Source organism: Chlamydotis macqueenii, chromosome 2 (genome assembly GCF_036417535.1).
Source record: "Chlamydotis macqueenii isolate bChlMac1 chromosome 2, bChlMac1.mat, whole genome shotgun sequence".
In the NCBI taxonomy this organism is placed as follows: domain Eukaryota; kingdom Metazoa; phylum Chordata; class Aves; order Otidiformes; family Otididae; genus Chlamydotis; species Chlamydotis macqueenii.
Genome location: NC_141557.1, coordinates 12,177,089 through 12,321,267, shown reverse-complemented (window position 1 = coordinate 12,321,267; position 144,179 = coordinate 12,177,089). Strand labels below are relative to the sequence as shown.

General features: G+C 37.1%; 3 protein-coding genes across 10 annotated transcripts; 1 reads left to right on the top strand and 2 right to left on the bottom strand.

The window, feature by feature from the left end:
* The first annotated feature begins 34,720 nt into the window (after positions 1-34,720).
* On the top strand, positions 34,721-64,499 carry PITRM1 (pitrilysin metallopeptidase 1). Of its 5 annotated transcripts, none has more exons than XM_086741932.1 (27): positions 34,721-34,835; positions 35,851-35,953; positions 36,756-36,862; positions 37,849-38,000; positions 38,331-38,445; positions 38,539-38,635; positions 39,043-39,203; positions 40,484-40,610; positions 41,270-41,358; positions 41,954-42,082; positions 44,082-44,195; positions 44,613-44,709; positions 49,003-49,137; positions 51,085-51,223; positions 52,315-52,431; positions 53,808-53,940; positions 54,612-54,732; positions 55,540-55,616; positions 55,928-56,093; positions 56,218-56,318; positions 57,238-57,358; positions 58,140-58,211; positions 59,550-59,662; positions 60,229-60,354; positions 61,556-61,701; positions 63,336-63,438; positions 64,024-64,499. In XM_086741932.1, the coding sequence occupies exons 4-27, from the start codon at positions 37,871-37,873 to the stop codon at positions 64,115-64,117; spliced, it is 2,823 nt and encodes a 940-aa protein (XP_086598058.1). In that variant the 5' UTR covers positions 34,721-34,835; positions 35,851-35,953; positions 36,756-36,862; positions 37,849-37,870; the 3' UTR covers positions 64,118-64,499. The 5 variants fall into 5 exon arrangements, 4 of the variants coding, with proteins under 4 accessions (XP_086598058.1, XP_086598056.1, XP_086598057.1 ...); XM_086741930.1 differs by lacking the exon at positions 34,721-34,835 and adding an exon at positions 35,483-35,571; XR_015257807.1 differs by lacking the exons at positions 34,721-34,835; positions 61,556-61,701 and adding an exon at positions 35,483-35,571.
* A 717-nt stretch (positions 64,500-65,216) lies between these two features.
* PFKP (phosphofructokinase, platelet) lies at positions 65,217-112,217 on the bottom strand. 4 transcript variants are annotated; one of them, XM_086741929.1, is made up of 23 exons: positions 111,782-112,214; positions 103,018-103,091; positions 96,487-96,564; positions 93,989-94,178; positions 91,312-91,477; positions 90,523-90,567; positions 90,314-90,422; positions 89,783-89,878; positions 88,226-88,318; positions 87,723-87,848; positions 87,063-87,127; positions 86,269-86,338; positions 82,903-83,049; positions 81,924-81,994; positions 81,401-81,488; positions 80,298-80,450; positions 74,437-74,589; positions 70,903-71,067; positions 69,730-69,791; positions 68,612-68,723; positions 67,082-67,181; positions 66,323-66,428; positions 65,217-65,753 (listed from the first exon to the last, which is right to left on the bottom strand). In XM_086741929.1, exons 1-23 carry the CDS (start codon positions 111,864-111,866, stop codon positions 65,600-65,602), a joined length of 2,508 nt encoding a protein of 835 aa, XP_086598055.1. In that variant the 5' UTR covers positions 111,867-112,214; the 3' UTR covers positions 65,217-65,599. The 4 variants fall into 4 exon arrangements, with proteins under 4 accessions (XP_086598055.1, XP_086598052.1, XP_086598051.1 ...); XM_086741926.1 differs by lacking the exon at positions 80,298-80,450 and having other exon boundaries at positions 111,782-112,213; XM_086741925.1 differs by lacking the exon at positions 74,437-74,589 and having other exon boundaries at positions 111,782-112,210.
* A 13,766-nt stretch (positions 112,218-125,983) lies between these two features.
* On the bottom strand, positions 125,984-130,226 carry LOC147601584 (interferon upsilon-like). The gene is made up of 5 exons (XM_086740796.1): positions 130,089-130,226; positions 129,242-129,319; positions 128,019-128,156; positions 126,600-126,677; positions 125,984-126,082 (listed from the first exon to the last, which is right to left on the bottom strand). Exons 1-5 carry the CDS (start codon positions 130,224-130,226, stop codon positions 125,984-125,986), a joined length of 531 nt encoding a protein of 176 aa, XP_086596922.1.
* Positions 130,227-144,179: the final 13,953 nt, after the last annotated feature.

Sequence of the window (144,179 nt, the reverse complement as noted above, 5' to 3'; positions counted from 1 at the left end):
TAAATCAGCAACAAGAATAATCAGCAGCAAGATAAGGACACATACTGTGCTTTGGACCAGACTTTCCAATTCTTGTCTAGTTCCAGTGCTGCCAGTAGCAATACTTGGCTCCTTTGTCTAAGGATCTGGTTGCATATTTCTTGAGTTGGATCTCTGCTGCTTTTGGCAAGGGACAGGGACAGGTTGCAGCTTTATTTTTGCTACCCAAGTGCAGGGGCTGTACAAGGGTCTGCCCAGCTCAGTAGAAGAGAGATTTGCTTTCTTCAATCCCCAAAAAGCATGGAAGAGTTGCAACATTCAGCACTCAGCAGTGCTCCCCAAATCCCCTAAAATCTCCATAAAGGGCTCAGCCAGGCTGTAAGACTGTGTCCAGCCTCACATAAGGTATCCTCTGGGGACCACTTTTGCCTTCTTTAAAGCCTTTTCATACTTTAGGGATGGCAAAAAGAAGCATTGTTATTTCTGTCCTTTGACAGTCTATGCTGAGGTCCCTGGGACAGAACCCGAACAGCAGAGCACTGGGTCACTCTGTATCTTCTGGAGTCTGCTCGGTGCAATTCCTGTACAGCAAGTAAGAAATTCAGGCATGAAGGAAGGGCAGTATATTGCAGAGAGAACAGAGCACAATTTTATAGACTGTTTTCCATGTTTTAGAAACGCTTTATAAAGTGGTGATTAATAATGCTGTTTATTGTGATTGTTTAGGCAAATGTGACAGCACTAGGCTTTTAGCAATAGCTCAGCCATAGCATGGAGAAGCTGAACACATTTTTTTTTTTCCTACAAGAAGGAGGCTAGACAAAATTAAGGGATAAAAAGCGACAGGTGCCATAAATTTGCAAATTGTCAAATTATACCTTCTTGCATAAGATTTGCCTTGGCGTGTACCACAGTCAAATTTTTCCTCTCATTCTTTCAGTACGCAGCAAGACTCTAACAAGGGATCACTAGGTAAACGTAACTTCTAAACTGGAGTTCAAAGTAGGTTCTCTATCCTACGTACCAGATCACTGAATTTGAAAGACTTGAAGAGTTAACAGTGGCTTTCCACCATCCCCTTGTTACATCATGATCATCTGGGGGTGGGAGTTGCACTAGGTTAATGGAGAGAGTATGAGTCCCTGAGCATTTTGTTGCTGGACGAAAACAGTCTTCTCATCTGTACTGCTGCTAACTAGGTGACATTTCCACTCACAGAACCCCCAGACAGAGGCTGGAAGTGCCTGGAAGAGAGATTCACCAAACAAACTTCAGAGCAGGCACTGGAGGACATCGTCATCCACTTGCAAATATTTCTGTCAACAGAAAGAAAAGCTCTATTTTTCAAATTGCATACCCTCTACAAATTACTCCCTCAACTGTAATTAGGAACATGCCCCCGAGTATAAATAAAACACTGTGTAAAAAGCAGAATTTCACTGACATTCGACAGGGGCACTTTCTGGGAGGCTGATTAGGTTTCTTTGTACTTAAACTAAAAAAAAAATGAGTCAGATCCAGGCTAATACTGACTCACTGTAACAAATTAGCCATGGGGACCTGAAGGTTTCCTATCATAACCAGCTGAATTACGCCATCATATGCTGCATCGTTCCACATGAAAATTAACTGTGTGGTTCTTTTCATAACATAGCCTAGATGACAGTTTTGTTTTATTTCACCCTACCTTTAGCCCTTCTACAAAGAACATTTTCTAATTGCCATTAAAAACTGAGTAGCACTGACCCAGGAGAGATTGTGTATCTCTGCTGTGGAACACGATGGTGCTGCGTGAATGCCTCTTAATGGCTGCAGTTCCCAAAAATTCTTTCTAGGCCAGTTCCAGTATCCTGTAAAGTCAGTGAAAGTCCTTCCTTTGATTTCAGTGGCAGCTGGATGAGATCCTTAATTTAAAAATTACAAAAGCAGCTGGAATTTGAGACAAGCCCTCAGATTGAAATCTACAGACGTCTGCGATAACTTACAACTACAGTATCTGAGGAAGGGTAACATGGGATTTTATTGCATAGTATCTCCCCTAGGAACTTACAGTGAATTATTGAAATAAGACATATGGTTTTGAACAGCTTTACATGCAGCATTTCATATTCTGAACGTTTCTGGGTCTCCAATAAAATAATGTGACATTAAACAGACATGATGTCTTTTACTGAAGGGCCTTACAATGCTTTAGAAGCAGCAATTAAGCTTGCAAGGTATTTAAGTGGTGCTACAGATGGTCACTAAGGCACAAAGACATTTCCAAGGTCACTCAATAAATCAGTGACAGCAACAGAGTTAAATCCCAGGAGTCCCTCTTGCCCCCCTGCTCAAAACACTGCAGCCGAATGCAGCACCGGTCTGTGTCTCTTCTCAGCGGTGTCATCATCCCACAGATTTATTTATTTTTTCTTTCTTGGAGGTTTTTGTGAGTGTTGGGTGTTTGGTTGTACAAAGCAGGCAAGCTAATCTGCTGATGTAAATTGGCTGGGTTTGATTGACTTCCGTGCACTGTATCATGTGCAAGAGCAGTATTTGCATTTAGCTTTGATACAGAATTATGTGAAGGATGACAGTTTGATGCAGTTGGCTGCAGTCATCCTCAGGCCCTGCAGGTCTAATTTAAAAGACATTGTCACTGACTTCATTGGAGCTATGACAGTTGAAACCAGCTGAGGATCTGACCCAGAAATCTCACAAAACCTTTGAAAAATACAGAAGCAGCTAGAATTTGATATAACAGGAATGACTGATACATCACAAATCATATTTAAGCACTTTACACAAACAACAGGCTGCTTAACTCTTTAACTGCAGTTGAGGATTTGGTATGCAAATATAAAAAAAAAAAAAAAGAGATTTCTTTCATTATTCCACTGTAAATACACAAACAAAGAGAAATAGAGACTCATTGACTTCAAAGAAGCCAGGAGTAAATGACCACCTGGTAGTACATATTTCTTTCTATACAGTGAAAGAACTCTGAAACCATTCTCACAATACTCTGCTATGAGACAATTTTTTGTTATCCGTAATAAATGTGTCATCTAGACCACTAGAGAACATTTGGAAGGGGAGAAACTGAGGCTGGGAGCTGATGACCCTGCCTCTGGCCACAGAACAGGTCAGTAGCGGAGCAGGGTTTAGACTTTAACATTCCTCAAATCCCCATCCCATATTCACTCCTCCAGAGCTCAGGCTTCTAACTTAGGAGGCATGTATTTAGTGACATACCGTCAAAACAAGTCATCATTTTTCATGGAGAGATAATGCAACTGGAATTTACGAGTACCAGAACCTTTGCCATGTTTGATCATCGGCGTAAAACTCTGTCTGCCTCCTGCTGCCAGATTTCCTCAAACTTGGAAGTTTTCCACTAAGTATAATTGCACAGACCAGTAAGTCACCGTTTCCTAGGTCAGCTCATCTAAGGCTCTGACTAAACCCTCATCTACCTTCCACTTACAAAGAAGAAAGGGAATGTCTTTCTGAATTTATTATCATCATTACTCATACATACATGTTTGCCTTTAAAATCAACCCAAAAAACATTTTAAAAATGCTATTAAAACAAGAAAGACTATGGAAAGATTATGGCCTTTCACATGCATTTAAAAGCTATAAAAATACCTTTTGTTTCTGACTCATGACCAGTATACAACGTTTGGGCATATTTTGAAGGGCAAGAGAGATTGTTTGGATGACAACCAAATGTTATCTCATTCTCTGACTATTTTAAAATATTCATTAAGGTGAACTTAAGCTTGTAAAATGGAATAATTATTTTAGCACTTTTATCCTAATTTATACATGTCCATTGCATGTCAATGAGTAAGAAATAACCTCATTGCTGTAAAATACCTGAGGGAAACCACAGTAACTCAGAACTGACTTATTTCAATGAAAACTTATAAGACATTGGAATAAACCAGACGGTATGTGATGGTTATATAAAAAAACATTCCCTTGTTGAAGATTTATATTCTATTAAAGTCATAGTTACGTTCTTAACTTCTTATTCAAAGAAAAAAAAAAAGGGTGAGTTCTTCCATTCCAAAGCTCCCTGACTTTGTTATGATAGGAAATTGTTTCATGTTAGAAAAACCATAAACAACTTTTAACTAATTTGCTGCTAAGTACATCTGGGCTTCTAGCATCTCTAGTTGTAAGGCAGTCAACTGCAGTTAAATCTGGGAGTACATGCAGGGTTAAAAATGAAGAGGCTGTTCACTAGAACAAGATTATCCTTATGCTTATTACCATTTTACTTGAAATGTATTGCCACATTAGTAGACATAGTATGTTTTCCCAGGACAGACCTGTTTTCTGAAACCAAACACCCCCTTTAATTCTCCCTTTTCATTCAGGTTGTTGATTTTAGATGCTGTGGGAAAGGAACTATTGCAGTGATTTAAGCAAGCACCCAGCCTCCATGTAAACATTTATACTCCTACAAAGGCCAATGCTATTTTTTTTACAAACATTTCCATCTCTTTTATGTTCATTGGTGCTAGGTTATTCAGTCCCATTTGATTTTTCCCATTTTCTCTCAGGCTGCAGTCACTTTTTTTTTCATAGTCAGCAGTTTCATTTGATTTGTAGGACAAATACTCTTAGTATTAGGGGTATCATTCTTGGATTTAGATTTCACAAAATACATGCTGAGGTAGGCTTATTCTGGGACAGAATTTAACCCAGTCTTAAAGGACATAATCTGCAGAAGCACCAGAGCTCCACACACGAACTCTATCTGGAGACTTGATCTTCAAGAATTTTGGGTAAACAAGGAGTTAATGTATTTGAATAATTAAGGGAAGCTCTGGTTAAATCTGAGGAACTGAACTGAGAGGCTCAGCAAGGACTCTGCATATGTTTTGGACTACATTAGTGTAGACAGAATGAAAGATTTGAAGTCTGATTTTGTTATTTGTGAAAAATACGTCCTACTGTAGGATGACCATCCCTTTAAAAGTCAAGAAGGTTTTTGCCAGGTTCTCAAGTTAAATTGTTTAATTGGGTCTATTTGGTAGATATCAATGGCTTTTCAAAATCCAGAAATGTTGAGAAAAATCATGAACACAGAGAACTGATGAAAAGTTTTAAATAACAATTAGTCTATATATAATGTCAGACCTGCACTTGTTGGCTTGCAGGTTAGTCAAACAAGGGAGTAATAAATGACAACTAATCCATACCTATAATGTGAGTCATGACCAACTGTGTGTTTGAAGAACTTCACTCTGTACAATTTGAGACTGGGGATTTTTCACTATGTCATGATAAATGTGACGCTTGTTTGCCATCCCTGCTGCCTTTCACTCTATATTGACTTCACTCCACTGGAAGTAAATTGGCATCTGGCACATGGATAATAATGAATGGTCATTAAACCTTAATTATCTGAATCTTAATTATCATCTGTTTATAATAAACTCTTTGGGACAAAGCAGTGCCTACAAAACAGAATGTGCCAGTATTTCAAGTCTGAAGACTTGGCTGAGATTAACAAGTGATACGTACTGCCTAGGAAATCACTGTGACAAAGTGAATGGTGAGCCATTTTAAAGCACAATCAGGCAGTGAGAGGAAGGCAAAGCAAAGGCAAAGCAAGGCAAGGAAAAGAAAAGGAAAACAGTAAAGAAAAGAAACATTCTGGAAGGGAAGTTGGTAGTTCAGTATTTAGTAAAGAGGGAGGGATAAAGAAGAAGAGACCACAGTGCGGAGAAGAGGCATATTTAGAAGTGATTCATAAGGTCCTGAACATCTCTCCAAATATTGTTCAAAAGCTTAAGAAAATTCTGGGCAATAAGGCAAGAAAATGCTTAGAAGTGTTTTATTGCTCTAAGCAAAAGTTATGAATGACTAGTTTGGGAATGCTGCTTGTTTCTGCTGAAGACACAGCAGACAATGAGCACTTCCCAAAGATGTGCATCAAAAAGACCAATCAGTACAGGAGCAGATTCAGGCTGAGAAGCCAGGCGTTATGTCCTCTCCTTGTCAATATCCATACTGTTTATGTCCAAGGTAGATGCTTACATCTAGTCAGATGAATCCCATCCAAGGTGCTTAACGCATGTAAGCCAAGTGTGTGAGGCCCAAGCACAGCAGTCAGTCAAGTGCCCAGAGGCAAGGCGAACGCTGCCAGAGCTGGAATAGTATAGACTGTCCATTTAAAATGTCATCTAATTCTTAGAGCTGATAAGAGAGGGAAATAATTCATCTGTTAATTAAAATGAGTAGGATCTGACTAATCCCTCTGCACTTCTTTGCAAATCCAAACCTCCATTTCCTCCCACTGTTAAATGTTTATAATTTTATAAATCTATAAGCCATTTTCCTTGGTTTTTTTTTTTTTAATCCACCGAGGCTAGATTTTTTTATTTGGTCATATCCTTGAAAAATCATGGTCCATGATCTGTGTATTTCAGAACATTTCTGTGAGTTACCCCAGTTTCCGCTCTACATTGCACTCCTCCTTCTTCAAAGGTGCCTAAGTACATCTATCCTTCTGCTGCCTACAAGTCCCCATGGCCTCAGCTGCACCGCAAGACTCACGATGGTGAGTCAGGTTGTATCAGCTATAACCACATCCCTGGGAACAGGGATGAATGAAGGCTCAGCCCTTTCTAATTTACTGCCCACCCAGGTCCTCGGTGGTGAGGAACGAGCATTACGTGTAGAGGTAAGGGCTCCTCTTGGATTCTGTATCCACCTGTAGTCTCAGCCCATGAGTTCTGTAAAACTTTACATTTCTATACTAAGCTTCTCCAAGTAATATGAGGAAACACTCTGAATATCAATACTGTTAGGAAAAAGCATTTTTTCTCACAAGAACATCAATCTTATTTGCAGCCCTTTCCCAGGGAATCACCAAAAGCAGGTGAACATACGAGAAACATCATAATCCCTGCCAGACAGAGTCCGGACTCATGACAGATAAAGATTGTTATAAACCCTGAGCATGAAGCTTATTAAACCTTTCAGAATTTATATTATCACTCACCATTGTAAACGAGGATATTCTTGGGAACTATATAAACATGCAGCTACCTTTTAAACTTACTAGGTCTTCAGTCTTAACAGCATTCTTTGCAAGAAGTTTTAATATTTACTTGCTCTGTACAGTAATATATTTCTTTTTATCTATTTTGAATTTACCACCTTTTAATTTCATAAAAGTCCCCATGTTCTTGTGTTATAAGACAGAGAGAACAGATGCTCCTGATCTACCTCTTCTATACTGTTTATTATTTTGCATATATTTATCACATTCCCTTATTCGTCTTTTTTATCCCAGTGTTTTCAATTTCTGTTATGAGTTTCTCCACTGGTCTATTTATTCATTGTATGCCTGAAGATGAAAAATGAAATAATTTTAAAATACTTAAATCAGATAAAATGGCTGAAGGTTACAAAAAAATAAAATTATAAACTTTTGTGTTTGTTTTTTTTTTAAAAAAAAGACAGCTCTTCAGTGAGACCAAGGACAGAAAATATTAGTAACAAAATATGTTTTTTGAGACAAAGACCCCAGTAAAAAAAATGAATAGGTTAAAAGAAGGAATATTATTGTTATTATATATATAAATACAGATAAACATACAAAACCCCTTACTCACATACACAGATGTACATGTACACATGTACACACAATATGTTTGACTTACCTGAGGGCATTATGATTCCTATGGCCATAGGTCAAGGAAACATTTCAGTTAGAATTGTGGCTACAAAGATTTGCCAGTTCATGCTACACATCAGCATGTTCCAGACACTGAAATTGATTTGCCAGATTGTTTTAATAGAATATACATTAATATTATACAATTCTAGTTAAAATAAAATGTTCACAGAGCAAGCAACACGGTGCCTATAAGTCTGTTCTGTTACCAGGGAAATTAAGGATGGGTCCTACACCAGCTGCTGAATCCAGTCCAGCAAATTCACAAATCTGTAACTTTACTCAAATGCATTTATCTTGCTATGTTAGCTTTCTCATCTTTAATCTAGGCCCCTGCTTCATTTGATTTATTGCAATCATTTCTCTCCTAAATCACAGCCTGAGACACCTTTTTGAGCTGGAATAGATTAATATTCTAGTTTCCTACAAGTAACACCATATATTTATTTATTTTCTTACTCTGCAGTTGTCCTTTTGCATTATAAATGACAGTGAATGCACTGTATTTGAACAGAAAAGCTGTAATTCAGTCTAGAATCTCAGCTTCCATATGAAACATGGATTATAATATGGTTTACAGCGATAGCACAATCCTTGGCTGCATTAATATCCTAAATCACCAGTAGCTTCCATCTGTCTATATTTGATCAACACACACAAAAAAAAAAAAAAAGGAGAGCCAAGATATAACAAGCATTTGCTGAAACTTTTTATGAACATGTCCAGTTTATTTTATACTTCAAAACCGGGAGGGAGAAGCATAATCTCACGCAAGTTAATCTCAGTTTCAGTTACCATTCAGCAACACACTCCGTGTCAGACCATCCGCCGCGTTGCACCAGGTTCTTATTTGCTGAAGCAGAAATGAGCTCGGAAACTGTCGTGAGTACACAGTGTGGCATTGATCATAATGTTTCCACACAAGCCTGGGAAAGTTCAGGAAGAACAGAACTCCCTTAAAGAAGACAAGTGAAGACCATATTTACATTTATTCACCATCTTGTCTAAACCGAAGGACAGATCAATGGCTTCTGCCTGGCCCTGCTCACTTCTGAGTCATTTGGGCATTCCGCCCTTGACCTGGGCATGAATACTGTTGTAATTTGCTGAAGTCAGGACACCATTTCCCAGAGAAGGAAAAAATCTTTGCTGTCCTGCTGTGTTCACCTGCACTAGCGCCAGCACAGTTTGATTGGTTAGCAGTATCTACCCAGCGTCTGTCCGGGCAGTAACGCAGTACAATAGCTTTGACTGGGAAAAGACAAACATGATCTTTTCATACCCAGTGACACTGGAGATAGAGCCAATTTCTTAAAACTGCCAGCAAAGAACAGTTAAAAACCAGTGCCTTTCTGCATTGCAATGGCATTTCCTTGACAAACATGTCTCTTTTTCCAAAGCCTGAAGTAATGCATACTGAGTTCTGCTTCATGACTATAGAAGATCCAAGAAACAAGAGTGCTGAAAGGAAAAAAAAAACAAAACAAAACAAAACTATATGAAATCTGAAGATTTCCAGTTGAGACCTGAAAATTTTTCTTTCCGTTACAGAACAGAAAGTCAAAATTTTGGCAATTTTTAGGAATCAAACAGTTGCACAAATTTAATTCTCCATTTAAACAACAGAGGACAGTTTGTTTCATTTTGTTTTAAAAATGTTACAGCAGGATAGTTTTATTTTTGGAAGTTCTTCAAAATGAGAAGTACCCTAAAACTGATTCCTTCTGCAGTTTCAGTTTGTTTTTTTTTTTTTTTTAAATGCTGAAAAATTTAAGACCAATTCTGGAGATGAGAAGACTGATTTATCCCTTGCAGACAGCAATGGTGACATTTTCAAAATCAAGTGCAATGTTTCAAATGTGCCTTTGTATCACATCAACTTGGACAGACATGAATTCTAGGGCTAGCCCATATTTATATTTACCTTGTCCACTGTTCTTACAAGGCCAAGTACTTCTGGTTGTGCAAGGAAGGCAGGTGTTTGTGTGCAAGGAAACAGTGTAGGTACATCCTGAAAATATAAGTTTTCTCTCGAAGCCAGGCTGTGTCAGTGTACTTCAGTATGGGAGAAGTTGAAGATAGTCAGATGTAGCCTGCAGATCTAGGGACTGTAAATTCAAGTGATGTTTGGATCCACCGGCAAAGGGCTTGCCAGTTGCACCAGCATAATGGAAAGCATGGGTTTTGCATATATGTCGTAATGAAGAAAGCTTGACTCTAAAAAGCTAGTACTTGTACAGGCATTTCAGATCATGCTTTTCATATGGACAACCTGCAGTAAAATGCCCTCATAGCAAGGAATTAATTTTAATTTAACTCACCCACTCCCTTCCACAGATGCTCAGCAGAAGGGCTATCTGAAGGTCTGCTGGAAGCTCAGGGTCTGATCCAAAGCCCATTAAAGCCAGGCCTTCGGGCCCTGAAACAGAATGAATCATCTATCCTGCAGCATTTTCACACACACGAGTTTGCTCGGTTGGTATCAACTGATCAAGACAAGTAGCCAAATACTTATCACCCGTAACTCCACCCAGTCTGACTGCCTGGTTCCATAATATATCTGTGTTACATAAAGAAAATGCTAAAGCCTGAGAAGATATTCAAATTCAAGTTTCACTAACTCTGAGCTAAAACTGTTGGCAATCATTATAATAAAACCTGACAAGATGTCACTCTGCCTACAACAAGGAGAGAAAAGCTGCGATTCTATGCAAGGACCTGTCCGAAAGAAAACAAACATTGAAACCACACATTTAAGAGGTTGCAACAAAGACTGACTTGGTAATTAAAGTAAATTTCTCAATTCAACAAATTATACCACTTTGAGCTTTGTTGTCAGCTGTTAAAACTCCTCAGAGGGACATTTTCAACTGTGAATTTTAGTGCTTTCTGTAAGTGGCACGGCTGGGTACCCTGAAGACCAAAGAACAAGGCCAGCACAAGCAGTATCAGAGCTAGCTCCCTCTAATGCCCTGCTCCCTCTTGACCAGGGCAGACAGATGACCATTAGAGATGGAGCCTCCATGCCTGTCCCACTCTTGGTCTTTCTGTCTGCTGACATTGCCAGAGGGTCATTTTCAGATAGAGACAGGAGTGCATCACAAATGCATAAACATGTCAAAACGAGACTGTTTAAAACTCTGTTTTATTAGACTGGAGCTTGCAGCAGTGATCTGGAATGAGTGATGAGTCTGGGTTTCGGGTTTGAGGATGGCCAAGTTTTCATTAATTTACATCATTTTTGGCCTTGACCATTCAGTGTTATGTTTTTTAACTTTTTTTTTTGCTGGCACAGTCCTGATTGATCCCTATCCAACCACCCATCTCAAAATAGGTTTACCTCATGCTTTTCAAGAGAGGTTTTATTAGCATTGTCTAGTGGTGAGAGGAAAGCTCAAAGAGTCCAGTTTAGCTTTTAGTCAGAGAATGCCATACCACTGATGTAGTAAAAATCACTCTAGTAAGTCAATGGAACAAAAAGAGAGGAAAACAAGAAATAATAGTGACAAAAATAAGAAGTGAAAGACAAGATTCTCCCATAATTAATAGATTACAGAGCTCTTCACTATTAATATAAATTCAGTTCATATACCTTTTTATTCTGAGTCATCTTATTCTGTGTATGCAACTGGTTTTCATTATTAGCTGTTCCATCATGTCTTTATATAAATGTTTTCTGTCACGGACTCTGTGTCCTGTATGAAACACTTGCTCATTCTAGGTGCTGAATGGATAATGAAGTCATCCATTACAGGCTTCTGGTCCACTCTGTCACAGAGTCACTCAGTTTATTTAGCAGAAAAGTGGCTCGTGAACACAGATGTGACATTCTTGCAGCCCTTCCAGTAGGAGATACTCCTGGCTGACTATATTTCTGACAATAAACTGCAGAAGCTACGTTCCTGTAGGTGCCTTGGCACGCTGCCTGCAGGCTGCCCTTGCCACCTGCCAGCTCAGGCAAAGAACTGCTCGGACACTCCAATAAATGGTCCACATTACAGAAACCTGCTTATGTCCCCAGGCTGGATGGCAGTGCTCCCCGGGTACTTCAGAGTTAAGGGTCCTATTCCACGAATCTTTATGGAAGGTATTTTTCCAGAGTGCTATGCCCCTACAGTTTTCATCCACTCCTTTCCTGGATCCTATTTAAGCTATTAGCTGGAAATTTTGTTTTGTCACAGAGGAGAGCCAGTTAGTCTCCAGAGTCCTTAAAAATTACATATTCTGTGTAACAAAAGCCAGACAGGAAGCCTAGCTACTTAGGAAAATGGGAAAAAGAGATTCCAGAAACCCTAAAAAATATTCTTCCTTCATTGGCAGTTGGAATGAAGTTCAATGAAGTTTAATGCTTAACATCAAAACAAAACTGAAGGGACTTATATTCACTTGGGAATGTCAAGAATTTCTATTTAGAAACTTTTTATTCTGTGGAAAAATTTAACCATAACAATGGCCAAAATTTCAGGTTTTAAAAAGGCTGAAATGCCTTCCCAGCAGAAGGAAGATCTAATTTTCATTTTGTTCTAATTTCAAAGTTCACAATTAAGTCTAAAGAGATTTCTATCTGGCATAAAAGCCTCCACAAAGCCTTACTACAGGATCATATATCATTGGTTTTTAACTGGCTACAAGAATCAGAAATAGCTGACAAATTCAAAGAGCTTCATAACAGAAACAATTTCTATCACTGTGGGTTGACAACATGATTGAAGAAAGCAAGTAAATGCATTTAGAATTTCAACTCATGCTCAGAAAAACACTTAAGTACATGCTTAGCTTTCAGCAGCGCCAAGCACGAGTTTTAAGTTAAATTTGGTCAATATGCTTTCCTGAACAGAGATAATTTTCTTCATCAGGTTGTTAATGAAAAAATGGTAAGTGAGACTTTTTTTTTTTCCCCTACACGTATAAATGTATCATGGTAATTTCAGACCAGCATGTAATAAAATTATATTGTGAGGAATACCTTACTCAGAAAATCTACTATGAAATGTTATATAAAAATAACAGATTGTTCTGCATTTGATTTCTCCAAATGATCTCATTTAAATGTAAATTTTAACGAAGTTATGCTTCCCTTGGTGGTATTACTGTTTAAACTAATTGCTGGCTGTTAGAACTCAAAATCATGTGTGTATGCAGCTGTGAATAATGAATTTCTATCATCTCACTAAAGAGCACACTTTCTTCTCTCTTGATATCTCTGCGTCTTCATAGTATCTATCAGAACTAGTTTTTACATCAAATGAAGTTAAAGAGAGGTAACCTAAGAAGTCTTAAAAATAGATTTTGTAAGAGATTAGGTGAATCTCTTCTGAGGGAAACATTGGCAGACTTCCACAATTTGACCTAAAAGTCACTTCTTTCAGAACAAAATGACCTCTTACAAATCATTGCTGCCTTGATTTTAATTTCCATATGATTTTTTTTTCTCTCATCGGAGCAGTTTATTTTTGGCAGAATTTACAACAGAATCAACTCCACAAATTATGAACAAATGGTTTTATTATGCTATATCTCATGACTATGTTGTTTTTTTTTTTCTCACAGATCCCCTTCAATCTGTAGTTGGGAAAACTGCGCACTCATGGCCTTGTTCAGATCCCCAGCTCTGTTTGTGCTTTACAGGCATGACCATGTACAAAGACCAAGATTTGCCCCAGACAAATACACAAGTACGCTTTGCAGAAAGAACTGTGCATTTTCCACGTGTCCCCAGGGCTTAGCTTTCTCTCCCAAAGAGCTCCACAACAGTTCAGTAAGGTGGCTGCAGTTTAGGCCTCCTCTCCTCCCTCCCTCCTTAGACATTTATGTGGTCAGATGAGCATTGTCTCCACCGAACATCAGACCCAGATTCACCTGTTCACCACATATTAATGCATAGATTAACCAGATGCCTAGTGCGCTGCAAAAGGAGAAAGTATGAATATACATGGTGCAAAATGTTTCCTTGAGATATTTTGAATAGAGATAAGCAGCTAAGCATGCTGAAGAAACTGGAGAGTAGCAGTTATTTGTTTCCAAAAGAGAACAGCATCTATGACCAGTATGCAGAGTTGACAGGACAGAGTGTATGTTCATAATAACGGTTTGATCCTCTCTTGGGATCCAAAATAAAGACCTTCAGCCCACATTTATCCTTCTGCATACTAGAAGTACATTGCACTCTAGGCAATCTGGGCATGAGATTGATTCCCCATTGTCTGTCTTCCAGTCCTTTGTTTTCTACTGTGCATCTGAAAGCTACCTTGATCTTCTACTCTTCTGAGCTTAGAATATTTGCCAGCAGTCTTCTTGGTTCTGGTGTTTAGCTCTTCTGCCCTCTTCTTCGCTCTTCTGCTTTTAAGTAAATAGAGCAGGAAAGAGAAGCTGTTGGTCCATTACTAATTTCTAAAAGGTTTTTAATGTTGCACAGGGGAAAGAAAAAAGAAGAATCACAATCAATAAACGTTTTGATGTAGGAATGACATAGGGAAGGTGATATACTCTCTTTGAAATGTATGGTTTCACAACATGAGTGACCTTGGAGAATTTTTATTCTGTACTGCAATATTTGTAAAATTCTGAAAAAAATAAATCCTAATAGGTGTGCTCTAAGTATAAAATTGTATCATGTGAGGTGTTTAGATACTATAGTCACAAAAAACCAAAAAATGCTGGTATAGAAATGTAGACAGATAGAGTTTCAATGAGAGTACAGTCAGAAGACAAAGTAGGAATTCTGGCTACTTCTATAAAGTAGGGGATTTTGCAAAAAAAAAAACCTTGACACTTGAAAAATCAGATGAACTGACTGAGACCCAACATACAGTTTACATGCATTATTTAAAAGCCTGGGTACTTAAAAACACAGTCTTCCTTTACGACTCTTTTGCCAGCAAAGTTGAAATATTTCACTTTGTCCAGTTTCCATTTTTTTTCTGCCAACATTACAAAATAAATTAATTAATTCATCCTGCTGCCACTTTCTTTAAATTAAGTTTTCAAGTATTCATTTAACTTAAAATACAAGCTGCTGATAATCAGTTTAGCTCAGAGATGGGAGCATTAGTGATTTAGGAAACTAGCCACTGGGCAGAATCTTTCAACTTTGATTACTGGTTAAAACTTCTCATGGGCTGGTTACAAAATTCATGACACCGTGCACCTCATTCCTTGAACAGGAAACCACTTTGCAGCTGGCATTTACTGGCAGACTTGTTGGCAATCTAAGCAGAATAAGTTAAGATTTAAGAGATTTGGAAACTGAATCTTTTCCAAGTGTCAGAGAGTGCAGAAGGTCCTTCTGCTGCCGGAGATGATGGGCTCAGCTCCCAAGCTGGAATCGCTGGAATTCCTTCCACTTCCCACATGGGCTTCAGTTCACAAGTTAAAGTTTAACTTTAACTTTCTTGGCAATGCTCTGGGACTGTTAACAATAGTGTCATTATTTTATTGCTGTAGTTCATTAGCTGGTAGTAGGTGTGTTCTAAGGCTCCTGCACACAGCGCTAGGAAAACACTAACACGTAGTAAAGAAATAGATCCTCCCACAAAAGGTATCAGCTTTATGGTTGCCAAACTTAACACACCTATACTTAACGCACCTGCAGGTAGCTAAATTACACTGCAATAGTTACCAGATCACCATACAGCATCAACAAACCTACAGTACTGCACTCTTTTTTATAGAAGTTCATGATCTCCCACATTTAGAGAAAAAAAAAAAAAAAAAAAGAGAGTATCTTGCAGTAGCACCTGGAAAATGCTGAATTCTCATAGTTATCACTGGAACATAAACTGTGATCATTGCAATCAATAAAGTTACATTTGCTTTAAAAAATTATTCCATGCTCAAAACAAATGGGAACACTTCAATAACCATACGTCTTGCTCGGTTTTCTAGTCTCCTAAAACAAATGGAAATGACATGAAAGTATATCACAAAGATATAATAAGAGTTTGGAAATGAATCAGGAAATATGAAACTATGGTTCTGACCGCAGTCATTATATTTTCCACATTGCATAATGTAGTTGCAGCATAACTCATTTTACTCACTTTAAATCAGGGTTAAGGCAGCTTAGATTGAAATTCCATTAATGTTAACTTAAAAGATAGCCACTGAATCTTGAGCAGCTTGGGACAAACTTAAAAGAGATTTTACTTTTATTTGTTCTTGTTCTTTGGAAGTGAAATTAAATAATTCTGACAAAAATACAGGCTTTTTCTGTCAAAGGAGAAAGATAGCATTTGTCACTTTGCAATATTGTCTCCATTGAATCATGTTTATCAGGAGAGTCAGTAACTGTTATATTATAAAATTAGAAAAATAATGTAGAACATCTCTTGAACAGCATAAAGCAGGATCTGCAGTGGGGAAACTAAATCTCAGCTCTTCTTTTGGAGAGTTGCTTGAACACTCTCCATAAATTCTAGCTGAATATCTTTTTATTTGCTTTCATGGATTGCCTGTGCAGCTATGGAACATTAGTTAAATTGAACAAATATAGATATATTATTTTGTATTATTGAGAGCAATTTTCTGTAATTAGCATAATAAAAGGAAAATTACTTATCTTAGTGAGGGCCACTTGTATCGTATCCCTATGTACGCAGGTCTTTCCAGCTGATTGTTTTCAATCAACCTAGAAAGCACTATGAACAAAGCTGCTGGAGTGTAGCAGCCTTGCTTCCAACATTATTCATTTCATACATGACATATTTTCAAACATGGTTTCTGTGATGCAGACCACATGAAAGGATTTCTTTTGACTGTTTCAAAAAGTTTGCGGTCTATCTGTTCACTTACAGTCATCATGGAAAGACTTATCCAATGACTGTATGTTTTTAGTGGTTTGGATTTTTTTTTCTCTTTTCCGTCTTATAAGTGAAGATGAAAGAAGAACCTAATTACTCTAGGATTAAACTTCTTTATATGAAGGACATTTCGCTGTGACTTTGAACACTAATATCACTAGAAAACACAGAGACAATAATTCTCATTCACCACGCAGGTTCAGATGATGCAATGTGCAGAATGAAAGGATATAAAAGTATAATTATATACATACGGCTTGTCAGAAAGTAAAAGGAATGTTATAATAGCTACTAATTAACTTTTACAGCTTGAGTAAAGTTGGTTAGGTATTTTGAATTACGAGAAGGTGAAAAATCATATTTCTTCTGAACTGTGAAAAATAGTGATTTTTCCCCCCAGAGAGATCATTCAAAAACCAGATAAAATTCTATTTGAAACTTGGTATATCAGGAATGTCTCGTGATCATGTTCTTTGACGCACTGTAAAAGACTTGATTGTCAAATAATGCAGGGCAAGTAGCAGCTATGAAGGCACAGCTCTGAAGTTTAAAAAATGTGTTGTCATATATGCACATTAAAAGTAAATTTAAGGATCTGACACTGAAAATGCCTTTTGGCAGTATTGCTTTTCATTTATTATGGGAGATTTTCATTTTCAAAAGAAATCTTCATTCTTTTTAAACATGAGAAAGGGAGCAATTTAAAAAAAAAAAAAATTAATTTTAAAAGATTCCAGAAATTGTAAAAATGTATGGTTTTATTTGTATTTTAAGTTTATCATAACACTATACAAAAAACAGTGATTTTTTTTTTCATTTTCATAGTTCCTTTCTTTCCGTGTAGATGAAAATAAGTTACATTTCTCAAACAATTATGGCAGAAAGTAAAGGAACTTCTGACTTACACATTGTTTTATATACATCCACTGTCGAGCAGCCGTTATTCACAAGCTTACAATAGTAGAAAACTAGGACATGCACACTCAGACAAGTAGCTAAACTCTATCTTTGGCTAAATGTTTTCATGTAGGTAAGTCCTAATTACTCACCTAAAGCCAGCCTGACAAATTTATCTATATAGTGAGCAACACCCAGCTTCACCAGAAATCTTATGAAGACACTGGAGGAATGCTGACTGAAAAGAAAAATATGAAAATCTGCCTTGTAATATGAAATCAGTCCAAATCTGTATGTACTGGAGTCTGTATGCCTTCTGACGATTCTAAATTAGATGAAAACTGAAAGAAAATCCTATCTGTGTCAAAAAGTATTCCCAGTGCTTCTGAGCAAAATACTTTTTTTAAAATGACCTTCCTATAAAAACCTAGACTGTCATTTAGGAAAAAAAAAAATTATTCAGTGAAAATTCCATTTGCAGACAATTTTTGCAGTTGAAGTTTTCTTCTATTCAAGCCAAATTTTCAAATCTCACAATTCTTTTTTGATTTTTTGATCCTTGTTTCCTTCACATGAAGGACATCACTCGTTGACAGTGAGATCATCTAATTTTCCACATTTTAAGCAAATCCATTTTCTTCTTGGCAGAAAAGCATGCAGGACTATCACAGTTCTGCCCTGTACCAAGGCAGTCATGACAAAGCCCAGCACACCTCGTGTCAACAATATTGCTCATATGCCCCTAATTCTGAGCATGATGTTTACACTGCAGTTCACAAGCCTTTGAGCCAAACCTTTCTGTTACTCATTACCTGGCTTTCCATTCTTTCCAGTGCACGTGTAAGATTGTAGCATTTGAGGAGACATGTTATTTGCTTTTTATAATAACCCACATCAACATCCCCTCCAGGTTGCATCCTTCTCAAGTAGGAGACTTACAAGGAACAAATAAATATCACTTCATGCTCCATTAATTAGCATTTCTTTTGGAATGACCAAAGGCAAGGTCACAGGGAGCTGGAAAGAAGCCGTTTTTGTAAACTTGCACAAATTCAGTGCCCGTGCTTCTCTGAGCAAACCAAACTGCTTTTTGCCTAGAATTTGTAAATGTGAATTACCCGCAAAAAGCTTCTCCAGCTTTGATTCTCCATTTGGATTACCTGCAATTGCTTGCAAGTACTTAGATGCAAATAAGCACCATTTCATTTCAAGATCAAAGATTTATTGGATGTCAGATTTTATCTCTGACAATCACAACACTGTATGCATAAGCCTAATGCTGTGTGTTTGTACACTCAGAGCCCCGTGTTCACTGTGTTAAACAGAAAGTAGGTCATTGCCACATAGTAAGTGAGTGAGCATAACAGTATAAGAAATCTATAATTCTCTCTTGAGGGTTCAACAAGGGAAGTAGGGAAAGAGATTGGATTAATTCTACTGAAACAGTGTGGTTGGTCATTATTCTTTATGTGAATCAATACGAATTGAGTCTGGGCTATTCTAAAACGTACTGCTACTTTCCAGAAGGCAGGGAGCTATTTTGGTGGTGTGCTCAAACCATAATAGTTACATTTGTCAGATTATCCATTATACCTCACATCTCCATATAAATTCTCAGTGTTCAGATGTGCTGTTGGAATCACCTTGGGTACTTTTACTTGGACGTGAGATAAGATAGCTGGACCTATTTGGGGTAATTTTTTAATGATCAACCGATCTTTAAAAAAAATACTGAGGACAATTTCATCATAATTATCTCTAGCCATCTTGGCTATTTTAAAAATTCACTTACTGTCTAATCTAAGAACATCAGAATATGACAGGATTAGACCTTCAAATATCATTGTCACCTTATTATTACTAGCAAAGTAGTTACTGCTCAGGCTTTTCTCCCTAGAATTCCTACAGATGTCCAAGATGCATGAAATCCCTGCTGTCCCTTGGGAATACGTTTCATAGTGCTGCTGATGTCTGCTATTCTAATCTGGTTGAACAATTTCTGGAAGTGTTAAGTTCTTTATTCTAAGGACTAAGATTTTTCCTGGCGTCAAGTGTTACTGAAATAAGCAGAAAGACTTCAGTGAATCTATGGTAATTTAAATCAGCTAATATTTTGCCCCCGCTTTCATGATTTCAGAAGGAGTTGAGGCCTTTCAGCACCACATTGCAGGATGAAGCCCTGAGGAATAAAAGTTAAAAATCCCCTTACAATCTCTATCATGAGGACTATGTGCTGAGAATGTATATTCAATAAAGTGTTTAGAGCTGCATAATGTATGCTGTGCAAATGTCCTTCCTCCTTTTGACATTGACATAGATTGTCCCAACTCATTGCAGAATTCTTCCTGCTTATAGCTAAATTCTTTTTCATTTATCTTCACTGTATCTAATGATAGTGGGTGCCAGGTCCAGTCATTTGGACCAAAGCAGTGTGCTTATATGCATTCCCAGTAAATGGGAACAAAACAAGGATGTCCAGAAGCAAAGAAGGACTGCAAGAAAGATATGGAGGGCACTGAAAAGTCAGCTTTTTGAAGGGAATGTGTGGAAGATTATTGTAATCATCTTTATATGAAGATAAAGCATTTGGCCTTTATCCTTGCTGCAACATTTAAAGGACGTGTGAAGTGTTTTGGTTTTTAATTCAAAAGACAAGAAATAAAATGTGTAAAAAAGTACCTATTTTCAGTGCTAGCTATATCAAGAAAGTAAAACCTATTTTCTCATAAAATGTTTAGTAGACACTGCTGCTCAGTAGATGTCAGTCAAAATGACTGAAAAGAATTGTGAACAGCGGCTAAAATTCCTTTCTTCTCCCATTTGTTCAGATTTCAGCCTCTTTTCTCTTGAGATGTCATAATTTCACTGTATCTCCAGTTACCATAGAGTCTTTCAAGATGGACAAGAGCTGAACGCACAGAAAAAAAGAACAAATGACTAAGCAAATGAAAGAAAAAAAACATTTTTTTTCTCTTTCAAGATTACTATTAAATGAGATTTTTATTACTGAGAAAATAAATACAACGGATTAAATTAAAGCAATGCTGACATTGTGACATGAAAATGCAAGGTCATTAATGCAAGGTCGTTATTCTTTTATTACACTCCACTGAGTCACAGAATTTAGAAAATGTGCACTGTTTCACAGTGTATTACCTAAGGTCCTTGATCCTGATAAAATGCACTTTAAATGTGGAAGTAATTTTGCATGAGTCTAATGGAAAAACTAGCACACTTAAAGTTAAAAAGCTGCATAAACCTTTGTGGGATGGAAACCCAGACGCACAAGGCAGCTGATACGAACAGAGAAATTACCCTGAATTTAGCTATGGAGAAAAAAGTATTAAGTTTACTTCTGCTGGAAACGATAGCTTAATTTTACATTGTGGATATAATTACACAACAAGAATACAAGAAGATGAAAACAATATATTAAATTTACAAACTGAAATCCTTTATAGTATAGAAATTCCACTAATAGTGTTGCCTAAAGGTCACATTACAAACTTCCTCAAGATATTTGCATTAAATCAACAGGGAGTGTATATATGTAAAATGCCTATGAACCAGGTCAGTTAGGTGAGTCACTGAATGTGGATTTGGGATTAGGATTTTCAAACAGGTCAAAGCTCTCCTCTGCAATACCATCTCCAAGCCTAAGTGACTAGATGATGTAAATACCTGAATCTTACAGTCCTTTCCTTTGATCCGCTGAAAATCCTAGTCTAGCATCGAAATCCCAGTCCCATTCAAGTCAATAACAAACCACTGATTTGATTTCACCATCAGGATTTCTCCCAGGATATCTACCTTTACCCACTTCAGAACAAGCATTCTCTAGGAGCTTGTTTCTTCACCCACTAATGATTTCCTTTAGATCTAGATCAGGCCACAGGAGATTAGCTTAACTTCAATTTAAGGTGAATGATCTTTAAGGAGACCGATCAGCTGGTGACAATAAGGCATGAATAAAATAGCCCCAATAAAAATCACAAATTTCTGCACGGAGGACACGGGTGTTTCACTATTCTTTCAATGCGCAGAAGCCAGGATTGCTGATCTGTGCTGCCACCCTGTGTCGTTCAGCACTCTGCCTTGGGATTTCAGGCGCTAGCACACGGGAGTATTTTCTGTGCAGCTCAAAATCCCTTACAATACTGGCCCTTTTCCCCTTTCCTTTATATTGCACTCCAGCCACAGATGACAGCTCACACTAGATTTCCATTCAGTGACTGGGATATGTATCGCAGTAAGAAGTATTTGGTGTCAGCCTGGTTCTACGCACGCACATGCCTCAACAGTTAAAAAATAAAAAGCCTTCATCATAGCAAAGTCAAACTGATATTTATTTACCACTAAGGACAGACATCATTGCATGCTAATTGTCAAATAGGTTATGCCCTGATTTAATTGGAAAACCACATTTGAAAATGATGGAGAATGTTTTCATTATGTTTATTTTGAGGTATTGCTTAATCATACTTATAGTTCATGATGGGGAAATATTTTAATTGGATCTCACCTGGCCAGTCTGGGGACAAAGACTGTCCTTTCATTTCATGTGAAGTCCTTTAGGCAAGAAGATTTTGATATTTAATGGCAGCCTTTAAACACAACTACAATTAATAAATACATATTTTACATACATATATACATATTTAACTGTAAGTCCTAACTTTTAATATTATACAGATGTGCAAGAGCTTGAATGGACATGGGAAAACCTAGCTGGCTGTTGCCTCATAGGACAATTAGTGCTTCCCTCTTTGAAGGGTGCAAAGGGCAGAAACATTCATTCTTTTCAACCACAATGTTCCAGTTCTTCAAGAAAATATTGTATATAGAGAATTCTACAATCTATTTGTCAAAGTCAGTTGCCAGCTCAACCACATGGTGCCTTCTCCCTTGGCAGACAGAAGAGTTTTAATTAAAGTGATTTTTTTCAGCGGGCAGTACACACCAATCCGTGAGCGCCCACACTCTGTCTTCTTACATCTGAAGTTGAGAGCCCTCCAATCTCTTCTGGTTTGTCGTTCCCTTTGGCTGTGTAACAGCCAAAGCAGGCAGCAAGCAGAGCCTCCGCGGTTTTGGCTTTGACTCTCAGTCATTTTCCTTCTGAATCCCTCTTTCCCAGGCTACAGAGTAGGGCACTTCTCATCGGTCCTGTCTGCTTTACAGAAATACTCACTGGATAGCTATCTTTGCATTACACTTCACAAAAAGAAGACAAGAGATTGCTAACTGCTACACAAAACCAAGCACACAGAAAATATGAGAATGAAGATTGTTAACTAATTGTTAATTAATTAATACTGCCTTTGATCACATCATATTTTTTCCACAGTGGTGTTCGGTGCCGAGAATGGATGATACACAGTAAACCAGTATTCCTAGTAATCCTCAAGCCACTCAGTGTTGTGATTTTATTTACTGTGTGTCGTTTAAAGCCAAAAGGGTACATATGCTGCTTCATCTTTTCATGGGTTTTTGCATGCTATTCTTCGTAGATGTAGCTCAGCTTTTCACAAATACTCATTAACTCTAGGTATGTCCACACCAAGCAGTGCAGACAAAACTAGAAGCATTATAAATGCATCAGTGACACATTGCATCTTGTCCTAGGGAGACCTCTTCACCACGGTATGAGAAGCACACTGTTTCTGTAACTTGGACAAGTACCTCCGCACGGGAATGCACTTTGCTGTTCAGCCACACCAAGCTACTTGAAACTAGCAGAGGAACCTGGAACATGGTGTTGTCTTGTATCACACAAACACGGACTTATCATCAGTATGCTGTGAAAAAAAAAGTAGATATTTTTCTTCCTGTTTTATGAAAAATACTCTCCATTTTTACTTCAGTATGAAGTATTTTCAGTTTGATTTTTCACAGCAGTCAGCATTTTTATGGCACTTTAACGCAGAGTTCCTTTTGGCTTCATTTGCAAACCCACCAGATTTTGCTTTCAGTTGCAAGTGAAAATAATCTCGTGTCAAAGCTCTGTCATGGCATGGCCCATTTTGTGGAAAGATAAACAACAAAAACCCAGCCTAGACCACATATTATGAATTTTGCACCATTTCAGTGGAAATCCATGGCTCAACCCAGATCTGTTAAAAAGCAAATTACGATTGCACATGCAATGACTGCACTTGGTTTTCAGACAAGAGAGTGAATAGCATTGGAGGAGTTTTATCACTTTGCAGCAGTGTCAGATTTTAGTTTCAGAACACAATCCCACCTATTTAATGAGCTCTAAGTGCATGGCCTGTCTCACTGCCAACCGCGTAAACAGAAAGCTCCGTTCGGCCGGCAGCACAATCAATACGGCGATCTGAGTGGTAAAACGAAGGAAGGTAAAACTGGCAGTGTGACCAGCAAAAAAAAGCAAGGGTTATGCTGAGGCTTTGCCATGAGAAGGGGTGATAACATCAGTTTTAAATGAGACAAGGGTAGAAGCAATACTGTAACACAGGACAAAACCCTTCTTCGAAGAGGTTTTAAGATCCAACAGGGAGCCCTCGTCCTCTGGAGTCCCAGCGACCAACAGCCAGCTCTTGCTCTTTCAACCTCACAGATGCTTTATTGCAGCTCGTGAATGGTGTGAAACAGTTCAAGTTACCGAAATTCCCTCTGCCACCCTTCCTCCTCCCTGGCATCAGCCCTGCCATGCGCCCCGGGCTGAGGAGAAGCCAGAGAGGAGGTGGCTAAACATGAGGCACTTTCCCAGAAGCTGTCATCGGAAAAACTATTACCGGTCTAAACACTAAAGCTATCTGGAAGATGATTCAGACATTTCTGTAGCTATAAACTTGCAGAATGTGACTTTCCTGGAACAAATTAGAGCAGGTGACACTTTACAATACCATTTCTTGAGCAAAACCTCTTCCATGCTCCTAAATCTCACTTAGTACTGATGTTATCACCCTTTCCCATTGCACAGCCTCAGTTTACCTCTTCTTTTTCTCTTGCCCCTTCCCTGGCCAGCTTTAACTTCCCCACAGGTGGCACAAGTCTCCATCACCTTTCTGTTGCACTCTATAGTCTTCCTTCTACCTTCTTGACAGTATCAAAAGGTGTGAAGATGGAGGAGTTTCTTAACTTTTAAACTTTTCCAATCCAACACCTACCACCATACAGACCTAAAATTCTCCACTGCCAATATCAGTTCTCTAAAAATTGAGCTATTAACATGTGTGAAGAAAGTAAAATTTGCCATCTGAGGAGTGCACTGGGTATAATAAAACCCAGGCTTGGTTGTGGAGGACAAAGCATTTTTTGATAGTTTCAAAGTTAGTAATCTAAAACAGCATTCCCAAGATCCTTTAAGCAATGCCAAATGGATCACTTAAGAGAAAATTCTTAAATATGCATGGCATGTAATGGCATTTTGGAGGTAGTTTGTACTTTTATTTTTTAAATACGTGTAAATTCAACCAGGGTTCCCTAAGGTGTAAATTTTAAGGCTCAGTTGAATTTTAATTACTTACTAACAACATTACGTAATTTTCCAATTAATCTTCTCTCAAAACAAGCTTACCCATGAGATATTATTCCAAAGCCTATTTTTGTAAAATTACTATTTTTGAAAATGAAAATGTATTTAATTTCCTAGCTGGAGTTAATATCTTCTACTTTGAACAATGTGTTAAGTAGGGTCAGAAAATGTAACTGTCCAGTTCTGCAAATAAATGCAGCCCTTCTTCTGGTTTAATTACATCACACCTCCCCCTGAAAACTGTCGACGTACCAGAAGGAGGCTTGGGGCCAACATTAGGACCACAGAATCTATAATCTCAAACTGGATGTATTCTTTGTATGTTTGGTATTTTATTTAAATTGTTTGCATATGTATGATATATACATGGGTGCTTGATACATTACATAACACACAGGTAAATATTTTATCTTGGTCAAACACAGTTAGTTATCTGAAGGCAAAATATGTGTTTGATGAGCTCTGTTATCAATGGATAACCTATTGAAAGAAAGGCATCTAAAGCAGGCCTGTGGCATGTACATTCAATGATTGTGCATGTACAGTGATTTTTCTAATGATCGATGTCGTATCTGACATTCAGGGTATACATTATTCCGTTTATTGAAAGCTTTGTTGGTCCTGTTTTGAATGGCTGACTGCATATGCTCGAGTTATCACAATAGAAAAGCTTATCATAATAATGGCACACAAACTGCAAGAGGGCAAAAGCTTTGGCCCATAGCAGTGCGTCTGTATGCCAAAGTTAGACGTTGTCTCATCCAAATGCAATTGCACCCAAAGTTATGTTTATGAGTTGAATAAGTCAAAGTTATTATGATGTTCACTTTTATGCTCAGCGGTTGCTCTAGGGATATGGTCTTCTGCCACTTGCATGCTGCCTGGCCTTATTTTTTTTATTAGGTCTTTATTTAATAGGGTGAATAGGAAAATGGTACTTGATGCTCCAGAAACAGAGTACCACTTTCAGATTTGTTAGGTACAGAAATATGAAGTATATAGTATGGGTAAAATGAAAAATATTATAGATATTTTATTGACAGTAAGTGTTGGAGACTTCAAGGATTCAATATTAATAGCTACATGCTCTTAATTAGACTCTTCCAATGTCTTTTTAATTCCCTTTTGTCATAGCTTCACAACCACATGCCAGAATTTTCCTATTTGTGACTACGTACCCCAAGGTCATAGTGCAGTCCGGTTCTGAGTATCATTTCCCCCAGTAAAATGAAAGGATAATCCTGCATACAAAACCTTGCTGTGCTTATCCTATTTGCAGAGTGGTCCTTGATTTGATCAGCAATTTTCCCATCTTCTTCATTCTCCACTTCTTTGTAAAAGACATGTGAAACGACCTTCCAAACAGATAAAAAGCTGAGTAACATATACATTCCACATATGTATGGATGCCATATTGAAAGACTATTTGTTTGTTTGTTTTTTAACAATGCAGGAGACTGAAACTACAATGTTAATTTCATGAGTTCTTTTTACATTTGTTTTGCTATGATTTTAGTCAAAATGGGCAAAAGTAAACTTTAGACAATTTGCTGGTCTTGTGAAATATTCACCTCTGAATTAGCTTTCATGATGGAAAAAAAATGATTTAAAAAAAAAAATTGTTAAAATATATAAAACCACCACAGAGGTGACTGAGAAGTCATTGTTAAAAGTAGATCCATTTGTTCAGAAAATCCATTTATGCACCAAAAATTACTTTGTTTTGAAATTCATAATGAAGTATTAAGATAAAAACATATTTGAATTTCAGATATATACAAATAAATTTGCATATCTGTTAAAAGTGTGCCAATTTTACAGGAACTCCAGAAGAAGTTTCACCCATATATGTCAACACATAGGTCCTACGTGATTCTGACAAATAAATTATTATTGTTCCAGAGACCTATTGATTAATTAATGTAATTCTACTAACTTATCTGTAAAACAGATAATAATAGCAATCTTAACTCATTATTTCTTTGAGAAACTGTGAAACTGAGAGACTGGATGACTGAAGCAGAGATTACAGCGATGCAGAAGTCGCCATTAACCTTAACAAGGCCAGGGTTTCTTTTTGTAAGTCAGCGGCAGAGTTAAAAGATTCTTGGAGTCATGACATACAGTCTTCAGTTTTAATAACTACTAAAGCCATCAAAAATAATAACTTGATTCTTTTTCATATTATTGGTGCAGGCAGACATCCAACACTAAGCTTCTGTAGTAGGTTGCCTTCAATTATTAAGCAGTAAAAGGTGGCAGGTCTTTATCAGGAACAGAGATGAAAGAGAATATTTTGCTTTAATACAAGAAGGGAGAGACATGTTGCTGAACGTAATGAACTGTATACTATGTGGAGTACATCATAATGGGCTCTTTATTTGGGTTACATGTGGAAGATGAAACAAATATGTTCATACATTCCAGAGACATCTTTTCAAAACTTCAAACCATCTCATTTCATTCACTTTGGATAATATTTTACATCTGACAAAGCATGAGATCATTCAGCGGATTAGGTCACATTGCCTATTTGAAGACTTTATGGATTATTCAAAGGAGAGAGACTTACATGCCCTGAAAACTGTAAGTAAAAGTAAAACGTGCATGATAAAAACTCTCGTTCAGTTCTGCAGCCTCACTTGGGTAAATCTCCCAGTGACACATAGCAGAAAGCCACTGCTGCAGGAAGGAGAGCAGCATGTACCCTGGCCGAGATGCAAGGGTGACACGAGCTGCAGCTGTTCATCAGCAGGCACACTTTTCTGCCCTTCTGTGAGTAATGAGACGTGTGCACCTCCCCTTCCAGCTGGCTATCATCATAGCTACAGATAAGTAGAAAGCACCATAAAAAAAACCAAAAGCCATGGGGCAACACTTCACTGACGTTTAGTTCATGAAATGCTATTTACTTTAGTATGACTGACTACACCATATGTAAGTTAGCAGGCTCTGTTTGACCCATGAGACTTAAAGATTAATTGAAAACAAGGTTGTGGAGTAAATTAAAAAATTATGCACTGTCTTCAACATTTCTGAAGTGTTTTGACTCTGAATCTTCGAAACTACAACCCCGCATTTTAAAGTTTAACTTCAATGGTACAAAATGATGGCACAAAATACAGACATTTAACATGACTTACAATTGTGTCACATGTCTAGAATGTGATTATAAGAGCTGGCCAACTGCAGCACCATGTAGACATTAACAGTGAAAGATACAGATGGTTTCTGCTTAGCATTTGTTTGTAATAAAAAAGTGTAAGTCAAGTTGCATTTTGTGCTGCATTTTAAACAGTTGTGTAAGAGCCAGTACAAAATCTAAAACCAAGTATGACTTGAAATATAACACTGCTTTGCTTTTCTCAGAAACAGTTAGTGAACTGGAGAATGTTTTGATTACTTTAACTTGATATGATTTGTACGTCTTTGTTTTCTAAGAAAATTAGACTTGCAGCTCATGCTTTTCCTGTCTATCATTGAGCTCCCCCTCTCCTCCACCAACTGACTAATTGCAATGGAACCCGACGACAGCAGAAGTCCCAGGGATATTAAATTCCATGTTTTGTTAAAAGAGACAGATGAGCAGCATAAAAACTTAAGTGCTCAGATGAGGGAAAAGCAGGAAGAGGCCATCCATTATATCTTCAGTTTGCTGAGCAATCTGTCCAAATCAGCTACAGCATATGATTTTGCACTGCTGGCACGGGCAATTCAAAATCATAGTAGGGATGAGAGGCTACTGAGGGCATTGCAATACAGGGAGAGATAATGGGGAATTGCTTTACTTCAACGTAACAGATGTAGCCAACAAGAAACAAACTTGCTGGCCATAGGAAAACTTGTCTAACACCTACCTTTTCTGTTACTTAAAGTAGCCACAGATGCAAATACAGCATTTTTACTGCCGCTGATACTTCAGCATGTCAAAATACATCCGGCTGAATACACCAAGTGTTCAAACAAACATTCATATAAGGGAAGTTGAAGATTAGTAGAGAATTGCTTTGCTGGCTGTTGGAGTACGGACCCTGACTACACCATCCCTGATGCTTCAGATCGCATAAGCATTAATCTACTCTCAGGCTCTCTTTTGCAGTGAATAACCTGGTCTTGAAACAAAATCTGCTAAGATTATGGGGATAATCTGCTCAAAGACCTCTTCTAAAAGGCAACCGGAACAAGACTTTGCTTGGTTATGCTGCCATCACCTTACACAACCTTCCAATTTAATCCTGGGGCTTTGCACCTCAGATTTCTTCAAGGCCCTTTTCCCACCCATGGAGGGATGCTGCACAGCTTCATATTGTAAAATCACTGCCCCAGTAAACTGTATTACAGCTCTCTCACTACTTCAGGTAACTGAAATTTCCGTCCCCTCAGCTATGTCTTAGGGCCACATAGGGACCAGAGGAGACCAACGGCCAAGTGTGGATCTTAATTTTTATGAACCTTCTCTGACTTGCAGCTGGAAGATGCTTTTTATCATAGGGATGCCCTACTACCCTGACACTTAAGTACGTGAAAAAATGCAGGAAATCTGAGTTTTAAATATTTTTTCGCTCCTTTCCCTCCCCCCAAAATGAAAGACAAAAGATAGCAATTAAAAATTATTTCCAGTATGTGGCAGCTGAAATGCAAACAGACACAGAGCAATTTTCCAACTACTCCAGACAGCATCAGACATGGGCTAGATCCCACCTCTTCTCAAAACATGTTTCACTTGTACTAAACCAAGGCATACATTTCATTTTTTTCCATTACTGCAGCTCCACAGGATCTAGCATGTGGTTTTGCAGATATGAGTGAGCAGTGAGCTCACGTAAATGAACTCTTTAACTCTACATAAACTCCACAACTCCTTTACACAGACATTGTTCTTCCCACGCACAAAGAGTACACTTTGCCCTGTCTCTGTGCTATGTGTGTATCTGCATTGTTAAGGACTTAATAAAGACTCTCTGTTAACAGGGCGACAGGAGCGAGACTGAGGTACCTTGTTAGAGTGGTGTGAGAGACCACATCTGCACAGGATCAATCCCTATTTTGGCTCGTCTCACTCTGGTGCAACAAAGAAGTTAAAAAATAAAATACAACCCAACTACAGCTACAAGAGAACTCATGAAGTAAGGATCACTCTGCAGTATCAAGAACGGAGGAGATGGCAGAGTTTTCTACTCGTTTATCATCTTCTTGGTGTTGTGGACTACAGTTCATGAGTGGGGCTGAGAAAACAATAGCAGAATTCCTTAGTAGTGAGGTTTTTTTTTTCTATTGAGAAAAATGGGCTCTTATGTAATCCTGATTATCTATCTTATGGCTATCTTTCTACAGCAAGTAACATTACTAACGGTTAAAGTGGAGATATTCCCAAAGCGTTTGTAACAAAGGATGAGTGAAAAGACTGACAAGAACATGTAAACGACACAGATGAATATTTCTGGGCAAAGGAAGACCCTTCCAAACAGAATCACCTTAAAAATAAGTTATAAATTTTTAAGCCATACTCTATGGAATAAAATGCTGCCACTTTGCTAATTCACTGTTTGTTATTCCTGAGACTAATATTCTTTCGGCCGTCATCGTTAACAAGTGACTCATACAGAGTACGAATACAGCCTTAAATTGCAATCTGGAGGCAGCACACAACAAGCTGTGCATGAAGTTCTTCATCACCCCTGAGACAGTGAGGTGTTGAGCAGCTCTACACTCCTACCTTGAGATATTCTATAGCAATGCTTTTCAACTTGTGATAATCCTTTGTAATATTCCGTTTCCTACAAATAATATTGATGTGACTTTAGCTTTCTTTACTTATGTGCATGCATAATATTACAGAACCGGGTAATTTTTGTCAGCCTTGACCCAATCTCTATCATCTCCCTTCTACCTTCCTCTCTCTTTCCTCTCCCTGAATTCCTCACTGTCACACTGTTGTTAGTAGGGGAAGCAATTTAAAATTTTTAATAGTTGCAGGAAAAGATGTGAAGGAGGGTAGTAAAATCATTTGAAATGTAAACTATTAAGGAAGGTTTGCATCTTGACTGTAAACAGATATTCTGGTTTGGTTAAGATAGTCCTAAAACACAGAAACACTTCTAATACACTACTTTATTCCAGGTTTTTAGCAAGACAGATTTTCCTCCTTTCTTTCTCTCAAATCACTGGTTGGGAACAAACCTGCTCCTAGCAGTGTAGCAATGAGAGGTATCCTGCTCTCTGACAGTACAATAGGAAGCAGGGTCTGCATGTGCCAGCCTCAGTCCTGCATGGGGTCACACAGCCCAGCGGAGAGCCTATTTCCACCCTGTGGGATCTCTTTGAGAGAAATTGTCCAAAAACCACTGAACATTGCCCCCATTTTTCATTCCTTTTCCTACTGTAAAATCTTTGTGGTGAGTATTTCCCTCTCTTTCACACTACCAGATAGACACTTAATAATCTTTTGCCTGCCAGTCCTGCTAACGGGCAGACTATCTCTGGGACACCCCCAAGTCCTAAGTTTCAGGCTAAACAGACTCTTGTGAAGGTAGGAAGGAAACAAAAAAACAGCAGCAGCACAATCATCAGCTTCTGTCTCTACCTCTTACTTGCAATCTTGTCTGGAAGAAAACCTGGGCCTAGTAAATTAGGTGTGCTGAGGCCTGGCAAACTTTTCTCTCCATATGGCTTTGTAAAATACTGAGTTCAGTGCTCCACTGGAGGTTGGCTGACATCCATGGTGCAAAACCCTTGGCTTGCTAATGTTCTGTTATTGAAGAGAATACACTTGAAAATAAGAATGCAAATAAATAATTTTGGAAACAAAACTGATACACAAGCAAAGGGTAGTAGTGATGTTCAAGTGACGTTGAAGGTAACAACTGAAGCTGTGGTTGTGCTCACGTCCTCTCAAAGACCTGTTCTCACCATACCCTCTGTCAGGAAGATGATGAGTGGTGCACCCAAGAAAGAGGAGGGCTGGCATCTGGACCGTGAAAGTTCACCCTCCTCAACTCACCAGCTGCCACAGCGTTGTCATGAACTCCCTTCACAGAGTCTTTACTCATGGCCTTCAGAAAAGGGCCAACAGGCAGATAGTCTCCTCATTACTTTGTCCACTGCATAATTTTTGACATACCAAATGTATCCCCTTTAAATTTCTATCTTTCAGTATGCATTAAGTACAGTCTTTTTTCCTTTAACTTTTGCTGACTTTCACAAGGAGTTTTGTGTTGCTTTTGACAACTCTTAGTACAAGGCTGTGCAGCAAATCACCAGTCTTTCCCCTGGGAGGGTGGAGCAGTCACAGAGGGAGTAATTTTTTTTTAATTTTAGCCCTGAGAAAATCCTACAAGAAAGGTGCAGGTGCAGTCTATGCTCTGTGTGAGGAGAAATGTTAAGATCCAAGCTTGCTTGGCAGGGAACACCATAGAAAATACAGTTATCCAGTTGTAACAAGCATCTACTGTGTATTTTTCAGAGATTCTAACTTGGCAATATGTGGGCCTTATTGTCCATAAAGATAAGAAATGGCACACTTGACAAATGGGAGGGACCAACCTCTGCTTCAGAGGATAAAGAATGGAACTCCTTAGATAAACAAGAAATAGTGCCTTCATTCTCAAATAGTTTTAGTTAAATCTTTTGAAATAAACACTTTGTGCAGGCAAGGGACTCTTTAGCCCAAATATTTAATTTAGGTAAACTTTTAGGTTACTGAAAACAAAATCTTTTGAAGGAAAATAAAACTAACTAAAGGTATCTCTCCAGTGAAACACTAAGGATTAAATTTCACCTCATTTTCATGAGTGGAAAATCTATTTGAAGTAATTGCAGTCACGTAGAATTTGTCGCTAAATAACTGAAAGCAAAATCTAGTCATGGTAATTCAAACGGTTTTATGTGATTTGTCAAGACAAGTTGGCCAAGATAATTTTTTCTACCTATTATGCTTTTACACGACAGTGAGTTTTTTTCTGAATTATCCTTTCCTTAAAATGCAAAATGCACGTTTATGAAATTTTATATAGATACATATATGCATGTGCGTGCCTGTACATTGACAAAGAATATAATGTACTGCTGTTACATTAGCAGTGCAGCAGCAATCTTACACAGTGAGAAAATGAAGAAAAAAAAAGTATAACAGATAAGTTTCTGTTCTGTTTCCCAGAAGAAAAGCTCTGATGTACAAAAGACATCAAAGACAATAGCAGGAGAAAGAAAAAATATTTTGAAGTTGTCTAAGGGGTAGTATAAAGACTTCAATTTTGTGATTAAATTTAAGTTTAGGAATTATATTTGATGTATTTTGAAATTCTGCCCACTCAGATTGGTTAAGTTTGTGAAAGGTTGCCTGTCAAATGCTATGTCAGTGATATGAAAACAGCCAGCCAGTAAATCATCCTTCCAATATAAACATCAACTAAAAATAAATAAATGTCTGCAGCAGAATGCCAGCCTGATGTTCCATTAAGATGAATGTTATAAACCATGAAGCAAACTAAATTTTGATGACAAGAAATCTGTAAAAAGAGACCGTAGCTTATGGTCAAATTAGGAAACCGTTAGTAAAACCAGGGAACTGAACAGTCAACAGGAAAAACAGCATCATCTTTTAAAATAAAAATCGCTGCAAGTTAACCTTGTTTTGACTAATAATAAACCATAAGTATGAAAATACCAAGAAATATTTGAAAATTGCACCATGCAGTGTGAACTCCCTCTATGTGAGTCTCTGAAGTACTTCTTTTCATACATTTATTCTTTTGAGACTGTTGTTCATTTTATGTTTATGTCATTGTTTGTTTTTAACTTGAAAAAAACCCCAGAATTTCCCATCAGGGCTGGTTCTTCATCATGTTGGAAACATATAGTTTCTAGAAACACACACTGAAACATATACTAAAAAGAAACATATAGTACAAGCAACTTCTCTCAAAGTGGTGGGACTTGAATCTAATTTAAAACAAGTACAGGCAAAAAAGGGCAAGAAACACAAGAGGTGAAATGGTAGAAGGCAGGGAGATAATCAGTATAACGAAAATAAGGAGGAAACAAATTGCATTCACTAGTATACATCATCTAAACTTTACATTAAAGTTACTGGATCTTTTCACTAACCTTTAAAAAAGAATGAGAAAGATACATAACTAAGATAGATTACAGGTTATATAGGTTAATGCACAACATCCTGACTTTAACAATAGCAAGTTATTGGCTTTTTTATTTAATTTAAAAATTAATGAAATGGAAAAATTATATGGAGAACACAAATGAGAAATGCAGAGGAAATGAAAGCACTGGAAAGCTTGTGAGCGATACAGGTAGCGAAGAGATCGAGGGTGTGCCCAGCAGCAGGGGTGGGGAGGGCAGCAGGGCAGCGAGAGGGCTGAGTCATGCAAGGATGATAAAATCTGTAACGTGACTGACTACAGGCAGCAGCGAGAAGCAGACAACTGCACGCCAGACAGCAAGGAAGAGGTCAGAGATGGTAGAGACAAAAATTCCCAGGATGCTTTAAATTCCACTTTTTTTGTTTTCAGTTAACATAGTCAAGGAACTGAAGACAAGTGGCGTGGGATGTCCCAAGCATCTGTTGTTCACTCTGCTTTTGTTTAAAATCCCACGTAGTCTCCGGTTTTGGCATCAGGCCTCTTATGTCTAAATTAATAATTGGGTTCTTAGGCTCAGGAACAAGGGATCAGTAATTTGGTGGTGGTACTTCACAGACACTGGCCTTCCGAGAAATCTGCTGAACATGTGAATGTGAAATCAATCATCAAGTAGCTATCTAAAAGTTGTATTACTTTGCAAAATGGAAAGAATAAAAGCCCAGGCATGGAAGTACAACATACCAGCATTTTCCTGGCAGGTACGACGACATCCTGCGAATCATCACCGAGGTCCCTGTTACAACACTGACTGAGAGAAGTGCATCTGTGCCTCCTCCAGCTTCTCTAAACCGTGCCAGCTCTGAGCGAAAGGCCTTGAGCAGCAGGTAACAGCTCTGCACACACAGACACAACGGCCGGATTAGGGCCTGGATTAGTTTCCCATTTACTCCTGTTTACTGTGCTCATTTTCCTCACAAAATCTTTACATAAAAATATTAAGATGCATTGGCAAGACACAAGCAAGGAGAGATGCAGCCCTTGAAACGCATTTATCTCGAGTGTTGTGGGGTTTTTTAGTTAGAAAAGGCAAACAACCTGCTCTACTCAAGGGCTGCTCCCTTTACAACCAACACAGGTTTTTATTTTCCTGGCAACTTCCTGAACAGCCAAAGACACTTCCAAGGGATCCTCCTCACCCCGCAAGGTCAACCCTCCCCAAAAAGGTGAATGTTTTAGGGTTGTATTCCCCACCCAAGCCGCCGCCTCCTCCCGTCCCGCTGAGGGCCACGCCGCCGCAAGGCCTCTCCCAGCTCGGGGCCGAGCGTCCTCCGCCACCTCTCCGGCCCCCCGGGCTCGGCTGGCCGCCTCCGCCGCTCCCCGTCCGCCCTACTGCAGCCCGGGACAGCCCCCCCGCCCCGCGGCCCCGCTTTCCGCCGTCGGCCGCCGCAGCGCGGGGCGGGCCTGGGCACGGGCGGGCGGAGTCTCCCGCCGCCGCCAATACGGGCGGGGGCAGCGGCGCCTGCGCCGGCCCGGCTGTGCGGTGCGGCCCGGCCCGCTGCTGAGACGTCCAGCCATGTGGAGCCGCTACCGGGCGGCCGGGGGGCTGCTGAGCCGCGGGCGGTGAGGACGGGGAGGGAGCTGGGGGGAACGGGCGGGGGGCTCCGCCAGTCCTTTCCTTTTCCCGCCTTGCCCGGCGCTTCGCCGCAGGCCGGGGAAGGACGTGCCGAGGGCCCTGTGCGGGAGGGCCGGGAGTCCCCGCTCCCCCGAAGGGCAGCTCCTCCTCCGCTCCCCCCCGGCTCTGCCTGCGTACCTGAGGGCGGGGATGAGGGCCGGTGTCCGGTTCCCGGTTGTAGCACCGCTGGTGGGAGCGTGTCCGGTGACAGCGAGGTGTCGTTTCAGGTCCTTGAGCCAGAAGTCATGGAGGTGGAAGAGCGTCTCGGCTGGCGAGAGCGCGCTGCGGTACCGGGTGGGGGAGCGCATCCACGGGTTCACCGTGAAGCAGGTGAGCATCGCCCGCCGCCTCTCTTTCCTCTGTGTTTGTACAGATACATTTTCCCTTGGCTGGAAAGTGCTTGAGTGAGGCCAGGAGCCTGCGCACTAAGTATTTGTGTAGATGCTTTGGGTGGTAAGCTAAAAAATGATACAGGTAGTTATTTGTCGTTATCCCTCTGCAGCCAAATTCTTTAGGTAATGTCCCTGTAGGGAGCTAACTCTTCTAGAGAAAATAACACACCCCAGGAGTTTCTGTGTCTGCTACAGATGTTCGATATGGTCTTCTAAAAGTCCTGACAAATAACCGAACTTCACTGTGTGCTCTTTTTGAAATACATTCAAGTCATATTTTATCTCCTAAGCTGCTTGGAGTGGAAATAATATGTTGAATATCTTCTCACTTTTTTAAAGAAAAAAGCAGAAGCGGAGAGTAAAGGCAATCTGCAAAAGGTCATTGCAAGTGACAGAGCTAGTGCAGAACTGGGTTCCTTGATTTTTCTTTTGCTGCCCTAACTGCTGGCATATGAATATGAGCCTTTTCTTTGTATTTCTGACTGAATGGTTCTGGTCTTAATATCTATAGCAGAAGAGTACAGTTCTTTGGTTGTAGTGTATTATAATTGTTTTTTAAACTTTATTTTCCATTTGCATACTTCTTTCCCCCCCCCCCCTACAAACCATAGGAACAAATAATTTATTTTATACTGTATATGGCAGCATTATATACAGGATCAACAAACTGCTATATCATCCATGATTTATTTGACCTAGCTACAGTCACACTGTAATACAGATGTTTTCTTCCACTGCAGGTGACAGCTGTTCCTGAGCTGTTCCTGACTGCAGTGAAGCTTAGTCATGACAGTACAGGAGCCAGGTATTTACATGTGGCTCGGGAGGACTCCAATAATCTCTTCAGGTAAAACATTAGTATATGTATAGCATGTTCCATCTCAGCATCATTTTGTGGTTTCTAAATTGTAATCCAGCTTCATAACTGGCTTCTTCTTTGATAAGAAGAAGGATAGTACTTCCTTTAGGGGACTTCCTTAAGAGTTTTTCGGGTTGGAACAGATGTCATGAGGTCTGTTGTTCACTCTCCTGCACAAAAACAGGGTCAGCACTTAATTCAGATGTGGTTCCTCAGACATTTATCCAGGTGGGCCTTGAAAACTTCCAAAGAAAGAGATTACACAAACTCTCTGGGCAACCTGTTCCCAATGTTTGACTGTCCATATGGTGGGGTGTTTTTTTCTTTAATACCAAGTTGGAACTTCCTTTGCTTCAGTTTATGAACGTTGTCTCTTATCCTTCCATCATGCATATCTATGTAAAGAACATATGTCTTCATCATGTCTATGTCTTCATCATAACCTCCTTGTAGGTGTTGTAAGGCAGCTGTTGAGTCCCCTGATGCCTTTTCTTCTCTAGGCTAAATGAGCCGAATTTCCTCAGCCTCTTCTTACAGGACATGGCTCCAGCCATCTTTATGGCTCTTCACTAGACTACTTCAGATTTATTATAATCTCTTCTGTGTTGGTGAGCTGAAAACTGACCTTTCCAATAAGTTGCATTATAGTTGCAAGATGTAAACCAGTTCTCTTTTCCATAACCTTCCATGAAGTTTTTTTTCTGAGCATTTTCGGTAAGAAATAAATTTGTTTATGTGCTGAAAACTTCTGTATCACCTCCAGAAGTAGAAGTGCAGAGGTTGTACACCTTCTAGAAAAGGTAGCTGAGCACTCAACTCAAGTGTCTTTCTTAAGAACTCAATAACTGTATCCTGCTGTGTGCTGTGTTTGTTACTAGACAGTGATAATGTTCCTGTACGTCTCAGCTGCAGACAGGAGCTGGGTGGACTTCTCATCACAATGACTGCATTCCTTTCTGTCCTCTCTCTTGCAGTGTACAATTCCGAACCACTCCAATGGACAGTACCGGGGTCCCGCATATCCTCGAGCACACCGTATTATGTGGTTCTCAGAAGTATCCTTGCAGAGATCCATTCTTTAAAATGTTAAATAGATCACTGTCCACTTTCATGAATGCATTCACAGGTGAGCCCAAAGTAAATAATACCAGTTAAAATGCATGAGGTTTTTTTTTTGCAGTAAGCTGTCTGTCAGCTCTCCTTAATTTCGCTTTGGAGAGCCTTTATTGTTAAGTGTGAGTGTTGTGAATGAGAGATTAAAAAACTAGCAAGCTCAGGCAACAAAATAGATCTTGTTCATTTGGCAGTTACCAAGTCCCAGTAGAGCTGGATCTTTAGGAAGATGTAGTAAGTTTCTTCCAGTTATTTATATAGAGAAGAGATGAAAAATAAATGAGGGCAAAATGCGTCTGAGACTTTCTAAAATTCTGGTCTTTTTACGTTTGTTTATACACAGCTAGTGATTACACACTCTATCCATTTTCAACACAAAATCCCAAGGATTTTCAAAATCTCCTGTCAGTCTACTTGGATGCAGTTTTCTTTCCATGCTTGCGGCAACTAGATTTCTGGTAAGATGTGGACATCTTGACATGTATGCAAACCTTAAATTAAAAAAACAAAACCCTCAAACGCCCAATGCTTCCTGTTGTTAATTTTTTCAGGCAAGAAGGCTGGAGGTTAGAACATGAGAACCCAACTGATCGTCAGACACCTCTAGTCTTCAAAGGAGTGGTTTTTAATGAAATGAAAGGGGCATTTGTAAGTTTTGTGAATTTTTATTTTAAGATCTTATATGTGGTGAAGTGGCTTAAGCTGCAGGTTATCAATGGCATTATTGCACCAGAGATTTCCGTTCCTCCTTTGTGAAATTTAAGTCCTCAATAAAGTCAGTAATCTGTTACGTGGTTATTCTTAAAGTTAGCCTGTTGAAAGTTTATTTACATATAAAAGAGCACCTTGCTAATCTATTTTATTGTGAATTTTTTTTTAAATTGACATGATAACATTACTAGTTTTGTCCAAGTACGTGGGACTACAGAACAAAATGCATGTATGAGGAAGGGCTCTTGTCTATGTTAGAGCTCTGAGGTCTTATTGTTGAGCACCTTTTATTTTTAAAATGTGGTTTGGTGGCTTTTACTGAAATGTGGTATTTTCCTTTTAAGACAGATAATGAGAGGATATTTGCACAGCACTTGCAGAATAAAATCCTTCCTGATCACACTTACAGTGTAGTATCTGGTGGAGATCCGTTATGTATTCCTGATCTTACATGGGAGCAGCTTAAACAGTTCCACGCCACGCATTATCATCCAAGCAATTCCAGGTATCTGAAATTTGTGACTGACTTCCTAGGTTATATAATGTGTTAGCGTTGTGTTCATATTTTTGTGAGGGAAAATCAGCAATACATGTTTCCATTCATGTGGCCAGCAACTTAGGTAACCTGTGCCCTCCAGCAGCTAGGACAGCATCGGAGCAAGGAATTTATTCTAGGGAGATAAGTGAAGCGTGAGCTGGAAGCAGGGGTTACTGAAAGAGAGGTGGCTGACTTTTCTAGAGTACATCTGCCTGCTTGATTATGGGGATTTGTTTTGAGGATTTTTTTGTTTACAGACGTTTTACCTTGAACTCATATGGCTTGGGGGGAAATGGAATGTACTAATAAGTACTTGGCAGTAATGTTAGGGAGCTATGATACAAGTAGCACAGGTGAGTCTAGGTGTTCCTATCCTCCTTGAAGTCAACCCAGACTAAAAGTTATACAAAGAAGTTACAAATTAATAGCTGTTCATTTGCTCCTGAATCACACGTTATTGTATCAGGTTCTAAATAACGAATATTAATTTGTCAGATACTAAATCTGTTGGTACTGATAAGGTATTTAAGCTAAAAGTCAATTTGAAAGTGATACATAGGGAAATCTTATAGTGTCATTGTTTCTTCTGTACCAATTTTGTGGTCACTGTGTTAGTCTGATTAATTCACTTATTTAACAAAAGCTTGTGTCGTGATAGTGAATTTACCATCTTTTGTTTTTCTGATCATCCCAAGTATTCTACTGTACCTGTGTTTAGATTTAATTGGGGAATAACATTTACCTGGGACATACCTCATGCTCACATTTAATCCAGTGGAAGGCAGCAGTGTTTCTCGTAAGTATGGGAGCATGCTTGATAGACTGACCTGCAGAAGCCAGCCAGATTTTATAGATCAGTTGGGACATGAATCATCGTGTTTTATACATCGTGTATGAAGACCGTAGGAGTTTTGTCTTCTGAAACTTTAGAGCACTGGGATTCTGGCTTCAATTACTAATATTTTTTTCTTGGAACATTGTATATTGCTGCAACTAAATTCCAATTTTTTTTGTGGCCTCTGAAGCATACAACGGAAGCTGAAAAATGTGAAATTTTACCAGGAGATCTGTGAGTTTTAAGTAAATAGCAAACTGGTGGATCTTTTTAACCTAGGGGACTAACAAAGCATATTCCATTCTAGATGTGAATGAATCACTGGAAAACATATGAAATTCAGAATGTAATAAAAGCTGTAAATTTCATGTAAAACCTGATGCTTGATTGCAATCTTTCATATGAAATGCAGGTTTTTCACTTATGGTAATTTTCCACTGGAGCAACATTTGAAACAAATACATGAGGAAGCATTGATAAAATTTGAAAGAATTGAATCAAATACTGACATCCCAAAACAGAAACTCTGGGAAAAGCCTGTAAGTGTAAAAAAAAAAAAAAAAAAATGTGCACATCCAATCCACAGCAGCCCAGCCTGCTGGAGTGACTTTGTTTGTTTAGAAGTATGTTTGTGTGTAAATGAGTTGAAGTATTTTTATTTTTGGTTAAAGCAACGGAAAAAATGACATTTATTTTTGAGTTTCACTAATGTAATTGTTGCGTGCAGTTGTTTATTTTTCTTATTTCCAGTTTTCAAGTCCCTCAGCATTTGGAGCATTGAAGCATTTATTAATGGGGAGCTTTTAGAGCTACTTGTACAAATACTGATACTTGAGTGTCAGGAAACATGCCCTCTAATGATACCTAAACTTCCAAACATTGGTGTCAAAAATAACTTTACATTCTCTCCTCCCGCTTCCATCCCTGGCTTGTCCAGAAATTTAAGCGTTTCTTTGAAACTCAGAGTTAATTGTAGCCAGATTTTTTTTTTATCAGCTTCTCTGTTTCCCCACTTGTAAAAATTAGATATGACTCAAATTTTTCACAATATCCTGTGTTTGTGTATTATGAATATTGAACTTACTAATGAGTATCTGTAAAATTACTTGAATTCTTTGGGAGGAAGATGCAAACAGTAATTTTTTTAGCTTCTGCTCTGAGTTTAGTCTGCATCAGACATATTTATTATACTTTACAGAGAGAACACAGTGTAACATGTGGCTTAGACTCATTTGCTGCCGATCCTTCCAAGCAGACAACTGTCAGCGTCAGCTACTTGTTGACAGAGTAAGTGTATCAAAATGAAACTCTGGATCAAAGGCTTGTGTTAGAACTTTAAGGAAGATGCAGGCATATTTCATGTCCCCTAATCCCTCTTTATAAATATCATCTTTAAGTTACATAATGCCATGGGAAATCTAGACAAATCCTCCTTTAATAAATGAAAGTTTAATTACTATGCAGATGGACATAAGGAAAATAAACTGTTATCTTACAGAACTGTTCAGTGGATAAAACTTTCGGGAATGCTGGTTTCCTGTCTTTCAGCTTCATGCTCTGTGCAAACTTTTCTGTATGACCCTACTACTAACTTTATTTACCCTTAGAGTCTAATTACTGGTAATTATAATAAATTACTTATTATTATTTTTATATATATATAAAAATAAATGACTTATCATTATAATAATTATAATAAATGACTTCGAACTCTCTTAATTCCCTAAGGTTTGGTGCAGTGTTCATAACTGGCAATTATTTCTCCCTTGCCCCCTCTACATTACATTTCAGTAATTCTTCTGAAATGAGCTCAGTGATGTTGGGTGTCACATATTTGTGGCTTGATATTTTTTAAGATCTATTGATTTTTTCTTTTTTCCAGTATTACAGACACTTTTGAAACATTCACACTAAGCCTGTTGTCTTCACTGTTGGTTGATGGGCCAAATTCTCCTTTTTACAAAGCTTTAATTGAGTCTGGTGTTGGTACAGATTTTTCTCCTGATGTTGGGTAAGTGTTACAATTTACATTTCATCCCTATAAGCAATAATAGAAAAGTTACAAACCACCATTAAGTTGGGAGAAGTCACCTCCCATCTCATTCTCTACTGTGAGGTTGGTGAGGCACTGGAACATGTTTCCCAGAGAAGTTGTGGATGCCCCATCCCTAGAAGCGTTCAAGGCCAGGTTGGACAGGGCTTTGAGTAACCTGGTCTAGTGGAATGTGTCCCTGGCAGGGAACAGGGGAATTGAAACTGGATTATCTTAAGGTCCCTTTCAACCCAAACCATTCTATGGTTCTCTCATACAGGCCATTTACACCAGCATAATCTTATTTTAACCTTAAAATATCTTATGAGTTTCTACTGCTGGACTATCAAGCATTCTCAAGTGTAGTTTTTGACTCATCAAAATAATTTGATAGAAACTATGTTAGTTTAAACAAAGTTATACTGTTAAAAGTTTATCATCAAGAAAAATGGGTAGATAAAATTGTGGTATATCTTCAGTGCCCTAATTTGCCTGGGGTTTTAATCTTGGCCATTTGATATTACTCAGAAGAGTTTGCTAACCTTTCTCTGTGTTGTGTTACCTTTGCTTTTTTGCTTTAATTCTGTGCTTTAGTAGTGGGTAGGTTTGGCACAGATGTGCTTTTGTGCACTTAGGTGCCGTTAACTTGCCATCACCTCAGTACAAAAAGGTATTTCTGCCAACAGTTACTTACTCAAACTGTAGCTCTTGCAGCTGGTCTTCTGAGCTCGCTCTGCACTGCAGACTAAGGGTGGGTGTGTTTTCTTCCCCGAACTATAGGCTCAGCTGCTCATCATAGTTTACCTTTATTGTCAGCAGAGAGAGACACACTTTCAAGGCATGGTTCCTCTGACTGATTTTAGACTTGAGGTTTACAGAAGTCATGCCTTTGCTTCCACTGACTGTCTGAGGTGTTTTGAGTGGAAAACCTCAGTATACTGATCTATTAGTTTAATGTCTTAGGATACTCTGCCTGGCTTGACCTGACTCTATGTGAAGTTACAGGTTTCCTGCAAGTCCTGCGTCATGCCTACGAGTGCCACGCAGCCATCTTAATGTCACAGAGTATGGCAGTAGAAGTCCATCTTTAGACACAGAAATAGTGATTCCACTGTTGTACGTTTTGTCAGCTGAGCCTTTTCCAGGTTGACTATATGAATATGGTGTTGAGCCATACACTGAATTCGCTTGAATCTGCCTTAGTGACTGTACGGATTAATCGATCTAGAAGAATAAGTTTGAGTCCAGAGATCAGTATTCCAGAATTCAACATCTGAGTCTGCCATTGAATCCCTTTTGTGGTTTTCAAACATAGAATAGTGAATGCTTAGAGTTGATGAACACTTATTGCTTTTTGTTTATAGCAGTTTGAACCAAAGTCAATGTGTTCCATATTTCTGCAGGTGTCAATTTGTCTCTCTAGAGATGAGTTCTTATGGTTAACCCTGCCTGACAGCTTGACCAAAATGATCTTTAATATTTTTTTTAAGTACTATTGAAATAATTGTGAAAAACATCAAATGCTTCACCTTCACCACTTACTTTAAATTTGTGCTTTTAAAGCAGTATTTGTAAAAATACCATTCCACTCTTCTGCTTAAGTAGAATGTATGTGTTTGATGTTCCAGGCAGCTAAAATTTTGACCTTAACAAAAGAGTCTTCTTCAACTGAGAGTACTTACAGGTGAATGGGCAGGTGAACAGAAAGGACCAGCTTTTCTTCTGTAACTGTTTTTCTTTCTCTAATATACTCTGTGTGTTTTCTTAACAGTGTGCTACTACTACTGAAATTGAACAAAAAATGCTTTTAAGTTCCATTTCTAGCCTCTTTGGTAATTATTTTTCTTTCTATCTAGCTTTTAAAAACCTGTGTGTGTGTATGTGGAAATGACAGGTGTTTTTCCCCTTCTGCTTTTGCTGGCAGGTTTAATGCTTAAATTCTAGTACTTGTCACTGATTTTAATATGTTTTATTCTAGGTTTAATAGCTCAACAAGAGAAGCTTATTTCAGCGTGGGACTACAGGGTATTGCTGAAAGAGACATTGATACTGTGAAACAGATAATTACTAGAACAGTTGATGAAGTTATTGCGTGAGTAATGCTAAATGTTTTAGAAAACTTAATTCTGTCATACAATCTGTTACAATTAGATATTAATAATATAGTAATATACGGACATATATATAGTAACATGTATTTAAAATTTAATTATATTAAAATAAATACACTAAAGAAGCAGTAATATTGTTCAATAATCTTAAAACTTGTATCTGCTACTTCCTCTATCGTAGCATGTTCATCAGCATAACCTTCAGGAGTTTAATGGTATTAGTACAGTTTCACTAAATGACACAGCATTATAAGATTATTTTATATCAATTTTAATTTGGTGTGGAAGACATGTTGTAGTGCTTCCTTTATCGATGTTATAATTCATTTTCATAACTTCACATAAAATGATTAGTGTTAATGGATATGATTTCCTTCTCTCACCACCCCTTCCCAAAGGAAAGGATTTGAGGAAGATAGGATTGAAGCTCTACTTCACAAAATTGAAATCCAGCTGAAGCATCAGTCTACAAGTTTTGGACTTGCCCTGACATCTGTAAGTCTGTATGCGTGCCCATGTGTGGTGTTTTTTAAGGAATGGATAAGAAATCTACTGTCTATGTCTTTTTGAAATATGGGGTCATTTTGTAGGCTCTTGATATGTAAAACTTTTCACTTAAGGGCTTCTCTTTTATTGTCTCATGTACATCTTTCTTCCTTCTTTTCAGTAGCCTTCAAACTATTGCTCGACTTCACACTGTATGACCTTATCTTAATCAGGCAGTGACCCCCTTGTCTTTACCTGGATAGTGGCTTTGATTGTGGTAGCACTCTATACTTCTGTAAGAAAGACATACCATACTGGCTCTTGGAACTGTGTGTTTTGGCTAGGTGCCTATGTATTTTTAAAAATCAAATAGAAGGACTATATTTTCCTGTGGAATTCAGGGTTGTACTGCTGTAATTTAGTTTGAAGGCACACAAGTAAAAAGGTACACTAATTCAGTTCTTGGCCTCAAATTTTGATACCAAAGCTGTATCAAAATTTTTACATGAAGCTGCTGTGGAAAACACGTTCCACAGCATAATGTGGTGTCTTTGAGAAGTCTGCAAGTCATTGTAAATTTGGGAATGAGTTAGCTGAAGTATTTGCAGTCAGTTTGGGCATCAGGGCCTCCTACTGCCACTCATTCTCCAGTGTCTTCTGTTTTTTTCAGCTCTGCAGCAGCTTCAGTTGCTTAGCAGCTCTTTAGCTTTCTGTCTCTGAAGTGTTGCATCTTGAACAGGAGTTCAGTCCTCTGGCATAAAAAGTTAGGCAAAGAAGCGGAGCCCTGGATTAACATGAGACTTGTGCATTGGAGAGTACAGTCAAGAGCTGTTTCAGTCAGATTGCCATACAGTGAAACAGGCAAATTGTGGATATTTAATTGCCTGTCATGTTTCATAGTAGGATCTGGCAAAATGTGCCTGACTTTGACAACCAGTACTTTCTAGCATGTCTTTAGATTGTGTGATTAATTCTATCTGATGAAATATTTACACATATACTTTTGTCTTTCAACATTTTTAAGTCTTGAAGTTGATTCAACTGTTAGGACGTAATTCTAGAACAGAAAGCTCTTAAACAATTCTTGCTTTTAAAGACCAGTCGTGCAGCATTTGGTGTTAATACTGCTGTAGAAGAAGGGTATATTTCAGTTTGTTTCCTGGAGGTCATGTTCTAGAAGTTGAGTGGGTCCACTCCGCAAACCTGTTGTGATCCCTCTGGATGGCATCCTTTCCCTCAAGTGTATCAACCACACTGCTCAGCTTGGCATTTTCTGCAAACTGGCTGAGAGTGCGCTCAATCCCACTATGTCATTAATATAAAGGTATTGAACAGTATTGGTCCCAAGATGGACACTACTTATTACTGATCTCTGTTTGGACACTGAGCCATTGATTGCAACTGTTTGGATGTGGCCATCTAGCCAATTCCTTGTCCGTCCATCAAATCCATATCTCCCCAGTTTAGTAACCAGGATGTTGTACAGGACTGTGTCAAAGGTCTTACAGAAGTCAAGATAGATGATGTCAGTTTCTCTTCCATTTTCCACCAATGCAGTCATTCCATTGTAGAATACTGCTGGATTAGGCACAATTTGCCTTTTGTGAAGCTGCCTTGGCTGTCACAGATGGTGGCCTGTGTAATTTTAGGTGTCATGTGGTAAGGGATTCTCCTAACTTCCATGCTGTATTCCAATGCTGTGCTAGCTTTACAATCAGAAAGGCTTTCCTCTGTGTCATGTATTTATTTAAAACACAGTACAATAGGTGAACCATTGGCTGAAGGGTGGAGCTCAAAGTGTTTTAGTAAATGGGGTAACATCTGGCTGGTGGCCAGTCACTAGTGGTGTTCCCCAGGGCTCAGTTTTAGGGCCAGTTCTCTTCCATGTTTTATCAATGACCTGGATGCAGGAGTTTGAGTGCACACTAAGTACGTTTGCTGATGGTACTGAATTAGGAGTTGTTGTTGATTCCCCCAAGGGTAAAGAGGCCCTACAGGGAGATCTTGATAGATAGGAGTGCTGGACAATCAAGAATTGTATGAAATTTAGCAAGGAAAAATGTGGGACCTGCACCTGGAACAGTATAATCCTGGATGTACATATAGGCTGGAGGACAAGACTGGAGTGCAACCCTGCAGAAAAGGATCTGGGGGTTTTGGTTGATGATAAGCTCAATATGAGTCACATAAAGCCAAAAAGGGCCAACCATATCCTGGGGTGCATTAAGGACACTATAGCTAACTGGTCAAAAGAAGTGATTGCCTCACTACACTCAGCGTTGGTGCAGCCAAAGGAGAGCAACAAAGGTGCTGAAAGGACTAGAGGGCGTGACTTATGAGAAGCTGCTAGAGGGATACTAGGAGGAGATACTAGCTTTGCTCGCTTAGAAAAGAGGAGACTGAAGGGTGACCTCATTGCTGTCTACAACTCCCTCATGATGAGGAGCAGAGCAGAGGGTGCTCGTCTGTTCTCTCTGATGTCTGGTAATAGGACACAAGGAAATGGCTTCAAGCTATGTCGGGGAAGCACAGGTTGGATATTAGGAAAAAATTCTTCATGGAGAAGGGTGGTCAAGCACTGGAACAAGCTTCTCAAGTGTACTGATTTTGACTGGGAGAGAGTTAAATATCTTCATAGCAGCTTGTATGGGGCTGTGTTTTGGATTTGTGCTGAAAACAGCGCTGATAACACAGGGATGTTTTATTTACTGCTGGGCAGTGCTTACACAGAGTCAAGGCCTTTTCTGTTTTTCACGCTGCTCTGCCAACAAAAGTGGGCTGGGGGTTACAAATTGGGAGGGGACACAGCTGGGACAGCTGACCCCAACTGGCCAAAGGGATGTCCCATACCATATGATGTTGTGCTCAGCAATAAAAGCTGGGGGAAGAAGGAGGAAGAGAGGGGACGTTCAGAGTGATAGCGTTTGTCTTCCCAAAACACTGTTAGGCCTGATGGAGCCCAGCTTTTTTTTTTTTTTTTCTCCAGCCTGGAGACAGTTAAACATCTATCTGCTGATGGGAAGTGAATGAATTCCTTGTTTTGCTCTGCTTGTGCGCAGCTTTTGCTTTACCTGTTAAACTGTCTTTATCTCAACCCCTGAGTTTTCTCACTTTTACTCTTCCAGTTTTCTCCCTCACCCCGCTGTGAGGGGAGTGAGTGAGCGGCTGTGTGGGGCTGAGCTGCCGGCCAGGTTAAATCATGACACCAAGGAAGTGGTCATGGCCCCAAGCCTGCCAGTGTTCAAAAAGCATTTGGACAACACTTTTAGATACATGGTTAAACTTTTAGGTTGCTTACTGAGAACTAGCACTGAGTTGTTATAATCACCCAATGGAAGCCTCAAATAAGGAGTAACTGCTTTTATTTTGAGAGAATTAACTTGAGTATATTCTAAAAGAGTACTGTTCTTAAAACACATTAAGGAGTTTCCACAGAATAGGTAATAATAGATATTGCAGAAAAAGTCTGGAAGGCTTGTGATACCTGTTTGTAAATAAAGATGTAAGAAAAGAGAAGGTGCATTTGTTTTCTCTATACTTCTAAGGGCTTTTTCTTTCAAATGTATCGAGTTGTTTTTTTTTTCTTTTGCTTTGTTTAGTTTTTCCCCATTCACACAGAGTAGAAATGGAGACAGTTTTGGTATCTTGGCCTGTGGTGTATTTGAAGAACTTTCAGTAACAACTCGAGCAAACAATAGTCTCAAACTATACAATAAAACTAGAATAAAAATCCTTCCAAAAGAAATGTCCTGGGGATATTTCTGGTTATTTAGTGTCTTCTTTCTCCAAAGTCCCATCTATGTTACATGTTTGAGTTACCGTATTACAAATCACTTCGTCTGACTGATACAATAAACGGGTAGACTGGAGTATTTATGTACTACTTCTACCACCTGTTCCTTTTTTCATTCTTTCTTGAGCTGAAAAATGGATTTATTTTAAATGGGAGGGAGGAAAGAATACTGCGATAGATTTCCAGAATACAGATATGCACATGTATACAAAATTTAAAAAAAAAAAAAAAAAGGAGAAAAAAAAAAGAGTGGTTTGGTATGATAAAATTAGAGGAGAGAATGAAGAGAACAGGGGACAGATGATGACAGAATGGTCCTTTAATCTGAACAAAGATTTCAGCTTTTTCTTCACCTAACAATATCTTCTGTCTAATAAATACATTAGAGCTACTCATTATATTTCTGCTATTCAAATATAAATGATAAGGTGGTTTTGGAACACAGATGCTGTCAATTACAGAAATGCAGATGGGTTGTCCTGCTTACCTAATTATTCTCTCCCGTTCAGTATATAGCTTCCTGCTGGAATCAAGATGGGGATCCAGTGGAGCTTCTGAAGATTGCAGATAAAGTCTCTCGGTTCAGGCAGTGCCTTAAGGAAAATCCCACATTTCTTCAGGAAAAAGTTAAAACATACTTTAAGGTAGGAAAACCTATGGAAAAATATCTGCAGTATTAAATTTTAAGTCACAGTTTTGTATTGAAAATTAAATTAAAGGCTAATTTTTTATAACCATACTCCTATTTGTAGGTATAGATGAACAGCAGCACTTTTGAATGAAGCATGTTAACTTTAAATAGTTGAAGTGAAAACTTTTCAAAATGGGAAGAGTTGTCTGGTTAGACATTTGGAAACACACACATTAGAACATTAATAAAATACTAATGTTTTACTGAACTGCGGTGCCTGATGCTATAGAAGGACACATGGGTGTTTCCTAATGAGAAGCTCAGATGTGAGCAGAGAGAATTACAGACCTAGTTATGTGTTCCTTAGTGTTGGCATAGCAAGAGGTACCTCTTTTTCCTTGAAAAGACTTTGGTTATAAGTAAGATTGTTCTGGTGCTCCTCATGTTCACTGAACTGCTGTCTGAATTTTACTGTCAGTGCTAATTGCTTTCGGCTCTTTCTTGTTTTCCTCTCCATAGATTCTAATGGAGCTTTTAAAGAATTAAAAACAGTAAAGGTGGTAAATATTGCGTAGTTTTGATGCCCTGAATTAGCTAATACAGGCTATTAGATAGAAACAATCCAGTGATAGCAGTGCAAAAGTGTTTTCTGTTGTTTGGTTTGGTTTGTTTTTTTCCTGTTTGTTTTGTTGCTGAGTTTTTTGTTTTGCTTGGTTTTTTCCCATCAAATTGTTCAAGTTGTTTTGAAAGGCGGATTATAGGTAACTGCCAGACAGATTTATTAGTGAGCAAATGCTGGTTCTGATATACTCAAAAGCAATGAGAGACAGTGGCATCAGTTGAAATCTGTTTTCCTAAAGGTGTTGTTAGTGTCTGGAAGTAGAATGGAGCTGCTAAGGTTTTGGCTTTTGTAGGGAAGAAATATAGGTGCCCTGTTTTTGAATACTTCTGCTGAGGGGCTAAGGCAAAAACATGACTTAATAGGAAGTAATGAGAATAGTTGAATGTTCTTATATCAGAATATTATACACTGTTGTACATCGCTCCTGGAGAGTAGTAAAGCAGGAAGGCTAGGAGCAAAGGAGGGAATGCTGTTCATCCTGTCCATTTTACTCTGCCTGGTTAATTGTGTTTCCCTCTTCAACTCTGTAGTCAATCAGGTTTCCATAGTCTTTCCACATAAGTACAAGGGAGATAAACTCATAAAACATAATCTGATTACATTGTCCCAAGTTATTGGCAGTGTGTGTCAGTGACAGATGTTGCTGTTTGACTCCTACTTTGAAATGGGCAATTTTTGAGGTCACTATTTTTTAAATAGCCTCCGAGTATTATATAAAATGGAAGCTGCTGGAGTAATTTTGTTATTAAAATTCCACAGTCTGGTATAAACAAAGAGAAATTCAACAGCAGTTGTGACACTTGCGTAATGCATGGAGTTCTCTTGCAGCAAGACTGATGTAAAGCATTTCTGAGCAGGATAAGGCATGCACGTTTTACATCATATGGGATCTCTGTGCACTCAAGCTTGGGCAGGTTGAAAGAGGTGTTTAATGAAACCCTCCTGCATTTAACCAGATTTCCCATCTTAGAACATTCTCCAGATAAAACTTGTGGCATACTGCTTTATAGCATTATGTACAGTTGTTTAACCTTGTTTTAATTAAATTAATGAGTACTCTGTGCTGTTGAGGGATTCTGACTCTACACTAAAATTTCACAGAAGGTTGTTCGTGCTTGTTCTTGTGGTAGGCTGCCTTTCTTCATCACCCTTGCAGCAGACTGTTCTGTATGAAATGAAGAGTTTAAGTTGCCTATTTGTGATACTTTTGATAATATGCAAGCCAAATGATGCATAGACTCCTTTCATCTACTGTTAATGGATCAGTAATCTGAAGCAAAATAGGAGGAAGTTGCCCTCAAAATTAATGATGCTTTGTTTTGGGATATATTTCTGCAGGATAATCCACATAGATTGACTCTGTCAATGAGTCCAGAGGAAGACTACCATAATAAACAAGCAAAAATGGAAGCAGAAAAGCTGGAAAAGAAGGTCAATGCTCTTTCTGAAGAAGAAAAAACACAGATCTTTGAAAAAGGTCAACATGCTTTTTCGTACTTTTGTCTGGGTAACTGCTTAAAAACACAGCCAGTTTTTTAGCTGTGTTCTGTAAAATATCTTAAATTCTCAGGCATTCTGCAGCATTTGCTCTGAAATGGATGAATTTTTTTGTTGGAAGTTTGTGTGTGTGTGTTATGGGGCCATACAGTGTAGTATTTACAGTACAATGTGTGATCGGTATATTCCATTAGTTTTAACACACAAAAGTAGAACAATCAATGTCTCCAGTACAGCAGAAGAAAGGAAATTGTTTTAAAATACTGATCTGCTTATGTTTTCCAATATTAACTTGCACTTAAGTACCATTTACTTTGAAGCTGTTTATTTTTGAGCGTCTGAGGTCTGCTCCATGCTCCTATAAAACTTATATTTTGTAATTTTATTTCTTATCTTTTCTACTTAAAAAGCCAACTGTAAGAATAATGTTGTGTTTCACTTATTCTGGACAATAACCTAAATTTGAAAACCCTAGGTAGTAATCTAATTTTGTGAAAACAATGATTGAGTCACAGAAATCACCAAAAAAAATGGCATTAATCTTGCAATGCTCTAGTGCTAGGGGAGCAGAAAATCAGATGAGGCTTTCTACTTAAAAATGTATATTGGAGAGTACTTAGAGGTGACCAGCTACAATCTGAAATTGGCTGAAATGTGAAATAGAACACAATTCAGCAGCACCAGTGAACTGACAGAGCACTTGAGTAAGAGCTGGGTAATGGGTTAGAAAGAAGCTTCTTGCCTGCAAGGTCTGGGTTGCTTGGGTTGGTGTTCGCAGAACTGGGTGGTAGGGCAGGCTGGCAAATGTCACTTCTTCACAGTGTAAATTGCATGTTACTGTCAACAGAATATGAAGGAGAAATTGGGAAGAGAATTTACAAAGATCCAATGTCTGTCACGATGTGGTAATCTGCAAAAATTATTTCAGTAAAATATTTGAAATAACTGTTGATAGAAATTTCAAAACTTCAGACTCTTGTGTTTTTCTGATCTGTGTCACCTCAGTAGGTTTTGACAGCACTTTCACTGAAATCTGAAAGTGACAAACTGATATTCTGCTCTCTTTACTAGGTTTGGAATTAATTGCTCTTCAAAGTAAACCTCAGGATACCTCTTGTCTCCCAGCTCTGAAAGTGTCCGACATTGAGCCCAAAATCCCATTCACTGTGCTGGAAACAACACTCACAGGTTGGTGTAACCACTCCTTCGCCCTCAAAAGAGCAATGCTGTTGCACTGATACCTAGCTGCTTGCCCAGCTGTTGCTCTTTTTCACTCTGTACAAAGCATATGTACTCTCTCTTTGTTGTCTGTAGTTAATGGCCTTTTCCTCTACATTAGACTGGATATAAGGAAGAAATTTTTTACTGTGAGGATGGTGGAACACTGGCACAGGTTGCCCAGAGAGGTGGTGGAAGCCCCATCCCTGGAAACATTCAAGGCCAGGTTGGATGAGGCTCTGAGCAACCTGATTTGTTTGGAGATGTCCCTGCTTCTTGCAGGGGGCTTGGACTAGATGGACTTTAAAGGTCCCTTCCAACCCAAACCATTCTATGATTCTGTGATCTCTGTGAGAGATGGTTTGCAGTGGATCTGCAGACACTTCTCTCCATCGCCTCTGAGGGGCAATGTGGGGCTGTTCTCAGCTCAAACCAGCCACCTGCCCTTCCCAGTCTGGCAGTACTGCTCCTGATGTGGGCTGCCTGCTGCCTGCTTACCCACCGCCTACTCTGCCCTGCAGTGAGAGGAGTCTCTAGGCGGCATGCTCCACTGCTCTTGAGCAATCTCCCGAATTTCCAGAGACTTCTCAGGGTGCAGCACTCCTAGCAGCTTGTGCAAAGAGCCTTACTGCTCTCCCTCCCTACCCATATTTTACAGAATATGATATACAGGAGCCATAGAAAAAAATAATTGTCATCCTTCATAACTTCATTGCAAGTTTCTCCCGGCTTTGCCAATGGGCTACCCCATGGGTTGATAGGAAACAAGAAATTGTAGATCTGTTTTGTTATGTTTCTGTCAAAATCTTGCAGATAATACTACTCTGTAGTATATTTCTAGCAGGCACTTTCTTGCAAAAATTGCAAACAAGTGTCAAGTACTGTATAATTTTGATACTAAAATGACCTGATCTTGTGAAAATTTGAATGTGTATATTCTATTGCCCTAGCTTACAAGAGATCGTACAGTGTGGGAACCCACTTTCCTCAACTTTTGAGGTGATGAAGGCAAAAAGAAAAGGGGGAAAAACTTCTTAAGTTGTTCAGAAATAAATTACCATTCCTTTATTTGAATGTTACCTATAAAATGTGGCCTCTATCAACAGAATTCTCTCATCAAATTGGCCAGGGCATCCATTACCTTATCATAGACAGAAGCGATCAAAACCCTTTAGTCCAGCATTCAGTACAATGTGCCAAGTTTAAACAGAAGTGGTTCTGAAGTACCAACAGAAAATAACTTAATATGAACCTGTTGTAAGAAATTGTTTTGCTTTTATGTGTTTATAGTAGGAAGCTGTTGGTTGTTCTTTGCTTTTGTTTTTTTTTTTTTTTTTTATCCCTAGCTGATGAAGTTCCTGTCCAGTACTGTGCTCAGCCAACCAATGGGGTGGTTTATTTCAGAGCTGTTTCCAGCTTGAACACGCTTCCTGAGGAGCTCAAACCATATGTGCCACTCTTCTGCAACGTCCTTACAAAGTGAGAGTTTTACTTTCTTAGAAGCTAAAGCAGTAAGATGTAATAGAGGTGCTGAAATAATACTGCTTTTAATAATTTCAGCAGCTGTTCTTACTGTAGAAAGGAAATGCTGATAAGTTGGTGTCCTGCAGAAACAGTGATCTTCTCTCTTTCTTACTGACTTTCCAACTCCGTTCCCCTTCTTCCTCAGGCTCTGCATTGCCTTGTTAGCCAGTGTCAACACAAGCATTCCCCAAATGGATTGGGAAATTTATGTAAATGATAGCCTAGCAGAAATTAAAGCATTTACTTGGCTAGATTTTTGGTCTAATTTCACCACATGGTCACAAGAACACTGACCTCATCATGGGGAAAAGAGTGGCACAGGGCAGAACAAGTCACCTGGCATGGGAAAAAAGATGTTCTTTTTATTGATGATAACAACTTATGTGATGTTATTACTGTAGTTCCATACAGATGTTGGTAGCAAGCCTGTACGTAAATCACACTTTTTAATACATCATTTTGAATTATGGGATGCTTTAATTGAAAAGCTTGATGTATTATTTTTTTTCTCATACGGTGTGAAGTAGTATGCTTGCTTGATAACACTCCAAATTTTGAAAGTGTCATATGGATCCTGGTTTTGACGTACACTGAAAATAGATGTAAATCTCTGTTGTTTTTCACAGGATGGGATGTGGAGCCCTTGATTACAGGGAACAAGCCCAGAAGATGGAGCTAAAAACAGGTGGGATGTCTGTCAGCCCACATATCATTCCAGATGATTCACACCTGGATGTGTATGAACAGGTAAATTAATCATAAATTTCAAGATGTTACACTTGCAATAACAGCTCTATAGTTAAGGGTCAGTCAGAGCTTCCAGGTGGAGGGTCAGCTAATGTGCATTGAAAACTTAGTGTATAAAAGGGCTCATGCCCTTTTGTTAAGATATGAATTTGACAATTACAGTAACTTAGTAATTTGTTTTGAGGGGAGTGCTTGATGTGGTTATCCGTTTTAAGGCAGTGCTTAAACTAGCGTTTGTCACTTTATTTTTGAGCGCTGCAAAAAATGTTGAAAGCAGAGGGTAGAGGACAGAATGGTACAGTGTTATACAGACATTGCTGTTAATGAGTGTATATCGCTGTTCATGTTCGGAAACATGGAGTGTTTGCAAGATCACTAGTACTGGGCATAACAGTCCTAGCAATATTTCTTAAGATTTTTTCAGACTTGCTGGGGTCTGCTGCCGTGGTCTGCCCTGCATGGATCCTGGTGCTGAATTAGAGAGACTTCTTTGCAGAAACCTGCGTCTCCAGAGCAGTTTTATTTGTATTTATGTGAAAAATAAGGAATTCTGTTTCTGAACTGCTACTTACTATTGAGAAGGAGGAATGAACAGGCTTGCTTTTGTGTGCAGGAAAATCATGTTTCATGTCCACTCAGATTTTACTAGCGCAGCCTGCACTAAAGTGGTTTTGTGATGTGTAGCATGAGATTGGCATCATTGCATCACTTTCATTAAAAGTTACTGTGCATTTCTCAGGCCATTGCTTTGGTTGTCTTGTGTGAAGGGTTTTTTTTTTGTTTTTTTTTTTTTTTTTTCTCCTTCAGGGTGTGCTCTTTTCATCTCTATGCTTGGATAGAAATCTGCCAGACATGATGCATTTATGGAGTGAAATATTTAACAAGTACAGTACATTTGGTTTCATTTGTTTGGTTTTGCTTTTGCATGTGTTTAGGGGTTTTCTTTTTCTCTCTTCCCCCAACCATCCCCTCCTTCTTAGAGATCCTACTTCATGATTTCTTTTTATAACTGTATCTTTGAATGGTTCCCTGTTTCTAAATCTAAGTAGTCCATCATTTGCATGACTATATTGTGGATTAAATGGAGAAGGGTCTGAGAGCTCATTGTTGAACCTGGGATAATGAATGATTCAGTATTATAAATTCCTTTGGTGTGCTTTTGCACGAGACGTAGAGACTTGCTTTTATTTTTCAGTCCCCGGTTTGAGGAGGAAGAACACTTCAGAGTGCTGGTTAAGAAGACTGCCCAGGAGCTGTCAAATGGGATTCCAGATTGTGGGCATCTGTATGCCTCTATTAGAGCCAGCAAAAACCTTACACCATCTGGAGAACTGCAGGAAATGTTCAGTGGGATGGATCAGGTGAAGAGATAATGGCATCCTTCAGCGAGGCCCAGGTCCTCGCCGTTGGAACTGCAGTGCTCTTTTTAGCTTGTTCTTTCAGCTGGCTCAATCTGTAATCTTTCTTCCTTCCCTTCCCGCGCAGGTGAAGTTGATGAAGAGAATAGCGGAAATGTCTGATATTAAACCAATACTACGCAAACTACCACGCATTAAGAAGTATTTATTAAATAGTGACAACATCAGGTGAGTTCCAGCTAAAAAGAAAATGAGCATTTTGTTTAAAGAGAGGCCATGGCCTGTGAATGGGCATTTCTCAGTGCACTTCCTGGAATACTGGGGTTTTGTGAAATGGGAGGTCTGTGGAAAAACTACAAAAAAAGTTACTAGTTTAAAGCAGTTGCTGTGCTTATTTTGTTCATTTTTTTAACAAGTATGAGAAACTTACAGCAACTTTCATATGTAACTGTTGTACCCAAAGTGTGTAAATGGCCTGTGAGATTTTATGGAAATACTCAAAATTCTACTAAAAATTTCTTAAAGTTGCCCCTTGGACAAATACTGTCATATTGTACTGTAATACTGGAATGCAGTTTGTTTTAGATTTTTTTTCTCCTAAAAGGAAAATAGCAACAATCTGAAAATCTTATGCATATGTTGGAAAATGTAAGAGGACACTTAAAGGTGTTTTGTGTCAGACACATTAGTGCCAAAAATAAAGCCATTTAAAGTGACATAAGTTGCGAAGTTTTGTTTTGCAAAGCATAAAATTATGTTAGTATCTATACTGTTCAAAACCATGATAGATCTGCCTGTAAAGAGAGAATGCAGAGGACATTAGTTTCTTTTTATATTTTGCAAAACTGATGTAGTTGTGTTCTGTGCACAGAAGTGGTTTGACAGCTACTGCTAATATTTAGGTCTGAAGGTGTTTTTGGGCAAGCAAAAGAAAAAGCAATTGGACTGTTAGTTTTTTTTTTTTGCATATCAAATGCTGGATTATGAATATTTTGCTTTTTTCTGTGGTAATGATTATCAGTGACCGCAGATCTAACATTCTGATGATTTAATAGAAAATGTTTAGGAAGACAAAGTGATGCAAATTATAAAGGACTGTCTGAAAACACAGAAACATATTTAAAAACTTGATATGCATTTTTAACAGGTGTTCAGTGAATGCAACGCCTCAACAGATATCAGAAGCATCTAAAGAAGTAGAGAAATTTATAAAGGGCATAGCTAGAAGTAAAAAAGAGAGAAAACCTGTTCGTCCCCATGTGATTGAGGTAAGAAATTGCTTCATTTGTGACTGGGCCATCAAATACAGTTGACTTGATCTTGTGTAAAGACCGCTGTGCAATCAGGAGAGGATAGTTTGAACTATGTCCATACAAAGATGTCTGAAGAAATTTGCAGGAGTCATCTCTGTGGTGAGCTGCTATGTATTTTGCCACAGAGGCTGTCTTCACCTCAATAAAATAGACAATAGTAATCCGTAGATCAGCTGTCAAGCCTTACCCTGAGGTTACTGCTTTTGCGTGGGACGTGGAAAAAGAAATTCTTCCTTTCTCTGTCACATAAAACTGTAATTTATTTTTTAGCTGAGCTTTACTTGGAATGTTGGCCAAAAGGAAATAGGGCATAACGTGCAGTTCCTCAGTTGCATAGGAATTTGTTTTGTTATCTGGGTGTTCAGGACATTTGGCACAAAATGCGCTTGGCTCAACAGAGTTGACAAAGGATCTGCTCTGTCAAGACACAGATCTGTCTTAGTTTCTGATGAAGCTGGCATAAGCTCCCAGTTCCCTACTCGTGTGGGAAATTATAGTCTGAAACTTTCTGGGCCTCATTTAATCACTGTCTTGGTGTCTTTCAGTGCCAAGTTACTCTTGAAAGGAAATTTATTTGGCTTAGAATTTCAAATATAAAGAAGTAATCAAGTACCTTGCTTGTGTTTGTGAAGACACGATCTGATGATGGTTTCAAAGAGGTTTGAGTGGTCGGGGTTGCATTTGTAGTGTCCTTGGTCTAAATTGTTAAATCATCAGAAGGCTGGGTCTCTTGTAGAAATCTTCAGAAGCCAAACCTGTGGGAAGTGAAATGTTTACTGGTTTGCAGATCACAAGGAAGCTAGTTAATGTAAGTACACTATTGGCTGGGGATATTGGTGTTACAGGGCTGTTACTGGTATTAATGGTCCATCTTAAGCTGTTTCAGATTCTCTTACTATTTAGAAGCACAGCACTGAAACATAATGTGCCCTTCAGTTCCACTCTCTCACTGGATTGTTTCTTCAACCTAGCCATCAGACTTAATCCCTCTGTGTCACCCTTTTTGTTATCTTCCCTTGGGTTCTGGCATGAAGATCATTTTGCTAACTTCACACCCATGCATGCAGGCAATTTCTCGTTCTGCTGTCTCTTGTAAGCGATGCTTATTTTATTTTTAACCTGGCTGCTTTCAGAATCAGACTCATGTGATGTCACTCCCAGCTAGCCACTTCCTTTCCTTCCTCTCCTCCTTAAACTATTCTGAATAGTAATGACACCTGACAGAAGAGCATCAGTGACAATTAAGTAAAAATGAACATCTGTGTTTGGCTACAGGAGAGAAAAACAGCTTAGCATAGCCAGAGCTCTCCTTTGAGAAGGAGGCAGGGAGAGCTCAGCCCATAGTTTTGCTTGCTGACCAGTCATGTATGTGCTGCTGTATGTGGCCCAACCAGCCAGAGATGTGTGAGGGGCTGGGGAACGGGTCTCTGAACTTAAAAAAGCCTTGGGAGTATTGAAATGGGGTCGTAAAAGCTACTGGAGGTATGTAAGGCTCTGCTCTTGCTTAAGTAAGTACACAAACAAATTTATGTGTGAAAAAGGCAAAGAAACGAGTGCTGCAGAGGCCTGGAGACACAAAGAGGAACGGAAGTCTTGAAGTGGGAGATGTAAGGAAGAATTGAGTTTATTGCAGGGGATGTTTCAGCAGAAACTCGTGTAGCTGCTGCTGTTCACAAATAATTTGCATTTTTTGTGGGTTTCAGTTTCTGAATCTAGTTTCTGCATCTAAAATTGAGTAGATGGACTGAAATATGATACGGTGACCATGTACTTATGTGGACGTAGAAGAGTTATGGAGTTATGAACACGTGTTTCACTCAAAGTACAGACATTGCAGGGGAAGCATGCCAGTTGGAACTCTATGGTAATAACACAAAGCCTGCCCGATTGAGAAGCTGGTGTGCGAGAATGGGTAGTTGATGTACAGTGTCCATGTATTTCAGTTTCCCAAGGCAATTCTGTGTACTGGATTGGTAATACAGGCACAAGCAAAATGTCAGTGGTTGCAGTGTAGGTCAAGTGGCAGCTTTAACGTTTGTGTGTCTGTATGTTTGGCAGAATTTCATAGTTCTCAAAAAAGCCAGAGTTCTCAAATGGATAAGTTGCCTAATCTCTGCTAACTGACAATAACACATTTTTGTCTTAGGATCCCACTTTCAAACCATGCCAGATGAAGACGCATTTTGTGCTTCCCTTCCCAGTGAACTACGTTGGGGAATGCATTCGAACAGTTCCCTACGCAGCTGCAGACTATGCAAGGTGGGAAGCAGAATGAGCAGGGAGCCACTACATGGGCTGCATAGCACAAAACAAAATGGAAAGTGTTAGGCTGACCACAGAAAATGGAGTGTTGGTAGAAAATGCTTTGCATTGCATTTGTCACAAAACCTTTATGGAGCAGCTTTTGCATGGCTAGGTCCAGAGATGCCCTGTTTCAGTAAATGCTGAGATTAAGTAACAAGGGGCTACTGTCCCATAACTTCCAAGTAAACCGCCCTGCCTACTTGGATGTGTCTGAGTTGACAGTCCTATTGCATGTAACAAAGTTTAGGAGGCTGCTCTCATGTTTCATTAAAGTGAAATAATCAAGCAAATTGAAATATGATATGGTGAGTGTGTACTTATGTACTTGTTCCAAAGCAGTGCCACTCTTACAGTGGTGTCACATTATTCAGCTGTTATTAAATATTGACTGTTTTTTTGGTTAGTACTGTAGCTTTCAAGAAACAATGCATTGCGAATGGGGATATTTGTGAACTTTAGAGGAAAAGGAATTGTTGTCCAATTCATTTAACATCTTTGCTGTTATGTTTCTCTCATTACAGCCTTCGAATTCTTGCACGGTTGATGACAGCTAAATTCCTACATAGAGAAATCAGAGAGAAGGGAGGTGCTTATGGTGGAGGTGCTAAACTTAGTCACAATGGCATATTCACTTTCTACTCCTACAGGTAACAGTAGGTTCATTCTTTCCCGTTCATGTCTGACAGGACTGCTGACTGCATTTACATGTGTCTTTTTTTTGACTTAGTTGTAGCTCTCTTTCAAGATCAAATGAAATAAAAAGAATGTTGAATCACTAGACAGTGATTCAGTGCTGATGATATTAAGATCAGTTGCTTAAGGTATATCAGTTGTTGATAAACCTCTCCTTGCTTTCTCTGGTTTCTGTCTTTGGGAAAGCCTAACTTCTCTCTGCTGGTAACAGCCGTCATTGCGTCTTTGCAGTTCCATGTTTACTGTCTCGGTACCAGATTTATGTAAAACTGGCTTTCACTTGGAACACCAGGAAGTAGAATGTTGTTCCCTAAGGTCTTGGTTTTGAAAGTATGCAGCTTCCTTTGGTGACTGTGGCTGGAATCATCAGACATTCAGCAGAAAGTATTGGCTAGTGATGAGCTAGGATTGTTTTCTCATTTTCTGCCAGTCCAGAGCAGCTACTTTGCATTGGTCTTACCAAAGCAAATTTCTGGATGAAATTTGAACCAGAGGTATTGAAGATTAGTTATAATCCCCACTAAAAATGTCATATGGGTAGAGTCCTGGCTGAATACTTTTCCTAGACTGAAGGCAGCCTAGCACAGTGCTTGGTTGGGATTCCTAACTAAAATTTGAGCAGCGTTGCCTCTCTGTGAAGCTTCAACATGGTAGGACTAGTCCTGATGAGTATTTCAATAGCTGTCAACCTGTTGCACCTGTTTTACAGAGAGCAGGAACAGGTGTAGCAGGAAACACAGCTTAGAGAAGATACGGTGTATCATAAATATTACTATTGTTGATATTAATGGCACTTACGCTTACTAAGCTGTTGCAGCAAATTGAAAGCGCATTGTAAACGGTGCTGGTTTACTGTCTTTTTTAATGCCAGTTCTCTGCACAGTCTTGCAGCCACCTTTAGGCAACTGAACTTGCTGCACTTGTGTATCTGAAATTCAAAGTATGCCTGGTTTATAACATTTATTTCTTCTGAAAAAAACCCCCCACAAACCTCATTTTGTAAACAAAAAGGCAGTTTATCCCATGTTTAATCCCCAGGTATGTATGTTTCTGTGATGCATATTAAACTGCAAATCAAATGAGAGCAAAGCAATTACAGGATTTCACTTTGTAAGACTGAAATTATTAATTTTACTTTCTTTTTTTTCTTCTAAGAGACCCAAATTCATTAGCCACCTTGAAAACGTTTGAGAAAGCAGTTGAATGGGCCAAATCTGGAGAATTCACACAACAGGATATTGATGAAGCTAAGCTAGCAGTATTTGCTGCTGTAGATGCACCAATAGCTCCTTCAGATAAAGGTATATTTTCATCAGCCTCCTAATGCTGCCAGTATTTTTTTTTTTTTATTAACTTTAAAGGGATGAAAATAGTTAGTTTCCTAAGCTGTATCATATGGTGAAATTTGTACTTGGAAGATGTAAGACCTTTGCAGTTTCAAGGAAGCTTCTTGATGTCAGGTGAATAAAACTAGAAGATGGAGGTGGACTAAAAAAAATTATTTTAGGCTTCAAAAGGGCATTAGCTGCAAGCAGCTAAAAAGAAGTCTTCTGATTCAAAACAAGTTGGAAGGATTACTTTCCTAACACAAGTACACATACTGACTATGAATGTCTCTAACCTTTTGTGCATAATTTTATTGAAGAACTTAAAGCATAAAAGTCTGTCTGCTATGGTGGAGGGTGTTATCTTTACATATCTGCATACCTGTGGTGGCTGGCAGTATCTTCACATCTTTTCAGTTTGCTCCCATGTTGCTTTGCTTTCCTAATTTTTCCTTCCCTCCCCCATTCTCAGCTTAATTTCAATCCAAAACTTGCTAAGTTAGAATCTATTCCTTTCCTATACATAAAGGTAACCTTAACATAAGGTTAAAATTAGCATTATTTTAATATGTACTTGTATTAACACTAACTTATTAAACAAGGAAACTTAACATTAAGCTGACTTTCAGCTGACAGAACTTGGTTTTGGTCTGGGCAGTTAAAAAAAAAGTAATCAATTTTAGATGCGTATGTGAGTGAAATGCGTGCATATTGACTTGGTATTTGTGAGAGTAAAGATTTACTTTCTTTGGTATTTGAACGTGTATCTTAATGGAGGTATGGCAAATTTAGTGAAGCGCTGAATAGAAGACCATTGTTCAATAGGCCTGGAAGCTGTTGCAGAAATACCTACCCCTTAGTACTACTGTTGTTCTGGTCACTGAGCCCTGGGTAAGGACTTGACCAACCTTACCGAACTTTGAAGTCAGCCTTGCTTTGGGCAGGAGGTTGGACTGGTTGACAGACGTCCTCCCAAAACACTTTTTTTTTTCCTATGATTAGTTGCGTGACAAAATGCTTTTCTGTTGTCATTTTTGGAGTTCTTTAAGTGTTCATGGACTTACAATATTAAAGTACTGTAGGCAAGTATTCCAACAAAAGCATTAAAGCATTTGTGTGTAGATTTCTGTATGTAGTACAAAAAGGTGATCATATCTTCATGTGGCACATCCATATCAGCTTATTGCAAATCTTAAGAGTTTGTTGTAATAAACCACAATAAATAGAGATGCTTAATGAAATGCAGTTTGGCTAAAACACTGTCAGAAACCACCGAGACTCTTTAGAATGAATCATGTTAGGGTGTTTTAGGTTTTCTGGACCACCATTACGTTTAGATTGTTTTAAAAACTAAATCACCTGCCAGTACAGAATAGGAATCTGCCCCCCCACCCCAGGAAACTCTTACTACCTCAGGAAATTGATTTACCCAGTTCTAACCTTTGATATCTGATTTACAGTTAGATATTGTCTCAGGACAACGGCCTAATGGTAGTCCCTGTAATTCCCTTCCAGCACACTGTCTTAGTTTGCACTCCTTCATGCACATAATTGTAACTGAGATTCCAGTCACCAATGCAGTGCATGGTTTTGTTTTCTTTTTTTCCTAGGAATGGATCATTTCTTATATGGGATTTCAGATGAAATGAAGCAGTTGCACAGAGAACAACTTTTTGCTGTCAACAGTGATAACCTGGTTGATGTATCAAACAAGTAAGTTTATGCTCAATGTAGTAAAGTGTTTGCTTGAAAAACTGAATAAAACCTAATTTGTAGAAGAAGAGTTTGTGAAAGTTGTCGTAGTAGTTCATGGATTTCTTCTCTTGGGCTTTTGTACTACTTTCTCTATTTATTTTTGTAACCTAGAGAGATGTTAATTATATCCTGCATACTGCATTTTAGCAGATTTAACTCCTTCCTATGTTCTGAGATTCTGGGAGATAAATAGATAGGTTTATGTTTAAAGAGGCTGGAAACAGTCTGGAGAAAAAGTACAGGCATCCAGCTCCTGGCTATAGGAGCTGGTTCTTCTAGACTTGTAACATTTTGTGCTTAAAAGTCCAAAGTAGAATTCAGAAGTCTAAAGCATTCCACTACTGAAGAATACACGGTTAAGGAGATAGTCTAGTTAGGGCTGTGCCTTAGGAGGCTCTTGTGTTGCAATGGCTGGGGAACAAACAATGGGTATGTATCAAACAGCACTTTTTCCTGAGATGGGAATATTTTTAACTTGTACAGCAGAGTTATGGATAACTGCACACAGCAGCTTCTCATTTGTTTCTGGTTTTTTTCTTACAGGTATCTTGCAGTTGGGAAGAGCACTCGTGGTCAAGCTGTACTTGGCCCAGAAAATGCAGATATCACCAAAGATCCCTCGTGGGTCAAACGATGAAGTGCTGCTGAATATCTAAGCTAATACAAATCAAGCCAATCTGTGTGACTATATAATTAGGTTTTTTTTAGTAACTTTTAACAGTGCTGTGGTTCAACTTAAGTGATCATTGCTGCTTTTAACAGTGTCCAACAAACCAGTTAAAAGCTGTCCTTATCGAAATAACTATGTGAAATTTTTCAACCCATACAGTCTTTGAGAGCAAGAATTGCATGCTCCGTATGGTAAAGACAAACCTTAATTAATATTTAACTGAAGACTCACTCCTACAATCACATATTAATACTATATAAAATAAATATTTTTATATATGTAAAACTCTGTAATGGTGTTTCTTTGAAATCATGTCTGCTTTTGGATACATAAAGAACTATGTCTCATACTGACAGATTTCATTCTTTGGTGTTCCAACTCCAGGTTCCTTTGCATAAGCCACCTCCAGAAAGAGGAGCTTTGTGACAGTGCGTTCCCCATCACATCAAGCCAAGTTTTAGTGAATTGCAGTGTAGTGGGCAAATCACTAATGAATCGGTGTACAGTGTATTTTACATTCAATTGATCTTGCCAGTTTAGGCAACATTCAGTCATATTTTGATATGACACAGTCTAATATTTTAACGTTGTCAAGGGCTGGTTAACAGATAAGCTGGCATGAGGGAGACATCTTTTGGCTATGGTTGTCAGCCTAATTTAAAAAATCAGTTTTACCCTTTTTCATCACTATAGGGTTGGGTTTTTTTGGTTTTTTTTTTGTTTGTTTTTTTTTTTCTTAATAGTCTTGAAGAAACTGAGAGAAAGGAAACAATGAAGCAAGGAACAGATTATACCCTTCTGAATCTCAAGTTGTTAAAGCTTCCCCTGCTCCCAAAAAATAATTTTATCATCCCTGTACAAAGAGAAAGGATTCAGAGTTCTTGCCTAATCCTGAAGCAGCAACGAAAACCAACTTGCCCTGCTGTGACTATTTTCTGCATGGTTAGGGAAGGAATAGGGCAGTTGCTTTTTTCCTTCACTGGAGCATACAGAGAATCCTTCATGAAGCATTATTCCCCCAATTGTTTACTTCCTTTTAAATACAATTTCTGACAAATCACTCATTATGTTTGCAACAGTATTTTATTTGACTTCAAGATACATTAAGCACATCCTGTAACTCAACACAAAGCTAGCCATCTACACTTATTTTTTGGGTGTAAGTACTCTGAAACAAAGTGCAGGAGGTGAGTAACTTACAGAGTGCATAGAACAGTGTTGCACTTACTGTTAAACCGTAGTATCAGTAAATGGTGCTTATCCATTAGATGCTAGGGTTTGTTTCAAACATAACACAAATACAGGACAAAATCTGTGTGACATCTGAATGTCTTGTTTAACGTAAAGTGCTGGTACAATAATTTAAATGTTACAAAACAAAGCTGTAACGATTCTAAAGCATTGTTACTCACAATGTGCATCTATTACAACAATCTAAAAGTGATCTCTTTAGATGGCTCCGGTTTCTGCTTCCTTTGGGCTGTGCATAGCAACATGCTCCAGCTGGCCTGAATCTGAAACATCGTAACTAGTCTTGTACTTGGCCAGGATTTTCATCAGTGGTCGCAGCTTCAGCCACCATTGCTCCTTGGGAATCCTGTGTCTGTGTAAGAGATGTGGTGGGTAAAAAAAAAAAAAAAAAAAGATACGGGGATTTACTTAGCAGCTAAGGCAATACTAACAGTAATGGCCTGCCTTATAAATAGGATCAGATACTGACATTTATGGTGGGATGTAAGCAGTGACCCAAAATAGGGAGAAATGAGGACAAAATACTGAAGGAATTAATGGATTGTACTGTAAAGCTGTTCTTTATAAGGTAAGTGTAATAGCAAATTGGATGCAAAAACGCTGCTCCATTAAACTACCAGAAGTAATTCTAGGCATTACTAGAGCAAAGACAATTATGAGAAAGTTATTTTACAGGACAGTGGAGTCCCAGAATTCGTAACGAGAGACTTCCAAGTATAAGGAGGATGAAGAGAAAGCATGAAGGGAGCTGTTAGAAAAGACAAGTGAACAATCAAAGTGAATCACTGACTCAGTGTAGGTCAAAGACAAAAGTGGAGTAAAATGGCTGGCAAATGCTGTGTGTCAGCACTTTGAAGATGATGTTTGTTTGATGTGGTGAAAAGAAGCCTGTTGTTTAAAATGTAAGCAGCGTATACGTACACAAAGTCTGTTTCATTCTTAAGTTCAGCCACAGGTTGGAAAACAAGGTTGCGTCTACGGATTCCCAGCAAACAGACGGAGTCATCAGTATTGGCAAATACTTTTCCTAAAAAGAATGAAATCATTCAGGATCTTTCTTACTCACACTTGTAAGGGCAAACGCCCTTTTTTTTTCTGTAGTTGAATTAAATTAGGAGCTTACAGTGGCTTAATTCCAGTTACTGAATACTTAATGTAATGATAAAGCATCAATTAGTACTTTAATAGGGTTAGGAGATCTTAACTTTTTAAATTTAGCTTTGGTGATTAACAATTAAAATACAGTATAATTAAGGAACAATAAGACTGAATTTTAAAATCCAATTTTAAATTAGATTTTAGTAAATAATGCTTTACAAAAATTCCCAAAGAAGACATATTACCTTCTTCTGTCTCCCATGTAGCAACCATGAAACAAAAAGGAAGAACAGATGTAACTATATAACCATCAACTCCTTCATGCATGAAAAACTGCAATCACACTAGCATTTTCTTAAAGAAAGATAAGAAAACAGCTATCTGAATTATTGACCTCACATAAAATCTTACAGCAGGAAACACAGCATGTCACTACTCAATAATAATAACATAAGCAAGAGGGAAAGAAGTATGCTGACTAACAAACTAATACACCTTCATATGTTTGCATAGCAGAGTAGTCTTACATACTGTATCTACGCCAAACACAGTAACAAGACATAGCACCAAGTATTTCTGCACCTTTTCGGTAGGTTTCTTTCAGTTTTTTGGAGATCCACTGCACAGCTTTTGCAGACATTTTTGTCCCAAAGTTCCTATCAAATGGTGAAGGTGCACCACCCTGTGTGAAAATTTATGGTAGGTTAGTTTAGTTTGCAAATGAGTATGTGTGTCTTTTTATTTTACCAGTTATCTCTGTTAACAGCCTGCTCTACCTCTTACTTCCACTTCCCCCACTTACTCGGAAAAAGAAACAAACCAAAAACTCCACCACACAAATCAAGCTAAAACATTTAAAATTTGTGTTAAGCACCTGTAGAATTCTCATGGAATCAGTAATACTTTTCACTTGGATAAATGGAGGGCACTGTTTTCCCTTTCTTCCACTTCCCCTTAGTACTGACCATAAAGCACTGCCCAGCTATCACACTGCCACAGGGCAGCCTAGTTTCAGCACAATATAAACCAGGAAACTGTCGAAGAAAAGGTGTCAGAAGGAGCCTAAGAAACCTAGGTGCTGACTGTGATCTAGGAAGCCTGGGAAGCCTAGCTCCATTAGAATGAGGAAGGCCATAATGCCATGTATGCAACACTAGGATGAAACAACTGCACTCGGACTTTCTACACTAGTAGTCATTTTGTTTTCTTTTTTTCCCCTGCTTTCACTCCAAGTATTACAGCAGCCGTTATATCGTTCTGGGACCAGAAGTGGTAGGTTTTTTTTAAACTCTCAACCTTCTGTCTAAATTATGTAAAGTCTGACTTTTCTGTCCATTTTCAATGCAGCAGATGGGACTGAAATCATATGTGAAGTAGTTCCAAACAGATTGTTTGACTAATCCTGATCTTGACCTTCAAAATAAACTCTGCTAAATTTATGCAGAAAGTGCCAACCTCAGCACTGAATAATCTAAAAATATATGAGTAAGGGAAATACACATACAACTTGAAGTTACTTAAAAGGAGAGACAGTAGTTTCCCTACCAGACTTTAGAAATCTGGTTCTACATCTATTTTTTACTCTACCTCAGTCTTCACGATTAGAGTAGCCAAATTAGAAACTTACTATTTGCCCACTAGCAAGCAGTACAGTGAGATAGAGATGCAAGGTACAAAGACCACAAGGAGTGGTCTACTACTGTCTCTTCTACAAGAAAAATCCATCTGCACTTATCTTCTTAGTGAAATATCTCTTCTAGAGTTCAGAAGCCAGATACATTATGGATGGGCAGATAACTGTATTTTAAGGATGTATTACAGTAATAACAAGATAGATGTATTATCTATTTTTAAAAGTGTAATTGTTTATTAATATAAACAGGAGATGAAAAAAGTGAGACTCACTAAAAATCTAATGTTTTCCTAGATTTTTAATAATGAATTGCAACAAAATATAATGCTGACAAAAACTTCTGTGTAATTTACAAACAAAAATCTACACACTTTTCTTTAATTCTAAGTCAGACTTGCCTGAAATGCTTGAATAGTGTATGCTCAAGCTCTTTGTTCATACAAAGTTAAGCTTTCCTGTAATTTTAAGGTAACTTTTACCTGTTGCATGTGGCCCAATACATTTTTTCGACAGTCAAACACTCCTTTTCCTTCTTCAGAATACAGTTGATAAATGAAGTCAGTTGTGTAGTTCTCATTGCAGTTCTCATTTCTGTAACAATTAAGGCCAGATACAATCAGCAAATTTACTATTAAATTGTGGACGTCTTTACAGATAAGAATGACAAGTTTTCCCATCTTCACGGTGCAAGTAATCATGGCTAGATATTTTCATCTGATCACATATGTTCACTTTCATGTAACATGCTCACAATTTTGAAGTCTGCATTACTTTTAGTACACTGACATCACTGGCAGGTCACTTGGAATCCATTGTTGAATAAGGTAGTGAAAAAGACCATTTTAGGTCTGTCAAGTTCATTATGCAGAGGAAAAACTGCTTTAAAACAAAAAGTCATCACATCCAATGGAATCATTTTGCCTTTTATAAAAGCATGGCTGATGAACAGTACCTTAGGCTGTTCTTCACCAATACTGTAAACATAGGATATTTTTTCAACCTAGTCATATTAACTAGTAGAACCTGAACAAATATAATGGTATCCTCACACAATTTATTGTGGTATTCATTTTTCAGCCCTTCGCTACTTGGCATACTGAAAGTAAATTCTCAAGAAAGAAGCTACAGACTGATTTATGCTGCTTAAGAAGGTATAATTTAAAAAAATGATAATAAATATATTTTTAATATTTTGATTTTTGAAAGCTATTTTGTTCTGTGTTATCTCCTAAAATCTAAGTAGGATTTTTATAGTAAAGGCCATACTGTATCTGTACAAATGTATGCTGGTTTTCACAGTACCTTTAGTAAGAAAGAATCTATGATAAAAGACAAAGCCAATAAGAAATTAGTTGAAAATCGGATAAAATATTAAACTGTAGAGCAAATACATTTACATAGAAAGAAGTTTTGGACTTGAGCATCCTGACAGCTCCTAGACTTGCCTTCTGGAGCTACAGTTTCAGTAAAAATCTCATGCTAAAGGAATAAAGAAGGAATATAGACTTAAGAGTGTCTTTGCAAATTGCCAAACAGCCTACTTGGCTGGAAGTGCTCAGCATCACTGATGCCATCTAGTAAAACTACTTTTGCTCACCTCAGCACTAGACCACGCTGGATACTAGTTTTCATTTTTTCAGTCAAGTGTTCCACATTAGCCTAGAAAGAACAAAAGTATTCTTAATGAGCCATACAGAACTCTAAAACAACTTTAATGAGCCTACATATCCTGAGAACTTCTGTGAAGTGTTCCACATCAAGTATTACGTGCAAATTCAAATAATCAGCAGGTTTTTGGAGACTCGTTAATATACTGTGTGTGGCTATTTATCTTGGGTTAAAACTAACTGATTCCTCCACATCACAAATAACTGATTTTAATAGCAACACCAAGCTGGTTCTTTATATGCTATACTCGTATAGCACCAAGTTGGATAACATTGATATGCATAAAAATACAGAAATTGCCACACAAGATTGTCTCTTGCCCTTACTCCCTGTTTTTGCAAAAGTCCTGTTATGGATACAGTGATGTACTGCTGTGCTGGTACTCCCATATATGACAGAATAATACACACCACTGAAAAATGAGTGGGGAGGAATTACAATTCATTTCACACCTTTTTTCCTATCAGGAAATTTCTGTCTGTTTAGCTTTGTATTTGTCCATGATCACAGCTACCAACACCTACCTCAGAAACATAAAATTCTCATGGTAGAAACGTTGCCTATCAGCTTACACCCCAATCTGTAATCCTTGAAGCCAGAGATCTTTATTTTAGCAACATCTCCAAACATGCTCTCAACGGTATTGGTAGCAAAGTCAGTATCCAATACACCTTGCATACTGTTCAGCTCCTGACATTAAGAGTTGTCTAACACAATGGAAAGGGGTTTGGTTTTTTTCCCTACTTTTGTTTTTCTTTTAAAAGTGCCCAGGTCTGTTCATTTACATGTAATTTGATTTTCAATCAGAAGAATAAAAAGAAAACAATTCACCTAACAGTGTTTAATACTAATACGATAATTTTGTCAGTTAATTGAATCTGATGGCAAGAGTAACTGGGTATATGTTCCTTTATACAATACGGCATAAGAACTGGCATTATATGGGAGTGCTACTGACAAACACAGCTTTTAGATGCAATCTAAACATTTAGGGTTTTTTGTAACATGAGCTATCTACTTCAAGCATACACATTATGCTACACATGTACAACAATTTTAGGATCTACTTAAAAATGAGGAAAGCATTTCTAATGCTGTATACCTGGAGCTCTCGAATATCAAACTGCTCTTCGAAGATATACGCAGCATCAGCTCCTGCCGCCAGGGCTCCCATATTAGCCAGATAGCCACAATAACCACCCATGGTCTCAATGATGAATACACGACGCTTGGTACCACTGGCTGACTGTTTGATACGATCACATGTCTAATCAAAGATAAGATAGAGTAAGTTCAAATAAAAGAGTCTGAATTTCTATGTTTTATATGTCATGCAATTTTATGTCACTTATTGGTAAAAGAGTTCAAGGAATTTATAAAAATATATCCTTAAAAATTCCAACATACTGTAACCCATTTAACTATAATAATTACCAAATAAACTAGTTCTCACATATCATACATTGAACACTACAGTCAAAATACAATGGTTTTTTTTCTTCCTACAAAAACTAAAGCAAGAATTAATTTTGCTTTGTGCATGGAATTAAAAGTTATGATAGTTTTCTAAAAGAGAGACAAATAAAGGAGCTTTTTAACCCAACTTTGGTATGAGTCAGTTTCTCTGCTTTAATTTTATTAATTACTGAAGAGTTTATTTCTTCTTAGAATTGATTTTAAAATTCACTGCATTCTCAACCGTACTTAACAGTTACAGTTTCTTAAACTTAAGTCTTAAGCATGTATTGCCTTATTGTTAAATTTCCAATAATGATATCCACATAAATACAATTCTTTCAAGCACTACTGGAGTTTAGTTGTTTATTTTTAATGTTCTGGGTTTTTTTTATTAATAGGTACATACTTACTATAAAAAGACTGGAATCTCCACTTGCATCTTACACTCACCAGCATAAGAAATGTTCTCTACAAACAGATTTATTGCTTACATGCCACCAAGTACCATCAATATTTATCAGAGCTGCCTAAGAAACTTAGAAAATAACAGAGAAAATCTCCAGTGTGGTGGGACCTAGGAAACCTACGAAAATGTAGAAACTTTGGAAAACATAAAAACCTAGGAACTAGATTACTATGGATCTCCAGGTTTTAATAATACTCAAAAAGTTATTTGACAAACTCTCACTTCCTAGAATGAGTTTTCCTGCACTTTGAAGTTATTTTAAAGTAATCAGATAACCTATCTTCCTTTCAGAAAGCAAATAAGAGAACAAAAAAGATACTGTTTCCTTCTTTGTCTTAAAAATAAATAAATAGGTTATACTCTTGGTGACACCTGGTGACAAGAAGAATTTTGTGAAACTGATGTACTGTCTCTACATCAGTTCTGTTCAGTAAAAACAAGAAATAAAAGCACCTGAGGTTCACAATCTTGAAATCTGAATTATGATAGTGTTAAAAAATCCCAATGCCTTAATGATTTCCTGAATGAGTAACTGTAGATGCTGTAATATTTGATGTATTTCTGTTTCACAGATATTTACAAGCAGAACCTTCATTCAGCTAACTGAAAATACTACAATCTGAAACAAAGATTGTGAGCAATACAGTCTTTAAAAATACACCTAACAGAACACAGTACAAATAATGAATTGATGTATGAGAAAACTTAAAATAATAAAAAATCAGAACTTCTAACACAGTATTACTTAATACATTGAAGGACTAAAACCAGTGCATGCGTGCATTTAGGTCCAGCTACCAAAAGATGCATGTGATTTCATTTATGCCTATTTTATTTATATATTTGCATATGTGCATGTTATATGTATACATCCAGACATTTATACATGCACAAGCACAGAATTCACATTAATTTATTCAGAATATGGATTGACATTCTGTCATCCTAGACAGAAAGTATCTCCATAACAAACTAACAAAGTCACAAAAGCCTATGTTGAACTTCAACTGTTTTTTCAAAATGACACATTCTTTTACCTCTCTTGGATTTTACAATGTTCTCAAGCACGTTACTTTCCTGTTACAGATGTGGTTTCCTACGAATTTTTTTCTACCATTCTTGCTCTTTCAGAATGATTGTGACAGAAATATGCAAATACAAAAATGGCACAGATGGATTCTAAAGAATCATTAATTCATCTACTACTCCATAGGCTGGACAGGCCAAAACTCAAAATGCCTGACGCAGGTTTCAGAAGTTTTAAACATGTAGGCATGGTGACTCTTTTGGGACTACTCTTTGGAGTTCCATTGCTAGTTGAGCTTTCATATGAACTGAGCCAGCTTCATGAAAAAGCTGATATTCAAAACTTCACCAGTGTTCTATTTTTAGCACAAATAATTCATTCTAACCATAATGAAATTCAATAGATACAATTATTTATATTTTATTTTTTACTGAGCATTACTGAAAGCTGTACAAATTGGAATTAAAATTAATAATAATTGCTGCTTCCTGAAATACGAGGAAGCAGCAATATGTGCGATCATTTTTCCCCACTGTGTTTTCATGTTTTCATTTTTACAGGTGCATCACTGTTAGAAGTGGTATCAGTCCTAAACAGCAGGCTTAGCTTGAGGTTTATAAAGTAGGTAAAGTGGAACCAGCTAATGGAGTGGTAAAAGTACCTGTGTCCTGCCTATGAATGTATTGCTACAATTTACCCACACTACATCTTAGGTCATCTTCTCCCCAGGGATGCTGTACTGCATCTCCCAAACACCAGGCCATAACGAATTCCAATACAGCTCTCAATTATCTACTGGAGCTTTTTCATTATAACTAAATAACACTGTATCAGAGCAGGAAAACAAACCTGCATTTCTGAAACCCCTGGATCTCTATTCTGACTTGTTTGGCCATTTAGTTCATAATTAGTTATACAGACCAATAATAAGGGGGTTTGATAAAAGTCAGAGCTGTTCAGAGGTTTACTCATTTGGCTGCATTAGACCCCAACTCGGTTCCCTTTGCTGTGGCTCTAGCAGACTCAGTAGGATAGTAAAGAACTTAAAGAGTCCATATAGCAGTTGTACCAAAGGGAAAAAGCTACAGCAGACTAAAACTAGAAAATTGATTGTTCTGACTGAAATAGAAAACCCACTCATATCAAGTTCCTGGCCTCACACTGTTTAGTTAGCATCAGTGACAGGCTTAACTGCTTACACATTTATACGCAATTAATATATCTTAAGCCTAATGCAGTCTTAGGGGATTATTCACAAGTTTAGTGCTGACCATGTGCTTAAAATGCTCTACTGCATTGAGCTAAGTCATCAGCCCACGCAATAAATGTGGCATTTATTTATAAAACATGTGTTTTCTTCTTTTACATAAGTAATGTTGAGGAGCTATGTAAGATGAAAAACAAAATCAAAGCAAGTAAAATATTTTATTCTCAGTAAAAGCAAATGCCCTAAGCACTAACACAGCAGTCTTGAATAACAAAACAGAGTCCCCAAAAGGTAAATATAAAACATAATTAATTTTTATAAGGTTAATCTTCAATCAGTCTTGGAAAACTTCTTAACTATAAATCATTAAAAAATACAGTAACTGAATTATTTCAGAAAACTGGACATTTCAAGGTCTTTAGGTATCCTCATCTTATGCATTTTATCATCTTAACTTTTAAAAGATATGCAGTCTTACCTCCACAATAGCATTCAAGGCAGTGTCAGCACCAATGCTAAAGTCTGTGCCTGGCACATTGTTGCTAATAGTAGCAGGCAACACACAGATAGGTACGCAAAACTCCTCAAAGCGGGAACGTGCCTCGTGTAGCTGCAGACAACTTTCATAGGCCTGAAGCAGTGGTACAAGTATGAGTGATACATTCCTTGTCTTTGGATTGCTCTGCTAATGACTCCTTGCATGTGATGGTAAATTTGGCTATCCATTGGCCCAAGTAAATACAATTGGTGAGATTATTTGGGGGAGGATATCCTGCACATACCACAACAGTGCACTGGGGTTGCATTGGCACAATGCTCTTTGAAGAAATGCGCAAGATTAGTGCAAGTTAATAGAGAGTGAATGTGAAGTGTGCAGAGGATAAAGGTCTGAAGCAGCTGGGCAGAAAAAGACAGCTGAAAGGTAGACTAGAAATCATTCCACAAGAAACCACTTAAAGAACAAAGTTTGAAACATGTTAAGGAGTTTAGAAAGTTATCTAGCAAAACACCTACAACTTAAAGGAAATGCTTAAGAAAGATTTAAAAGTTTTTTAAAACTATGTTATCCTATAAAGTCAAGACACACATCTATTTCCACCAAGAAGAAGGAAAAAAGTTTTGTCTATGCCATCCAAGATTCTATCAACATCACACATCTGCCTCTATGCACATAGACTGGACACAGGCCCAGAAAAATCCAGGAATATGTGCACACGGATGAGTTAAAGTTTGCAAGTATAGTTCTAAGATTCTTTGAAAAACAGCTGTAGGTCCTTGGGAAGATTCCAAACACTACAAAATAAATTGTCATGTGAAAAGGATTAGGTGTTCCTAATAGATGTCAAAAGAATACTTAAAGGTTAAGATTTTGCAGCTGATTCAAGTCAGTACACATATTTTTTAGTTACATTATTCCAGTTTTCTAATCTAAACTAATCAGTATCTCTCACGATGTGTGGCAGTTTTTCAAACTCAGGCTCCACAAGAAAGCCTGATTACATAGTATGTTACGTTTTTCTTAATCTCTTTCTCCCAGAAAGGACTGATGTTCACAGAAGTCTCATCTTTTCAATTTCTCAAATCAGTTCAGAGAAGCAAATAATTGCAGAACAAAATTAGATAGCTATCCAGCTATCTCCACAAATATTTATACAGTAACTGATTTAAGCAATAACTTAGGAGAAAATTATGGGAAAAAAAAATCACCTGTGAGAATTCTGCTCTCCAGTTTTTTGTTCTAGATAGAGCTGATCCCATTCAGCGAGGACAGGACATATGGCAGTAGGTGCGTAAGTGCAAACTGACTTTCTATCTCTACTCATGTATTCTGTAAGTGTAACTTTCAGATAAGCTCAGTGCTAGGATGCATTTCCAGTTTAAGTCTAAAACACAGTCTAAAAGATTGCACTTTCAGACCTGTAGCTCTGAGAAGCAGTACAGCCAGAAAAGCAACAAATGGATTTTTTTTTTCTTTACGTGGATAAGATTCCACTGAGAAAATTTCAGTAATTGCCTAGCCCAACTCAGCTTTGAATTTTTATTTCTACTGAAAAATAAAGACGTACGTTGAGTCACATGTGGCTTCCTGGAGATCTGCAAAACATGAGTTTCTCTAAAAGGTTTTCTATTGAGACTTTTGGGAAACCAAGGGAGATTTAGAGCAATAACTAACACAATTGGTTAGTCTGCATTTATGATATGTTAAGATGCAGTTAAGATATGTTTTACTTGCATTAAATATTGTCATTTTATTTGATGCAAGTGATTTCAGCAAACATATCCAAAGACTGTACCTTCACCAAGCATGAGCATTAGATGATTACATGCAACATCTTCACATCACTGCAGCAAAACACAAAAACGCTTTCAATAAAGGGTCACTTAATAATTATAAAGGGTAAACAGATGACCAGTGGTTTTAATAATTGCTTTACAACTTTTTAAAAAAATAAGTACCACAGTAAGATCATAGAGGGATACTGTACCCTTTTATTGTGTTTGTGTTATTAAAAACGGTATTGCCATAACCCAGGATGCTTTATAAAAATACAGGCAGTCAAACAAAGACTGCGGTCTGTTGAATTTATGTTGATCTAAATGCAAATGGCTATTGAAAGGGGTGGATTTACTGCCCTAGTTCCACATTCAGCTGTTGCTAGGACTGAAGTGGATGAAAATTTAATTTATTAGCTAGCTTGGCCGGTCTGATTTTCCATTTCCTAGTTCAGATTAACGTGGAACCATACATGCAAGTACCAGCACTGGGAGGATATAGAAGTTTGTGTTTTTCTAGGGAAATGCATAGAGACTGAATTAAGGCAACTTAACTGTAGCTTTCTTCATTCCTCACAAAGCTATTCTTTTTCTCACAAAACCAATTAATCAACCTGCACCCCCTTCACTTTGATGAAAGGAAAAGGCAGATTGTCAAAGAAACATTAGCAAGTTTTAGCCTCTTCCTTTTTGAGGTTTTATTTTTCTCCATCTCTAGCTGACACTTTTTTTTCATTTCCCTGTTTACTTCTACGTCTCCTAAGTAAAATTAATATTCTTCCACACCTTGTTCTGGTTTATTCCTCTTTCCATCAGTGTTCTCTAGCCCATCAGCAGGCTTTGTTTTCAAATTAAATTTTCATCCTTTCTACTCTCTTTCCATGCTTTGTAGCTGAAAGAGTCTAACTTTTTATTCATTCTGCTTAATTAGTTTCTGCTTTTTAGTTCCACTTGCAAAACATATTGCTAATGCCTCTTTTTGATTAATATTAAGTAATCAAACTTTCATTTAAAGAGAAATTTCTATCCTTCATGGTTCTGTAGGTAAAAACATAACACTTCTTGGTCGTCACATTCCAGAAGTCTGCTATCTGACAGTCAATTAATTTCACTGGATTAGCAACATGAAGTTGAGAATATAGTTATTTTTATGATGATAGTTATTTTACTGATGCTTCTTTTCACAGAAAACTCACAGTTCATGTTCTTATTGTGCAATCCTAAACAATCTATTTTGTATATGTAGATATACAAGCCCTAAGCATACCCTCTTCAGGTACAGAAACATCCAGCTTTCCCCAGGTATTTTATATTGGGGTTTTCACTGACAATTGTTCACACTAATATTCTGAAAACTGAAGTGAAAAATACAGCATATGATAAAATTCAAAACATTATTTGAAGACAAACCAAATTCTACTCTTCAACTGATTACAAGCCTGTATTCTAAACCAAAAATGGAACAAATGGAACATTTCAAGAGGGTCAGAGAATCAGTTACAGAATCTAAACTCTAATTATTGAGAAACGTACCATCCACTATCTATGACTTAGGGAAAAGCACACTCTTTCCTAATCTCTCACTCAGAAGTTATGAGTTATCTGTTAGTCTGGTTTTTACTATTTTTCTTAAATGAAGCATCTTAACACACTTCACCTGTAAATGTCTCAAGGTACCATTTACATGCCTTGATATGTTTCAACCAACCTGATATTGACAAGTGTCTGGCAATGCCAAACACTAACAAAGCCTCATTACCCAGCAGAAATGTACTTACCTTACTAAAAGCTGTCAAGAACATAAAGCAAGAACAGTACCACAGAAAAACTAAGTGTGATGACATTTTGGTGTTCATAAGAGGTACTATCTGAGAGCACTGAGAACTATGATGCATTTATTGACCTAACAGTGGCAACTGGAATAAAAGTGCTATAAACCAGATATAATAGACGTTCATGTCCATCTGCTACTTTTGTTTACCACAGTCAATTGTATGACTTTTATTGAGCCTAGTCAGTCACATTTAGTTGGAGGCATCACCACTACTCAACCTGATTTGAAGATACGACACAAGAATGTAAGGATACATTTTCCATTATCAGTTTTAGTGAATCATCAGAGTTCAAGCAATCAGAGTAGAAAACTGAAAAGATACCAAGCAGATGTGTTTCCCTATACGAAAGTCTGTTCCTTTCCAAGAAAAGAACAAAATTTAATTTTCCATTGGATTGAATCTAAATCTTGCAAAGCCATTATATTTCACACTTATTTCAGAGAAAGATCCAGGCAAAATAAAACGCAAAAACAAGACGAAAGCTATTTGTAAAAAAAAAAAGAAAAAAAAAAAGATAATTTTGAGAGTTTTCAACTCCTGCACTGAAAATATGGAGACACTGATATTTTGTTTTCTAATGAAAGCAGATGGTATCTAGAAACCTAAATATAAAGCAAAACACGGCAATGAGGAGAGAGACCGACATAAACATAAAATAACCTAGAAAAAGAAGTTAGGTAAACAAAGCTTATAAAGGAAAGAAAAGAAGAAAAGTAGGTGTTATGCACTATCATTTTACTCACCTTAATTTGTGATCAATCATTTTGGACAGATATTTTTATTTACCAGAACTGGAAACCACAACATTTATAACCTAAGTTGTCTATAAAGAATATGTTCAAGATAAATTTTAGTTAGCTAACAGCCTTGTTCAAGGCAATAGTTAAGGAAACTGAAATTTTCTAACTGAAGAGTTTATTTTGCTGAAGACAAAAATATTTATGTTGGCATGATAAAAAAAAAACAAACCAAAACCAGAACAGGAGAAAATTATGCTCGTGCTTTTGAAATTGATAGTGTTTGAGGAATCCTTTAAACTTTTGAAAATAGTATGAATGAAATCTTCAAATACACCTAAGCGATAGAAGAACTGACATTTTCAAAAGTAACTGGAAATTCTTTTCCCACTTCACATGAGCACTATGCTTGTTATTTTTCACTTTTTAAAATGTAGCTCAATATGTACAATAAGTGAAAAATTCTACATTCTGGCTCCAACACGGCTGGAGACAAAAATCAGAAAATGGAACTTGTAACAGAGTATGGTAATTCATTGTAACTCACTAAGTTATGAAATAACTCTGTTTCTTCTTTTAAATGAAAATGTAAATTCAGTTCTTAAGACAAATGCTTTATTAGGTCTTTGCTATGTTTTAAACAAACCACGGACACTCTGCAGCTATATTTGCAGTATGACTGTGTCCACAGATTATGCTGAAAAGGAAAAAAAATACAAAGAAGTGTAATGTTATTGCTGTTGTTTCACAGACAAAATTATGTCAGGATATATAGAAACAGAATTGCTCTTCTTAGCAGGGGTGTGATGGATTAATGCTTAAGTGATTCAGATGAACTGTAATTGTGCATGCTTGACAATTTAATTTGCATGGTGTTTGACCACACCTTCTGTCCAGCTGAGGTTAGTATTAACCAATCCGTTTTTAACTTATATTGTATTACTGGATTGGATTTTTCAAAAAATACTTCACAGTACGTCTCAACTGTTTTTGTTAAATCTGTTATTAGTAGAATACAGGTAATTCCTACTATTAGAAAATACAGAGCTTACAGTCTCTATTAGAGGAATAGAGATGTTACATAAATAAGGATCTCCTTCTGAACAGAACATTCACTCGGTGTTTGTTACAGCTAGGTATACTGATATTTCAAATATAATGGGGATTTTTTTCCTCTACAGTGCATCAAATGATCATCAAGTCTTAGCTTTAGGTTTCTTTCTTCTGTATACAATAGATAAATGCCATCTTATTTTGTAGTTCACAAATCTATAGGTCACTGTAGTTTCAGAGGAAACCTAATGGAAGCATTTGGGATCCTAAACCTTCTCTTTTTTAACCAGGTATGATGAATGTGGCTATATCAAGTAATTATCATCTTCCAGATTACATTTCCAAAGTTCTGGTCTATAAAAATATCCAGCTCTAGCCAATTCAGTCAGTTTTAACCAGAACTGCTTTGACAGTAAGCGCACACACCAGAATAGACTTACATCAGTTATAGTGTTCAGAGCAGTATCTGCACCAATGCTGAAATCTGAACCCGGTACATTGTTGGATACAGTTGCGGGAACCATAACCATTGGAATACAGAATTCGTCATATTTCTCTCGGGCAGCTGACAATTCCAGAAGTCCAAGGTACGCCTGTTGGGCACAGGCATTGGGTGAAAAATTAGGATGAATAAAATAAGGGCAAAGTTGGAATGATAAAATGGAAAGGGCCACAGGGGAGCCATTTCTACCACAGCACACTTGAGCAAGTCAAAGCATTAAGGAACCACTAAAATCTAACACATAAACACAAAAAAGAAAGCATTAAAAACAGGTACACGTATGACAACAAACAATAACTAGAACATTCATTTTCAAGGGAATATGTAATTTAGACATACTAAGTGCTTTGTACAACATGAATATACTGCAAACTAGTTCCCCAATCTTCAGGTACTGTTACTCCTCATTTAAAATCTCAATATTTCTGAACTGTTAACCATGCATAACAGATTGGAAAAAATGGATGATTCATTCCATATGAAGAAACAATAAACATGTTCTTCTCTGGGAAGAGCTGGCAAAATATTTTCCTGAATCTAGATCTCAAAAATGTATTATTTTGGTAAAATAAAGTTAACATGAAATACAGAAAAATAAGTCAATACTTCTCTAGATCAAGAAGAGGTTTTGAAATGCACTATGTGAGAAAGAGTTGCTTAAGTAAGGGACCACAGTGCAATTACTACTAAAGGTCAAGAACTTCTGGAAGTGTGTTCTAAGTATTGATACGTTATAGGTTGGAACTTGTCCTACTGAACTCATTAATTATTTTTTTTAATACAGAAATACTATCATGCTATCCAACCTTATTTATCCGTTTAGCACATCCTGTTCTGCAGTTTAGTTACTGTCTTGAATGTCAACTTTCCACAGAGTCAATGATTGACAATACTTCTGATCCTGAACACTATTTGTGTTGTGTATCAAATGTAGTTATAACCAAATGCACTTTACATGAAGATTGGGTAAAAATTAAAATGATCTGTTCCTTTTGTTAGGAATTCTACTCTACTTAGACATCATTAGACATTTCAGTGTACCTCAAATCCACCAATAACCATAAGGGCGTTAATGTTGTTAGTGCGCATCTGGTCAGCAATCTTCTCCAAATATTTTGCAGGAAGAGTACTAAAAATTATTAAACCAAAAGAAAAATAAAACCAATTTCCACACTCTGCAGCAATAGGAATTAACTACTAAGCTGAAACAGTAAACTGAGCAGGCAATGCACTATTTTTCATTTTACATATTTATCCATACAAATGATTCTTCCTGACAACCAGTAAGGAATCATGTCAACAGTAAAGGAACTACAGCTTTGCAACTCTTTTAAGTGCAAGGACCCCAGGAAATTTTTAAGTTGAGGTCCCAACTTCCATTTCTGTTCTCTCTTTGGAGCTGGTACAATACTATAAAGATACTTAAGTTGGAATGTAACGATTTAACAAAAAAATTTGAGGATTTAAAACATTCTGTGTAAGGAAAAGAGCATGGAATCAATCATAGACTAGTTATATAAAATACCAGAATTCAACATATCAATTGTCAACACATTGATATTACCGTTTTGTACCAAGAATTGATCCTCCTTGACCAGTCCAGCCTCCAACATCTCCCCAGCTGATTTCCTTTATCTTTGAATAAAAGTAAAAAAGGAGACTCTGTTAAGTAATTATTCAATTACTTCTCTTGACATGCAGCATACACCAGGTACTACTTAATGTAAAGCTGCTGGATCAAGTTGTTGAGCGCAGGCAGCACCAAAAATGAACTTGGCAAAGAAAGAAAACAGCATCAAGAGGTTAACTTAATTTCTCTTGAGTTCTTACCAATCCCTTTCCATTCGGTTTATTTCTTCTTTCTTCCTTCAGATCATGATGAACCCTGCCTCCTTGTTTCATATCATGATCCTATTTTCACATTCTCTCCTACTGAATGTGAAACTCAAAAGATCTAAAACTAGGTTTTTGAAATTAGTTTTGGGACCTATGGCTCCAGCTAGGCACAGAAATCATAAGTCTTACACTCAGTTTCTCCTCAGTATATCAACTGATATTAACATTTAAAAAAGGAGAACAGAAGAATCTAACTCACCTAGGGAAAAAAAAAAAAACAAAACAGCTTCCTGCCTCAACAAGCACCACTGCTAAGTTTCTTATATCAAAAGGATCATAGATGGAACAATTCATCGTACAGAATCAGTGATTCTCCTGTTATTCTGTGGAAAACCTACCATATGCTAAAAGTGGACCAAAATTTTAAGGCAAGATTCATCAGGACTAACTTTGTAGCTCTGCAGAATGCGATTAGCAATACTTTATTTTAAATATTAATAATTAATTAATAATTTAATCTATAGACTTGAATAGTTGAGAAATACAGTTACAATTTGTTTTTTATATATCTTTACAAAATAGAAGAACTTACAGAATCAGTTCACACAACAGTTATGACAGAACATACCTTCTAAGAACATACACAAAGGCGGTGGTGTGTGACGGGGTACATACTATACTATGTAATCCACAGATGTAATACTGACCTTCCCTCTAGCAAAACCTTCAAATCCATCAATGACAGCAAACATTTTATGGCCTTCAGTTATGCCAACTCTCACTGCAGCCCTGACTGCAGCATTCATTCCAGCTGCAGGGGCACCAACATTTAAAACTGCCACATTAAAATTAGTCTGCAAGAGAAAAATAATATTTAATAAGTACTTTAATTTCTACACCATAGTTAATTTGTCCATCATACACAATTGCTAAATATTGGAATGTAGGAAAGGAAATTTCAAAGCCCCTAAAACCATCCAAAATTTAAAGTTTAGACGATACATACACATATTCCCCCATTTGCAGAATATCACATAGAAACAAACAGTTTAAAAACAAGAATGTTTTCAAAGAAGACAATACTTAAATTAGTATCAGCCAGGTTTTTAGAGCAGCTGACAACATAATAGGAAACTCAGCATCTTTCACAATATCATACATTTTCAGATTATGGCAGTTTTTAAAGCATTTCCTAACGACTCAAAGTAACTGTGCTTATATAGCTTCTCCACAAGTTTAATGAGTATCCCAGGTAGGTAGCTAATCTACTCAAATGGAAAAGTCTGAGATATCAAATATACATTTGTAATTTAAACCACAAGCAATGTAAGGGAGAATATTCTATTTAAAATATAACATGAAATAATAAATATTTTTGTATAAAATATATATTCCATACCTATGCATTTAGTTCTCATTTACTTTGTTTAGTTATCTATTGTACTCTAGATAAATCTAAACAACTACATCTAAATGGATGTAAGCATTACAGATTGAACAACGCAAGTGACAAAAATCACACAATCTAGCTACAAAATACTATTAAAAACTCCCGTCTTGTTACCGCAGATCCAACTCCAAAAACAACAGTTTTCAAATTAAGAACACTTTCTTCTATAGAATTACTACTTTATACTGATAAATCCAATCTCATTCAGAACATGGGAGTCTTTCCCAGAGGAAAAAATCTTCATTACTTGCATTAAAAAGAAAAATATAACAGAAAAATTACTCATAAATGCACACTGCAAGGGTAAGCAAAGCAAGAGTGCTACTGTGTGTAAAATGCTAGTAAGCACCTTTGGATTGAATTTTAAATGCAAAGCATGAAATGCAGGTCTTCTGTATGTGAAGTATTCCTTGAAATAGAAGGCTTATTTCCAGATAAATCACAGGCCACTCTCTTTGATTAAGAAACAGTCAGCTAGTATAAATAAATACAGTTTCATGGACATCAATAAGTGTTGATTTACAGCAGATAAAAATATAATCCATTACCAAAAAATGAAGAATTTATCAATTTTGTTCTACTTTTACAGCTTTGAAATACTGAAAATAAAATATAAGTAAAGAATTAAAACTTTACATGCCTGATCTTTGTGAAAGTTTAACCGCTCTGTATGAATTTAGCCAATAGAATTTAAATGATAGCAAACTATCTAAGTAAAATTCAAGAAGACTCGATAACCTGAACTTATAAACTAAAATTAATCATGCTTCAAGACAGCTGGATGACCTTATATTATTTATAACTACTGACATGACAAAACTGTAATAATTTGTTACTGCAGAAGTGGTAGGAATTACTAGCTGAATCCTGGAAGATGAGAATACAAAACAAAAAAAGGGAATAGCTTTTCGGTTATGATAATAGAATGTCTTCCAATCAAAAAACCCCCCAAAACAATAAAACAAATAAAACAGAACAAATGTGGTTTCTTTTTTAGCTCCAGCACATTCAAAGGATTGTAGAAAGATGCAAAGGAAACAGAAGCAGCAAAATATCTGTGCCCAACAACACTACTGAGGCAGAGCATTCAGTAGGCTCTAGTGATCTGATCAGCTTAGCTTTTCCCTCAATTCCTGTGACATGCATGTTTCATCTGCTTTTTAATTCCTATCCAAGCCTTTTACTGAAGCACACAGATTTGGCTAGTGTGGTCAAATCCACATAGTTAATAATTACAAGTGGCCTACATTTCCTTCTAATGTCATCCATTACAAAAAGATATGGTAAAACTATTGTAAAACAAAACATGAAAGCTCAGTGCTAATAATCCTAAATTTGCATTGGTATATAAAAACAAACAAACAAGCATCTGATCTGGCAAAGCAAATGTTGAATATCCACCAAAAAAAATCCTGAATTCTTTGATCTCTTGAAGGTCAAAATTAGGTCCTTATTTTGTTTAAAAAATTTCTGCTTTGGCAGGTATATCTGAAGTAACTTTGGTCTATACACTCTTATGTATGTTTAGGAAAAAGTAAAAGTGTAATGTAAACTACAGTTTAAATTTAAACTAGTTATTTTATTGTAATCTCCTTGAAAGCTTCTACCATGACGTTTCATTTGTAACCAAGTTTCCTTTCCTGTGTGAAGTTTTCCATAACATACTAGACAGCAATTTTTGTCAACTAAAATGGCTGGTTGTGACGATGCTACTTGCTATCTGTAAAATTTCCAAACAGGTATCAGTTATTCAAATGAACTTCTATATTCAATGAACTTCTATTTTCTCCTTCTTAAGATTGAGAAGATACTATTAATCATTACTCAAATATCTAATTGGAGTAAAAAAATCAAAAAAACATTAACAGTAACATAATCATGAAAATAAGGTAACAAATCATCACAAAGCACAAGCAAAACCAGAATTAACCAGTGAGGTGCCATAACCACGAACTATGGTCAAAATCAAAATTATTCAGTAAACCATAAATATAAACAAAAAAATCCTGTTTGAAATTTGTTTGCACCCAACTGTTAGGGTCTAACATGCAAATTTCCTCTTATACACAACTTATAAACTACAAGGAAAAGAAAAACTGCTGTATTATGCAGTGACTTTTAAAGCAGGTAAATGTGATACGTCTGTCTTCACTATTCTATCCCATCAATTCCTGGACTTCTCACTGTTTTTGAGCAGTTTTGCCCTTCAAAAGAAAGGGACAGAGTTCTTCTATATTAAAACTTCCTTCTTTATCCTGAGGTATTTAGACTCTTAATCATGAATACATCACCCTTCCTTCTCTCCATGTTAAGGAACAGAGGGCATAACAGTATCTATTAGGATAAGACAATATAGTAAGTGGGACCAGACATATATCCAAGACAGAAATAAACTGTCTAGCAGCAAGTTTTCTAGTTAGAATGGTATTTCGCTTAAAAAAAAGTATTACTTACTATTAAAATAAAGCTGTGTGTTGCAAGCATCTTTCTACCATTATAACATTTACGTAATTTTATACAATATCCTATAGGTGGAATGAGGTGGAGAGAAGAAGAAAAACACTGTTTGTTACGACACCCCAAAAGTAGATGTGCGCTGCACACACACAAAAAAGTCCCTTACCTTTGGAAGCTCGGCATCTGGTTTTTTGTGCGACAGTAATTTATAGGTGTTAAGGTTGTTTTCAAAGCTCCTAAATAAATAAGTAAGATAAGTAAATGACTAAATAAGATAAATAAAATAATAATAATTTTTTCAACTCATAGTTAAAGAAACACTAGATTTTTTCAGAAACTTTTAAAAACAGGTGTGTAATATTAGCACCAAAGTTATTACAAGTGCAAAACACAATAAAAACCAGAAATAGAACAACACGGGAAAATACTCAATCCAGTAACAGAACAGTGAGAAGAAATAAAATAATTATATAGCTGGCAAGTGCATTTTATAGATTGGTGATAAAGCATTTTATCATAAAATAACGTGAAATAGAAAATGCCCTGTTGACACAGGGCAGAGTGCAGAATGTCTCCCACTAACATTACTGCTGGGAAACTACCAGCTACTTACAAACAAGCTTACAGGACTGGCCTCAAAATCTTGAAAAAATAAACATATGGTTGCTACCAGTCAGCACACAGAATACAGCAACTCTTTCTGTTGTGACTAGTTATCCTAGTATCAGTCATTAGCCTGACACACTAATGAAGTACAGCTTTGTTTTGCATGTTTTTATGCAGATAAGAATTTCCATTATTCTATTTAAACAACTCTTGTTCTGTCTCTCCTATTATTCTCAAAAACATAAAACCATATGGATATTAAATTATTTAAAATAAAATGTCAAGTGCCAGCAGAACAACAAAGCAATTCAGCTTTTCTACAGCAAATAAATTGATACATGTTATTGGCCATACCTTCCACGAAGCCTTACAGCCTCAACAAATCTTCCCTCATCCATGGCTTTTTGGACTTCTTGAGTCTTAAAAAACCAAGTTGATTACTCAGTATGTTTAAAAAACACAAGAAGTTGATTATATAATATATTCCAGTAAATAGATCATTCTGCTTTCAAACTGCTTTTCAAAGTAAAAAAAGAAACACTGACATTTCATTAATTTATGAGCTACCTCTTAGCATAGCATAAATTACACTGGACAGGCGAAAAACAAAGTTGAAGCAGAAACTTAAAACCTTCCTGGGGAAAAAAAAAAAAGAAAAATGAATGTATCCATTTTGCATTTTCTTTTTTCCCTTTAAGCTGAAGTTTTACTGCAGAAACCCAGCTGTAGTGTACAAGGTGTAAACGGATGCATGCATCTGAAGAATTAGCAATAAAAACAGAAGATCTGAGATTAAATTTTAAACAAATTAAAACTATATATGTTTTTTTTTGTTGGTGGTTTGCAAATAAGTAAGAACACATAGAAAACACACATGAAGTTCATAATTCCCAAATGTGTGAAATTGCTGCACTCAGTCCCATCAGTGTTTTAATGGCAACAGACAATTATTGTACACAGAGGTCCGTTGTAGTTAATGAGTAACTATAAACTGGCTCTCTGCCAGAAACTCACCATCTGCACACACTCCATCAACGGCAGACGGACAGCCTGGTTTCCAGACAGGGACACGACACAGGCAGGGGTAGCAGGAGTAGCTTCTAAAAGGGCAAGCACAGCTTCCACACCCATACGACTGGCCTGAAAATAAATAATGTTTGAGTGTTCAAGCAAGCACTTAAAAGTAAAAGGCTTCCAGTCACAGCAATGGTCATGATTTCTCTGTAAATCAAGCTGAAACCAATTATTCCTTGGTAGGTGATTATGTTGCAGGCTGTTTAATATCTCTAAGTACAGAAGATTGTTCTTGCAGCTTTGCTTTTTAATCCTAACACAGATTCCTTTACACAAAGTGCTTCACTATTCTGAATTTGAGCTATTCAGACAGTTAATTTAACTGTCTGAAATAACTGGATTTGTCAAGTTAATCAGGTAAAGAACTACCCCACTCCCAAATAAATAATCAAAATATAGTTGTACCATGTGCTGCCACAAGTAATTATTTTAGGTTCACTCACCAAAATTCTGTCAAAAGCTGAAGGGGTTCCACCTCTTTGCACATGACCCAAGATAGTTACTCGAGTGTCAAAACCGAGACGCTGAACCACAAGCTGCAAATAATTTCAAAATATAGTGGGATTATTATTATCATTATTTCATATATGCATATGTCAGCACTATTCTGCTTTATGTGCTATTGGAATAATGAAATTCTACCTACACCATACACTAGTGTGTCAACAGTAATTAAAATACTAAAAAAATTAAGCCAGTCTTTAGCTTATTCCTAACCTAGAACTAAATCTTAAGGAATATAAACGATATAAATCTAAAGGTTCCTAATCTAAAGGAATATTTTATTTAATAATGGCAAAAGTGGCTTAGATTGCAATGCTTTAATAGCAGTTATAATGGCTTCATTAATGCACAGTCCTCAGCCTTATAAAAACAGGTCTAAACATTATAATTAGAATACTTGAAAGAAGTTCAGTTCCAGTGTTTTATTCAGTCCATGTTTCATCTATGTGTAAGATTATACATTACATAAGATTCTGAGTAAAACTTTAGTGAGGATGACTTTTAACCTTAATTGAAAAGGATTTTAAAACTTGCAAAATTATAAAACTTGTAAAAATTATAATAACAAAACTGTTTAATTCAGTCAGACTTCCTTTCCATTTCCTCTCTTACATATCAAATCTAAAGTCACAGAAAGACATACTTTATTATTACATCTTCAGTGAGCACATAAGGTTAGGAATAAGTAAGGGATATCATAAAGTAGAAAAAAAAATTAGAAGTTATTTACAAAATCTTCTATTTACTGAATTTATAGTTTTTGAAAAAAAAAAAAAAAATGGCTGAAATTTGCAGCAAGCAACTAATGTTTCTTCCCTAAACGCATAATAGCTATCTGCTGTATGTACACTTAACATTTCTTGGTGCTAAATTTTGCTCTGTAAAACTGCAGTTCTTAATTAAGACTCAAAGATTGCTCTGAAACTGACAGCTACGGAAAACTAAAATTCATAGTCACAGGAAGATAAACCCTAGGTATCCTTCCTGCTAATGACTATTTTTCAACTTTTTTTTCTTAAGGGGCCCCTTCCAAGAAAAGCAGAATAACTACAGCTCAAAAGTTTTTCTTAGACATCAATGAAATTCTTGTCAAAGCAACCATTTTGAGAAAAGTGACAAGACTTTCTCCAAATTAGACAGTATTATTTCACTGAGAGACAGATCATTGTTAAAATTTTACAAGAAATACGAAGTAAAATAAGAGTATAATTACTGATTTGAGCTGATTTCAGACTCTCTATCAATTAAGGCACTCATGAAGTAGGTGTTTCGGACTGTTGTCTTATTTTACATGGAGAAAAGGTTCTAATTAAATAATTCCCCCTTAGCTGGACTCTGGATTCAGATAATAAAGCACAACTATAAAATATAACCAGCAAACCGTGTGATAAGCTACTTTACAGGAACATATTTACTGTACAGAAATGTCGTATTTAGTAACAAGCCTCGTCTTCACAACAAAACAGAAAGTGCACCATAAGGATGTTGACACTTACATCCTTCACCTTCTCTGACGTTATAGGTTTGTTGTGGCAATCAATAGCTCCTTCAGCTACAATAATAATATTCAGCCTTTTCTTTCGTGCACGATTCTGTAATAAAAATAAAAGCATATCCATTAGTAAAAAAATGGAAAGAAATTTACAGCACCATTTATAATCAATTGCTATACACTGAGCTGCTAGGATTTGAGGAAATATTTCTTATACATGATCACTGCAGTATTCTTGCACATTTTATCTTTATATGGATCTTTTCATTGATGAAGTGCAATGTCTTCCATCAAATTAATGAGGAAAGGTACACACACTGCTTATATAGGAACAGTTTTAGATAATCCCTATAGTAGGTCAGATAGTTCTTCAAAATAATCGCAGAATGCAGGAAAATAACTGTTTAAGATCAAACAGCAGTATCTATGACACCAGAAACAAAGACTTGCTCAAAGTCTTGATCACATTTTTAAATTGTTTTCAAACAAACACCTGCAAAGATGTCAGGAAATCCAAAACATAGTAATAAGTTACCTCTGAAAGTTTAACACACATTGAATCTTCCCATCCTTCCTCTGGTGGGTATTCAGGAATAAATACCCAGTCTGCACCACAGGCTAAGGCACTAACAAGAGCTAGATACCTAATAAACATAACAAATGATTAGTCATTTATGGTTCAGATTTCTTGATCTTTCATAATTTTATCTGTATGAGACACAAACTGCTGAAGACAGTACATACCCACAGTGTCTCCCCATAACCTCCAGAACAAATGTCCTCTGATGACTGTAAAAATCAGAAAAGAAATTAACTGTAATACTGCAACTCAAAAATGCAGCCAAACTTGAAATAAGAATCTAATATCAGGAAATAGCCTGTGTTTACCATGCTTGGCAAACATAGAATTCGTCAGCAAAACAGAAGGCCGTATTAAACAACGTATTTAAAATTACGTATCTTCCAACGCGTTATTCATTTTCACGACTACTGTTTTCTAAAACATGTAAGGGCAATTAGAAAAGAAGAGGTGAACATTTACTAGAAATGTAAACTATGCAGACATATAGTTAAGGACTGTAATGATATAGCTGTATTTTTTTTTTTAAATCACTTAATTGCTTAAATTTTACCTAGAAAAAGCTTATACACAAACACATGCTACTGTGTACTATTCAAGGTACATCTGGATCTTCCGTGGTAGTGTATGCCTGGGAAAGACTTAAAATATACTGAAAAAAACAAAGCCTGCCTCTAAAGCTGATGTAGCCTCTACAATCAGATACTTGAAGTGCTGCCGTGACAGGAATGATGGAAAAGCCGTTACTAAGAAAAAAAGAAACTGAGACACTTGAAAGATGCAGCTAAAAAGAGCTTTTATTCCCACTCTAGAAATATTACAAATATCAGTTACCTAACTTCTAGTTAAAATTAACTTATAACCTCCACTATTGTATGACAATATGAAACTTAAGATCTGAGGCATAAACAGCTGTGTATTTGTTACAGTTTTCTATGACATGCACAATTTACCTTTGAGCAGTGGTCATGATGGCATCCACAACTTCAATGATCCTGTGCAAGGCTGAGTCAGTACCTATGGTCATATCAGTGCCACAGAAGTCATTGTCTATAGATCCAACCATTCCCACAATGTTAAGGTAAGCATATTTCTTAACAGCCTCTTCATCAATCTTGCCTGTAAAGAAGTATCCAGAGAAAGAGCTATAATTTTTTTTTTTTTTAACATTTTAGATGTATTGCTTGGGTGTTCTATTTTGTAAATTAAGCATATCCAAACATTAAATTATGTTTAGATATTTTAGGTAACAGGGTTAGTCAAAACTACAAACAAAAGCCAATCAAACAACCAAACAAAAGAATCCTGCATAGAACTCCTTAGAGTAAGGAAGGAAACAAGAGCTTTTCAGTTCATTTCAAAGCATCAATAGATTATCAAGTTTTGTAACCAACCTTAAAATTGATGGTTTGAACTTAAACAACAGCAGTCAAATCATAGTCTCAGTGTATGATGTGCAATGAAAAAGTAAAAGAATGCAAACTAGGTGGGATTATGAGCATATGGAAATAATAAAAAACCAGCATCAAACTTTTGAAGGCTTCTCTTCTGCAACACTGAAAGGCTCTGTTTTCATGATTAATAAGCAAATAGAACAGAAAAGCTCCTATTCTAAGACTTAGTCTGTGTCTCCCAAGACATCACTGAAAATGCTGAATCATCCAAGAGTTCTAAAGGACCTCAAGGATGAAACACCTTAGCCACTTAAGAGCCTAAAACTATTTTAGTATCTGTGGATGGGATGATAATAAATATAATGCCAAATTTTTAATATGGGATTCAAGAACTATGTATCAGTGTGTTTAATGTCTATACTAGAGAAAACAGTAGAAACCATAATGAAAAATATAACTAACGTCCATAAATACAGCATTCCAAAGAAGAATAAAATGTTTTCTATGAATGTATACCACGCATTACAAACCTTTTCTAGAGTTCCAAAGGTGACATAAAAATCACATGAATAAAGGATATCTGCTTGACATATTCTACTTAGATTTCCAAAAAGCCATTGAGAAGGTCTGTCCCCAAGGGATTTTGAGGAAACTAAGCAGGCACAGCATAAGAGAGCAGGCTTTTGCACAGAATAAATAATGTGAAACAGAGGGTAAAAAATACAAAACAGAGGGCAGTAGTAAATGCAAGTTCTCATATCTGAGGAAGGTAACCAATGGAGTTCTACAGGGATCTGCGCTGTTCAACATACTGAGCAATAACCTAGAAAAGGGAATGAGCAGTAAGGTGACAAAGTTTACTGATCAAACTGAATTATTTCGGTTCTAAAGGTGTAGAGTGTCTGAGAAAAAACGAACAAGACTAGCAAGACACAGTGAGCAGTAAAGTATCAGATGGAATTCATTTGTAGATAAATGGAAACTAATACACATGAAAAATGTACCCTAATATCACAAACAAAATAATGCTATTTTCAGCATAATAATATAATGCTGTTTTCATTAATAAATCAGCCTCAATGCTCAATAACAGTAAAAAAAATGTATTAGAAAATATTAGGAAAAGAATAGAGAACAAAACAAAGATCATTATACTACTGTGTAGATCCATGGTTTGCCCTCATCTTGAATACTGGGTGCAGTTGTGGTCCTCCCCACCTCAAAAAGGACATGGTAGAACTGGAAAAGGTTCAGAGAAGGGCAACAAAGATGATCAAAGGTATAGAACTTACATAAAAGGAACAACTAAGCAAACTAGGACTCTTCCATCTAGAGAAAGAAATGATGAAGGGAAAATAAGACAGCTGTAAAATCTCAAGTGGCATGCAGAGAGGAAGCAGGATTGATATTCACTGTTTGTTCTAACACAAAAATTACAGGACATCAAATGAAATTAGAAGCCAGCAGGATCAAAATAAACTTAAGATTCTTCACAATCTTCATCATTCAGTGAGGCTGTAGAACTCACAATGTTTTTATCAAAAAACTATATGTATTCAAGGAGACTGTATACAGTCATGGAAGAGAAATTCATTAAGGACTGCTAATAGCATCTGGTTCAGCAAGTCCGGAAGACAGAAGCGCATGGAACCTATCAGAGTATTTATACATTATGAACAACGTATAGCATCAACGCAGCATTATGGCTTGTTCTGTTATTTTACTCTTTCCTATGCATTTTCTTGGATGCCATCAAAGACAACTACTGGGCTGGATGCGCTTTTAGCAACAGCCTTCTAATGTTCTGATCTTAAACAAACAGTAACGTACAGGCAGGGAAGTATCATAATTTAATAATAACCAAGTGTATAGCTTGTTGTAGGAAATGAATCACCATCTCAGTTTAGATTTGAGGGCAAAAGACTTTTCAGGCAGAAGGTTCACAGTTCAGGCCCTGAAAATGCCTCATAATGGGGCAAAAAGCCACTGACAGTTGTCCAGTAACTTATTTGGCCTTTTGGAACCTTATATACCTTTATGGTATATAAAAGAGGATGTACAGAAAAAAAAAAAAAACTATTACTTTATGAAGAACCATGTAACTTCCTAGAATGTATGCATTTGATTTTTGCACCTAAGAAATATTCTCTAGATACAGTTTGTGTACGAACAGTTAGGGCAAATAACTTCCCTGGACATTGGATTAGAAGTCTAGAGGACCTAAATGCAAACTTACCTGTCTGTGCCAGTTCTTCTAGAAGTCCACTCCATTCTTCACGGAACAGATTGGCACCAGTTAAGCTACCATCTCCACCAATCACACAAAGATTAGTGATTCCTCTCTGAACCAAGTTGTGGGCTGCCTGCAGGCGGCCCTCCCGAGTACGAAAGGATTTGCAGCGTGCGCTACCAATAACAGTACCACCCTAGAAAAAAAGAAGTATAACAGTTTTAATTCACAAATCCAGTATCTTACTATATATTTTTAAGATGGATTAATGATTAATGGTTATTTTGTAGCATAATCTCTATCTTTAATTTTACAGTGAATAAAAAGTAATGAAAACCAAAGAATTAGCAAACCTGCACAAAATTATGTTCTCAAGAGTAGATACGCACACCAAGGAAAAGAGAAAAAAAACCACCCAAAAATAACTGATAGAGAGCTACTCTTGAAGGAAAGTTGGGATCAATTTCAGTAGCATTCCAATTAATTACCTAATTGTTACTTAAATGTGATGAAAATAGTAAAAGTGATATGAGACTAAGTTGTTAAGAATTTAGATGGATTTGCTTCAAAGCATGACATTTTCCCCCCTAATATAATGAAATATATAAGCAATAACAGAAAAGACATATCCCTAAAGCTCAAAATTAGCACTCATTGTCACTCCACAGAACTACAGAAAGAACCACACATTTAGTGCCATATATATCAGACTAATTTTAAATTTTCTGTTTTATTAATTTATCTGCTGAATTTGTTAATATTATTTAAAGAGCTTCCTCCAAAAATGGAAGTCATTGATCTCAAAAAAAGCCTGAAGCACCTTGTCACTGGACGTTGGTGGACACCTTGCTGAAAACAAGTTATTTACAGAACGTCTGTGTTTATGTTGTTCAGTCTCTCAATAAAAGTCTAAATTTGCCTTATTTATTGTCACAGTAAAAAGTAAAATTAATGAAGAATGGAAAAACTTTTTTTTTCCTGAAAACAAATGGAGATTATTACCTCACTTTTACACAAACATTTCCTTCACTTTAACTTATAATAAATCATTCATGCTGATCCAAATATGAGCTTCGTATCTGTGAAGGGTGTACTGATATGATTTCCCCTATCAATAGGTCTTTCAGCTCTCAAGCCAATCCTAGGCACTATTTTACTGTCTACATTGCAACACACAACAGCTGATAGTGGAAGAACAAAAATGTGGAAAAGAAGCAGTTCAGCTTTCTCCACAGACAAAAAAGTAGAAGTATACACACGGAGATGTTCTAAAATTAACAATCAGGACTAAAAAACATATCTAAACTAGGTATTTTCATACTTAAAATTTTAAGTGGAAAAGAGACTATTTGAAATAACGTACTGCAACTTGTTCTGAATAAGCAGAAATGTAAGTTGGGCTAAAAAATCTTTTCTCAAAACAATGCATCCTCAGTTTTACTGTTGATCTGTTGAATTCCTATCAATCAAACTCAGAAATACATTTTTCTTCAAGCATGTATGCTATATACAACTATAGGATGTCTACATCTTGCTCCTGCCTATGCTCTTGTGTGGCTTGGTCATGACATCTCAGTTTTCTCTTAATCATAAGGTCTGTCTGGATGATGCTTTTAGTGATATGGTTTAGTTTTAGGTAACCCTGTCAGAAGTAGGGAGTTGGAGTCAATGATCCTTATGGGTCCCTTACAACTTGAGATATTCTATGATTACAGATTCTATAAGATAGACAGGGAATTAAAAAAAACAACCAAAAAACCAAACACACGTGGACAAAGCACCTCACAGTATTCCAGGGTATTTGCTTATTTAAAATAGATATATTTTTTTTTTCCTCTCTGCTAACTGCTTTATATTTATTACATTAGCTTTACAGAAAGCACCAAAGAAACCCACACTTCACTTGCAGCTAATTTTCACAAAGCTTCAAAAGCAGTAAGACCTCTTTGCCAAACATAGCATCTGCTCTGGAAAAGGTAACAATATTACCATGCTGAGGAAAAGTGTAAGGAGATCCAAATGGTCACCTTGTAGAATGCTGTAATATAAACGTCACCAGTGTTACCTGAGCTCTGGAGAACCGTGCTGTAATTACACCCATTACTATAATTCAATATCTACTTACATAGGAAGCCAACAGGGTTTTGTAAGAAAACACTTGCCTTACAGTTGTTTCATATTCTGGTCCTATAATGTCTATTTTATTAAATATAGGTTTGTCAATATGGCTTTAGGAGGCTAATGACATGTAATTTTGAAAATCTAGGACAAACGTTTTCAAGATTATTTCCGTGCACTAAATACAAGACCACACAGACATCTTCAGGAAGCGTCAAACATCCACACTGTAGAAATTAGGCTCTCCTGAAAGTCGTATGTGCTGGTCACTTTGTCACCACAGAATCTGAATCCATAATCACAGCTGTCTGTCTGGATACAGAATTTTGGTTCCTGGTTTAAAAAGAGAGGGTTTGGGTTCCACCTCCCACCCCCCCAACACTTACCACTTGCAGGATACTTGAAACACTTTCCCATGAAACTTCTACAATATTATCACCTCCATCAACCATTCCCTGGTAACCCTGAAAGAGAAAAAGTATTTCAGAAGTCTGATTTGAAAAATAGTGTAACATTTCCACTGAAGTAATACTCACGTTGTATATTTTAATGCAACTATAAAACATTAAATTGATTGGTTTTTCATTCAAACGGAACAACATTCAAGCAGGTACCACATTAGGGGGAAAAAAAGCCAAACAATCCTTCTTCCTAAAAGATCAATTCCAAAGACAACTTCAAGTTAAAGTAATACTTCACACAGATTACACTCTTATAAACTAGATTGGCAATGTATTTCTCCTTTCTTAGGAATAAACATTCAGTTATTTTTAAAAACTACAAAGACAGAAGAACTTGGAAAAGCATTATAAAATGTGCTTCTTAAAAACACAAGCTCAGCCTGAGGTCATGACCTTAGAAAAAGATCTACCTTTGTAACACTTCGTGCACTTTTTATCCTCAAGGCACATATAATCAAAACAAAATAAAGAGCAACAATCAAAAATGTTTCATAAATGAAAAAGAAACCAGGTCACATAATCTTTATTCTTTTTTTGGAAGCAATTATACAATAAACAGATTAAAGAAATTTACTAGAAAAATACAATTTTCAGTGATGCATTTAAGAAATCCTTAATACCTTAATGCAAACGGTCTTCAAAAAACAATGCATGCTGTAATATAGAAAGAACTGCACATCACTGAAAGAAGGAAAACTCTCCAGTGAGCAGCTGAAGGGTTTTGTTATGCCTGGCTTTATTAACTCTCTGTATAAACACTAGCAAAAGATAGTGACAATTAGAGATTCTTTTCCATTAGGTTATACTGTAAACACTGATTAAAAAAAAAGAAAATACAGAAGTTCTAACTTTGAAAAATCTAAGTAATACAGACAGCACAATAAAACTGGAGTTACCATTCAACTTTCTGACATTTCTTTAAATCCAAAGGGAAAAAAAAACATTCCAGGTTAAAGAAAACAAACAAAAACTACTAAACAAAATAAACATGACAATGTTTCTGTCTCCAGTTTTAGATTATGTACACATATGGATAATCATGCTGAGGAATAATTAGTTAACATTTCTTCTGTATGCAGTTCTTGCAAGACTGTACATATTTAGTTTTAGGGTTCTCAATAACAAATCAGGTGGAATTAGAAACAGAATTGAGTTAGAAGACAGCAAAACGGATATTATGATCTGAAGACACTTACTTTGGTACAATCCTGAGTATATGTGGATTTTATCCAGTAAGCAATAACTTGGAAATGTACTAAGCCTACTCTGGCTTAAAAAGCCATTATATGAATGTATATATATATGAGTACCGAATCATACTTGGAGTCCCTCAATAGCATGGTAGGGTAAGAATATAGAGATAACCTGGACTCAGCAAAAGTACGAGTTACTCAAATCAAGCTTTCTAGGATTCTAATATAGATTCCAAGGGGAAAGCATAAAAGTTTCTGCTCAGCGACACTTGACAAATGAATTTACATATAAGATGATCAAGCAAGAGTAAAAGAAACAGCCAGATGAAAAATGTCTGTCATTCAGCAGATCTTTTCAGTATCCTGTACTCTTTGCAGAGAACTTTGATGTGTATCTAATACATACACTTACTGTGTTGTATACTAATGTACATGCATAATGATTTGAAACTAAGACATTATTTGCACAATTCCTTTAAAATTAGAGCAAGTTAGAAAAACTCCTCAGATAAAGTGCAAAGATCTTCAGACAGAAACATTCCTGTAGATCCAGTTGAGCTTGATGAAGGCTAATAAATTAGTTAAGTTCATTTATCACAGGTTTGCTGGTTTGTTTTTTTTTTAAAGTGAAGAATCCAATGTTCCTTTTATCACTCAGTAATGGATTGAAAGCTTCTCCTATCAGTGTTCCTATTGGCAATTACAATAACACAAAGATTCCTACACAACAAATTCTGAAAAAAAATAGTGTGATGTTGCATCCTCAGTTTTTAACACTGACCATAGTAAGCTGCACTGCACGTCGACAAAAGTATACACAGTCCATGTATTTGTTCCAATCATTCACCTCCCATTTTTACTTGAGAGGAAAAATGAAGAAAGTGCATTCAAGAAAGTATTATATCCAGTAATATATATGTAATTATATATATATCATGAGACTCATGAAAAGTCACAAATTGTATTTTTTTTTAACAAATCTAAAGCAGAGGGAAAAGCAAATGGATAATCTACTATTTGAAATTGTCTGTCAGATTTGAAACAACTTATAGCTAGGCCAAGAATGAGTCGTGCTCCTGCACCACGCATCTTTAAAGTAGAAAGAACTCATGCTTTCTGGTCAGGAGTCCACATTGGTTCTCCTTTCTCTGTGTAGACAAGCAAGAACAGGGGCGGTATTAACAATTCCTCCCACTACAAGGTAAGCACAAGGAGCTTTTGGAACAGGCTTGATTCATTTCAATTGTTACATCAGCTTTTCCTAACTCAGTTCTGCTTGCCAATTAGCACATATAAGCTAGCTTCGAACAAAGTTGCTAGAATTTCCATGCTGTTCTTCCACACCATTAAGAGCTATTTTATCACACAGCTCAATGCTGTTACAATTGTCTGGTTACTGAAAATTACTGGCAGATGTGAATACAGACCTTAATAAAAAAAAGAGTGGGAACCTGTCAATTTACATTAAAAAAAAAAAATCTTACTTAGATTCTAAAAATAGCAGCTCAGGTACAAAGATATTAAAACTATGGGGCAAGAAACGAAAAAAGTAAACTGACAAAAATACAGCAAGCACTATACTTGAAAGTCAACCCCATTTAACGCTTATTCCTTCCTCTACCCAAAATCTGAATATTCAAAGATGAACAAGAGAAAAGCTCTGTGGATTATATGATCACAGGATATATGCATATACACTGCAACTCCCAGAGAGAGCGTCAGAGACAGCAAACCTTGCATCCAGTCTTAACTCTAAAAATAAAAGCTTTTGAGAAAGAACAAGCCATCTTCTGATAGGTTACATGCAAGACATTTGGGGCTTTAACAGTTATTTAAGTTTACTTACTGAGCTTTTTTAGCTATTGCTCAACAACATAAAATACTAGCATCACTGAGTGTACAAACCACCACATGAAAGACAGCAAGTTTTCCTCACAGAAATCCATGACTGCCGTACCACTGCATTTCCAATGCTGGGATCTTGAGAAAAACTCTTAATCAAGATGAAGAATCTAAAAGTTCCATAGCTTAGCAGTAAGAGTACGCATCCACTGGGAACTATGTGCTTCAATCCTGGAAAAAGGGCAAGTTATTTGTACAAATATTTAAGACCCCAGTTTCTAAAATGAATTGCCATAAATGAGAGGCATCACTTTTTCCTTCTCATTCTCAATTAAAAAAAAAAAAGACAAAAACCAAAACAAAACCACCCCAAAAACCCAAAACCAACTTAAATAACTTCTGATTAGTGAAATAATTTAAACTAGCCTCCTGAACTAGCCTGAGCAGCCTGGTACTGTTACATATACTTCCATCTACTAGATTTTCACAGCATGAGTAAAATAAGTCCACGAGTATTCATTTTGATTCAGACTGGGGTAGATTTGAGGAATAATGTGATGCTAGTCAGTGAGGCTGACTACAGACTGTTTATATACTGAAATTAAATACTAAAAGATGTTGATATGAGTAAAATATGAAACTAGGGTAACTGTGTAGAGTAAGCATTGTCTCCACGAATTAATAGCAAAATTTTCAAATGTGCTAATTTCAGTGATTTAAGAGACAAGGTTTTTAATTGTTTTATAGCTATAAGATTATCGTTTTTCTATAACTTATATAAATATAATAAATTATAGTTTTTATATGAACTATTTTATAGTTTTATTTTTCACATGAAATGGGGTTTTTTTAGTTTCAAGACCTAACAGCTTCTTTCTTTGGGCTTTGATAAATCCAATTTTAAAAATGCTAGAAAATTACTTATATCTAGTTCATTGCCAATTTTTATTTATTTACCTTGATAATAGCGCTTTCATCACAAAAAGAAGCAAAATGGAGTTAGGAAGCAAAGGAAAAACAGAGTTATTGTTTTACTTAGAATATGGCACTAGTTTTGGCCACAGCTGTAGATGACAGATGATTTCACAGTGCAAAAAAAGTTCTTATGACAGTGAAAGTTACAGCAGAAAAAGGGCATACAATAACTAGAGCAAAGTAGGCTTGGAAAGGCTGAGACCTTCAACTCCATTTTTGCCTCCAAATCAGAAAACCTTTTATAACTTTGGATGTTGCCACTTCAGGTTTTTTTCTTCACTTTTTCAGAGCAGCTTCAATACAAGCATCTCTCTACCTTGACATATGTGTGTCTAGTTAAAATGCCTACTCAAAATGTAGGCTAAAAATATACTGTTCTCATTGCTTAACACATTAAGTCTGCATTTGATAAACTATAATACAGAAAGACCTTATTAAAAGTATTAAATAGAATAACTCCAAGTATATAGAAAAATGCATCTCCTCTGTATACATCATGCTAAGGCTTATAATACGGATCATTAGTGACGGTCTTACCCTAAGATTTTTCTCTTCCACTACACTTGTCACCTGCATCTGTTTCCTTTTTTCAAAGTGCTGAAATTAAATAGTTGTTTCATTCAAATCTTGCAATAGCATTTCTCTGAAACACTTATATACACTGTGAAAGAAAACTGACTTCATATTTTAATTAACAGTCAAAGAAGAAAAAAAGCTTAGCATTCAGTACTTCCTGAAATATAGAACTGAATGGACTAATCTAGAAGCAGACCTCTTTCAGAGCTATTTCCCGTACTTACAGTGAAATGTTACAATGAACATAGAATGACAATATATAATGGAAACTCAAAATTTCAACATTAACTTGATTTTTACAATCGATTTTCATTCCAAAGTATCTGTGACTTCACATTGGCAAACTCTAGCAATTAACAGCAGACCATGATAATTTAAATAGTGTAATTTTGTTAAGTTCAGGAAAACCACAGAAATCTCCAAATTTTGGAGATTTATCATTGAGTACACTCTGTGATACAAAACAGTTTTTAAAAGGTGACAAACGTAAACATACTGTAAGATGAACTACAAAGATGGTAACTCTTAAACATAATTAAAAAAAAAAAAAAAAAGAAAAAAAAGTCCAAGTTTTGGCCTTTAAAGACAGTCAAAAAAAACTTCCTTATTTCCACAAAAATAACTGACCCATTTCAGCAAGCCTGCAAAACAGCTGAACACTGAAGGAATTCTAGAGATTGGCCATGTAATTAGCACACACCAAGTATTCAGAGCTACTTGCTGTAGCACCGTAGGACAAAAGAATTTCGGAGCACAGTGCTCTGCTTATTTGCATTTCAATATACTTCGCATCTCTTTAGTAAATGAACTATAAGAATAAGCAGACAAAGACAGAAAATGGAAAAACAGCTAGCTTGTAAAGCTAAATTGTATATTTTGCACGCATAAAACTAAAACCAAAGTACTTTCATAGCACTTCTAGGAATTCTAGTACTCCATATTTTTATATTAAACATTAAAATTACATTTTGCACCAGACCATTATGATGTATTTATTTATTATAATTTGTAATAAACTCAAACTTCTAATAAATTGTACAGGAATTTCAATGTGAACAGAATGACTTGCTAAATATATTTACTGTATTGTTTAATCTGCAAATTTTATAAAAACTGAGTGTCCTTCAGGCAAAAGTCTAACTATAACTGAGTCTTCCAGTAAGACATACACAAATAGTATTATTTTGGCATTTAAATTAAACTTGTCTTATCATTTTTTTGTATCAAATAATTGCTATTGTCTTCATGCACATGCAGTCATAAGCTTCAACTACAGAATTCTCATCTCTGGACACACTACTGATGGCATAGTTTTTTTCGTGCAGTCTTTTTTGTTTGTTGGTTGAAGGTTTTTCAAGTTACAACTTTCTACCTATAAGCCAGGAAAGATGGCACCAGCCTGAGAGTACTCTTGATCAAAACCAAGTTGTATAATCTGTGAAATGAGGGCGATGGCACATCCTTATCACACCCTAGGAAAATGGACTGGTGTAAGTCAAAGGGTTAAGTATTAGTAGTTTAACTAGGTTTAGGAAAGTATTTATGAAGTTCAACATTTGGGGCCAAACACCTAAAAAGTACAAAAATACACAGCTCACTGCTGGGTGACAAACACCTCTGGTTTTCTCAGTATTTTCAAGATTCTGGTGGCACGTAAGAATTTCATATAGCCTAAAAATTACTTTTAAATTAAATAGTTTTAGCATATACCTTGTGAAATATACTTTCCATCAAAAAAAAAATGATATGATGAAAGAGAATGACATCTAAAACATTTTTTAAATTTACACTATTCACTCTCCATGAGGTTTCCACAAAAATTTAAGTATAGTCAGAAGACAAATACAGAATGAATAAAACAAAAACTAACCTCATAAACAAAATACACCTTGGCTTTTACATAGATTCCCATGCGTACTACTGCACGCACAGCAGCATTCATACCTGGGAAGAAAAAGCAAAATCATGTTGTTATAGATTATCCAATTACTTTTTGTATACATTTTCAGTGACTTTAAAAAAACTGAAACATCAATTCATTCCTAAAGAAAGACAATGATCAGCAACTATTAAAGAAGAAATTTGCTTAATGACAGTGCAATCAGCCCATGAATATGAAGGGTGCGGAACCATTTGCTTTGTTACAATAACTATGTGGATGCCAGTATGTATGTTAATCAGAGATTAAATTGCTGCTGATTGTAAAACAGCATTTTGAAAGTAATAGCTACTAAAGCAGAAAGAGAAAGTAAATTCATTTCACAATAATGATTAGTTTCCTATCTGAAATGTAAAACATACAGACAGTTAAAATATAGCTTCTTCAAATGAGAAATTATCACGTCAGTTCTTTTTCCTGTGCTTTTCAAAATAACACGTGTATATGCACATTATTTTGTGGAGAGCACAGCCAAAGCTCCTGACATGGACAGATGCTCATTTAAAAAGACAGAAGTAGCAGTAAATTAAGACAAGAAATACTGCATGGACTCATCTGACAGAAAAGTGCCTAAATGCCACTATGCTTCCCAGAACTGCAAGCTCACATTGAATTCCCTGCTCACAGACATTCGACAAATTACACTACTGTAAAATCTTCCATTAAAGTCCAACGGTCAAACACTTAACCTCCTGAGCAACAGTGAAAGTTCCACTGGTCCCCCTATACGGGTCAAATGAATTTCTGTTATAACTCACCCCTTCGGATATTGTGTTACCATACCCATTATTCAGAAAGTTCCCAAAAGTAATAAACTAATTGCTTCCATACCACTTAAACAGACACAAGAGATTATGCAAAGCATGAGGACAGAAATAGTAGTTAGGCTACACTGAAAGACACAGCCTGGGCACATCAGTTGAAAGGGATGCCAGAACCATGACAATGCAAAATACTGGGCACCAGTTCTCCAAATCTGGTGCGATTAATATCAAAATAGCAAAGTAGTAGGTCAGCTCTACTGTTAAGTGTTAACCTATCTAGAGATGTAAAGTCAGTAACTAGAATAAATAAACCCACAACACAGTGGGTTTATATATTCCTATAATATCTGTGATTACTGGAAAAAACACTGAGCTATAACAGCTCTTCTGTCTGAATAAAGAATGAGACTAAGGTTTTCTGAAAGATTTATTACTTAGGAACACACCAGAAAGATCCTGAAGTTGCCCAATTTAAAACAAAAAATTGTTTGCCAAAATCAAAAGTTGCTTTTTTGTTCATATAGATGTCACTTAGCCTTAAGATTAAAATCACCAGTAACAGTGTTTTTCAGTTCTGTGTTAGGAAATAACAAGAATTCTCTCAGCTAGAGTCAGCCTTATGGCAGAGCTGAAAAAATTTCTCAAATGCCAAGACAGCTAATAGCACAGTTTTGGACAATGAACTGGATGGTGCCAAAGAAAAGCAAAGAATCTCATCTGACAGGCTGCACTGAAAAGAAAGTTAGCATGCTAAGTCTCAGATCAAAAAGGATCTACTACAGAGCAAAGTTATCTCCCCAGTGAAAGTTTTTGTAACAAAAAGAACACAACTCCCACCTCAGGTCCCCTGGAAAGTGGAGACAAAGACCTTTAACTTTATAAAATGCAGCTCTTCACAGCTCTGCTATTTTCCTCAATCAGCAAAGACATAAGCACAAGCTACTCCTTTCATCAAAGTCCACAGCTTGCTTCTATTAACGCAAAACAGGTTGCGTGGGAGGTGTTTTGTTGTTCTTGTTTGTTGATAGTGAAGTTTTTTGGTAGTTTAGGTTTTTTGATTTAGTTTTGGTTTGGTTTTTTTTTCAAGGGAGGGTGGTAGTGTTGTTTCTTTGGGTTTGTTTGTGGAGAGGTTTTTTTAACTTTTTATATAATCCACTGAGCTGTAGAATTCTAGAAGTGAAAAAGTTCATCTTCATTAGGTGACTACTCAGAACTGCCATTTTAAGAATCTTCTGGTTTTGAGGTTCAGCTTTGTCACCTCTCCTGTTTGACACCCGAGAAGAACACCAAGACTGTTTTAAGCATCTAATATATGTTCAGTTATAAAGACTCTGGTCTGTCATTCAGCAGTAGTCTCTGTATTCCAAGTATGTAATTAGAATAAAGAAAATGTCTCTATGCTCCAAACAGGCTAAAGCAGAATAGTTTTGTCAGCAAAACTAAATATTTAATAAAATAGGAAGACATTAAATATAAACATTCACATCTACCAAAGATACATACTTGTCTTTTTTTCTATTTCTTGCTCACATTTCTGCTTTATTTGTCATGTATCCTATTTTTTTATCTTTAGCATGCAACTCTCTTAATCAGTGTATTTTAAAGAAGGGGAGTTACTCTGTTCTCATCACAAATTCTCCAGATCTGCCACAGCTTTCATTATGAATAAATTAGCCTACAAATGTTGATTTGGCTTAAAATTCATACTGCTTCTAAAGCGGAGTAAAATATAAGCATTTATTACTCAAAATGACAAATTAATTCTTTCCATGTGAATATATTCATAATATAGCCATGTATTTTCTTAGAGAATACTTCCCAATTTCCATATGTCTTACATGAAAAATTGGTAAAATTCATAATTTATCTGCTGAAAAAAAAAAAGAGCAAAAGCCCAGAAAAAAAAAAAAAACAAACCTCAAATTACAGATACAAAGCATCTTTTCGGTACCACCATGTAACTTTATAAATTTATGAAATATACTTTTTATTACTTTTTGGGTGAGGTATATTTTATCTCTTTATACAGAAAAAGAACTTGGGTGTTCATTGACAACCTCATGAAGAAGTGGCTTACATTTCAGAAGGGCTGAGGACTGAAGGATGTTATCATTTGGTATCTACAAGACAGAGTTAAAACACTGAAGCTTTAGACTTTTACATGTTGGCTATCTAAAGCTGAATACACTGCTTGCAGTGATTCAAGTATGAAAATACTGAGAATTTAATTAAGCCTCTGTAGAACTTGTCTAAAAAAATGTTGCTGTATTTGATTATTTGTGGATTGTTACAATAGTATTTGTAAATTACCACAATAACTATGAAATGTGATTACATGCCTATTATTGAAAAAAGATTTACTGGGTTAACCATGGATTTAGTCCTGAATAATAAATATAGCCGGATAAACATATAGGATTAGAATAGTAGCTTCAAAAGAAAGCCACAAGTAAAACCAGTATTTTTTTATAATGTAAGAATTATTTAAAATCTTTCTGAATTACCACTTGCTTTTGCATTAAAGTATTTGACAGAGGAAAAGATTTATTTTGCTCTTTTGGACTCAGCAAGGATTATTTAATCTGCAACTACTTACATGGATTTACATAATATCTGAAATTAATTTAAGAGTTGATAATTGAGAGTCCTTCTTGATATTATCTATTCAATAGTCTTTGAAAGCAATAATTTTCATAGCAGGGTTACAAACAGTACTGTAGAAATCTTTCAATCATATTAAAGGCACTCCCTTCCCCTAAAAGAGTACTCCTCTCTGGTGTTTACATCCTGTTCCACATACATACGTACCACTACAATAGAGGAGTCTGAGTCAAATTAAAACAATATTTTGTGTTTAAGCCAAGTTTTCCTCACTTTAGTCAGCTAGACAGGCCTTTAAATAATTAACCGTAACACTAACCATGTAAAAGAAAAATTAAAGCTATCTGTCTTGGACAAGCATCAAGAAATATTTAAGTACCACCAATTTTAAAGATAAACCTTGGCTTTAATGCATGCTTAATGACATAGCGCATATGTTGAAGTGCTATGATGAATAAAGATCCAGACTTAAAAGACTGTATAGAAACACAGAAACTAAGGAAAATCTCTAAACATTACCAAACAGAATGGAATATCCATTTACAGACTTTATTCAAGTATGTAAACAATATATCATTAATGTTTAAGAGCCTATAATCATCAAACGGAAAGACGAGAAGCAGCAGTCAATAAGAACTAAACAAATCATTAAGGAAACAATTTGGGTTTATTCCATGTACTTTTAATTACATAACAGATTTTACTGTATATAATCACAATAACGATTCTAGATATCTGAAGAAAACACTATACAGTTTTTGTAAACAATAACATTGTGTTAGGTCAGAACATTCTACTGCACAAATATATACAATAGCATAATATCTAGACTACATACATCTCCTTCTTCAAAATCAAAAAACATCTTAACAGATTAGTTTCAATCATAGAACCTACTAATTATAGAAGTAGCTCCTCCAAAATATTAAATGCATCAAAATAGTTACACTCAGCCATTAATAACCACATTCCTTAATTTTACATTCAAATTGTATTTATCCTATTATATATATATGGACATATATATGTATTTTATATACATGTCCATACACACACACACACACTGTTATTTGCTGGAAAAGGCTTTTGGGGAGGCTAGAATTCAAAAATTCTTTGGGACTATCTTCAAATTAGATAAGTGTTAACAAAGAAACTTTGTAATTTGAACGACATAAAAGAAGTGTAGGTTGTTTTTTGTTTTTTTTTTATTTCTTTTATTGGTTGGTTGATTTTAAAATATATTTTATTTGTTCAGTAGCAGAATTTACTTGTTCAGTTTTTCCATCACATGCTACCAGGATAAGATCAGTTTATCTGCGCTACCATATTAAATACATCTCGTGATGTTCCTCGGAAGCCTGTAAGGCTTTAAGAACAGAAATATGGAGACCTTTGCTCCCACAGTCATGGTCTATGGTATTCCAAAACTCTGAAATCCAAGAGGCTATAAGGTTCTTTTCAGCTGTTTTAAGCTCAATATTTGCTGAAGAAGTCGAGGTTTTTTTATTAGTTCAGTGGCAAAATTTCTTCTTCCAATCTAAGTTACCAGGACAAGAGCAGTCCATCTACACTACTATGCTAAATATGCCTCGAAACGTTGGGAAGCCTTTAATGCTTCAAATGTAGACATAAGTAGGTCTTTACTTCAGCAATCGTAGTCTAGACAGTTACCATGTAATCCATAAGTCCCTTACTTAGGTTGTCTTGCTCAACACAATCTTTGAGTTTATCTCAAAAATAATGCGGTCACATTCAAAGATAACAATCTTGAGCCTGTAAATTGGGCAACAGCTTGAAGTAGCCACAAACACGTCACTCCCTAACAGTACACAACTGCCTTCTGTCAGAAGCTTTCAGATGACATTGTTCCCGCTGCTGAGCCATACCTATCATGGACCTAGAATAAGCAGTCTGATTGGAGGTTGTACAAACATTCATGACCTATGGCATTCAAAATTGTCTGTGGCAGCCACTGGCAACCCACATAAAAATACAATCAATTTACTTCAGGACCTGAAGCAGACCATGCCCAAAGAGTGCCACAAACTGAAGACAGAAGCATGACTTAAAACCCATTTATTAGTCCACCTTTCTGAGCTGCAACTACTACAATTTAGAAACAGCCCAGAAACTGAGCTAACGCATAAATTTTGAGAATCAATTGTCAAAACTTCTTTCGCCTCGCAAAGCACTTGTCATTATGGTGGAAAGTCTTTGTTTTAGTTCACAGTTTAAGAGCTGGCTAGCTGAAGTGATGCACTACAAGGTTAGTACTTACCTACATTAAGTGTATAAAATACACATCTCTTCCTTGTGAAATAAATCACTGATAAATTCTTTAACTCCATCAAACAAAAGAATATGCTTGTGTTTAAAATGTGGTGACTAAACTGTAATAGTTTCAGTATAACACATACACATTCTACATCCTTTAATATTCCACAGGTAATAAAAAGGACAAACAAGAAAAACTTTCCAAGGAAATACTACAAACATGGGGAAATAATTTAAAACTTAACATGTCCCATAAATAGAAAGGCTTGCGTAATTGACCTAATGTTACTTATAAATTATTAAAAAGTACAATAACAGCAAATGCAGTAACTTCTATTTTAAAATAATTTCACGTATATTTTGTTCTAGGCTAAGATTTACACCTCACCAACATAAATCAAGGCACCTATTGATATGAAGACTGTGTGTTTACTGCAACACTAATGGGTGTTCTTTCCATTCAATTTCCTGTGAGTTTGTGTTACAGATACTCTGAAAGTTTCTACTGTCTAACAAACCTAAAAAAAAAACCCCAAAACAAAAACAGGAGACTGGAACTTCTTTTTTTTAATTAGTACTTTTTTTTGCCTACTTCAGTTAGTAGTTTTGCCTCACCTACAGTTTGCTTGAACATATATTTTCAAATAGCTTTGCAGTAATAGCAGCATATTTCCTTCTGCTTGTACTCCACAACTTCACTTCTCTCAGACATTTGCCCTCTAGAAGGCAAATGACCTTGACAGGGCATGACTCATTCTGTCCCTTGTTCAACTCCTAACCTAGCATGCAAACAGACTTGAAGTTGCATATTTTACACATCTGTTACCAAGAAAGTAAAGGTTACAAACTTCAACTGTGTGGTGTAACTCAGTTTAAATGATCAAGTTCTAAAATGCTTTGTTGGTTCCCCCCCGCCCCGTTCTTCTAAGTTAGGACAACACTGCCTACAAAATGACTTGGAAGGCATCCAGCTTACTTTGCTTGGGTCTTTGTGCGAACCTCACTCCTCAGAGAGGAGCTTCCACATGCAGTTACCTTTTATCCCTCCAAGTAATTATGCTGCAGTTGCAATCTGCCAGATAATAAAGCCTAGATGTCACTCATGGATTCTGCAAGTCCTTTAAATGCTTTAACTCACATAGTGGCAAGCACAGATTAATACTTATAAAAAGAGATGCATCTGCTGCTGCATTATATAATCTCCAGCCATGCGGAAGCAAGTAGCAGGGTTCAGCCCCTTGCTGAACACGCTACTGCTGCTTGAGGCACTGCCCTGTCACACTTTGAAATTAAAATGGCGATTTGGCGATCAGACCATTAAAACAGTGATGCCTTGATTCACAGTCCCTCCTAGAATCATTTAGCAGTGGAAGTGATGACACTGAGAGCAAACTGTGGATAAAACTTGAGAAAGCGTAACCCCACAGAGGTACAAAAGAGAAGCCATTTATGGGCATCAACTCGCATTTTCTACGAAACTGCAACGTTTTCCTCTCCTATTGGTACGAAATCCCTTCGACTCCCGATTAGAAAGAGTTTCAGACAATCCCAGGTAAACCCGGGGGCTCCCCGTTATTCCTTCAGGCAGAGGGAGGGAGGATGCTTCTCCCGGCCCAGATGACGCAAAGAGGCGGAATCTGCAGCGACTGGCAGCGGATCACGTACACACCGGCGGCGGGGCGGCAGCGGGAGACACTGGTCCACGCAAACTACGACCTCATGGGAGCGCAGGGAACGCGTGGGGAGCAGAGAGAGGCTGCTGCCGGCACCAGCTCCCACCCTGGGAAACCGGACCGGACGCCCCGGCCGCGGATGCGGGCCGGTCCCCACGTGAAAAGCTGGGGAAACTGGTCATTAAACTACGGAGCCCACACAAAAAAGAAAGAGAGAGGCTTTTCTCGCTCTGTAATTTCTTCACAAGCGCGAATAAGAATGCCGTTTCTTCTTTAAGTGAAAGTACTTTCGAGACACTCCCGGCAAAAAAAAAAATAAAATAATCGTAATGTAAGGGAAGGAGCTGAAAGCAATCATCACTGAACAACTCCCCTGGCAAAAGCTGAGCAAGAGTCTTCTAAAATGGCATGGAGCATTGCATATTTTAAGTCTTAATTTACTGAGACTTCAAATTATTAATATATATGAGATTTTCTGGTGGAAAAGGGGAAACAAGTGTAGGAAAGCATGCCTTCATTACTAAGTATATTGCAATCAAGCCTCTTTTCTTTCCCTTTCCTCTTAATGTCTCTAGGTCTTTTCTTCACCCTGTCCTGTGCCTAGGACTCCCTCTACACTTAAAGAGATTTAAGGTGAAACACGTTTCCAGCATATATAGAGAGTAAACTACCGTCTAATCTTTCTGCATCATGGGTAGGAACATGAAGTGTTCCTGGTGCCAAGACGGAGAGAAAAGCAGACGAGGCGAGGGCTGGCAGGGCCCCAGGAGCGCAGCCAGCCTCCCACCCGCCCTGCGAGGCAGCACGACCTCCTCCCCCGCTCGCATCAGCCATCCGCTCTCCCTCCTCTCTCCCCTCCCCACCATCTCCTCGGGGCTGAAGACATGTTGGTGGTAAAAGTTCCTGGAGCGTTTCTACCCTCTTCCCAGCCAAGGCAGGCTCAGAAGAAATGCGATGAGAAAGGGAGGGAGGAGGAAGGATGAGGGTATGCAACTCAGGCGCCCAGGCCGCGCAAGAAGTGATTTATCTTTTACATTATCTCAGAAAGAAAGGCAGCTCGAAAGCCAACACGGAAGGAGGAACCCGAGAACAACGGCGACCTGGTGTGCTCCACTCCCAGACCCTTCTCTCCACACTCCTTCCATGTGCCCCCACCGCCGCGGTAGCCCGCAGCCACCCCTGAGGCAGCCCCACGCTTCCTGCACCCTTCACCCGCCGGCTCCTTCCCCAGCCTCCCGCGTGGGCGCCCTGCCCGCCGGGCCGGCAGGCCCTTCGCGTTCCTGCCTCCCTCACACCACTCCCCGAGGGGCTCCTCACCCTCCCTGTCTGCAGTGTCCGTCCCCCCCACCATTTTCTGCCTCTCCTCCAGTAGTGAGCGGCTACCTTGGGCATCGCCGCCGCTGGTTAGCACCCCGATGGCCTTCCCGGTGCCCGAGAGGTTCTCGAAGAACTTCGGTTGGTGATCCATGGCGCTGCGGAGGCGGCACCGGCGGGGGAGACGGAGCGAGGTGGCTGAGGGAGCCCCTGGCCGCGGGGCTCTGCCCTGCTACCCGAGGTGCACGCTCCGCTGAATCGAAGATCTGGCCTCTGCGGAAAAAGAGCCCGAAAAACACCCGGTGTAGGCGTGTATTTGCAGACAGATATATTTCTAAGGAAAAAAAAAATAAGGGGAGGCCGTATGAAAAAGCCCGGGAAAAAAAAAAAATGCAGCGCTCACATCCCAACCAGCCAACCACCCGCCTCTCCCCCCGCTACAGCCGCTTCCTCTCCCCGGTCCCGCTGGCAGCCCTACGCCGCGCGGCCCGGCACCGCCCTCAACGCCCCTTCGGCAGCGGCGGTTGACAGGCGGGTCAAGGGGCCAATGAGAAGGCGAGCTGCCGCCTCGAGCGGCGGCCGTTGCGGCGGGCGGGGTGGGGCGTTGTGGTTCGGAGGGAGCCGGCAGGTGGGGGGAAGGGGGGAGGGAGGTGGCACGAGGCTGAGGGAGCGCGCAGGGGCGGGCCAAGGGGCCAATGAGAAGGCGAGCTGCCGCCTCGAGCGGCGGGTGGGGCGGTGTAGTTCGGAGGGAGCCGGCAGGTGGGGGGCGGGGGAAGGTGGCACGAGGCTGAGGGAGCGCGCAGGCGTTTCCGCGGCGCCGGCGGTGGGGGCAATGCGGGGAATATGGCTGGCGCCTTGGCAGGGCGGCAGTGGAGGCGGGGGCGCTCCGTCGGTCGGAGTTAACGCATCCTCTCCGCCGTAGCGGTTGAGTGGCACCCCGCGTCCCCGTTGCGCTTGCGGAGCCGTCGGAACTGGCTCCCCGTGCAGCCATTTCCGCGGGAGCTCGCCGGCGGCCAGAGCCTTGCTGGGGCTGCAGTCAGGGTCCCGCGTGGCGAGGTGGTCTCTCCCGGGTGGGTCTGGGTGGGCCTTGCGCTGGTCGGGAGCCCCCGGCCAGGCCGTCCCGTGTGAGCCCTGCTGCAGCGCTGGCTGGCGGTGGGAGCGCCCACGCGTCTCTGCCAGAGGCTGGAGTGGGAAATCTGCCTCCAGCCTGTCGGCTGCTCGCTGCCGGGTTCTCTTAAGGCGGCGTCACGGCCTGCCCTGTCACGCTCAGCTGTTGCTCAAAAGACTCCCATCAGCTGCCAATGCAGAATAAGTAAAGAGAGTTACTTAGTCTAGCAGGGTTTGTGTCCCAGGGTTTGTGTCACAGTGTTTGGCCCACGTCTGCCTTGTGAGGCAGGGAAACGCAAAGGCCTCATTCTCTTTTTGCCTCTCTCATCCCCTCTTAGGTATGTCTTGCTGCTATGGCATCTCAAAACCGTAGCAGATGTTCAGGTGCAGCTAGGAAAAGGCAGTTACTTCCTGTAAGTATTTACCGCTTAGAGACAAAGGTTGAGTCTAAAGGAGCAACAGAGATAAAGCAGAGAGGTTACTCGAGATAGGTGTCCCAGTCTTTCTGCCTTCCCTGTTGTACTTCTGTTGTGCACTTATCCCTTTACTTGAGGAGTGCTTAGTAATGGTGGAGAAGCACTTTCTTAAACTCACTGCATTATAATGCAGCATTGGAGTACAACAGAATAATTCTGTTGATCATAGTGTAGTCTTAGAAACAGCTTAAGACCCCAATTTTGTTAATTTCAGCAAATAAAGCTGTATTATCCCATATAGTTCTTTGTGGTACTTAACATAAGTAAAAGTATTTGCAGAATCAGAGGCTAAGTTACTTGCCCAAAATTATAAAGCAAGGCAGGGAGAGTCAGGAACAGCAGAAGATGCTGACTCAAGTTTTATATTTTAATTGCTGAAATAATTACTGTTTTTATTCAACGTCTTCATCACATCTTAGACTTAACTCACGTTGTAAAAGTACATGTGCTCATCCTGTCAACTTTCACACAGACACATGCAAGAGTACAGTCATTTGAGTAGTTCAGTCAAAATTACTCATAGATAAAATGTTTGAAGAAACCATACCTGCAAATAGGTATCTATACTAGTATGTGGGCAGCTCATATTGCGTCTACTTGGAGACTAAAATGAGTGTATGATTTGACAGTGGAAAAGGTGCATTGCCAAATAGTTTGCATACCATGAACAATAATGATTCTACAGGGAATTTACTGTATTCTTTCCTGAATCTGAAGAGAGTTCTGAGTCATAGGTAATAATACAGTGTATTTTTTGTTATAGAAATATGTAAACCCCCATAAAGTTGCACTCCGTTCAAAGGGTTCTGGTTTCAATTGAAATCATTTCTTGGAGGGTATCTCTGGCAAAAGCTAGATTAAAGTTTTTGAGTGATTCGGGACTTGATCCAAAGCCTGTAAAATCAGTACAAAGGTCTTTGGCTAATATAAACTTATTATGACTACTTTTAAGATCATGGACCAATGAAAGTTTGTCATCTGAGCGACACTTTGAGGAAGCTTTGCATTGGTTCTGTTTGGTTTTGTGCAGATACTTAGCCATTCTTTAGAACGGGCTTACTTTCTTTTGTTCTCTGTAGCTAAACATTTCACGCTTTGGAGATAGACTTGTCCCTCTTGCTTCCGAATGCAGCCTTGATGCAAGGAGCTATTATTTTCTGAAAGTATTTTTTCTCCAATTGCATTATGGTACATAATGAACTTGTAAGTGATGTATTTTTTTCACCCTTGTGTAACTAGGAAGCTGCACTGTTTTCATCGTTTATTATAGCTATTGTTCTTCAGCAGAGGTCTCAGGAAATAATTCTATTTTGTTTGTGTCAAGTCATTAAAGTAGAGGTGGGAGGAGAGGAAAGGATGTGGAACTGTTTGTTTCTGAGGCTGTCTTGATATACTTAAATATCTTCCAGGAATACAGCTGCCTGTAATCTAATTCACAGAGTAAATTCTTGGCTTAAGTATTGAAGATTGTTGGGGGAAACAGTCTTATTTAACCTTGTGGGATATAGTTGCAATGCAGCTAGGTACAAACGTATAAATCATACTGACACTAAGAGAACAGGCTCTTTTGAGATATGCAAACTGATAATAAAGAAACTGCATCTCTAAATAAAACCTCAGCAGGTGATTTACACACTACATTAGGCACTCCAATTGTCCTCTTACTGTACTACTAAAGAGAACCAGTTTACATAGGATAGGGAGGGAACAGGTGGGTTTTGGCTCTTCCTTGATACTGACCGTTGCAGATGCTCTGCTGTGTCCTTTTCCCATTGCCTGTTTGTTCTCTGTGCCATCTAGAACAAGCCCATCTGCCTATCTTTAAATCTTATCACTACCTAAGAAAACCTGATTGACACTTTTTAAAGTGTACTTTGGATTGCTACCCACCTCAACTTATTGTGCCAGGATCATTACATATGGTGCTTTTGAACTATAAAACGGTTCATATCATGGATTTAATATCACAGATGTATCCAGTACTTTATTTGCCACAACATCTTCCATTGAAATTAAATTAAACTAGGAAGAACATACAAGTCATGTCCAAAAAGAAGAAGATTATTGCATGAGTAACAGAGCTGAATGAATGGATTTCCAGCCAACTGAAACTGGAAGCTAGACCTTTCTTTCATATGTGGATTCTCTGGCATCTAGTGGTATGTAAGCCCACACTTCCAAGTTTGTCCGAGGTGCTTATAGGAGCAGTCTCTTCTACCCAGCTGTTATTTTTTTTTTTGTGAAACTTATGAATCATAAAGATAATTAAATTTTGCATATTCAACTTTTTAATATTATTAAAAACCAGAATGAGATGGAAGGATTTACGGGAATTTCGGCATTTTGAAATGAAACAGGCTTAGTCATGGAATGCACTGATTAGCATGAAAAGAAGGAAAGAAGAAGTCATCAAAATATTTCTGGGCAGATGGTGACGGTGATTTATATAAGAGAAGCAACTGCTTTCATCCATTAATACTACAATATTCCTTGGTCCTACATGTTGCATATAAACTCTTGTACTACTTAGTCTCTTTTCTATTTGTTTTCACCCTTCAATTGTGTCATTCTAACAAAATATATTTGGTAGTAGACTGGATTCTATGGGTCTTTTTTCATTTCTCTTGCATAATGACAGTCCTAGTGACACTAACATACACAGTGTTTTCTTTATGCTGGAAATATAGACTGTAAATGAGAGGAAATCTAGAACTAGTGTGATACAAGAGATATAGGAAAATCTCAAGAGATTTGAAGAAGGGACTTACTATTAAAATTGGATGAGGGAGGAAGGAAGGGTGATGAGGGCAATGGAAAGCTAACACACACTTGAGAAGGGGACATAATTGTCTCCAGAATAGGTAAGTTTTTTAATAAATATTCAAACAAGATTTTCTAATGTATTTTTCTTGGTTTCGTCTCTAGTTGGTACTGATTTTGTTAGGAAGAGAGCAGCAATTAAGACAGTTTTGGAGAGAAATTTACTTGAAGCTCTGACCAATACAGACATTATGGAAAAGGTAATCAAATTATTAATCTGTTACTTCCTGGTAGTCATATAAAATGCATCAAAATAATTTTCACTATAAGGATGGAAAATATCTTGAATCACTGTAATATCAGCTTTTAAAAGAGATGACACGTATCGCTTGTCTATGAATATGCCCATTTTACACAGGGACAAAAATACTTGGTAACATACTGGAGCAAATGTAAGCCATTTAAACTGCCCAAGTCAGTGTGAGAAATGGGAAAGGGAAAATACGTCAGCTGTAAATGATGTTTTACTATTTTCAGTGAGGGGTGATAAGGTAAAATGGCACTGTGTTCATTGTGAAAGAAAATCAGTTACTGAACATCAGCTACAACTTTTTCTTGAATGTCGGATGGCTCTTGCTTTGTATTTGCTGTACCTGACTCTTCATTTGAGAGTTTAGGTACTAATCTAAGACATTCATTAAATTCCCACTAAAATGAAATGGCAAGACTTTTTAATGGTACTTGAATCAGGCCATATATAAAAGAAAAGGACAAATCTAGCTCCTATGCTTACCTGACTATATCTGTCCTTTATTAAAGAAAAAAAAAATACAATGGTTGAGCAGTATTTTTCTAGAAGTTATTTCCTCCACAATGTTGGGTTTTTTTGTTTGTTTTTTTTTTTAATCTCAGAATCTAAATGTAAATACTGATTAAGCAGTAGCACATTAATTCCTAGCAAACATATTTTGACTGGGAATGTTGTTCTATATCTTCAAAAACAAGAAGTATTGTTCAGCTTTTACTAGGTTTGAAGCCTCCACACTTTAATGGAAAATGTTGTATAAATAGTTATATGGAAAATGTGTCAGCATGGTGTTTAGGCTTGATAGTTATTTCTTCCATGATAAATTAATGTATCTTTTCTTAAATGACACATACTAAACTTCCTAGTTTGTGCTCAGCAGGTTTAAGTGACGTTGTTTTTTCTTCCTTCTACTGCCAGCTGCTAAATTCACTGTTCAGTGCCACCATCAAACAAATACTATTAACACACTATGTATTTCTAGGTTATCTTACTTTCAGACTTTGATTATTGAAAAAAACCCGAGTTCTAAGCCCCTAAAAATGCATCGTTCTGTGGTTTGACATGACCTGGAGTCCACTTTTTAATTTAAAAGTATATTTATCTTGTTTTATTGGGTAGGAAAATTCATTACTGAGTTAAGCACCACCCAAAAATACTACAGATCAAAGAGAACGTGTATCATTGTGAAAGATATGTTGTGTTAGATATACTAGGTTTGGAATAACTGAGCCATGCACGTATCGTAATTGCTCAGAGGTTTAAAAAACTTAGAAACAGAAAAAACTGCCTAGGAGACTTCATTAAAAGGAAACATTGTGCTAATTAAATGGTTAATGAATCATACAGTTGACTAAGTTATTTCTTCTGGTTTAGGGGAGAAGAATACGTAAGCCTTTCTTTCTCACCTAGAAAGCTTCCACAGTGAGCCATCATTTGGCGCCACGGGATAATTTGTGAGCTTGCCGTACTATGAGCCACAAAAGGTATATGGCTGGTAGGGCCATGTATACTTGTTCATAGTATGCATTAAAAGGATATAGACTAATCGTGATATTCTCAGAATGTGATGCTTCTGTGGCTTTCTCTTAAGCAATGCAAATTATCTTAAGATATTGAGAATTCTTATTATTTATGTGACATGAATTATGTTTATTTACTCTAGTGCTTACTATAGAAATATGAACCTTAGAACATTGTCCAGAATGCAGAACATCTTTCTTATAAATGAGTGCCCACACTACTTGATTATTAGATGGTATTGTCTTTTGTACAGTACTTCTGGATTAGTGAATCCTTGTAACAGCTTCAGGAAGAGTGTTGGAGTGTCCTCATCCAGAAAACTGTGCACCTGACTGATAGGGTAGATTGCAGAGAAAGGCTTCAGTGTACTTGGGCAAACTGATCTCAGGAGCATCACTTTCTGGTCATATGCTGTAATTATTAGGCTATATTATATAAAAGTGAGCACTGTGGAATTTTACGTGGAGGTCACCTCTGTTGAAGAGTGGATGATATTAAGGAGCTCTCTGAAGATTTGTTATATCATATTCCTCAGCAGAGTTTGGTTGGACTAATGCTTAGTCTTTTGTTTCCGAAAAGGCACAAATACAGGACACATCAGCTAAGTGTTTATGTGGATTGAGGCCAAATGGACAATTTGGCCTGAAGTTGTCTCTGGTTTCTTCCCTCAGCAGAATTGATGGAAATAACTGCCAGGGAAAAAATTCTGAAGGATCTAGAAGAGATAAAGAAGAGTTTATATTATTTGTGTAACTTAAGGTTGCTTAAAGAAAGAGTAGCCTCTTCCCCTATTTATGACCCTGGGGATAATTTTTATGTGGAAAGAAAAACAATGAAAAAAACACAGAATATTTTTCTGTTTAAAATGGTGTACCCTTAATTTTACTCCAAGAAATGGTATTGTTAGTACTGATCTAATCTAATTAATTAAATTGGTTTGGTAAGTGTAACTTCATTCCTAAATGTAAGCTCTGATGTTCTACAAACATTACAATGGTGGTTCCCTTCCATAAAGACTTGAATTTTATAATCCAGAATTAACATGGCAGTATAGTTAAGGTAATATAAATGTAGTTGCACAGTTACTGACATGATGAATTAAAAGTGCAGTCTCCCCAAATATTTGTATATACAGCAGTTCCCTCAAATATGCAGCAGTTCCCATGATACTGGAGAATTTTAGTTATCTAAAATTAAACTAATTGAAACTGTGGTTTGTGATTTGCAATTTTTACATGATTTACGATATATGAGAGTTAAACAAGTAAACTTGTTCTCCATTGCATTGTAAATACTTGAATTCCTACTTACTGTATATTTTTGCACAAGTTACAGTACGTATATTAATTTTATTAGTACTGATAAACAGTGGATTTGATATGTATTTCTCCTGGGATTATTTTCCCTTTGAAGCTATATTTCACTCTTTACAGTAGAGGTTATGCATATTTTCTTTGCATTTTTGTGGCTTGCCCGAAAATGGAAGCTCCAGCAACACTTAAAATAACCTAAGTGGTTGTGGAGACTTCAGGCAGCCATAAGTGACAGATTGCTCAGACAGATAGATTGAGCTATGACCTTTTATTGTAGCTGCTATGACCCTAGTCCTTCAAAGGCTCTTCTTATTTAGTGTGGTGTCTTACTATTCGATTGAAAGGGGGTTCAGTATTCAAAAAATGACTGAACTTAATGGAAACATTAGTTTGGGGGCTTGTGAGGTGGGGGGAGAGCATAACTAGTAAAAATGGAATGTATTCCAGAGTGTACAGGCCATCTTTGTCTCCTCCACAAACTATCTGGGGAGTACAGTGCCACAAAGTTGTCTTTCTGGAGGCCTAAGGAGACTTGAAAAGCAATTTTGGTAGTAAAGCAGATAGGGGGGCCATCATTGTGTGTTAGCAGCCAGCAGTTTCTGAGAGAGATTACAAGTGCTTAGAGAAAGCAATAAAATTAGGTATTTGGTCCGAATAATTTGCACTCCAACAAGCAGTCTTTACCTTTGAATTTTTTGTAGTTGTTTTATCTGTTATGGTGTCATGAATAGTATATAACAGCAAGGATTGTTTCTTCAAGAGGACATATTTATTTTTACTTAAAATGCTGGTCAGTCAATGCCTCTTATTTCCTGGCATGTGCTTGCTCTCTCCCTCTTTCTCCTCCCCACTCCAGCCTTCCTTTCATTTGTTTTCCTACCATCTATTTTCCTTTGCTCCTCCTTGCTTTCACTAATTACAACTTGCTTCCCATCTCTTTCTTCCTTTCATCTTAATGCTGAGGATAAGAGGAGTTTTTTCACTTCTGTTGATCATTTTAGTATAGTTAAGTGGTACAAATTTCATATTCTTGCTTCTAAATATTTTTATGATACTGATTTGAGATCATAACTGATGATGAAAAATATGAAATGTTTCAATTTGTTGAATTAAAAAAATAGCCTTTAATGACTAGCAGAGTAATTTTCATTTGCAAGAAGCCAGTCTGGATGCCTTATGCAATGTGGTCTGTTTTCTTCCTGTGAAGGGAATTAATAACATCTAATTTCTCCTTGTCTGAAATTTAAATAGTTAGCAGACATGTATTTAATACTGATTTCTTGTAAAAATGCATTTTTATGCATCCTTTGCTTAGAGTGACACCAGAAAAAGTCTTATCTCACCTTCTGTAGCACAAAAAAAAACCCTAAAGAATCTCACACAAAAACCATATTGCATATATGAGAACTTACAATTTAGAAATACTATGACAGGCATAACTGAGAAGTTAAGTAATATTTTTAAACTGTGGACCAGAGCTGAGAAAAAAAAAACAAACCAAAAACCAAACAGATTGTTTTTGTTTTATAATTCCTTGGAATTCCTTAGAATTCTGATAAAGAAAAAATTGATTTCTTTGATTGCTTTTGCAAGTGACCAAAGTCCTTTTATGATATGTTTGAGTAATACCATTAGGATCATTATGCAAAAGTAGTCAGTATATTGTAAATAAATTGAATGGTGATTGTTGTGATCAAACATAGGTGGAACATCTTTAGTATTTAATGATTACAGTCCATTATCTTAGACTCATCATTTCCCTTCCAGGAAGGCAATGTTTCTTTGATAGTGAATGCCTCTATTCACTGCTGAGACTGAATGCCTCACACAATGTCTTGTCTTTAAAATGTGAATGTTATGTATTAAAATAGTTGCTTTAAAAAAAAAAAGTTAAAAAAAAGTAAAAAACTGCTGAAAGAACAGGTGCAATAGCAACATTTCACTGGAGACATTAAAAAGAAAATCCTGCTTACTGCAAAGGAAAACAAATGTTCTACCTAGATGAAAAATTAACTCATTCATTAACATGATATAAGAGGTTATCTGTCATGGTATTTACTCTTCATTATTGCTTTTGTGAGTTCAGAATTTGATCAAATTAAATTTTACTATCAAAACCACAAAGGCAAGTTAGCTCATAGCAGAAGCTAGCTGGAATGGATTCTAAAGGAGTAGACAGGAATAGGAGAGGTCATAAGGAGTCTGGGAAATAACATGTGGTGAGCTAGAAGGAGAACAGCTGAATTACAGGGCAGGATGAGCGCCATTAAGAGTTAATATTATTTTAGCTAGTTCTGGGAAGCTATGGTCTAGATCTTCTAAGTCTTCCTACTTGATACACTTGTCCATGGCCAATCTAGTTTCTCCATGAGGTCAAGATCTGGTCCTGTGAAGCTTCATTCCATTTTAGTAGCACAAGGTGATGCTCACCAAGCCCAAATCAGACACCTATGGCAAAGTGCTTCCATTTTGGTAGGTGACTGGAAAGGGTAGGAATTCCCATCCCATCCCTGAAACAATTCTACTGCAATGCCATTGTCCTTATCTTGGGATCCACAAGTCCTTGAGAGCCACAAATGTACCATATAAATCAAGCAAGTGGCTGCCTCAGGAAACTCTGATACTTTCCACTATATAGGGCTAGACTAGGATGGATTACTGAAAATTAAATAAGCAGAACAGAGGACAAAATTAATCACATAAGGATAAGTAAGACAGGAAGAGAGACAGCTGAGATAATGTCTGCTAGGGAAAACATTTTAATGCCTTCTTAACATTCATCTTGCCACCAATAAAAATAATTTATCAGGAATCACAAAAGAATGTGAACTATTATGAGCACTATTCACTTTTCTTACAACTTCTACCTTGGAAGTTTTCAAGACCTGACTGGACAACCCCTAGAATTCAGTGTTGACCCTGCTTTCAGCAGGAGGTTGAATTTAGGTCTTGTGAGGTCCCTTTCAACCTAAACTATTCTATGATTCTGTAATTCTAAATTTTACTCAATTTTGTAAGTTATTAAGAGAATGAATGTACAACTTCTTAGTTGTATGGATTAGAAGACAAGTATTCAGAAACCTTTAAGTGCATTTACAAATAAGCAGATGATCAAAGGCATAAATTTCTGGACAGTTTTTCTTTTAAGTATTTAGAAGCTATTGTTTTCTTCTTCTTGCCAAAGTACATTGTGTTCAAGTGCTAGTATGAAGAAGTAGCTGTAAAAAACAGTGGTGCAAAAAATTCTTTCCAAGACAACCAGAAAAATACTGCTTATAGTCAAGTTCTTTATGCTTCTTGTAATTTGTACTTTCCTCCTGAAAAAAGTTTTCTTTTATTACTGTTTCACTGGACTTCAGTCTATTGCTGTCACTGGACTCAGTGCTTTCACAGAAAAAATTAAATAGAAATTTATTGTCAGAAGCAAATAAATAAAGTCCCTAGTCCTATACACAAGATAGTTAAATACAACTTTGTGCCTGTAAAAGTTGTAAACGGTGTTCTATTTGCTTTCCTTAACAGTCGTGTCCAGTGCCATGGATCAGGCCTGTGCTACAGCCCCATAGAATGGAGAAACCTTCTCTACGACAACTCAGAAAGAGGTTACTCCCCTACTGGTGTCACAGATTTGGGATAGTGAAGCTCTAATTTCTTTTTACATTTTTTTAATGGTGAGGGAAGGTTGGCACCGATGTCTCACAACATTGCTTTCACAAGTGTTATGGTACAGCTATCTTCAACTTTTTTTTTTTTTTTCCCAGGGACTTCTCATTTGCCATAAAGGACAGCCTCTTTATTTCAGAACTGCTGTTCAGTTTGTCAATAACGGCATTGTCTATGAAGAGTTTCCATTAGAAAGAAACAGTTTGATGTTCCAGTATAGCTGCAAACAATGGGACTATTAACTTGTACTGAACTTGTGCGTTTTTTCAAGAAGTGGAAATTTAGTAACGTTGTAGTATCACAGTGAGTGAAATAGTAAAAATAAATTGAAAGGAGCAACATGTTTGTTATAAACCCCTTAAGATCTTTTTTTCTCAGAATCTTTTAGAATTATCTAAAGTAAACTAAATACTTTGGTTTAGGATGATTTGTATTATTAACAAAGTCCAATGAAACAATACAAAACCTTCATCAAAGCACCATAGAGTATTAGAGTTTTGATATATAATGTGGAATCTGAGTTGTACCAGCTTAAGCTCCTTAAGCTAAAAGGCAAACCCTGTGTTGTGATTGGAGGAGAACAAGGGTTCTGTGGAGTATAATTCAGAGCAACTATTTTTTTTCTTATTAGCTACAAATAGCTTCCCTGGTTTGTGACAGTCCTTAGTATTTTTTCTCATAAGTATGTCTTAGAGTGAAGATCCCATCAAATGGGAACACAGAGCTTCTTTCTTCTGATGTGGTGAGCTCAGAATGCTCATAGCACCATGTAGGTCTTTAAATTGTAAGCCAGGCATTCTAATCAAATTATAGAAACTGGCGTATGGTGCTCATGTCTCCTTGTTTACCTCTGTAAGTTCATGTTAAAAAGGTGATACATTATTGTTTTCCTAATGTCGCATAGACAGCTCAGTTGCTCTAGCCAAATGAAATCACCAGTAGAAAAACGTCTCCCATTGCTGACTTTGTCTCATACTGTTCTTCCATATCCCTCCTGAGATAGATGCCTCTGTGCAAATGGAATGTTTGAAAACTTCAAACTTCAAGTAACTTGTGTACGTTTTGTATGTCATATGCCAATAACATAAATATCTTCATTTTCACTTGTACCTGCTATTCTTGCCATTCCTGGATGCCACCAAGTCCTTTTCTCCTGAGTAATAGCTGGGCCAAGGACAGCTACAAGCTCTCACCGTATTAGGTACACTATAATATACGCACTGAATCTGAGTGACAAGTCCAATAATATAATGTGTTTTAATGTATCCTTAAATTAATTAATTCAAGCTATAAGGAGGGTACTCAGACAAATATATTAGCATAATAATCCTACCCTAATACAGTTTACCAATGTCTACATGTTAAGGAATAAAACAATATATTTATGGGTTTTTTAAATTATATTTAAGGGAATGCACTGGAAAGGTAAGGATAAGACAACTTAATTTTTTTTTTTAATCTTCCTTTTAGATATATAATGCCATCAGTATATATAGAGAGGTATATAATGCGCTTACACTTGCAATGTACCTTTTGTGATGAAAAGGTTGTATCCACATTGAAACTTTGTAAAATATATCAATATCTGCCTTAGAATGTGGTAGATGCAAAAGCATTTCCTCAGTTCAAAGATGTGGGAATTTTGTTCATTATTTTAATTTATTATTTGTCTTAGTTGAATTTATTTATTGAAGAAGTTTGATTCTTGTGTTGATAACTGTGTGATTTCAAGGGGTTATTTTTACTGCTGGAACACTGTCTGCACTCCCTTTGCCCACTGATCTGTGACACAGGTCTCAGCTGAATGAACAGTTTCTGATCAGCTTCTGATTCAGCTGATGCGTGAATAGAGCAGTGTAATGAATATGCCATGAAAGATGATCAAAACATCAAAACTGTATTTATTCATAAACTTGGTGATAAAGCAGTAGATCTAAATGGGTTAATATTGATTAGCTGGTTACGCTCATTTCTCTTTGTAAAAGATAAGGTTTTTTCCGAAGCTGTTTTTGAAAGGAGAGCTGAGGGGATCTTGGGGGTTTGGGAAAGTTGTATTGAAGTGAGGTGCTAAGCTGCCTGTGAAGACTTGAACTAGATTTTTAAAAAATCAAGAATGGTAAGGAAATGAGACAGATGTGGTATTACAAATATTTTTACTCTTTTCATCCTTGAGCAATCTAAATTAAGAATGAATACTAGAAGATTTTGCAGAGTCTCCTGATTTGTTTTAGCATCTGTGTTTCTCTGAAGAGGCAGGTTGAAAACCAGCACCAGAAATCTGGAACCACAGGCTTATCTCACTGCCGAAAGATGTTACAAAACACTGTTCATTCACAGAACCCTTCCTTTCTCTTCTTCAGAACTGTCAGTTTCATAGATGTTATCTTCTTTTACAGGCTTTCAAATAGTCAGTGAGCTGTTTGGAAAAATGTGCCAGTATGCAGTGCTGCCAATGTCTATTTGATGCCATGGGAGCATTTAAAATTGTTTTGTTATTTAGGGTCTGGTCTGTATAATAGAATGCAGAGGTTTTTGTTTGTTTGATTTGTTGTGGTTTCCATATATATATATATAATTTACATATGGATGATCAAACTGAAGTCTCAGAATTCTTCATGAACGGTTCTGGAAGCCTGGCAGCATGGCATTGTGGAAACATGCATATCTTTTCACACGTGAATGGCTAGGTAGCCTTCTAACTGCAGTGGTAAAAGTGCAGCAGTGCAAATGTGTGCTTTGAGATGTGCATTGGAAAAGCATTAGGCTGTCATAGGTTCATATTCCGATAGCTTGATGAATGTACTGTGAAATCAAGTAGTGTAACTGATATGCTAATTTTTTAGCCTGAACACAAGATTTGGAGGGTCATATCTGATACATATTTTATGAGAAAGGTCCCTTTTTTTTATAAAACAAACAAACACGAACATATTTACATGCTATTTTTAATCCTTTTTATGAAAGGCTAAAGTTATTATAGTGCTTTAGAAAAAATATCTTGACAAAAATAAGTTAAGCAATTTATAGTTTTAAATAAGAACTATGTATATACTACTTCCTTTAGTTTTTAGAAAAATAGGATAATTTATCTTGCCCTGATAGTAGGTCCTCAAAGTATGTGTTGCTAATGTGTTGCTCTTCTCTTGAAAGAGTAGTTTTCAATTCTTTGAAGAATCTCTCTGGATTGTGCATGGATCTCTTGCCAAGAACAGTGATCATTTGACTGTGAAGAAAAGATTATTAAGAAGAGATTACTAGCTGCTTTATAAAAAATGACATCCAATATTATGGCAAGCAAAAGGTCAATGGAGAACATGCATGTAATAATTTATTCAAAAGAAATTTAAGAAAAAATTAAGATAATTTTAATAAGTCTAGTCAAAATTCACATATTCCTTGGTGTATAAAATGATCATTACTTTTCCAGATGAAATAAATAAAATCATGTGCATGGCTAATCCTGAGCCATGTGTTGTAAAGAAGAAGGCACAGACTGCTATGGAGTTTGGTGCTGAATTAAAAGTAAATGGTTTTTAAAAGCCTGTGATGATACATTGACCTTTAAATGGATGTGAGCCAAAAGATTTTGTGTGAGTGAAAATCCATAGTGCTTGGTAATGGGACACAATCCCCCTGATTCATACAGCTTTGTTCAGTAGTGGGACTGCTTGTATAAAAAGCTCTTCTCTATCTTTAAAATTCTATAAAATGAGCTGGAAATAAAGAAACAGCCTACTTACCCTGGCCACAAATTTATCCATTTTCTTGAAGCAGTCTTTCACTATAGATTCATGGTGAACCTTAAGTGTGGACTTCAGCTGTTATTTTAATGGAAATGAAAATAAAGTGTTAGCTTGAACAGTAACAAGTAAGTAGAAGTGCAACATGACTCAGTAGAATAGTACCCTCAAGGCCAGGTTGGATGAGGCTCTGAGCAACCTGATCTAGTAGGGGATGTCCCTGCTCCTTGCAGGGGGGTTGGACTAGATGACCTTTGAAGGTCCCTTCCAACCCAAACCATTCTATGATTCTATGACTGAGAGCATTGTGATGCTTCTGTCATATACAAGCCTGCTGAATGTGTTAATGTTGAAAGTAGTGTAGCACACACTTGCTATGTCTACAAAGAGATCAGAAAATGAATATATCAATGTTCAAAGTAAGGTAAGGGTTTTTTTTTTTTTTTTTTTTGTGTGACAATGCTAGTTTTGTTTATATTTACTGTTTTTGGAGGAAACTGATTTCAGAATAACTGATGGTCATTTGACAATGTTATGGATGTACCTATATGATTATGTTTGTTCATTAAAAAAAACCCAACAATATGCTTAAGTAAGCAGTAGTTATTATCTTTTGTTATACACATCTTGTCCTGGGGTCTGGCCTGATCAGAAGCAGCAGTGTGGATTTGGAGCTCAGTGTTTTTATGCTACTGCTCAGGCATATGCCCAGTCGTGGAAGCCTCTCATGCAGAAAGTACAGTGGGTTCTCTCCACAGCAGCACAGAAGGCTGTGTTAGTGTGGACATTTGTGTGCCTAGGTTTGTTCTCCTGCAGGTTCATTAGCAAATGTGGTGCCTGGCTTAGGCGTTAGTTGCAAGGCAATCTATAATAAAGATGAGGCTTCATCCTCTTTAAATAGTTCTTAAGGTGACCCCAACTAAATGAACTATGTGTGCATATGTTTAAGTAGTTTACTCAGCTAAAGTAGGCTAAATGCAGTTATAAGTAATTTCCTTAAGTGTTTTGCATATGGTTTGCATGTAATTCTTTATAGTAGCTTGTCTTGACAGAATTCATACGTAGTTGAAGAAAAGCGCATGAAATTGATTTTTAGTGAGAATAGTAGGTACTTCTGTATAGAACTAGTATAGTTTTTAAGGAGAAGCAAGTCAAATACTGGTCTAGCCACATTTTTTGGCATTGTATCTCAAAATAAGCCCACAAATACATATGTGAATTAAAACTGCCTGTATCACACAAATCAGTAAAAGTACTGAAGGATGCCTGTTATTACTTGCATATGAATGTTTTAGGTGGCATTATTTGAAAATGTAGTCTTTAAAGTTTTCTGTCATGTTTTCAGCATACTTATTATTAAGTTTTATTCACCATGAATATCTGACTTGAATATAATGCGGTTTAAAATATTATACTTACACAAGTCTTGAGCTGAGCATGGGCTTCATACATTCCTCTTAGAAAAATGTTCTTATTTTGAAAAGGGGTATTTGCTTTCTGGAAAAACTCAGCAATTTCATGCACTATATGAGCAATGGCTGCATTATTGTATTTAACCTGTAATGATAATAAACAAATACAGACAAATTTGGTTTCTGAAGTTTGCACTTAAGTTTTAGTTCATGGTACATTTTTTCAACTGCCTGAGTCCAGTTATCATAAATTCTTGAAAAAAAATTTCACTTTCTTGTGCTTTTCTAATTCTTTTAGTGCAAAAATTATAGAAATTAATATGCATTGCAAAGATGGTATTTATTTGAAAATCAGGAGTTGCATGTGCAATTTCCAGTTGCAATTTTTGCTTTCATAAGATGGCCCCTGTTTTGTAATGTAAATATATCTTGCCTTTTTGGACTGCATTAGTATTCTGGGGTATATACAATGCACAAGGAATAGTCAATAAGAGGCTAAGAGTCAAAAAACAATCTTTTGAATTCAGACCCAGGACAACAGGCTAAGAATGTGCAGCTCTTTCCTCATAAGCACAGTACATATCTGATGAAGGGGAGCTCCCTCTGTCTCGGATAAGATGGAAATACAAGAGAGGCTGATAATGCAGTCTGTCCCTCTTGTTCCATGGTTGTGTTCTAGAAACTCCATGGAAGAGATGAGCTGGAGGTGGGCTGAATGAATTGCTTTGGTGCTGTAACACACTGTCAACTGAGTATCTTCTTATTTTGTGGCATTGCAGACCTGGAGTGACAGTGAACTATGCACATAAAGTGCATGCATATGTTGAATAGTACATAAAATTACCTTTCATTATTTTAGCGGGGTCTACTTCTGACTGAAACTGGGGTCAGCATGCTGTTCTGGTAGTTTCCAGGCTACCGGACCTTCTAACTAATTTTCCAGTTTCCCCAAGCAGGGCTTATAAAAAAAAAAAAATCTAGTTCTTCTCTTGTAGAAGTGGTATCGTAGCTTAAATAATAGGAAAAGCAAAAAAAAAAATTACAATTTCCATAAATAATGTCTCAGGGAAAATAATTTGTAATTAAAAATCAACAGTCTGATTTATCATTTAAACCTGTAATTTAGTATGTCATAATTCTAATGTAGAAGTCTTGTGACAAGGTGCATAGCTGTGTGAGGTAAAGCTGTTACGACGAGATCATGTCAAATACATATCTTTTTCTACTTACTGCTTTTAGCATCTGGTCAGGGAAACACAAATCTTCATTGCTGACTTCCTCACACTCCAAAGAAAAGCCTCTTTTGTTCTTAAAAAAAAACCAACATTGGTGTAGAAACTTTAAGCATGTACAAAACCAGGTTTGTTATGGAAACGATTCATAGAAGATTTCATTGATCCCTTGGTCTCTTAACAATGAAGTCTATGAATGACTACATCAATAGAGGACACTATGTATCTAAAGAGGTTGTATGAAGAAGATTCATTTGCTTCATAGGCTTTCCCAAGCCTATTTAGAAAGGAAGAAATAGCTTGTTACCTGTTTCATCTTTTCTCAAATATTCCAGGGACCTCAGTCTGTATGGTGTTGAGGAAACAGCAGGCCACAAAAGAAGCCAAACTGGGACATGAAACATGCTTTCCGTATGGCTGATTTCCAGAAACATCTTCAGAGAGTATTTGTACCAAAAACTTCGTGACTGTGGAAGCCCTTTTCTTTGAGTGAGGCTATGTCATGGCAAAGTAATTTGTGGTGTTATGGTTTCAGTTGATGCCAATTAGCAGGAAATGCAGATGACTGTATAAAATATGTGACTTCTTTGTGGAGGATGTGGAGCTCTTCTTGGGAAGACACACAAATGTCATATATTCAACAGGTTGTGTTTGAATTAAAAAAAAATCTAAATTTAAGATTTTTTGCTTGGTTGATAAGGGACATCTGACTCATAACTTTTTAATAAAGTGAAAAAAAAGCAATCAGACAATTATTACACATTTGAGAATTCCTTACACCTAAACTGAAGAAAGATTGCAAACAGCATCTGTAGATTGTGACAATATTTTCCACATTGACTTACCAGTTTTTCAATCTCCTGTAAAAGCTCACTCCACTGTATGCTTTCAAAGCACTGGTGACTGTTTCTTTGGTGATTACCAAGGGATGTAGCAATAAAGCAGACAGTTAGCAGGAAGAAGCAGCTCCTGGGGCAATACATCGTCTAGTTCTGGAACAGTAAGAAGAAGACAGAAGACTTAATAGAATAAGGATGGTTTAACATTTCTGTAAAGTGACACAAAGCAGAGTTATCATTTGCTCCTGCTTGTTCACTTTTACTCTGTATTTACTGATGTGCTGTGAAGGGCCTAATGAGTTCAGATTTTATGGTGGAACATTTGAAAGTTAAATGTTTATCGAATGTATAAAGAGAAAAAAGTTCACATAAGGAAACCTTTTATATTATTCATAAAGTATGTAAAAGGTTGTATATGTGTTTTAAAAATCCTATTCTGATTTTCTGAAATACTTATTTTTCAACTGTTTCTATATACAGTATCTAGAAAACTGGTATTTACTATAGTAAATTTGACTAAATGTGAACTATTGCCTTCTAAATAATGAATTAATAAATAGATTTCACCCCCGCCCTAGCAGTTTGCTGTGTAGTAATACCTGTAACCTTGTTACCTGTAACTCATAACATGATTTAAAGCAATTACTTCTAAATTCAGGGTTATATTTTAGTCAGATTGTTTTCAGAAAACTCACTTGGCATTACACTAATAAAGTAAAAAGGAAAAATTAAATGAGTAAATTAATCTCATCTAGAAAAATCATCAGTAAAGTCAAAGAAGCCTACCTTGTGGATGGTATTCAGCTCCTGATTGTGCACTTCTGTAGGGCTCCTGGGGTACCATTCTGTCAGCTATCTCAGTTCCTTTTAAATGCTCTTCTCCCACTTTTAAAAATCTCTGGCCACGTCCTCTCAGCAGCTGATTCAGAGTGAAACTTACTCCTTTCATTATTCCATCTCTTCAGGTATGCTGATTTCCAGGCAATAGGGAGCTTATATGTGGGTGGCACAGAGGCCGCATTTTAAAGATTTTATTTAAACAGATAAGAACTGGATGACTGAAGTCTGCAGAACAAAATGTTAAGGTTTATTTTACTTGATTGTAAATCAACTTTATAGTTAACAGTTTGTAAATGTTCACATGCAGGTGATAAAATATAAACCACACTGTTCTTCAATATGAACAAATACTACCTTTTGTGTTTACATTATGAATGTAGAATGTCATGTATCTCAGTCCATGTGATTTATACTTGTCTAAGTAATATTGAACATAACAGTAAAAAAGTTTAACTGTACTCATTCTATGTGAACGTCTAACTTTATGGTTCTAGAAGTATTATGTTTGCTTTAAAATGTACAATACAAACTCATATGTGCACACATATACATGGATGGTGCACACATACACATGCATGTCACACTTCCCCAAGTTACATGAAGTACTATGAAGTAATCAGTGTAAGTTTTTCATTGACTGCAGGTTGGAGTATTCAAAGGTACTGAAGAGAATTAACTTCCAAGAGAGCTAATCCTTGCCAAATTAGAAAATGTCTTAATATTACGTTTTCATTAAATTTTTGCCCTGGGGCTTTTAAATCTCATTGAATCTCAAAGCAACTCTAGCATCCAAAGGTACTGTTGTTGTTATTTCATACCTTTCTGCAGTTTATCTTACTGCCTAAAGTTACTCTGTGATAGTTTGTCCAAATGTTAAGCACTGCATTAGTTGCAGACAGAAGGGATTTTGCACCAGGTTTTTAAAGGCTTTTTTTAAAGATGGATTGGCTTGTAGTTTTAAAAGTCCTTAGATATATAACATCCAGCTTCTGGAAAGCTCATTAAGATCATATTTGTATCTTTCATCTGTAGCGTTTTGTCAGTTTGTCCACCTCCCTACCTCTAACAATTTTACTTTCCTAATGCTAGTGGATGTCTATTCTCTATGCCATTGTAAACTCTTCAGGAATTGTAGTAAGAAACCTAACATCTGGAATTAAGGGCAATTTTTGCCGCTTTTCTGAGAATACGTAGCTAGAGGGGTGCAGTAAGACAGGCCTCATTTTATCTTGTCTTGCATATGTTTCATGAACATCTCAGCAGTAGATTCTGGATAGAAGACTTAAGTATTTACCATAAGATACATGCAGTCGCTAGGGAAGGGTAAAATTCAGGGTATTGCTGTCTTAACATAATGCTGTGTCAGGACTGAATAGAAAGGACAGTAATAATAGGACATAGTGATAGGACAAAGAGGACATCAGGAACAGTATAATGCTGGAAGTTGTAACATTTTTGGACTTGATTGCTCATTTCAATATGATCCCACTTTTCAATGTGAGCCACCTGGCTACCTAACTTGATGCTACAGATGTGGACCTAAATCTTAAGGATTCATTTATATTCAGATGTGTTGATTTTTGAATGCCTAACAAAAACAAGAAAGGTGGTCATTTATTGATTACCAATTTAAATTTCAAGAATTAAATTTTAGACCACTGAAGTTGTGTGCAAACCTCACTGTGCGTTTCTTAGCGTTCAGCACAGAGAATTGCTTACTAGTTGGATACTCAATTTCAACAACCAACCATAGAAAGGAAAAGTTCTGAAACTCTAAAATGGTTAATCCTGTTTGTAAGATTGAAAATATTTGTTTCCCTTTCAACTGAGTAACTTTGTGTGTAACTTTTGTAATGTTTTAAATAAACTGCATGGTGCTAAATATATGTTACTCCATGTATAGGGAACCCTGCTGGTTAAGTTTCAGGTTCTAACATCCATGTTATGTACATTAATGTAAATATTTCTAAACAGTGGTACCCTGAATTTTTCATGTGATATTTAGTCACAAGTTTGCTTTGATTCATCAGTAAGAATTGGAAAATAAATGTTATATAGTACACCTTCAATTGACTTTCCATAGGAAAAATCTAGAGAAGCATTTTGGGGAAAGAGGAGAGTTGCATGAAAATTTCCTATGCTCTTTGTCTTTGTCTTCTCATTTCTTCCTTTTCCCATTGTGGCTTCTTGAGAGGTTAAGTGTATGGAATAAAAGATGCACAATGATTGCTGTGTAGTATCGCATGACTAAATCATAACTATTCTTTCTGTAATTTTGTTGTACCTAAATAAAATTCGGTTGGACCACTTTGAAGAGAGTATTCAAGGAAGGAGTGCAGTGGGTCTGCAGGTAAAACAAGTCAGCTTTAAAAAGATATTTCTTTATGTTGTGTTTGCTAATGGAGGTTCTTTCTCAGAAGACTGATTAAATTACTATATTGTGAGCCTGCAATTCACCTCTGTGAATGTTTGTAATAATTTGTCTGACATAAGAATTCAAATATGTTCTTTTGCAAAAAAAAAAAAAAAGAAAGAGGAAATATCACATTTTTTTCTAGCTGTGTAAATAATCTTATTTGAACCTGAAAATCTTTCAGTACCAGATTTTTTAAAAAATATATTAAAATATATTAAAAATATATTTCTCTGTAAAATTAGACTACCTTAGTGAGAAAAGCATAGATACTACTTGTTTGGCTTTAAACTGATAGACTTTTCTTGATCTGAAAGATGACTGGCAGATGTCTGGGTTTGAAAATTTGCCACTTCATTTTTTTCCACCCTGCTTAGTTTTTAACATTAGGTTTCACACTTCAGAATAACGTTGTCATTTCCTCTGTACACTGGAACCTCATGAGTGACGGGGGCTAGCCATGCTTTACCTTTTTTCCTTGAATGTTTTCTCCTTCTATTGTGGTTTTCCTTTTACAAGATGCTCAGTAGTGATGTGGTAAAACTTTTGCTCTGCTGTGTTTCTGATTAAAACATTTGCAGACAAACAAACAAACAGACCTATAAATTAACTAAAGAAAAATATTTCACTGAATGTTTATTGAATGTAAGACCCGGTCTTTGTTGTGTTTTGGCTGCTTTCTTCTGGTTTGCCAAAGGAAACAGGAGCTAATTTTCTCAAAGTGAAGTGATTGAATACTGTCAGTATCTCTCTGTAACTATAAACATTCTATGTGCTAGAAGATCCCGTTCATTTTGGGACTGATGTGTGTGGGAGAGGTGTTTCCGCTCCACCCTGCTCCTTTTTTTTTTAGTGTAGGTATGAACTAGTTTTTTTGAAAAGGCACACCTTTCTGTATAAAGCATATCTGCAGAAAGTGAAAGCAACTCCTAAAAGTAAGTCATTTCCTGCTGTTCAGGAAAAGTAATCCAAAAAGCCTGGAAATTAAACATGTAACCTCACACTTAGAATTTCAGACTGGAGTTCTGTAAATGAAATTTGAGCATCATAGCTTTCAAAAAAATTTACTTTTGCTAGTTCAAGAAGGTGAATAATGAGGAAATTATTAACCTTTTCTAGACCTGGTATGAATGTAGGTTGCAAATCATCTTTAAGGCACTCAAATGGAACTTGGAAGATCTGGACATCCAGACTTTTTATTTTGGTGTCCTTTGTGCAATCACTTTTTTCTTGAGTACTTTAATTCTTATCTCTAGAAAGAATGTTCATAGGGAAATTTAGGATTGTGTTCACTTGGAAGACTTTAACAGAAGGATTGCTGTTTGCAGAAAGCAACCCGAATAGTGTTACAGAGTAAAGCAGAAAAACCTAGGCAAGAGCTTGTATTAGTAGCGTAGCCGGGAAGAGTAAGCTTTCTGGAGGCTCAGCAATGTGAACATGGATAGACTCTTTCCTATCATAACGTAACCATTTGTATCATTCTTAGTGGACACCACTACAGTGTGATGTAAACCGTTGACACATTTACACAATATACATTTTTCTTTTTGGTTTCCACAAGGTAGTTGTCCTGCAAATTCATCATAGCTTAGAATGAGTAATCCTAAAACTAAAATATTTACCAGGAAGAGGAGAGAATACTAGTATTTTGTGACAACTATAGGTACCTGATGCTCCATGGGTAATAAATTCAGGTTGCTTAAAAAACTACTAAATTGTCTCACTTTTAAACTTAAATTAAAATTTTTAACAGGTTGTAATATTTTTGTGATTATTAGGGCATTAGAATATAGAGGGTGAATGGAGCAGACCAATGGTGGTTTAATAACCTGCCATTAAGCTTGTGAGTGTTTCATCCTATTTTATTTGGCCATCAGTATTGTCTTGATTCAGCATACTAGGTTTTAATATAGAAGAAAAGGAAAATGTGATTACATTTGGTTGCATACCAATGTTTTATTTGTTTTGAAAGCAAGATATTGTTTAAATACTGAAGCTTGTAGTATGTGGCATCACTAGGTGGAAGGGGTAGGTTATGGAGGGTGACAGTTATGGACATGACCTGAAGATGTCACTCCTCAGATCTCAAGTCAGGTGCCTTCATATTCCTAGGAAGCTGAAGGAACCTCCCTGTATTTAGAGAAATAACACAGAGATTTCATTAGGGCCAGATCTTCTGGGGTACTTATCACATCTCTTGAGAGATGCTCCACTATAGAGGGACCATTTTAAACATACTGATATTTAATTGTCATTCTGAAAGTTCCCAATCTCTGGAGCTCTTGGATTCTGGAACAATTTTCTAATTGGAGTAGTGATAAAGTGTATTTTGTATTAACATAAGAGCTTGATAAGTTGATGAAAAGTGTAATGTAATCCAATGTGTGCTAGAGGTGGAGGCTGGATCTGATGATTTTACAAGTTTCTTCATATATTTTTTATGAGGTATGGGCTAGAGTAAACATCCTTTGGAATGTTTTAATTCAGCCAGATTGAATTGTGATCTGAAAGTGAGAAAATGGCAGTAAAATAAAAGCTGCCTCTTTTTCAGATGTTCTCACAACTACATCACCCCCTAATTAAAATAATTGTACAAACTATTGGATTACCTAAACATTCTGATTGGGCCTGAACCATGTTTGAGAATGGGTAATGCTTACCACTTTTGGTATCATTTCCTTCCATAGCTTTTAATACTCACTGCTTTCCATTCCTGAGATTGGACCCCTGCCATGCTTCAACGTGAGATAGATGCTGGACAGTCTAAGCAGAATAGAGGAGGACATTAAATGGCTGGAAAAAATGAATGTAAGAAAGCTGAGATTCTATTAAATTCGGGCATCTTTAAGACTTCCAGAACTGAAGTTTTGAACATAAGTGTATAATGCATGAATTAGATATTAATTCAATTATTTTTGGAATTGTTCCAAAATAATCCTTTTCATAGAAGCAGACATTACTGCCTACTGTTGTAGGTAGTTTTTCCCCCTATAAATACCTATGTAATGTACATTGTAATGTCAATGTGCATTAACCTATAACTTGAAAAAAACTCCATTATTCACAAGATTCCACCCACCTGCAGGAAAATTTCATTACATGACATTTAAACAGTGAGTGAAACTAGAAATGTCCAGGGGACTTCCAGCATTTTAGAAGCTGGTAACTAATTCCTAATTATTGCATGGAAAAGCTTGAGAATTAAAAAAGAAGGGGGGCAACCAGGAAGAATAGATAACACAATATAAAAAGAAAGAGTTTTTTCCAGTGAAAATTTAATGTCTTCAGTTTTCAAGTACATCTCCAGAAATGAGGGGTTTTTTTTTTGCGTCTATAAAAACGTAGCAGAAGACTAAGGACACATCTGGAATGGTTTCTGTTCTAATGACTCTTCTGTTTTCCATTCTTATCTGTAGATTTGACAAACTATCTGAATATGTAGTAATATCAAATGCCTCATTTTTTTGCTGCCACACAGTGTAATTAGAAGTCTCCGGAGACTAAGCACCTTCATTTTGTTTTTTTTTTTTTGGGAAAATATAGAGGACTCATTTCTTTAAAAATTCATAGCAAGTCACTCATATTTATGTAGAGCCCAGCAAATAAACTTGCAGCCTGAATGTAGGAGACCTAAGGTCAGAACTCTCCTCTCCTTATCATGGTACAGCCTCATAATTCAGACAGTGCCAGCCTCATTTGTAATAAACTATTTTAGGTTTATGGCACTTGTGCAGATATGTTTAAATTAAGGAGTGATGCACACAAGGCAAGTACATTAGTGTAATAAAAGAGATTTTTCATGTGGTGAGTGAACCAGGTTAGTTTTGGAACTGTTAATACGGGGTTTTGGACTACTTCCACCCATTGATTGTATAACAAAACTGAATTAAATTAATGATATTTTCATACATGTTATTGTTGTTAATGATTTGCAGATGGCAAAATTATAGAAGATAGATCGTTTTTAAATTGCTATATGTATTAAGCAGTCTGCAGTTTCTGTTTCCTTGCAGTCATTGTACTTAGGAAAGCTTAACTTTGTTGCAAAATGAATGGGAAGAGGAGGTAACATATGTGGAGAGAATAAAGTCAGTTTATTCTCTGTGTTCCCAGAAATGGACATTTGGAATATATATATAGTCTGCTTAATCTTTTAGATTGTTAGTACAGAGGAGCTCTGTCCTGACTTGCAGTAACAATCACAAGTTTGAGTGTCTTTTTTTTTTTTTTTTTTTTTTTTCAAGCAGGCTAGTTATAGGAAAATGCACCATCATTACAAAGGCATTTTATGAAGTCTGGTCTTAGAAATCTATACCTGACTTTTCACACAACCTAGAAACTTAAAAGTGTGAAACTTTTCTTTCTGAATAGAAAATATGTAATAAATGTACTTTCAATTAATTTTACTTTTTAGCACAAAGTTGTTAATGTTTTTTAGGAGACATTTGAAATAGCATTTTATTAATAGTTATTTTTGAAGCTTTGTGAGTTTTCATAGTTTATTACAAATACATTTTTCCCCAAGTGGCAGAATCTTCCAAAACAGCATATCAGATTTACCTGTTCCTTTAATTGAAGATAAAATGAGAAATGTTTATTTTCATTCCTGCTGTTATCAGAATTCAGGAAGATATTGTAAATGGTCAATATATAATTGTGAGATATTAGAAACTGGTGTGTATATATAGAAATTTGTACACATACATAAAAATAATAGTTGCACTGTTGATTTACTATACAGAAGACATAAGTAATTTGCAAGAAGATTTGAGAATTGCATTTGTTATAGTTTTTTAAACCAAACTTCTATAGTGATTGTATTTTTTGAACTGCAGAGGAAAACAAGATCTTAAAAATTGTTAAGTCATAGCTTGTTGATAAATACAGCCTGAAGCTGATAAGAAAACCAATAAACAGGGTTGAAAAAGCTGGCAATTAAAAGAAAATAAATAAATCTTAATTCTGGGTAGAAAAACTTACATCTGTGTAATAAATATTTAGGCAGCTTTACATGGGCTTTGAAAGCAGTGGCACTAGTGTGACATGGATAGTTACGTACAATCTGCCTATATGTACATAGCTAAAACATTTTAGATAGCAAACTTTCTAATTTCTTATGCTTTAGATTGTTCCAGTTGCCTAATGGACTTCATTTTTCACTGTGGAAAATCATAATGTTCAGTTCCTAACTTTCATTTTTATTATTCAGAGCACTGAATGGTTTCACTTCACTCTAACAGGTGGCTGGAAAATACTCTCCACCCTTTCTACAAACTGGACACCTCACTTTACAGTAACTTGCAGAAGGTTTTTAATGCCCAGCTCAGTTTTTGTTTTGTTTTTTTAGTTCCATTTCATGAAACTGACAATTGTTTGTACACTGCATTCCTACCAATTCCAGACTGGGTTGATGTTTTTAATTTTTTTTTTTTTTTTTAATTCAGTGAATTCTGTTAGTGGGTTTCCTGGCAATAAGCAGAACTTCTCTGACCATGACGTAACACTTGGGGAATTTCACAGCTACCCCACATTTCATGACTCTACTTTGAGGTAAAGTCTGACACATCTACTTTCCTTTCCTTCCAGTGTACCCCTGGCCATTTCATAGAATGGTTAGGGTTGGAAGGGACCTTTAAAGGTCATCTAGTCCAACCCTCCTGCAAGGAGCAGGGACAACCCCAACTAGATCAGGTTGCACAGAGCCCTGTCCAACCTGGCCTTGAAAGTTTCCAGGGATGGAGCATCTACCACCTCTCTGGGCAACCTGTGCCAGTGTTCTACAACCCTCATTGTAAAAAAAAATTTCCTAATATCTAATCTGAATCTCCCTCCCTCTATTTTAAAACCATTACCCCTCACTTTATTTCAAGAGGCCCTAGTGAAGAGTTTTTCCCCATCTTTCCTGTAGGCCCCCTTTGGGTACTGAAAGGTCGCTCTAAGGTCTCCCCGGAGCCTTCTCTTCTCCAGGATGAACAGTCCCAACTCTCTCAGCCTGTCCTCATAGGAGAGGTGCTCCAGTCTTCTGATCATCTTCACGATCCTCCTCTGGACTCTCTCCAACAGGTCCGTGTCCCTTGCTATATGCTAAATTCAAGAGGTAGGACTGGGCTTTGTAACCTGTAAGAAAGCCTTGTAACCCTAAGGCCAGCTGCCTAATTTGGTCTGTGAGAGATTCAAGACCCCAGAGAACATCTTTTGAATTGTGGCAAGGTGTGGCATTATAAGGTACTCGTAATTTCTACTCATCATCTCAAACTTGGTTTCAAGACTGCATTCCAAAATGCTGTCTTTCATGTAAGACTGGTGTGTTTGTCACTTGCCGATCTTGGGGGATCTTGCAGGTTGCAATTGGTGGCTATTCTTTGTATTCCTGGTGTATAACTGAGTTGAAAATGTAAGTCACTTAGGTTTTACTTTTCTGAGGCACAGGACTTTGCATCGCCTTCTCACTGGCCTGTGTAGTTTGACAGAAAAACTCTTAAAATGTCTCGCACCATTTCTGTGTATACTTTCCACTGCATACTAAAGTAGCAAAAAGTACATTTTGAAATTATGTCATGCCAGATTAAAATGATAATTTCACCTGACAAAACTTAGTGCATTTTGATTAAGTGGAGTTATTTTGTTTCATTATACAAATTGATGATGCAGTGAAGGTAAAATGAGCACCAGAACTTGAATAAACCTTGAAAAAATAAAGCGAGCTATAATATAAGCAATAATTTAAATATAAACATACGACAAAGTCATATGGAAATTAGCTATTAAATCCATCACCAATGAATTCTGCCCCCATCTGTTCCCTGTGATCCACCAGTGAGATTTCCAGTTGGTAAAATTATGTTGATTCAATCATTTCATTTATCGTCCACTTTCATCTGAATTGTATATCAGGAGTCTGTGACTTTTGAAATTCTGTTTCAAGTCTGGTAGACCTGATTGTCTAGTTCTCCCTGAAGTGAAGCTTAATCACCTGTCTAATAGTTCATTAGAATTATCATCTTTGTGACCCCTTTGCTGAACTTACTCTAGTATGACAACATCTTTTATGTTCTGGGAAGTTCAAAACTGGACACAGTACTCCAGGTGAGTTCTTACAAGTGCTGATTAGAAGAGAATAATTATTTGCCTGGACCTGCTTGACAGCTCTTGCTGATCGAGGCCAGTATGTTTTCTTCGCTGGAAGAGTGCAATGTTGGCTCATTTTCATTCCCACCAGGACCACATGTCCGTTTTGCAAAGCTGCTTTCTAGCTGGTAGCACTCATCATGTGCAGTTGAGTGGGGTTATTCCGTCCAAAGGACGGGACTTTCTTTTTGCCTTTGTTGAACTTGAGGTCAGTTCATATCTCTAGTCTGTTGAAATTCCTCTGAATGAAATTCCTCCACCCTCCAGTGTTCTGACCCCTTCCCCCCAATTTTATATTCTCTACAAACCTGTGGGGAGTATATTCACTTCCATTGTTCAGGTAACTAAAAAAGACATTGAATGTGACAGCCCCAGCATAGACTCCTGAGGAACACTATTGGGCAATCACCGTCAGTCGCCCTTTATGCTGTTGGTTGCAACCCTTTGAGCCTGCCCAGCCAATTTTCTACCTACCTTAAAGCCCATCTATGGAAACTGTATTTCACCAATTTGACTAGAGACTACCTTGGAGCGCCATGTCAAAAGTTTTGCTAAGATACTAAAATTAGTTGAATGAGTTAAAAAAGCATGAAGAAACATTTTTTTAGCCAAAGGTTTGGCAATCTGCGAGCCCAACAGTGTAATCAGAGAGAGGTCACACATTTAACTTGGAGTGCGACTAGCCAGAGTCTGAAACTGTCACATGATCATTGTACTTTTTGCCATTTGAGTGCTCTAGATAAATGGGAATACAACTACAAAGACTCTACAAAACATTCCTGATGATTCAGGTTCATATTTGTCTCATCTTGCAGCTTCCAATATTTACTCTGACTGTTATTCTCTTCTCTGAATGTGTTAAAGGTGGAATATGCATTCTAGGCGAGTGCACAGTAGTTTCAGTCAGGAAATTATTTTCTTTTATATTTGGATCTAGTGAATTAGGGCTTGAATCTCACCATGCTGGGATATTCGTATATTTGATTAATTGAAAGCATAATAATGTCCCATGTGTTTCAGTAAAGGTCCTCAGATTAACTAGGATTACAAGACTGAATTTACATGCAAAAGCTCTAGCATTTACAAGGCCTATTCTGTAGTTCAAGTGGATAAATTTTCCATGGAACTTGTGCTCTTTTTTTTTTTTTCTCTTAGGCTGTGTTCAGACACCTCAGTGTAATTACTTGCTATTACCTCTTAGTGCATGCCCTAAACATGTTGGAACAAGAAGGGAATCTGTGCTGGGATAAGGCAGCACCATTTCTCTTCCTGTTTCTGTACTCTTGTTCCCATTTGAAGAAAATGCATTCACAGAAAGCGAAACAGCATTAAAGGCCAGCTGAGGATCCAGCACGCCTCAAAACTGCATTGATTGGCCCTATTGCAGTGACATTAGCAGGCCCCATGTGAGTGCTGGTTTATTGTGGCAGAGCGTGTCTCCTGCTCTTACTTGACATTTTTAACCCTAGAAGGCAAAGATCTGAAAATTTTATTTATCAGTCTAGAAAGGCATACCAATCCTGTCCTACATAGCTGTAAATTCACATATGTAACTTCTAACCTATAAAATATCAAATCTACTTTTTCCTAAAGTGGTACTCAAAACTTAGTTTTCCCAGTCTTTTAGGGGGTTGTTTGTTTTGTTTTGGTGTTTGGTTGTTTGGTTGTTTTTTTAAAATAACTTTAGCAATATTTCTGAATGGGTTTATTAAAGAATGTATTTTGTCTAATGGGTTGAAAAGGACTGAAATCTGAAATAGTCTTTCTGAATATTGCAAAACTCGTGTTACACATATGTGGGAAAAGAAGTAACTCGCAGTAAACCTCAGCAGGTACACTGATAATACTCCAGATAAGAACTGCCCAGCAAACAGCCAAGTTCCTTTTGACATTTTGTGAAATGCTCCAGAAAATAAGTTTTCTTATTCTCTAAACTAATCCTATATTGCACACCCTAGACATTACTTAAAGACTTCTCCAAGCTATTTTTTGCTACAAAGAATCCAACTTAAAAACAAATCTTTTCTCTAGCTGCCATAGAGTGAAAAGGAAAAAAGGAATAGAAGACATTTTCTTGCTGAATAGGAATGAGGGAAAATGTTTTTCTGAAACAACAGACTGCTTAAATGGCTTTTTCTCAAGGAGTTCATCACCAGTGGCAGAACAGAGCTATTCCTCACATGCACGGTGACTCCTAGAAAAAAACCTCTGTTGGTAATAGCTTGATGTGAAGTTAACAACTTAATAAAAAGACATCAAAGTGGTACTGAATTATGGTGTTAAGTCCAGATCTTAAATGAGGGCTTTTCATTTGCCTCCAGCAGGCTTTCTGTTCATCTCTTCTTTCCAGTTTGTCTCTCTTGCATAAGCTGTGCAAGCTGAAATGAATAAAACATTCAACATCCAGCAGGAAATGAGACCTTGTAAGATATTTCATCATGCTTGTTACATTACATAGAAAAGCACAAATTGTTTCTAAAGGAGAACAAGTTATCCCTGAAATGACACGATAAAATGAGGAAAATGAAACTCAGGCTGTTGTACATATATGGAATGAGATGCATGTACAAAAGGAAAACCTCAGCCTAGTATATTGAAACATGCAGGTGAAAGTTGACCTTCCTGTTTCAGCAAAAATTAGTTGAGAATACATGACCTGCTTTAGATCAGTAGATGTTGACGTGGAAGTCACGGACACTGCACACAACCAGTATGATCAAACAAATGCCACTTTATTGCCCAAATAGCTCGGTTTATATAGGTATTTTAGTTCCTGTTCATGTGCAAGCCATCTATTGATTGGTTAGCATGTACTGTCCATGTGCCTAAAGCAATAATTTGATTGGTTAAGGACTTCTGATCACGCAAATGGTTCCCTCTGCTTGCATCCTGTCTTGTATCCTGCTTTCAGTCACGTACTTCTTACTTTGTCCATCGCACCGTTGCCTTTCAGCACGTACTCTTGCTTTGTCCATTGTGCTCAGGTCCTGTTCGCTTCGATACCTTTGCCCATATTCCCATCTGCTACATCGATGGCCTGCTGCCTGCAGAGGCCTCTGGCTCACAGATTAAACAGTCCCATTGTGTCTGGATTGTTCACTATGTGTCCATTGCTTTCCAAATATCCCACAAATCCCTTTTTTTTTGTTTTTGAACAATCCAGACTTTGGCCATTGCATTCTGTACCATCTTTCCTATACAGTTGAGTATACAAGGGACAATTAGTAACAAAACCAATAATACCAACAAAACAATTACCAGCATTTTTAACACCTCTTACCCATCCCATAATTCCCCAATGGGTAAACAGCCTGTCTAACCATCCCAGACCATCACTAACTTGCAGCTTTTGAACTTGATCTTTCATCATTTGTATAGCTTTATGAATCGATTCAGGGTGATCAGATAAATTCATACAACACATCCCATCTAAATCTTCACAACCATGACCATGCGCTAGCAACAATAAATCTATAGTAGCTTGATTTTGCAGCGTTGCATGCCGTATGCTATCAGCATCGCTAAGCAAGCCATCTAGGGCTAGTGAAGTTAAGTTACTCTGCTTGGCCAGCCAGCAACCCAACTTTCGTAGATTCGTTAAGGCACTCGCAACCCCTAGTCCTGGGGCTAAAAAGCTGGCTGCTATAATTTTACCAGGTGACCTGGTGAAATCACCACAGGTGATTCCGCCCGATCATCGCAGTCTGATCCAAATG

Excerpts from the sequence above, each read along its gene's own strand:
- PITRM1 (XM_086741930.1), top strand. The coding sequence starts at position 35,525 with ATGTGGAGCCGCTACCGGGCGGCCGGGGGGCTGCTGAGCCGCGGGCG. Across the intron at positions 40,611-41,269 it reads AGAAACTCTGGGAAAAGCCT|AGAGAACACAGTGTAACATG; the intron begins GTAAGTGTAAAA and ends TATACTTTACAG. Across the intron at positions 56,094-56,217 it reads TGTTCAGTGGGATGGATCAG|GTGAAGTTGATGAAGAGAAT; the intron begins GTGAAGAGATAA and ends CTTCCCGCGCAG.
- LOC147601584 (XM_086740796.1), bottom strand. The coding sequence starts at position 130,226 with ATGTATTGCCCCAGGAGCTGCTTCTTCCTGCTAACTGTCTGCTTTATT. Across the intron at positions 128,157-129,241 it reads CTGACCAGATGCTAAAAGCA|GTTAAATACAATAATGCAGC; the intron begins GTAAGTAGAAAA and ends TTATCATTACAG. Across the intron at positions 126,678-128,018 it reads ATGCTCAGCTCAAGACTTGT|CTGAAGTCCACACTTAAGGT; the intron begins GTAAGTATAATA and ends TTAAAATAACAG.
- PFKP (XM_086741929.1), bottom strand. The coding sequence starts at position 111,866 with ATGGATCACCAACCGAAGTTCTTCGAGAACCTCTCGGGCACCGGGAAG. Across the intron at positions 88,319-89,782 it reads CGTCAGAGAAGGTGAAGGAT|CTTGTGGTTCAGCGTCTCGG; the intron begins GTAAGTGTCAAC and ends AATTATTTGCAG. Across the intron at positions 81,995-82,902 it reads AAGGTTTTGCTAGAGGGAAG|ATAAAGGAAATCAGCTGGGG; the intron begins GTCAGTATTACA and ends TTTTATTCAAAG.